Source organism: Megascapheus bottae, chromosome 17, assembly GCF_031878675.1.
Source record: "Megascapheus bottae isolate mThoBot1 chromosome 17, mThoBot2.hap1, whole genome shotgun sequence".
NCBI lineage: Eukaryota > Metazoa > Chordata > Mammalia > Rodentia > Geomyidae > Megascapheus > Megascapheus bottae.
In genome coordinates this window covers 13,563,204-13,690,089 of record NC_143525.1, presented here as the reverse complement: position 1 = coordinate 13,690,089, position 126,886 = coordinate 13,563,204, and the positions used below count along the sequence as shown (strand labels likewise).

The following is a 126,886-nucleotide window of genomic DNA, read 5'->3' as shown; positions in this document are numbered from 1 at the left end:
TGGTTGGTGTCGTTGCATCTCTCCACACACAAGTACAGCAAGCCGGCAAGCCAGGGGGCTCTCAGAGGCAAAAGGAGGGGCAAAGGAGGGGAGGGGAGGGAAAAGGAGGGAAGAGTGGGAGAAGTGGGGAACCAGTGCCCTGCACAAAGAGAGACCCAGAAAGCCATCACCACAGGGCCCAAGCAGACTAGAGGCAACCAGAGACCAAGTTCAGAATGGGGCCAAGGTGAAGAGTGAGTTCTTCGGCCAGGTTTACCAGCATCCACTTGACAAGGATACAGGATGAATAACCTGGTGCTGGCTCTGTACAAATAATAATAAAACACCCGATACCACCTCTGGGTTGATAAGCTGATATCTTTTATGTTTCATCTTTCTTGCTCTTTTTTTCTCTCCCCTCCCTTGCTGACTGAAGTACCCACTCTGTGAGGCCTTCTGGTCGATCCACTCAAGTAATAGAGGAGACTTTGATGTCCCCTCCCCTCATTCAACGGAATGTTGTTTAGTTCAAAGTGAAGAACAGAGGCAATTCTTTGCTTTTAAATTATTAGCTTCCTAAGTCTTCTGTAATGACAGAGTTTGACTGAAGTGTACAGTTTATTAACTACATAAAGACGACATTATCAGAGCGCAGAAAGGCCGCTGCGAGAGCTTTGCCTTTCAGCCTAGCAGCAGGGGTTCCTGATACTTTGATCTCAACCAATGCTAAATGTCTTTGTGAGATAGAAAGAGGGAGCTGAAATTATCTTCGGCATGGCAGCGGCATCAATTATTCAAGCGCTTTTCCCTTATGAATTAAAGTGTTCTTCAACTTCCACCCTACTTGTGAGCTTGGGTGGTTATTTTTTCTTTTCTTTTCTTGTTGTTTTTCCAGTCAGGAAAGGCACTTGGAATAAATCTCCAGGCATTCGCTAATCATACTCGGCTGACCTTTGAAAAATCCACATCTATTTCTCCAAGGCCTCCTCCCTAATTGCTCACTCCACCCTCCACTCTGGCTCCCAGTCCTCTCTGAGGTGACCCAAAGGACCATTCAGAGAAAAGGGGGGCTTTGTTTCTAGTGGGCTTCAAGCCAAAATGGCCAGCAGAGACCAATGAAGTAGTCCTTGACAAGAGCTGTCAGTGCGAAATTCATTGAAACAGAGGCTTCCACGAGCCTACTGGAAAACCCCTTAGCTGTTCCCTAGGTCTCCCCAGTAGCAGATCAACTCTCAGGCTGTCTGATGTGAGCAACATCCAGGTCTCTGAAACGTGCTTGCCTTCTGGGATGTGGTCTTCAGACTATAGCTGACATCTGAGAAGGGATTGTACATCAGTTTAGCAGGACATGCGCAGAAAACAAAGACAGGAAGGGAATGAAAAAGAAAATGGAAAGGGAAGGGAAGGGAAAGGAAGGACATATCTGATGCTCAGCTCTCCCTCATATCTACCTGAAAGGAATTGGCTGCAGAACCAAATCCATCAATGCTTATTTTCCTTATATATCAATGTAATTCCATTTTTAAGATGTTATTGAGGGTTACAAGAGGACTCAGTGGTAGAATGCCTTCCTAATAAACATGAGGCCCTGAATTCAAACACCATATTATCTAAAAGGAAAAACAAAGCAAAAAAATTTATTGATACCTGTTTGTGATCTAGTCAAATCTCTTATACAAAATAATTTAGTATTTTCCTAGAACCTGCACCATCTTCCCACATACTTATTTATCATTAACTCATTTACAGATACTTAGTGTAATGTATACCCTATGTAAATAGTTTCTGCACTATTTTGTTTAGTGGATAATGACAAGGAAAAAAATCTGTAAACTATTTGATTCAGATGCAATTTTTTTCTGAATCTCTGGTGAAGAATCTGCAGATACAGAGAGTTGACTATATTAACATATAGCCTCATGAAACTTTTGTGCCTACTGGAGTGGACTGGGTTACTAGCACTCATCCTGTTCCTTTATCCTACTGTGCAGAGTGAAGGAAAGAAGGCAAGAAGGGAGGAAAGTCAGCCAAGTGTGTGCACATGTGCCTGGCATACCTCTATGGAACATTGGGTCTGATCACACTAAGAGCCCTCAGTGAGACCCAGTGAACACACGGCAGGAGAAACATGAGGAAACCTGCACACTGGCCCACAGACCTCGCCCTCCCTTAGGCAGAATCTCACCCAGGCATTAGCAACCTAGCACTTTGGGTATGTATTTCATGTGGACCAAGCATGTCCCCATGATCAGAGAATGCCTTCAAACAGAGACAGAGTAACTAACTGTCAGAGCACAGGGGTGCTATCCGTGATAACATGAGGTGACATGGAGGGAGTACAATAGTACCAACTCCATCGTACAAAATGTATTTCCTACCATGGAAGGCAATCGAAAGTTCCTGCTTAAAAAAATAAAAAATACGGGCCGGGAGTTTGGCCTAGTGGTAGAGTGCTTGCTTAACATGCACGAAGACCCGAGTTCGATTCCTCGGTACCACATACATAGAAAAAAGCCAGAAGTGGTGATGTGGCTCAAGTAGTAAAGCTCTTGTCTTGAGAAAGCCCAAGGACAGTGCTCAGGCCCTGAGAACAATCCCTAGGAGTGGCAAAAAAAAAAAAATAGCAGAAGTTGGGACTTTGGTCCAGTCTTCTTGTTGCTAACCCTCAGCTTCTTCCTATTTGGCCACCAAGCTTGGGTTTCACCCCTTTAATGTGTCCAGAATCAATACATCCTTTCCTGTCTCATCCAGAATATCCTGTCTGGATCATTATAGCAGGTAAGTAACTAGACATCTGTTTTCTCTTTAGTCACTACTTAAAGGGCCAGAGACACATGTATAAAGTATTAGCACACTGAAGAATGAGACTTGACCTTGACTGAAATGACTTCAGGAGTTGGACACAGAAGAGAAAGTTGGTAGGCCAGAATGGCTTGAGGGGTTGGGAAGTGGGAGGGGGTTGGAGGGTAAGAAGTTACTCTCCATGATCCTGAGATCCTTCCTCCATCTTAAATTCCTTTCCTGCCTTGAATCCTTCTCTCCTTCACTAGTTTCTCCTAAAAGCACATCTTTATTCAATCACACAGAAATTCTCTTCTCATGATCTACTTTCATAAGATACTGCCATTTTTCTTCATTGTGCATCTTCTCTATGCATCGATCACAGATATATGGCTCTGACTATTTTGTGGAAGGTTTGGCTTTGATCTTCCTAGCAGCCAGTGCTAGGGAGAGTCATGACTGGCCACATGAAATTAAGATTCTGGGGTGTGGGGGTTGGTACTGAGTAGAGAGAAAAATCTGTCCTGTAGATTACAGAGAATCACATCCTTAACAACTTCTTCCAATAATCACAGCAACTTGTCCCATGAGATGGTGGTGAAAAGCCAAAACAGCATGGTGGAAGGAATGAGGTTTTTGACGTCTTCTAAAATCCATGGATTCAATGTAGTGTTTAACCAAGCAGCACACAAGCAAATGCCTACAGGGGCAATGAGACACTATGTAAGAAAAACAATTAGAAAGTGCATATTCCATCTAAAGGCTCCAATCAATTGCTGCCATAGGGGAACATGATTGCCAGACCTTCCAACTTTCAAGAAAATCAGATTATATGCACAAGCTAACTCAATTTTTAAAAATGCGAAATATGAGGAGAAAGGGGGCTGGGAGTCTGGCCTAGTGGTGGAGTGCTTGCCTAGCATGCATGAAGACCCAGGTTTGATTCCTCCATACCACATGCATAGAAAAAAGCCAGAAGTGGTGCTGTGGCTCAAGTGGTAGAGCTCTAGCCTTGAGAAAGTCCAAGGACAGTGCTCAGGCCCTGAGTCTAAGCCCAGGACTGGCAAAAAAAAAAAAAGAAAAGAAAAAAGAAAAGAAATGAGGAGGACTGTTGATAGCCACCTTTCTTTTCCTGGGTCTACATGGATCCACCTCATGTATGTGATTTAAGAGAAAGGCCAGCTTAGGTAAGGATGGAATAAAATGTGTAGGCAGAAAGGTTAGTGGATAGCAAAATTATTAAATCTCAAACCACTGAGAGAAGGAAGAAGGGAATCAACCTTACACAGAAGGTGGAGCTCAGGGCAGAGAATCCCCTCTGCAGCAGAGAGACAGAAGTTCCCTCCCGGATTCCATTTTCATTTTCCCTTTTCCTTTTTGCTCTTGTGGTGGCTTCTGTTTAGGTTTGGGCTTATGGCTTTTTTAATTTTCCTCTTATTCTTCCTTTACTTCTTTCCTGGTGAGATTCCACATGTGAACAACCATAGGAACGGGTCAGTTTCAAGGAGCTCAGCAAGCCTGGTTTTGTTTGATTTTTTTTGGAGGGGGGGGGGATCAAACTGGCATCTCTGTCCTGTGGTCTAGAGCAAAATAAGAGCAGCAAATGATCACCTGTGGGCATGGACACCAGGCCAGATCAACACCAAAAGAAGGGTTGAATGTTCAGCTCCACAAGAAGGACCCAACCAGATGCCAGCTCCCTCAGTGAGTGAGGGATGCAGTTAGATGGTGGCGGTGGCTGCTCTTTTCTGTGCTGCCAAACTTCCCTATAATTTCACATCATCCCTGGGAATTCTATCCACGGTGATCAAGTAAAGTATGCAGGTACAGAAGGAAATGTGAGCAGCGGGGTGAGTGCCAATCTTCTACCCCTGAGAGTAGACCTTTTGACATCTCGTAAGCGTAAACCGGGGGGCAGAATCGAAGCTTGGTTGGAACTTTCTTTTGTAATTTAATGTGTTTTATTCCCTGGATGTCTGTCTCCAGGTCAACCCAGGGTGTGGGAGTCCCCTACTCCACGTGAAAACCTATCCGCAGGGTAAAGTTCCACAGGTGATCAGCAGGAGCAGCCTGGGACAAGAGAAAAAGACACCGGGTACCTCCCCAGATTCTACCTTATCCCCAGAGCACTGCCAGGACTCACACAGTACCACCAGAGCAGGGAAATGTGTGGGTTCAAAAAGAAGTAGAGTTTTCTCCCTCCCACTAGTTGGGCCACATTTGTTTCAGCCAAGTCCTAGGAGCTGTGACAGAGCGAGCCAATCCAGTTGATGGAGCCCAGCCAGCAGTCAATCTCACCCTCAACAACAAAAAAGAAGAGCTCACTGTTGGATGTTTCTTTCTTCCTTTTCTCTTTATTTTTACCAGCAACAGATTCCACCTGTGCCCTCCTTTATTTCTCCCATCCTGACTGCTCATCAGCAATCCCTGACATCACCGCCCTTCTCCACAACTGAACTGTATACTTTCGCATGAGCATATGAGGGGCTGGTATTCGTCACATCCCACCACCCTTGCCCATCTTCCATCTTTGTCTTCTCTTCCTTCACCTTCCCTACTCACCACAGTTTCATTCTCACCCCTCACAGAGCCATGCAAAACCCTATCCCCCTGAACGCATAACGGGATCGGCGGTAGTAGATACCGTTAACGATGAATGGCTTTTTATGAACTATCTGGTTGGGTTTTGAATTTGTGGATGTATTAAAGCTGAGATACAGACTCATGCCAAGTTGAAAAGTGACACATCAACACAGCTATACAGAATAAAGAGACTAAGGCAAAGTGAAGACTTCAAATGAGTAAATCCCCGCAGAGATATATGAGAAAATTAGAAAATATAACACCTCCAGACATAATCAATTTTACAACCAAGGACCAAAATAACAGTGAAATGGAGAAAAACCTTATAGGGACTCAAAAGGAGTGATGATGTGAAGATTCAATGAAATGAAAGAGGACATTCGTAAACAACTATATAAACACTAAGAATACAAGCAAGCAAACAAAGGAATCTAATGAGAGTACAGATAAAAAGCTAAGGGAGCGTCAAGTAAATACAAATAAACACCTAAATGAGCACAGATAGAATACAGATAAGCAGCAAAAAGAGATCAGACTATGTCCATAAGCAAATTAATGAAATAAAGAAGTCAGTGCAAAACGTAAAAAAAAAAGATCTCAATAAAGAGACAAAAAATCCTGAAAAAAAGAGTAAGTCAAGTTGAAGTCCTACAGTTAAAACATAAAGGGAAAGTCATTCTACATATTAAACAATGGGGAAGACAGAATTTCTGCTATTTCATAGTAGAAATAGTGGAATAAAATAAAGTTTAAAAAAGACTAGAGAAATATGAAATACATTTATAATAAGAACTTCAGATTTAAAATATTATGAATTATGGCATAGATGAAAGAGGAGATGAGAGCTAAAGGTATAGAAAATACCTTTGACAAGATAATAGTAGAAAATCTCCCAAATCTATATAAAAAAGGCAACTTATTTAGATAAGGAAGCTTCTAGAATAGCCAATGAAACAAATTGTGAAAGACCCTCTCCACAAAATATTAGAGGTGAAATAATAATTAAACACAACAAGGAAAAAATACTGAAAGCTATGTGAGACAAAAGTACGCTATTTTCAAAGGAAAGCATGTTATAATAACAATAGATTGGGCCGGGAGTTTGGCCTAGTGGTTAAAGTGCTTGCCTAGCATGCATGAAGACCTGGGTTCGATTCCTCGGTACCACATACATAGAAAAAAAGCCGGAAGTGGTGCTGAGGCTCAAGTGGTAGAGCTCTAGCCTTGAGAAAGTCCAAGGACAGGGCTCAGGCCCTGAGCTCAGGCCCAGGACTGGCAAAAAAAAAAAAATAACAATAGATTTTCCAACAGAAATCTCAAAAGCAAGAAGAGCTTGGAATTATGTATTTCAAACATTTTAAGTCAGAAAGTGCCAACCAAGAATCTTCTACACAGAGAAGCTATCTTTTATCACAAAAGGGCAATAAACACATTCCATGATAAACAAAAATTAAAATCGATATCACCACCAAACTAGCATTACAGAAGATACTAAAAGATATTCTGTGCATAGAATAAGAAGATTGATCTATATATATATATATATATATATATATATATATATATATATATATATATATATATAATGAGGTGAAACAAATCCCACCAGGAGATTCTCTAACATTAACTTTTTAAGTGGCAAGAACTCCTACAAAACCTTTCAATTTTAACACTCAATTATCTCAATTCTTCAATTAGAATACAAGAATGGTGAGTTGGATCAAAAGGCAAGACTCAATCACCTGTTGTCTACAAGTAATACACTGTCATAAAAGCAATACAAAACAAACATTGGTCTAGGATGAAGATTATAAAAGGTCTTCCAACCAAATAGACCACGAAAGCAGACAGGTGTACCTATACTTCGACGCTCATATCCAATACAAAGCTTTAAACCAAAATTAGTCCAAAGAGATAAAAGTCATTTGATATTAAGAGGGGAACTCTCCCTCAAGAAGATATATGCACATTTATGCACCAAAATACCAGCGTATCCAACTTCGTTACACAAGCCTATGAGACTTAACCGCATGCACAGACCCAACACAATGAGAGTAGGAGGTATTGATACCTACTCTCCCCAACTGACAGGTCATACAGGCAAAACTTCAACAACAACAACAACTACAAAAACACAGATGTACTGAAACCATAGACAACTAGACCTGACAGATGTCTACAGAATACTTCATCCACACTGCACAATACAGTACATGCCTCCTTCAAAGAAGTTACAAGAATGAAAGAGAAAGGGAGATGGCTAATGAATCTATCATACTGGTAAAACAGAAAGTGACTGAAAAATTTTTTTTGCATTTTTTTATTGTAATTAGTAAAAGGGTTACATGATATTTGCCAGATAGAAGGTGCATTAATTCACGTACATTGATACCCTTTCACATGTCTTGGTACCCATTTCCCTCCCCCCCCACACCCCCCACCTGTCTTGGTTTTCCCCCCTTTCCTATCAAATTTCAAATAACCAAATACAAATAAATTCAATATATCAGATAACAAAGTGAGTGACTGAAAATTTTTAAAAACAATTTCTCTCTCCCTACTAAATTCCTCAATGAATTTGGTCTTTAGAGTCTATATTTATAGCCATACTATCTTTAAATGATATTTTTTCTCCCTTTTTCCAAGACCTGTCTCAACTTTTCTTGTAGAGAAGGTTTCAAAACAAAGGAATACTGCAGGGGCCAGGAGTTTGGCCTAGTGGTAGAGTGCTTGCCTAGCATGCACGAAGACCCAGGTTCCATTCCTCGGTACCACATACATAGAAAAAAGCCAGAAGTGGTGCTGAGGCTCAAGAGCTCTAACCTTGAGAAAGTCCAAGGACAGTGCTCAGGCCCTGAGCTCAAGTCCAGGACTGGCAAAAAAAAAAAAAAGAATACTGCAAAGACAATAATAAAATTTGCTGTAAGTAAAATACCATGATATTGGGTGTGATGACAGTAAAAAAAAAATCTAGTAACATTTCTTTAAGAAAGTATTATATATGGAATGAATACAATTTGAAGAAAATGTGCTAAAACATATACATTTATTGTAGTAGGCTGGATTGCATATCCCATCCACCAGGCTTTCACATTAAAATATACCAGGACCTGCCCTCCTTACACCTTCACATCATCCCTCTGTTTAAGTCACCATCGTTCCTCACTGTGCCTTCTTTTTGCCAGTCCTGGGGTTTGAACCCAGTGCAGCATTGTCCTTGAGCTTTCAAGCACAATGCTTTACTCTGCCACCTGAGCCACAGCACCACTTCCAGCTTCTGTTTATATGGTACTGAGGAATCGAACCCAGGACTTCGTGCATGCTAGGCAAGCACTCTACCACTAAGCCACATTCCCAGCTCCTCGAGGTAGCTTCTGAGAGTCTCCTCCCTCCCCGCATCCTTACCTCCATCCTCAGCCCAGCAGCCCAAGGGAGCAAAACAACACCAGCTCTTGCAGCTCAGGTCACTCTGCTCCACTGCAGTAGACCTCTCACTGATTCTCTTCCGACAGTCCCTGAATGTGTTTTTTCAAATGCATCTCCTTGGAGATATTTTCCCTGTCTAACTCACCCAACTCAAACTGTATGCCCTTCCTCTATGCTCCCTAGTTGCCCTTCTGCCTTTTCTGTTTGACTTAGCACCTGCTGGCATCTGTACCCAGATCTTGCTCCTCTTCACAAACTGAACAGTAGGGAAAAGGGCACCTCAGAATCTTCACAGGGGATGTTTGCCTACCAATATCCCAGACACGAAAGCATAGAATCATCTGGAAAAAGTACCTTTCTCTAATTTGCACAAAAGCACTGGAAGGAAATATAAGAAGTTAAGTGACAAAAAGACTGAGATAGCATTCTGCATAGAAGAATGGCCTTTTCTGTCTCTACTGGAAATGTGCATTTGTGAGGCAAGAGTTTAGCACCGTCTAGATGCTTCTTGAACCCATCTCCAGGGGTTTCCACTGTACGGATGTCCTTTCTCTTCTCCCTTGGTCCTCACTATGATCTTCCCTCACCAGCTTTACTCTAAATTCTACTTCTATCCTTCTCTCCCTTTGCTCTCTCCTCCAATCCCCTCACCAATCCCAGGGTTTCAGTATTTTTCTTATATGCAAGAAGCTGTCCTCAGAGTATTTACCACTAGTTTAATGTTCTTTTTGGAAGCTAGTATGGTTTGTCAAAATCAAACCCTGAATTCTCCTGAATCCTTTCTCCTTCACATTTCCTCGGTTCCACACGAGGCAGCCCCACTCTGGAGTACAATGGCTCAGCTGCTCTTGACTTTGCCCCTCCTTTCCCCTAAGGTCACCTTTCAGGTATGTTCATGTCCATCTGTCCCAGGGCTGTTCTGGCACCTTGTGCATCCTGTCATGCTGTGACAGCCTGTCTGCTCCTCTACTTCCTTACTTCTTTGGTGCTATGGAGATTTCAGGCTTACTGTCACTTCTCACTCCATCCCACTTCTTGCCTTGGCTCACTTTTCTGGAGGATGTCTGTAATCAGCCACTGTCACTCTCCATCATCTGTCAGGTTCACACTAACCACCTTGAGCTCACCTCTAGGGTCAACCTAACCTCCGAATTGTCTCCTATTACCCCTTCCACTCTGCAGTGCTCTCTAAAGCATGCCCTCTCCATCAGGCCACATTGGCATCTCTCTGTGTCCTATGATTGGAAGGCTTGCTTCCTTTCCCTGTCATTTCAGGTCTATGGATGCCTTGATTGTGCCAGGTGAGTGACTCTCTCCCTCCAGCCATTGATGACATTCTTGTGAGTGTCATTCGAGTCATGTTTTAGGGTCCTAGCTGTTGAGAGCTAAAGTCATGAGAAGCCCTGAGCATCCCCTAGCACCAGCTACACAGTATGTACTCAATACATTGGTGTTGAATGAAGACATGATTGATTAGCAATACAAAGACTTGCTGAAGTAGCTCGACATCTCTGTATAAACTCCCTACTTTCTTAGCTCTGCTATCCCAACACACACACGATGATTTCATCTTGTCTGTCAAGTCAGTTCACACCTGCACACCCTCTCATTAGGTACTGACTATGGGCTTCAGACCCAGGATCTTTTGCCCTTAGGGTTTTGAGCCATCTCCCTTAGACTAGAATCTCTGGGCTTAATCGACTTCTAAGGGCCTCCTTCTCTGTCTTTATGTCTCCAGCTTTCTGCTTCTGGGACAATCTCCTGGTCCCTGAGCAAAGGCAAAGCTTGGTCCCAAGACAGTGTCCCTTTAGAACCAGCCAAAGAGCTGGTTCAGCCTTCCCTGAGATCAAAGCTTTGTGCAGCAGGTTCACCGTGGCCTAATGCCACGCTGCTATGGCAACATGAATTTCAAGCAGTCACCAGCAGAATCTGCCTCTTCTGTCTCAGCAGCCCTGGAGCCAACTTTTCCAGGTGCCATGCCCTCATAGTGAAGGACCACCCAAGCCAACTGAAGCATTTTCTGGGGTTAAGGTGTCCCATCTTAGCAGCTGACATCCTGAGGGTAGATGGAAAGCAGTCATCACATTTATGTTTACAGAAACAGAATCCATTACTGGAGAAGACAAAGGAACATGAGTGGCATAGCCTCTCTGATACTGGGCACTGATGGCTCATGCCTGTAATCCTGGCTACTCAGGAGGCTGAGATCTGAGGATCACGGTTCCAAGCCAGCCTGCTCAGAAAATTCTGTGAGATTCTTAGCTCCAGTCAGTCATGGAAAAAGCCAAATGTGGTGCTGTAGCTCAAGTGGTATAGTGCTAGCCTTGAACAAAAGGACATTCAGGACAGCACCCAAGCCTAGAGTTCAAGGCCTAGAACCAGCAAAAATAAAAAAAAAATTTAAAAGGGCCAGGAGTGTGGTCTAGTGGTAGAGTGCTTGCCCAGCATGCACGAAGCCCTGGGTTCAATTCCTCTGTACTACATAGACAGAAAAAGCCAGAAGTGGTGCTTTGGCTCAAGTGATAGAGCATTAGCCTTGAGAGAGCCCAAGGACAGTGCCCAGGCCCTGAGTTCAAGCTGCAGGACCAGAAACAAACAAATAAATAGATTCTCTTACTTCTGTAAGCCTTTATCACTGATAACAGGGGTATTCAATACATTTCCAAAGCTCCATTGTAAGTTCAGGTTCTCAGAGAACAAGCAGGGAGGCACAAGCCCAGTAGTTTCTCTGGTTTCCCACTTTGTCTTTATTTCCAGGGCTAGAGGAGAGGAACCAGAACCCCCACATTCTTGGCTTGTAGAGGAATGTATTTGGCCCCACGTGGTCTTTTTATTACAGTCAGTGCTGGCATAGACAACATCAAGGTATCAGTGACAACTGTGACTGGGATGTTAAGAAAATGATTTCCCTTGCACATCCATTGTTGGAAGCAATCTAACTTAGCCTGGTGGACTCACATTAAAATAGGTGCAAATCTTAAACCCAGCAATTCCTCTCGTTAATTGCTGACCTGGGAAGATCCAGAGGAATGAGCACGGCTGCTCATGATGACATCATGTGTATGAAAACCTGAGAACAACTTAAAGTGCATGGTGGAGATCTGTGAGCCTCAGACTCCCTCTTCTGGTGAAGAATCAGGAGACAGGCCAGTCTGGCTCTGGGCAGAGTCAACAGCCCCTGCTCTCCTCATCCTCCCCAGTGCCTCTGCTAGGTGCTCTGACATCCTCCCCCCCCCCCACTACTTGGTCATCTCAGACTCTTTCATAATGCTTTGCCTCTTTCCTAGTACAGTCTTTTCTCAGGCTCAATGAATTCATAGTCACCCCAAAAGGTCCTCTCCCTAGAGGGGGCAAAGGGACAAACCACCCCAAGGCCCCTGGAAAAACTTGCTCTCCTTGTAACTTGCCATGAAAAGGACAGTGATTACATTCGTCAGCCTGCAGTAAATGCAAGTGGGATTTGAAGATAAGATTCTTTCCGCCTCCCCTTGTGCTGTGATGTGAAAGCTGAGAATACACACAGTAGGTAGCTAGCTAACCTTTACGAAATGCAATGCTGGGCTCTACGGGCAGATGGAACCCATCCACTGGGCATGGGAAGCTTTGCCCCTTATAGGCCAAGGGAAGGATTTCCTGTCATTCATTCTATAGGCTGTCATCCTGGTTCACAGAAGAGGCAATGGAAGTGCTGTCTGTCCCAGGCTGGAAAGGCATTGTCCAGGACTCTCATACCCTATCCCCTGTTCTGCACCAGAGACTCACAGATCCAAGTCCCCTGGCTTGCCTCAGAGTGACAATAGGAAATGAGCTATAGTCCTTAGCCTCCCACTTGGGCATCCTCTGGCACATATTCAGTCTGAAAAAGCAAATAGCCACCCAACAAAAGGACAGCGCCTAGCTGCATTGTTTTTTAGGCATTTAACAGATATTTGGCCAAACAAAACCTAACCAGTCCTCCTGCCTCCCCTTGCCCCCTCTGTTGTATTAACCTTGTCTCCCTCATAGCTTTCTACTTCTCAAGACAGGGTAGCAGTTCTGGTGTGGGGAGACAAGTGGCCACTTATTCTCATCCTCCCTATCATCCTAGAAGTTTAGCCAAGCAGAAACTGACTTAAATTAAGATTCCATGTTCCAGCCTCCTTTACAGGTAAGTCTGGCCATGTGATGAAGGGCCGACCCATAGAATATGAGTGGCAATAATGCAATTTGCTTCTGAGTTGTGAATTCAAGAAGCAATTGTCTTCCCAATCATTTCTTCCTGAGCATGGATAAGAACTTGAAGGTGATAAGCCAGCTTCAAGCCTGACTCCAGGGTAGGGGCTCTTAATTTGGCCTTGATATTAAAATCATATTAGAAAGGACCTGAATTCACTTCCCACTAGTGAGAAGGAAGGAAGGGAGGGAAGGAAGGAGAGAGGGTCCAATTCTAGGGGGTCACTCCTAGGGAGCCTCTCTTGATTAGACTCTGTCAAGATTCTCAGATTCTAGTGTTCAAGTAAAAGAATCAGCATTGCTGGAACCAGAGAATGGGTGGAACAACAAGAGTTTTATGTGGCTAGCATGCATGAAGCCCTGGGCTCAATTCCTCATTACCTCATGAACAGAAAAAGCTGGAAGTAACTCTGTGGCTCAAGGGGTAGAGTGCTAGCCCTGAAAAAAAGAAGTTAAGGGACAGTGCCTAGGCCCCAAGTTCAAGCCCCGGGACTGGCACATAAACAAGAGTTTGGGGGGGGGGGTTTGTTTGCCAGTCTTGGACCTTGAACTTAAGGCCTGAGCACTGCCCTTGGGCTTTCTCAAGGCTAGAGCTCTACTACTTGAACTACAGCACCACTTCTGGCTTTTTTCTATGTATGCGGTACCCTGGGCTTCATGCATACTAGGCAAGCACTCTACCACTAGGCCAAACTCCCGGCCCAACAAGAGTTTTGAATGCAGTGTTCCCTTCATTCAAAATAAAAGTTATTGAAATGAAAACAAGAGGGTTTTTTTCTTTCTTTTCTTTCCCCCACTTTTTTTTGCAGCTTTTGTTTTCTTTTCCCTTTGATCTGTGTGTTCCTTCATATATATATATATATATATATATACATATATATACATATATATATATATGTCTTAGGGAGTATCTTAAGGGGAGGCACAGAAATGTAGGGACAAGGGTGAACAAATGGAGCAGTGGCCCTCACGCCCTCAACACTGTATTGAAAATGTTCTATTCAACTTGTGGGTGGAGATGGAAGGGAAAAACTTGGAGGGAGAGAAAGAAGGGGTGACATTGTCCGAAAAGAAATGTTCTCTTTTCCTGCCGTCTCTGGACATCACCTTTATAATATCAATAAATATTTTTGAGTAGTGTTCCCTGCATTCCCTTCCTTCCTTTGACTCTCCTGATACTGCACGGGCCTCCTGTCTTTAAGCAACGGGGTAACATAGAACAACTGATTTGAGTCATGTCTTTCTGGGATCTATTTATTATTTCACTTTAGCCTGGATTTTACTCCATCTGACCAGTACATTCTGGAGTCTTCTATCACTGATACTGAAGACCTGGGTGGCATTAGTTCTTTTAGGGTGTAGAAATGGAGCTTCATAAACACTAGTATTCAAATCCAGGCCTTCTTCCCCTTATTTTGGGGCACACTGGAAGGTAGTAGTCCAACAATGTGAATTGCCCTCAACTTTAATCTCATTTTCCAACCAGTTTTGCATATAAAGGCACTTGAAGGAACTAACCAACACGTTCCAAGAAAGACTCAAACTATTCTTCTTCCTTCCTGAAAGAAAAGTTTCCTTAGCCCTGTGAACTAGAGCTGGCAAAAGCCATAGTGAGTGACGATCTTGAAGTACTGAACCTCGTAAGTTACCCGGAAGACTTCCGCAAGTCCAGGGTTTGATCATACACTCATCCATCATTCATTTTCATAAGTGGGCAAAGAGGTGATTCGTCAGTTCCAGAACTTGTAACCTGAAGGAGATAAACTGTCCGAAGGCAAAGCAAGTGAAAAGCCCTTATCTACTAATTAAATCCTTTTGTAGTTGAGGGGTGAGGAAAGGAATGTCATAACTGGTTTAGCAGTTTTCCCTTGAAGACTTTATGTTCAACTTTCTCCCCCCACGCCCCATTTTTTTTTTCTGCAGTATGAGTTTTAAAGCCAGGGCCTTGAACCTGCTAGGTAAACGTTCTACCACTTATGCTGTTTTCCATTGAGTTTATTTTTCAGATAGGGTCTCAAGGTAACTTCACACAGGCTAGTCTCAGACCTTGAGCCTCCCATCTCCTAGAACAAGGACTTCTGCAGTAGTTGGGATTATAAGCATGCCTCATGATGCCCAGTTTCTTCTCACAACTTAAAAACTGTTTTATTCACCATATAGCAATTGATTTCAACCCACTGGTCAAATCCAATCACAATTGGAACCTGTGAGACAATGTCAGGACATTGGTGAAATGTGTAATCTCCAATCCAAGTGTGTGTGTGTGTGTGTGTGTGTGCGCGCGCGCGCGCGTGCGCGCACGCGTCAGTGCTGGGGCTTGAACTTAGAACCTCATGCTCTCAGCTAGCTTTTTTGTTCAAGGCTGGCACTCTATTACTTGAGCCACACCTCTACTTCTGGCTTTTTGCTGGTTAATTGGAGATAAGCTTCTCATAGAATTTTCTGCCTGGTTTGTAAACTGCAATGCTCAGATGTCCACCTCCTAAATAGCTAAGTATGAACCATCTGCAACTCAAGCTTGTCCAGGGTTTATCAGTGATCCTTCACCTATTTTCATTGAGCTATCTTTCATTGTGAGGGTTCTGTGCTTTGTAGGAAGTTGAGTAGCCTCCCTCCCAGATGCCAGCAGCAGCTCCATACCCCCCCCCATCTTGACCTTCAAAACTGTCTCCGAGCATTGCCTGGTATCCCCTAGGGGTAAAGGTTCATCAACCATGAGATAAATCCCTGGGGCAAAATATCATGATCACAGCCCACCTCCCCAGGCTAGCACAGCACTGGGCCCCCCAGCAGGTCTTCTTCAGATGAGTAGCTGGAGAAGAGGTGGGCAGCCAAGGCTCAACTCTCCAGAAGTACCTACTGGCCTGGTTCCGTGGATGAGAAAATGGGCCCCCAGATCCTCCTGTGAGGAGAAGATACACTAATGACCCAGTGCTACAGCACAGAATCTAGACCTGAAAAGCCAGTCTTTCCTCTGGGGGAGCAGGAAGAGGTGTCCAAACAGTGACATGCTACAGTTAGGGCCATTCCCAGAACCCGCAAGACTCCTTTGCCAATGACTTCTACTCAAGGATGCCATGGCCCAAATTCTTGGAACTGTGTTGTCTCTGAAACTCCTTCCACCCTCCCCTCCTTCCCTGAAGGTCAGGCCCTCCACCAGGGTGGAAGTCTCTCTCTCCTTTCTTCAGCTCCCATCCCTTAACCCTTATAATTGCTATCCCCAACACAACCCTTTGTGACGCCTACTTTTAGAGAATCTGGCATTCCAGAGGTGTGCTTTTCTACTTCCTGTGGTAGTAGCCCCTGAAGCAGAGTTCATGAAAGCATTATGTCTCAACCAATTTAGACAGAGAGATCAGGGGAGGCTGTTGGAAGGTATTCAATGTCCCCTTGTCCACAAAACTGAAGAAAACATGAGATGACTTCGTAAACTATTATTGTTCATGAATAACTCATAGAATTGGGCACATGCTAACATTCCAGTCCCAGAAATTCTTCCAGGTTATTGTTTTATTGGTATTAAGGCAGGGACATCTTCTGGCCCACATGCCTTTTTGGCCACAGAAGGGGATGTCATGACAAGGGAAGGGGGCCGCCTTTGGGAGCCAGCCAGAGGACATTTCCCCCCATCTCTCCAGCCTTTCATTCTAATGCACTCTTTGGTTTGAGAACAAGTGTGCTCCATGGCTGCATCTGGCATTGTCTGCCAGGAAGACGCTGTTGATCTGGAGCCCTGGCTCAGCCAGCCTTTCCCTCCTCCAGGCTCTCCCAGGGACAGATGACCTCGTTTTCTGTGGCCCTGTCACCAGATTCTCCAGTCCCAGTGTCATCCGAGTCCATTAGACAGGGGCCACTCTCCGTAGGCACATCCATTTTGATCTGGAAAAAGCTTCAGGCACAAAAGAGTACAAATGACAAAAGAGGCAGAGGCGCTAATTCCCCCATGGTCCCCAGGAGTCTCAAGAAGACTAGCCAACACCAGGGAGCATTCCCCCAAAGGGTTTGTGCCACCCTTGTCTCAGGGGATCCCTAAAGGAGACCACTACTCCAAACACGCTTCCTTTTGCTTGGGGGAGAGGCAGGAGAGCATTTCCATTTTTTGGATATCATTGCCAACACAGAGCTCTAGGTGAGGATGCCTGTGGGAGGTAGAGGGAGTGGCCAGGTCCCCTTGGGGACAGGGGCTGGAGGAATGCAAGCCACCTAAGGTAGGGGTGTCATACCCCGGAATCTCATCACCTGTGCATCCCACTATGGCCATAGATCTTCTGCCCTTCACAAATGCAGGGCTTTACTAAACTCATATCCTTGGCATGGAACAGAGTATAAGGAAGAATGTGGACAGGAAAAGAAGTCAATTTTAAAAAGAACACTGGTGCCAGGTGGGTGCAGTGACTTACACCTGGAATCCTAGCTTCTTGGGAAGCAGAAACCAGGAAGATCATGGTTCAAGACCAGTCTGGATAGTTATTGAGACCCCACCCTTCCCACCCCATCTCAACAAATAAGAAGCAACTTCATGAGATTTGTAAGTAGGAGGATGGCAGTCCAGCCTGGATCTTGCTGGAACAAGTAACCAAAGCTGAAGCCAAAAGGGCTGGAGGTGTTGGCCCAAGTGGGAGAATATCTACCAAATTAATGTTAACTAATTCGCTTTTTAATTTTTGAAGAAGCCCTCTGGGACTTCTTGTCGGTAAGAGGGAGGGAAACATTCCTGGGACCCAGGGCTGTGAGCAGCCTCTTTCTGACCCTCCTCATTCCCCCATCCCCACCCCTCCAGGCCACATTGCTGCCACAGGGCCTGGTCTACACCCGCAGCTCCACGGTCAGCACAAGCACAGTGCAAGCCCCTTCTTCTTACTTTGCTACCTTCTTGGGTTTCAGCCTCGGCAGCTGCTGGCCCACGTCCCCCAGGGGCTGCACCTTCCCGTGGGACACAGCTGGGCACTTGGGTGAGAGCCTGGCGAAGACCGGAGAAGCCAAGCAACCTCGCCTCAGAAACCTGCTGAAGGACAGGGCCGGGCGGGCCTTGGGAGGGGCACTGGGCTGGCCGAGGGACCCAGGGCAATCCACCGCGGTCTCGCTGCTCTCACAACGGGCACCAGACCAACTGGCCTCCCCTTTTGGCTCCAAGCCCGATGAGCTCTCCAAGGCCATTCGAATGGGCGAGGGGCAGACGGCAGTGCTGGGCCGTCTGATGAAGCGGCTAGGTGAGGGGAAAGGCCTCCGAGGAGAGCGGCAGGAGGGGGAGAAGGGGCCCGAAGGAGAGGGAGGCACGCAGGTCCCTGTGTACACAGCCAGGTGGGGGCTGGGAGCCATTTGCTGGCCTGGCTGTAGGGAAGGAAAGAGAGAGCTCAGCCGTGAGTTGTGGGGGGCGGGGGTCCCAAACCACCCTCAGTTCATTCAGCCCCCTTCTGATGGCTAGGGTGTGGGCCTGTTCTCTCTGCCTCCTGTGACAATGACAAGGACACCTGGAGGCCTGCTGTATGGAACCTGTGTGTCCCCAAAGCAGTACAGTCATGTCCCAGAGCAGAAACCATCCTTCTCCCAGTTCCCAGGCACTGCAGTGCAGACAGACAGATCCTCCATCATCCCTCAGGCCAGTCACCCCAGGCCCACAACTTCTGCACCAGTGGCCCCCAGGCTCAGGTCTGGAAACATCTAACTGAGGCCACCCAGACCCCACCACGACAAGCCTGTCAGGTAGGTAGGAAGGGGAGGCAGGCGCAAAAAGGCTGGAGGAGGTAGTAGAGTAAAGGGGAAGCCTCTCAGTCCCCAGATGCAGGACAGGGTGGGGATAGCATGGTAATGGCACATATTTAGCTCAAGGAGCATGAAGGCTTGTCCATGCAGAGACAAAGTAAATGAAAGCAAACATTTCCAGGGAGGACCTATTCCCTTTACAGAGCACAGAGGCGCATCCATCTGGGTTACTTCCAAAGGCCTATTGCTGCCAGATGAATGCCTGGCAAGGACAGAAGTCATGAGCAGGAGTGGCTGGTGGTCCTCAAGGACAATTGTCCAAGCGCAATATCCAAGAGAGAATTAAAAATGACCTCAGTGAGCCATGTGGATTCCTGCTGAGAGGGATTCCCACTGCCACCTTCTCTCCACCCGCAAAACTGCCCTGCAACTGAAGATGGCTGCCTCAGCCCTGAGCAGGGGATACTGTCTTCTGTGGTGTGAGGTTCTTGTCTCCAAATCACCCAGGTGAGTTGGCCCAACCTGAAGAGAGCAGGTCAGATGCCACTGAGAGCAGCTTTGAGGAAAAGAAAGGCTAGGGAAGCTCAGAGGGCTGATGGCTGGGTGGGACTGGAAGGGGACAGAAATGTCTTCATTTTCTCCCACTGGTTCTCGGAAATTCAAACAAGATCCTATTCTAGAACAAGAGCTTGAGTTATGGCTCCAGGAGACAGGTTAGGAACCAGAACCCAGGACCAGGACCTGGGCTGGTTAATTATTACATTATGAACACTCAGACACAGTGAGAACTTAGCCACCAGAAGTCCCTGGGCTTGAACAATTTACTCCTAATCATGGAGGACTGCATGCGCCTCCCTCCCCACCACCAGTCACTCAGTGAGGCAAGTCACTCCCATTATGTCTATCCTACATAGGTGAAAAACTCATGCTCCAGTAGCTAAGACTGGTGGCAAGAGTGAGAGAGAGACTAAAAGTCCAGGATCTGCATGGCTGAATGGATCAGCATATCTGGACAAGAAGTTACTTCCAGTCCCACCCCGCCCCCAAATATCCATCCTATAAGGGCCCCCATCTTACCAGGAGCCTGAATTAGCCTAGAAAAGGGTCCTCCCAAGAGCTTCCAGGTGAGGGTACAGCTACCCTGGCTGATCCCTCAGATGGGGAGACCCTTATTTGGGACCTGGCACCATGTGTGATCTGAAGATTCTCTCCACATTCATGTGTCAAGTCCTCTCCCCAGCCCAAGGTGACGATTGGAGAAGGGCCTTTGAAAGGCGAGTAGGAAAGGGACTCATACCCCGACATAAAAGACCCCAGAGAGTGCAGGGAGGGCACAGTGAGAAGGTGCTGTCAGAGACCAGCATGCTCTTCATCTGTTGGTGCCTTTGCCATGAACCTCTCAGTCTTCAGCTACCACAAGTGAATGCCACTTTGCCGGCATAGTTTCAATGGACTAAGGTACCATGGTGGTTGTCTCATCTTGGACAATCAGGCGCTAACATGCATTTGTTCTCTGGGACCGTTGGTTACCCATCAATTGAAGACTTAATCCATGACTAAATAAGATCCTAAGCCCAGATCAGTGTGATTCAAAAGTCCCTGCTGTTTCTACTGAGCCATGTTGGCAACCTGTTGCCCATAGGGGATTGGGAGTCTAGAAGTGAACAGAGAATACCTACCCACGGGAGAAGCTAGGCTTTACCATGAGAAAGGGTATCAACGTGTGAGAAGTAATATATCTACTACCTGATGAATGCAACTGTAACCCCTGTATACATTAACCCGACAATAAAAAAAAAGAAGAGTGAAGCTAGGCTTTGTCAAGAAGCAAAAACAGAGGTATCAGAGCAGTGCCTCCTAACTCTAGCTTAAAACCCATTCCTTTAGAAGTGATGGTAAACTCTCCTATAAGTTCACTTTACAATAAGGCAGTCACGGAGCTGATACAACCAGACCAGGATTGTATAGATTATGACTGGACTTGCTTTTTCCTACTCTCCCCCCAGCTCTGTGCACCTTCCATTTACTCCTCCTCTCTTTTCCCCATCCTATTCTCCTCCAGCACCTTCTCTTTTCCAGGATGGACAGAAAAGTGGCCACTATCTTTCTTCACTTACCTTACCTGGGATGGTTCTTTCTTCTGGGCACATGGCCATTGGCTAGACTGGATGAAGATACTCTAAGCTGGAAGCTTTAAATACCTCCTCCTCATCAGACAGCCAAACCTGGAGCTTGAGCTTGGAGATCTAGCCCCTCCCTTCCATGCCCCACCTACCCCTGATATCAGGAAGCAAAGCAGTGACATGCAAGACATGTGGCAAAGAAATATGGCAGACAGCACACAGACAAAATAGAGGAGAGTTTTGATTTCATTTTGTTGTGCATTGCATTTTATTGCGCAAGCGTAACCAAGAGAAGGAAGCATGAAATGGAACAGGTAAATTCGTGTGAGAATGCAATCACAGGCTTTCTGATGGAAGGCAAAGCAGATGATGGAGGAAGATGCAACTCAGTTTCCTGTCCCCAGGTACTCTGGCTGAGAAAACCCTTGGCCACTTCAACTGCCTTCCTGGGAACTGGAGGGTTGTGTTCAGATTTAACATTCAGGAATGCAGTGCCACCACCCATACCCATTCCACTCTCCCTTTCCCCATTTCTCGAAAAGCACACAAGAAAAGTTGATTACATGAGGAAGCGCCCTCTGGGTGTCGATGTCATTTCATCTACCCGTCATTCCATTGGTCACAGTCTGGCACAGAGCCTTCCCCACTGGAACAGACCTTTACTTGGGCTGAGCCATAACTACACTGTTGTTGGTTAGCCCTCTCCTAGAAGATGCTGAGGGGGCACACGTCAACTCTCTATCCTGCCCACGCCTGGAATGTCTCCTAATGTTCCCCAGAGAGCCCAGGAGGGGTGCATGACAAGACTTGGAGAGGGCAGAAAGGCTGGTGGGGGAATAACAGTGGTTCTGCACACTTTCAGGAAATGTCCTGCTAAGAAGCCTCTGTACTAGACAATACTGACAGATAGCTTGAAGAGCGTGGATGTGCTGTGGGGTGAAGAGAATGACAACAGTCATGGCGGTGATGGCGAGGAGGATGGAGATAGAGATGGCGTGGACGGTCGTGACAGTAATGCTGGTGATGATGAAGGTGATGATAGTGGTAAGGATGGTATGGATATTGGTGGTGCTGGTGACTGAGATGGTGGTGATGATGTTGATGTATTGGTAGTGATGATGATAAAGGTGGTGATGATGATGGAGGTGATAGAAATCATAGTGAAGAAGATGATGATGATGATAACAGCGGTTAGTATTTATTGAGCATTTATATGTCGGGCAAGGGTCTAAGGTCTCTTGTTCTTATCTCTGACCCTTCTATTTTCATTAAATACTCCCCATGAAAGTCTTTTTTTTCTAACAGTCAAGCTGGGAGATAGAATTCGACAGAGGAAATCCTGCTGCCTACTCTACATAAAAGGTTTGTCATGAGCCAGGTGCAGTGGCTCACACCTGTAATCCTAGCTACTCAGGAGGCTAAGATCTGAGAACCGCGGTTCAAAGCCAGCCTGGGCACCAAAGTCAGGGTGGTAGCCTTGAGCTGAAGAGCTCAGGGACAGTGCCCAGGCCCAAAGCTCCAGTCCCAAGACCAAAAAAAAGTTTATCATCTGCTTAAACTATTGACATTAAGGAACTACGATGGTGTCTGACCCTGTTTAGTAACAGATTATCATAAACGACTTAAACATGTCACTCACTGTCCAAATAAATGCTAGCTTTGATATCATTTAACTTGCAAGTGGGCCCTGTGAAGCGGCTGTTACCTCTGAATTCTGGTCACAAAATCAATAAGAGCAACTTCCACCTGCTAAGAGCTGATAACGGCCACAGACACTCTTGCAGAACCTCAGAACTGTGGCCCTTTTCTATAACACAAGAGAATTTCCTAGTGGGTCCACGGATTGCAGAAGAGCACTGGCAGACTCCTGATTTAGAGAGGAAGTAGATACATACTGGAAGAGAGCACATGTCTGGAGTTGAGGCACAGTGAGGTCACACAAGCATATAAAAGTGAACAGCTCTAGTTGCTAGATAGGGCTTTCCAGTCTAGGTTACTCACTTGATCTGATCTGGGGCAGCTAACTGCCCCAGAGCAACTCTGCTCACTCCAAGTCTTCATTTCCTCCCCAGGCTAGAAGTTCCTGGTATGTGACTGGAGGATCACAGTTCAAAGCCAGCCCAGGAAGAAAACTCCATCTTCAAAATAAAAGTAAGGCTAGAGGCATGACTCAAGTGGTAGAGCACCAACTGAGCAAGTGAGCTGAGCAAGTGTGAGGCCCTGAGTTCAAATCCTAATACTGTAAAAAAGTAAAAAAAAAAAAAAAAAAAAAGAATTTGGGATCTACTCAACACATCTACTACCTTGCCCGCTATTTTGCTAAGAGTGTGACCTCAGCCCATGCAGAGAAACTTGAAGGGGTAGCAAATATTCTCTGATTTCTTGCTTCTCAAACTTTCCCACTAAATTAGGCCAAACGGCAGGAGAGCTCGGCAGCCAGCTCTCCCAGAAGTCCGAGGGCAGAGCTGAACCTGCCACAACCAAGCATAAAATGTCTTTGATATCTCATCTTCCAATCTTAAAAAATGCATGCACATTTTGCATTCTATTTCATAACATATTAATGATTGTTTTAATGTAAATTTTTTAAAAACCACCTAAAACTTTTCTCCTATTCTAAATATTCAAGTCCAATTGGTATCCTGGGCTTGGTACCTACCCCACATACACACTTGAAATTCATAAAATCTGCTTTGAGAATAAATCTTCACCCAACTTCTCTTTTCATGAATGAATAAGAAATCAAGAGGTCCTGGGACTCGCTCAAGACCTTGTGTCTAGTGCAAAGACTATGGATCCAAGAGACTATGTCCAAACCTGGGGCTCTTGCTAATCCATTCATTCACTCACTCATTCATTCATCTGAATACATATTGTATAGAATGTGCTAAGTCCGCTTCTCTGCCACTGCTTCCAAGAGAAGCAGTCTACACAACTCATGTTCCCCATCACAGCACACTCTCCATTCCCTATAGAACACATCCAGGAGGGTTTCCATCTCAATTGTGTTTGTGTTATCAACTGTAATGAGAGCCTCAGTTCCCTTTCCTGTAGCTGTGTCTTTTGCTATAAAACTTTAACTTTTTTTTTTTTTACTAGAAAAGGTCATCATGACTCCCGCTGCCTCTGAGTCACTTTGGCCAATGAAATGGTGTAGAAGGAACCATGTGAAGCCCTGTGCTATTTCTACTGGCTGCCTTGTAATTCTGCCATCATCATCGGCTCCCTGCCTAGGTCAAGGGGTTGGAAGAAGAGAGGTATGTGAAGAGAGGTAGGAGAAGCAGGGTAGACTTATCCATTCGTGCCAGCCTAGACTCCTGTAGACATGTGAGTAAACTCAGCCAGGACCCACAAAGCCACAGAGATGATCTCACATACATGGACAACAAACACCTATTGAACAGCACTCTAGTTTGTAGTTGAATATTACCCAATAACAGTTACTTTTGACAGTCCTAGACTACAAGTTCCATGAGACTGGAACAGTGTCCTGAGTGAATGTATTTCTGCTCACTTCCTTGCTTCTCTCTTTTGCATGCAGGTGTATGAGATGTCTCACTTCCAGAATAACCCTCTAGGGCTAGGAGCATAGCCTAATGATAGAGTGCTTGCCTAACATGCCCAAAGCCCTGGGTCCGATCCCTTGGTACCACATACACAGCAAAGGCTGGAAGCGGCACTGTGTCTCAAGTGGCAGAGTACTAGCCTTGAGCAAAATGTGTCCAAGGACAGTGCCCAGACCTTGAGTTCAAGTCCCAGGACTGGCAAAAAGAAAAAAGAAAAAGAAAAACCTCCTAGTCCTCACGAGCTCAAAATTGGAGCTGACTTCCCCCTTTAACCCTGATCACAGAGCTGGCCTCGCCTATAGTTGCAGAGGAGGGAAACATCAAGAGCTAGAAAACATCCTTTAAAATGAAGTGTTATGTTAGGTCACAACTCATCTTGAAAATGCCCTGGATAGCTACCATTCTTCTTCCCCAGGAATGAAGACATGAGTGCCTAGATTCTGCTCTGGCTGAGTCCTGCATTCCTAACAAGCTGCTTCATTACCCCGTAATTGCACAGAGAGGGAGAGAGAGAAGAAGATACTTCTATCCCCTTGGGTAGCTGTGGCTAAGACATAAGCTCAGCAGTAAGGCCAGCCTAGTGGGGCCCTTGCAGTAATAAAGGAACTAGAAAAGTATTTCCACAGGGGAATCTGGCTCCTTGGAAGGACCTCAGATTGCTTAAGAAGCAGAATCTAAGTTGGCGAAAGTGGATGAGCAGCTTCCTAAAGCTACTTTAGACCAATGTCCTTAGAAGAACTATGCTGGCTAGTGAAAGTACACAAAGCATCCCATGTTTCCCTATGGCTCCTGCTACATGAACTCCCAAAGGTTAAGACAGGTGGGTACGTAGCAACTAAGTCAGGTGACTCCCCTCTCCCCAGCCATCACCAAGGTTACCCCTTGAGAAGCTGGAATGATAGAACAAACTTAAGTCGCTTTTAGCACTGTAAAGCCCACCATGAAGAACATTAGAGGAATCTGGGGGAAACACATTGATCCTATGGCTCTAATAATGGGGAATAGAACCTTCTAGACTTGGATGCTACTTTTCCTTGTTTGCCTCTTCCAAGTATACTCCTCTCTCCCCTCCCCAACCCCCCAGCCCACCATCCATCCCAGGAATCACAGATTTATTTAGGGGGGAGGTCCTTCTTGAGTTGGCTCCTACGATCCAGCTTGCTCATGACCTGGGTGATGTCCACTGTGTTAGCTGCTTCCCGAGCCTTCGCTTCCTCTTCCAGTTGTCTCAGGATGACTGGGCTGGGGCTGGATCTTAGGTGACGGCGCATGAACGGGAGGGTCGAGCTGCAAGGAAGGACACATGGGTGACTGGAAGCAAGCCACTGGGTTTGCCTCGTGAGGCCTGTTATCAGACCTGGTGGGAGTTGGGGCCGGAAGGGCAGAAGCACAAATGGTTCCCACATTTCCCTGCAGATGTCAAGGAAAGTTCTCAGAGCCAGATTCAACTTTAGTTCTTTCTCCCTTGGAGAATGAGATGTAAATTGGATGCAAGGAGAACTTTTCTGGATGGGAACCATGACAGACACCCTTCTCTAGCGTTTAGAAATCCAATTGCTCTCTTAACACCCTGTAAGGTCTTCATAAAGGCCAGGAACATGGCAGACTTAGGGACTAAAACTACAACAACAAGATTTTCTGCAAACACATTTACACAGGGCTCTCACTCATACTTCACGATGACTGCATTGCCTCACTACCACATTCCACACCCAAGTCAAGCACTCCACCAGGGCTCTCTGCCACCAAGGACACTGGAAACCCTGGCTATGGCCTACAAGAATGCCAGCTGAATTCCCATGTCTACTTTAAGTCAGAAAAATATCTGGAGAGAAAAATACGAGCCAGCCTCTCAGACCTTCTACTTTCTAGCTGAACTTCTGAAGTTCTTCTGGCCCTTTCTTGTGACTTAAAGATGACGCTCACAAGTCCCCAGGGCTACTGAGCTCCTTTTCTTCCTTCTTAAACCTAAGAACTGTGCTACAAAGGCCTTCTTTCTCTCCCGGCCATAACAGAACCATTGTCCTCCAAAATGAGACCAGTTGGGGGTTTCTTTCTTAAGAAAGACTTTAATAAAGAATGTAGTCCAATGGCCCTCCTTTTGAATTGACTGGAGAAGCTGGAAAAGAGCCCAGCATGGGCTGAACAGACAAATAGGAGCGTTTACAACAGGACACACCGCTGGCAGGGTTTGGGAAAACCTCTGCCAGAGTCCTGTGACTTTGTTCAAGCTGTCATTTGGTTACTCTTTTGAATCTTCAGTCCAACACAGAAGCACACATGTGTGCGCGCTCGAGCACACACACACACACACACACACACACACACACACACACACACACACACACACACACGAGGCCAATCTGTCCTTCAGACATGAATATCCATTGTCCCAGTGGCAAGATAACCCACATTTCCATCAATGAAAGGGAGAAGAACCCAGTCAATGTGTTTCTAAGCAGTAGATTCAGGGGGCAGCCAGAACACAGTAGGTGTTCATGTCTGGTATTTTCTGTAGGAGTGCAATTTACTACTATCTCTAAGATTTTGGAACAATTCAGATATAAAGATGTAGCTAAATTAATATCCATTCATCAATTTGGAAGGCGTGGTGATAAAAAAACCCAATGAGAGGTTTCCATCTGCTATTGGAATAATTATTGGTGTGATTATCGGAATTCTTTCAAACCAGCATTAGAGAGACAAAACATGCTGGAGATAATTACTAATGAAATCTTGCTTGTGATTTCTCAGCCTTGGAAGCAAATAAAACATTGATTCCCAAAGCGATAGTGCCAGTCCCCAGTATTTCCCATCCAGTAAACATCTTAATAACAGACATCAGGCTAAAAGAGACTGCCATGTCTTTATAAACCAGGCAGTGAGATGCTTATAATTTTAGACAATGGAACTTGCCTTCTCTTGGTGGTTTCTTGAGGTTCAATAGCCTTGGCCAGCATTTCCTTATAGATTGGAGATTTTAAATAACGGGCATACGAATCCTGACAGGAATAAGAAAAAAAAAAAAAACAGTGATTGTGAGTGCAGTTCTCAGATGTGGCCCATGGGCCAGCAGGGTCAATTACACCCAGGAATTCACCTGAAACACACATTTTCAGGTGTAGGACCTATAACCCATCTGTAACCCCCACGCTATCAGCCTTGCAGTTATATTCCACACAATGAGTCCAGGGAGAGTCAAAGGAACGTTGACCACAGGTAAGTAAGAAGCCCATTTCTCAGTCCCATTCATGGCCTTTTCTGCCCTGTGTTTTGAGGCATAAATGCAAGATAGCCAAGGAAACAGAAGACTGCGGTCTAGACTCCAGGTAGTCCTATGATGGCTTCTTACTTCCAAGCCAGCTAAATATTCTAATTATCACAAAGCCCACTGAAACAAGCTGGGACTGAGTAGCTTTCAAGGCCTCTTAAATTGTGTTGATTCTAACAACTAAGTAGTAGCAGTAATGGTTACAGGAACCAGGATAACATCTGGGAGAAAGGCTAACGGAGCCATTGGGTCCTGGTTACCTGTCACCATAGAAACAAGCCTGGAAAGAAGTGGAATTTAATGGAGGCCATGCATCACTCTGCTTGTAAATTACCCCTGACCCTGCTCCGTACTGGCTAGTCGCTGGTCTTCCTGGGCATCTCCTGAATACGCTATACTAAAATTATGTTTTTAAGAATTACGTTTTCAAATACATGAAGGTACAAACTAAGATTAAAGAAGCCCTTTGGGGCTGGGAGTTTGGCCTAGTGGTAGAGTGCTTGCCTAGCATGCATGAAGACCCGGGTTCCATTCCTCAGTACCACATACATAGCAAAAAGTCAGGAGTGGTGCTGAGGCTCAAGTGGTAGAACTCTAGCCTTGAGAAAAGCCCAAGGACAGTGCTTAGGCCCTAAGCCTCATGACTGGTAAAAAAGAAAAAAGAAAAAGAAAAAGAAGCCCTGCTATGGGTCTTTAAAACACACGCATAGACCTGAGGACCAATGGAATAGAACTGAAGACCCAGACATCAACCCACAGACCTATGGCCACCTAATCTTTGATAAGGGAGCCAAAAAAAAAAATAGAACGGGAGAAAGACAACCTCTTCAACAAGAGGTGCTGGTTAAGCACCTGCAGAAAGCTAAAGTTGGATCCTTCTTTGTCACCTTTAACCAGGATTAATTCCAAATGGATCAAAGACCTCGAGGTAAAAGCAGACACCCTAAAAACTTTATCAGAAGGAATAGGAGATACACTAGGCCTGCTTGGTACAGGTCAAAACTTTCTTGATAAAGATCTAGAAATACAACAAATCAAAGATAGCTTGGACAAATGGGACTGCATTAAATTGCAGAGCTTCTGTATGGCAAAGAACATAGCTAGCAAGTTAAATAGAAAGCCCACAGAGTGGGAGAAGATCTTCACAAACCATACAACAGGCAAAGGCCTCATATCTAAAATATATCTACAGCTAAAAAAAAATGAATCTTTCCAAAACAAAACTCCAAAGAAACAACCATCCCACTAAAAGATAGGCCAAATACTTAAAGAGAGACTTAAAGAGAGACACATGAAGAAATGCTCAACATCTCTGGTCATAAAAGAAATGCAAATCAGGGGCCAGGAGTTTGGCCTAGTGGTAGAGTGCTTGCCTAGCATGCATGAAGACCCGGGTTCGATTCCTCAGTACCACATACATAGAAAAAAGCCAGAAGTGGTGCTGAGGCTCAAGTGGTAGAGCTCTAGCCTTGAGAAAGTCCAAGGACAGCATTCATGCCCTGAGCCCAAGCCCAGGACTGGAAAAAAAAATGCAAATCAAAACAATTCTGAGATTCCACCTCACTCCAGTTAGAATGGCCATGATCAAGAAATCCAACAACAACAGATGCTGACGGGGATGTGGCCAGGAGGGATCACTACTACACTGTTGGTGGGAGTGTAAACTCGTTCAGCCACTATGGAAAGCAGTATGGCAGTTCCTCAAAAGACTAAACATACAGCAATTCCACTACTGGGCATTTACCCCTTGGTCCAGAAAGAAGGACACACTAAATCCACTAGCACAACAATGTTCATTGCAGCACTATTTACCATAGTGAAGATATGGAACCAACCCAGATGCCCCTCAGTGGAAAGTCTGTGATTGCCCTTTTGTTAATCTCATATTGTTACTGCATCCCACTTTGTAACCTGGTATATTATATAAATGTTTACCTGTTCATTTGAAATAGGAGGGGGAAAATGAGAGGGGAGGGAAATGGGGACAAAAACCTAAGAAGGGATATCAATATATGAGAAGTACTGTACCCTCTATCTGGCAATTATAAATGTAACCCCTCTGTACATTGAGATAAAAAAATAAGTAAAATAAAATATTAGTTGATGTAAAAACAAAACACGCATAGAAAGAAATCCCAATAATGGAAAAACATCAAAGACAATTAATGTCCTTCGCTGAAAGTGCTAAGTGATTATCCATTTGTTATATTGCTGTCTAATATAACAAGAGAATAACAGGAAAATATGACACAAGGAAAGAAATCTAATAAACATTCCCCATCCTTACTGACCTATAGCACACAACCAAGTTGTTTAGATGGTTCTTTACCATAAAGGGACTCATTCCCTTCATGAGAAGTTGGAACCCCAGAAGAAAACCTTGTCGTAGAATTTCCTTTTTCTTTTTTTTTTTTTTTTTTTGGTTGGTCATGGGACTTGAACTCTGGGCCTGGATGCTGTTCCTGAGCTCTTTAGCACAAAGCTTCCATCCTACCCCTTGAGCCACAGTGCCATTTCCTAGAATTTCTTAAGATGAGGCAACAGTGGTCCAAACCTGTAAGGGACATCATCCAGGCCCTAAGTTCAAGCCCCAGTACTGGCACAAAAAGATGTGATTGATTTTCTATCAGGTTCTCTTTATTTTATATGTATTAATTTATATCTATATGCATGTATTGATTCATTATTTAATTATTGTGGTACTGACATTCAACTCAGCACCTTATGCTTGCTATCTCAGTACACTCAACTTCAGCACACCTACAGCCCCTTTCACACTGACTATTTTCAAGGAGGGGGAAAATCTCACTTTATGACTAGACTGGCCTGGGCTGTGACAATCCACCTCGCGCTTCTCTGTGTCACAGAGAATGATGGACACTGTGTCTCCCCTTCAGGTGGGATGATGGGAACACCCCTCCCCCATGCCAGCCATTGCTGGAGATAGAGTCTCACAAACTTCTTTATCCCCAGACTGGCCTCAAAGTGGGACGCCCCAATCTCTGCCTCGTCAACTAGCCAGGATTACAGGCTTAGGTCACCCACATCTTTGTTTTTGACAATTCCTTGAAAGTTCCTTAACCCAAGGACATCAGAATTCTTCCAGGATTCCACAAGCACACCTAAATTATCTCTTTTAGACACTAAACCCCTCACATGTCACCTACGCCCAGGTTCCTGACCTCTGCCAGTATTCACAGAACCAACCATGACTGAGCCTCTGTTAGGCCAGTAGCAGAAACCCCATCTTCATCACTGCCGAGACCTCCCACAAGCTCCCCTGCCCCCAAGGACCAAGCCTTCCTGTGGGCTCCCTTTGGGAACAGAAGCCCATGCTTTACGAAGCAAATGCACCTTGTAACACTCATGTCATGTACTCATGCCATGGCCTCACCCAGGAGCCACAGGTACAAAGGGCCTCCACACGTGTCCATCCTGGCCACAAGACTCCAACCCAGTGGGCAGATGGGAAAGCTAGCGGCCATGTCTACATCCTGCCACCAGCAAAGTGCCCCCCATGCCATTTCCCTTCTGTCCCCGCAGGCTCTACCTTCTTCATGAGCATGTAAATGTGGGTCTGCGCTGCGTCCAGCACATAGCGATGGGGGTGCCGCAGCCCCTTCACTGTGATGTCCATTGTCTTCCCATCGATGTTGATCCACCGCCTGGCCCCGGGGGCCAGGAACAGCCTGGGGAGAGAGGAAGAGAGGGAGGGAAGGAGGGAGAGGGGGAGGGGGAGGGAGGAAGGAAGGGAGGGAGGAAGGGAAGCACAGATAAAGGTAGAGAAAAGGGGAGAGATGTAGCAGAGAAGGGAGGGAGGAAAAGGAGGGAAATGTTGGGAAAAGTAGCTAGTCCAATGCACAGGCCCATGGGGCAGGAGAGGAGGCCTGATTGGCGCATCCTGGCTTTGTTAGGAGACACTAAAGACTTGCACTCTGAAGAGGTTGTTGAGCAACTTTCCCATGAAGCAGGAAAATAGTCATGTCAGCCTGGGAAATAGAATATTTGAGGGCTGGAAGTTTGTCCTACTGGTAGGGTGCTTGCCTAGCATGCATGAAAACCTGGGTTCAATTCCTCAGTACCACATACATAGGAAAAGCCAGAAGTAGTGCTGTGGCTCAAGTGGTAGAGCTCTAGCCTTGAGAAAATGCAAGGACAGTGCTCAGGCCCTGAGTTTAAGATCCAGGACTGGCAAAAAAAAAAAAAGAAAGAAAAAGAAAAGAAAAGACTTCAGGCTGGGAGTTTGGCCTAGTGGTAGAGTGCTCACCTAGACTATTTGAGTGTGAGGTTTCAGCTGTAGGAGACAGAGCCCAGCTGGAAGAGCCCCTGCTATGTGAGTGAGAACGCCCCACCCCTGACCTGCCCTCTTCCTCCTCTTTCACCCAGAAACAAGGCTCAGACACTCCAAATGACGGCTCCTCCCCCACGGGCCCATCTAGTGGGGTTTAGTGACGAATCTCATGCTGGACTGGGAGGCAGCCCACAATCCCAACACCTAGAGGGAAGGTGCCCTGGACACCCAGGTCCATCCAGGGCTCCAGAATCAGTCACATCCTTCAAGTGCCAGGATTTGGAGTGCACTACCTTCTCCCAATGCCTCCATTTCTAAGTCACCTGAGTGAGCATGAAGGGAGGAGGAAGTGGGCAGGAGGAGGCAGGAGAGGTGCCTCTGAGAGGCATGCCCGACCTGAGGGCTGTGCGCCACCACAGTTTGTGCTGCATGTCACAGCAGGTAGCAGCATCTGCAGCCATTGAGGCAGTTTCCAGAGGCACAGGACCATCCCATCCTCCATCTCCCCAGATGGTCTTCAGAGGAGCCCCCACATCTTCCAAAGCAGCAGGGCAGAACAGTGTTGAGTGGAGGCTGGCCCCGCCCAGTCATCCTCCTCTGCATCCCAGTCCCAACAAGAAGGCTGACGCTTACTTGTAGATCTCCTCTGCCTTCTCCTTGACCTTGGACTGGTCTCCATACTTCAGATCCTCACAGGCCTCCCAGAACCCCAGGTTCTCCCCTGAAAGAAGAGAGAAAGAAAGAGGACATGGAAGACACAGATCAGACTGGATGGCTTCAAGGGTTGAGGCTTTGTGTCCCGCAAAACAAGCCACTGAGCAGTGTGGCGACACCAGGCTAAATGGCTCTTGAGGGGAGGGGCTGAGGAAGCCAGCCACCCCTGGAACTGCTAGTGTCCTCGGAAATATACTGGGCTGGCACCCACCAAGCCCCAGGAAATACATTCTTTTTGCGAGTTCCATTCCTTCTTCTAATAATGAACAGACTGAGCTCATATGAATCCTTGGGAACTGCCTCCCCCTCCCTCTCTCTCCCTCTTCCCTCCCCCTCCCTCATTTTGTCTTAGAATTTGTCTGTAGCAAAGATTTCCAAGTTCACATGTGATTAGGGTCATCGCCTACATTGCAATCTTTCTTTGTAAAGACCCCCACGAACTCCTCTAGGCCTCATGACTGCTTGTCTTCTGCCTCCTCGGTAAGGAGGCACTGCACTTCTAGAGCCCCTCCCATGGGCATCTTCCAGCCCAAAGATCTTTATCTCTCTCAGTGCTGACCACTGGCCATGCTCACTGATGGCCACCAGAATCAGAAGATGCTGCTTCTCTGGGTCCAAGAGGCGAGAGTCAGACCCCTGAGGCCCTAACCTTCTTCCAGCCCCATGTTCTCTCCCCACCCCTCCACAGCTCCCAGAAGCACCAGGAACATGCTTGAACAGTGATTCCAGGTGGCAAGTTTTACCCAAGAAAATAAAGACAATCGTGCCAATGGTAGAGTAAATTGTGTGTGGGGGGGGAGAGAATGTAAACTAGTACAGCCACTCTGGAAGGCAGTTTGGAAGTTTCTTTAAAAACTAAAAATAGACCTTCCCTACTACCCAGGCATACCACTCCTGGGCATCTACCCTGAGCATCATTACCCAGGATATGATAAGGACACCTGCACAGCCATGTTCGTCTCTGCACTATTCACAATAGCCAAGCAATGGAAACAACCCAGATGCCCCACTACAGATGAATGGGTACAAAAATGTGTTATAGATATATAATGGAATTCTACATAGCCAACAGACAAGATAAAATAATGGCATTTGCTGGGAAGTGGATGAAACTAGAGCAAACCATATTGAGCAAGGTAAGTCAAGACCAAAGGAACAAAAGGCACATGGTCTCTTGATATGTAGATATTAGATCCAAACAGTACAAGAGCAATGACTCAATATTTGAGTACCCAAGGTTATGGACATGGTCTTGGAGATACAAACATAGCTATATAGACATAAAAATCTATGATGGGATATATACTCTATAGACATAATGTTATATAGATTGATATGTATCTATGACATACAAACCCTCAGCTTAATTTTAATTATGCTCTAAAATCTATGTACCAGTGATTGCATATAGAGATTCCCTTCTTGAATACTTGTTTGTTAAACATGACATTTGAAATATAATGTAAAAATCAGTGTTAAGGGCCGGGAGTTTGGCCTAGTGGTAGAGTTCCTGCCTACCATGCATGAAGACCCAGGTTCGATTCCTCGGTACCACATACATAGAAAAGGCCAGAAGTGGTGTGATGGCTCAGGCTAGCCTTGAGGAAAGCCCAAGGACAGTGCTCAGGCCCTGAGCTCAAGCCCTGGATGGGCAAAAAAAAAGATCAGTGTTAATAAAACCTTTCAGAAAAGGGAGGAAATCCTAAGAAATGATATAATGTGAAAGCTACTGGCAGGCATTATGCTAAGTGTAATCATCCAGAAAGAAAAGGCAGACTGTTCTATGATTCCACCTAATGTGAAGTACCTAAAGTAGCCAAATTCCCAAAGGGAGTAGGATGGTGGGCACCAGGGAATAAGAAGCTCAGGGCCGTGGGATATAGAGTTTCAGTTTGGGACAATGGGCAAGTTCTAGAGCTGAGCCATATCCATCAGTATGTGTGGACAGCCTGTCACTGACGTGTACCCCTCACAACCGTTATAATGGTAAGGATTTTGACATATAAATTTACTACTGAAACTAAGTACATAAAAGCATCTGCACGAATATCCACAACACCAGTACTTACAACACTCAAAAGTCAAAGTAACCAAATGCCTATTCACTGGTGAAAGGTGAACCAAATGGAGCCACAAAAAAAAAAAGAATGAGGCATTGCTACATGCCATAACACAGACCAACATTACACCACGTGAAATTGTTGCACAGTGTACGATCTCATTTGTGAGAAACATGCAGAAGAGGAAAATCCATACAGTTGCCCAACTTAGTGATCATAATAAAACTCATTGAACCATATTGGATTGCAGTGGTCCCTGACTGTAATTCCAGCACTCAGGAGGCAGAAGAATCAGACATTTGAAACCACCCTGGACTACATAGAGCTCATGTCAAAACATAACAAAAGAAAAAGGGTTAATATATATATGTATTTATTATACATTTCACTGTATATTACTATAGACATCTCTCTCTCTCTCTCTCTCTCTCTCTATATATATATATATATATATATATATATATATATATATATTCTCTCACTACAGGCTGGGGTGTAGCTCAAGCAGCAGAGCATTTGCCTCACAATGGCAAGGCCCTGACTTCAAACTCTAGTACTGCCAATAAACAAAAACAAGCAAAATTCTACTCAACTGTCTAGTTTAAAAGGGTGAATTTCATGTTACATTGAACCTATCTCAATTTAACTTTTTTAACTAAATGGGAAAACAGATGATTTATCTTCCTTGTTCCATACATAAAGACATCCTTGGGAATCACAAGAAGAATGTCAATAATATGGTCTTAAGCTGGGTGCTGGGGACTCATGTCTAATAATCCTAGCTATGGAGGAAGCTGAGATCTGAGGAATGTGGTTCAAAGCCTGCTCAGGCAGGAAAGTCTGGGAGACTATAACCAGCTCTCCAGCAAAATGGAGCCAAGAGGTAGAGCACTAGTTGTGAGCAAGCAAGCCAAGCAAGAGCGAGAGATTCTGATTTCAATTACCAGAAAACACACACACACACACACACACACACACACACACACACACACACACACACCACTAGATGGCACCCTTTCCTCTCATTCAGTGGGCCCACCTCCACTGTGTGCTTCTCGCATCCATCCATCTGGGGCTTATTATATTATAGCAATTAGGCCGAATTAGAGAGAGAAAGGTTTTCTACCTCGGTAGCCAACTAGGTTAAAGGCATGTCCAATAGGATCTATTTCAGTTCAATCCCACAGACAAGCAGCTCCCCGCAGGGCTGGAGACTTCATAAACCAGAAAATGAACCCCCTTCCCCCATCAGCCTCTTCAATAAATGGTGCTAGGAAGACTGGCTTTTACCTGTAGGATAATTAAATTGGACCTCTATCTCTCATCTTATACAAAAATCAACATTTCAGCAAAGGTGGGAAAGCAAGTTGAATGTCCAGCCCAGTGAAATGGATTCTCAGCTAGCCTTGATTTCCCCCAGATGCTCCTTGGCACCAGATAGTAAGAAGTCATAAAGTCATAAAAACCCATCATGATGAGGCAGCCAGCAATGCAGCATATCTGGTGATTCTTCCTCCTTCCATAACAGCCACACCCTCCAAAGGCCTTGAAGAAATCAAGACCGGGAGGCAAGGCCCTGCAGAATTCTCAGTCACACTTTAGAATCATGTGGGACTGTGGGGGTGGGGGAAACTTTCAAAACCTATCCCAACCCAAACCAACAATATGTAGAAATGGAGTCCAGAAAAACCTTTTTTAAAAAATATCCCAAGGAGGGCTGGGAGTTTGGCCTAGCGGTAGAGTGCTTGCCTAGCATGCACGAAGACTCAGGTTCAATTCCTCAGTCCCACAAACATAGAAAAAAGCCAAAAGTGGTGCTGAGGCTCAAGTGGTAGAGCTCTGACTTTGAGAAAGTCCAAGGACAGTGCTCAGGCCCTGAGCTGAAGCCCAGGACTGGCAAAAAAAAAAATCCCAAGGAGATGCTTATAAGATTGGCAGAATTTATATCAGGAAAATGGTCATACTGCCAAAAGCAATCTACAGATGTAATACAAAATCCTATTATCATTCCTCACTCTAAAACTCATATGGAGGCATAAAATACCCCAGACAGTAAAAGTAATCCTGAGTAGAGAGAACAGTGCTGGAGGTGTCACAATACCAGACTTCACATTATACTACAGAGCCACAGAGACATAAAGAACTTGTTACTTGCACCAAAGCAAACACAGAGGCCAATGAGGCAATATAGAAGACATAAAACCACACAATTACAGCCAGATCTATTAGACAAGAAAAACCTAAAACATATACTGGAGTAAAGACAGCCTCTTCAATAAATGGTACTAGGAAGACTGGCTATTTACCTGTAGGATAATTAAATTGGACCTCTATCTCATCTTGTATAAAAATCAACTTCAAAAACCAAAGAACTTAAAGACCCGGAACTTGAAATCTACTGCTAGAAAACCCTGGAAGTTATTAGGCATATATAAGCATTTTCTGAAGAGGACTCCAATTGCTTAGAGGATGGAAGCAAGAACTGACAAGTGGGACTAGATCAACCAAAGGGTCTTCACAAAAAGAGAAAGTATCACCAGAACCCAGAGACAATTCACAGCATGGGAGAAACGTCTTTATCAGCTATTCAATAGATAAAAGATTCATATCCAGAATATATTTTAACTCAAAATTTAACTAGCCAGATAATAAATAATCCAATTAATAAATGGGTAAGCAAACTGACTGGTCTTACAGGAAGAAATACAAATGGCTAATAGATGCATGAAGAAAGGTTCAGCATCCTTAGTCACAAAGGAAATGTAAATCAAAACCACAATAAGATTCTATCTCACCTTAAGCAGAATAGCAGCCATCAAGAAAACAACAAATGCTGGAGAGGATGTGCATAAAAGTAACCCACTGTTGGTGGGAATGTAAACTGGTACAACCACTATGGAAATCAGTATAAAGAGTCCTCAAAAAAATTAAAAATAGACTTGCTCTATGACCCTGCTATACCACTACTGGACACATATCCAAGGGAAAACAAATCACTAGGCCAGAAAGGCACCCACATACTATATTATTGCAATACTTTCACAACAGCCACACAATGCAATCAGCCTAGACACCCAACAACTGATGAGTGGATTCTATACTTACCGTAAAATATTACACAGCCATAAAGAAAAATGAAACCATGTCATGTGTAAGAAAATGGCTGGAATTAGAGGACTTCATAAAGAACAAGACAAGACAAGCTCAGAAGATAGCATGTGTTCACGCATCTGTAGGAGCTAGACGCTAAAAGACACACATACTCATGAACATGTAGATACATAAATTCCTGTAACCCTAGGCACTCAGAAAGCTGAGATCAAATGGTCACAGCTGGAAGTTGGCCTAGGCAGGAAAGTCCACTTCTTATCTCAAATTAACTGCCAAAAGCTGGAAGTTGAGCTGTGGTGCAAATAGAAGAGTACTAGCCTTGAGCAAAAAGGCTGAGGCCCTGAGTTCAAGTCCCAGGACTGGCACAAATTAATTAATTAACTATCCCCAGGTGGGGGGGCTGGCAGAGTGGCTTAAAGTGGTACAATGAATGCCTAGCAAGCATAAGCAAGACCCTAGTATGGGTAGTGTGTGCATGTGTGTGTGTGTGTACACGTGTGTACATGTGTGTACATACACATCCATCAAATCTGTAGAATATTTGCGCTAAAGGAAATCAGTCTGGGACACCAAAAGGAAAAGCTTGCTTCTTTTGTAGTCTATACCCTACACTTCCCAGAAAAAGAGCTGGACTGAGGTTGGATGGGTCAGGAGCAGGATCTGAGTTCTCGCCAGCACAAAGCCCAGGTGGACCTGCACTGGTGAGCAGGTGTCACTTTTCCCCTGGGAAGGGACATCCCTTGGAGCCTATGGAAAAAAGGGCCAGGGAATCAGATATGTCTCTTTCAGCCTGGAAGGGTAGAAGTCCTGTGTAAGAGCATTAGCAAGGCTATGAAAACATCCCTGGAAAAATTCCTAAAGCCCTAAGCTACATGGGAAACAGGTATGACTCAAAATAAATTATTTTCATTTAAAAAAAAAAAAGACTTACCACTAAATTCTTTCTTGAGAAAGTACTGGAAGCTCTGCCGACCCTTCGGGTCCCGGATCAGTTCACTGAAGTTGAAGGCCCATCTTTCCACCCGCATCTTGGTGGGGATTTCCACCCTACAAGGATGATTGATGATTTACAAATGTAACACTCCACATGAGGCAGGAGCTTTGTGTGAGGGCCTGGATACGAGCTGCAGGGTCTTACTGATCTCCATTAGTCTCACAGCCCAGCACTTTTCTCCAACCCCTGAATAAATACACAAGCTACCCAACCAACTTGCTAGGAAGCTGTAGCCTCAGACAAATGCCCTGGACCCACATCCAGATAGAGGTCCCCTGGAAGTGAGGACACCACACACTCAAGCCTGCTCAGAAGGCCTCAGACCTGAATACAGTTGGAGGGAGAAGGGGACGTCAGGCTGCACGCAATGAATATTATTCAACCACAGACACATGGGACATTGAAAGTGTCTTTTGCTAATAGCAAAAGACCATGCATTGTATGATACCACTCATAGCAAAGATCCAGAATGGGTAGATCCATCAGGACTGAAGGTAGATGATGGATCAGCGGAAGCTTAGTGTTGGTCTGTTCTGAGGAGATGAGAACTTAGGGGAGCTGATAGCTAAAAGGTTCAAGATTTCTTTTGGACATGACGGAAGGAGTTTTAAAGTCAAGTCCTTTCATTTCTTTGCAAATGGTATACTATCATTCTAACAGATGAGCAAAATTCCAGTGTGTGTGTGTGTGTGTGTGTGTGTGTGTGTGTGTGTGTGTGTGTATAAATTTCTTGATTCATTTGTCAGTTCAGGACTAATTGGGCTGACTCCATGCCTTAGCTATGGTAACTAGCGCTGCAATGAACATGGTTGTGCTGGGTCCTGGTTTGTAATCTTTTGGATAAATGAGCAGGTGTGGAATTGTTGGATCATAGAGTAATTCTATATTTAGTTTTTTGAGGAATCTCCATACTTCACTACTCTGAGTGTAATTATTTAAAAACAACAACACCGAACTGGACGCTGGATGCTTTAAATGAGAAAGAAGTATAGCATATGTATTATTACAACTCAAAAAAGCAATCATCCAATACATACAACTTGGCATTTAAATCCCAGAACTGGGTGTCATCTGTTATCCAGGGGTTGCTGGGGAGGCAGCCGGACATGATGGCATCATTGGACAAGAACTGCTCGCTGTACTTGACAATCCTGAAAGGCAAGGGAACCCCGTTTCCTAGATATTCCAACACCAAGAGACTAAATCTCCACTTACACTGATGGACCAGCTCATCCTTTGAACCTGCACTGATGAAAGGGCATGTTTATCACTGGTTCAAAACCAGACTAATCTGAGAGATGCTTATCTCCAATGAACCAGGGAAAAAAATCTGAAGTGGAAGTATGGCTCAAGTGGTAGCGCCTTGAGCAAAATAATTACACAAGAATGCACGACTCTGAGCTCAAGACCCAGAACACACACACATACACACACACACACACACACACGCACGCACGCACGCACGCACACACAATTCTTCTTGCTTACCCACCTACCTGCTCACCTAGCAAGACAAAGAAATCAAGGACATACCCTCCGAGGGACACGGAAGACTTCACCGTGGAACGCATCAAGGCCTGCTGGTAATACATGATCTGGAAGAGAGACCATCGGGAGACATTCAAGGCTTACCCTTGAGGATTACCAACATTCACATTACACGTGGCTCCTAAATGAGAAGCCATTCATTTATCCACAACAATAGTGAAGCCAGCCACCTTGACACCAACAGAACAGGGACTTGACAGAGAGGTGACCTCCAAACTCCAAGCCGGTGCCCTCCTTTATCCATCATCCACTGATTTTGGAAAATCAAAGCTAATGCTTAGCTATGCCCTCAGGGCCTCAGGGGAGCAGGAGCTGAGTGGTCCCCAGTGGTCCTCAGTCTTTCTGGTTCTGAAGGGTCAGCAGAAGTAAGACATTCCCCCTCCTCAACCATCCCCTTGCCCATCCAGATACCCACTGCCCATCCCCCACCTCTGTGGCCAGTGCTGCCCACGATTCTGTCTTGGGCCATGCAAGAGATTCTGAATGGCCCTACATAAGTGGGCACAGAGACTGGTAGGCAGTAGGGACCCCTCTGCCACATTTCCTCTGTGGCTCTCTCTGCCTTTCCCTCGATGTGTGACATCCACAGATAGTTCTTCCCCAGACCTCAGCTTCAGCCCCATCCTGATCTTCCAAGGATTTCTTGTCACTCTGTACTGCCCTGCAATGTGACAATAATGGCTTCCACATCACACATGGGTTTCATTTATGCTAGTAAAGCGCATAAAGCCAACATCCCTAAAATTTATTAGAGGATTTTAAACCAAACCCCTGGAACTGGAAGACTAATTACCTCTTTTCTGATGGCAGGGATTGTTTGTTTCTGGAAAATGAAGAAATAAAATGGTTAAATGGATGTTGCAGAAATCATTACAGTTCAAATACCCATTGGAGAAATAAAAAATCCTTTCCCCATGAGAAAACTGCCCATCCCTTCTTACCTAAAGGACAGAAATTTCCCCCATCACCACTGCTTCCATCCTATTCTGTGCCACAATGGGAGATCATCCATAAAGAAATGTGACCAGGAAAGGAGTGTACTTTACCGTTATGACTTCATAGGGCACTCTTCAAACTAAGACAAGCCAGGTACCGGTGGCTCACACCTGTAATCCTCACTACTCGGGAGGCTGAGATACGTGGATCATGGTTTGAAGCCAGTATAGGCAAGAAAGTCCATGATAGTCTTATCTCTGATGAACCACAAAAAAAAATCCTGAAATGGATCTATCCTGAAATGGATCTGTAACTCAAGTGGTAGAGCACCAGCCTTGAGCAGAAAACACTGAGGGATGAGGGACCATGCCTAGGCCCTGAGTTCAAGCCTTACCAGCATAAAACAAAGCAAAACAAAAGATTGTATCTGGGACCGGCCTGCTCTCCTGTCATATCTCTAGTAACATTTGGAAAATTAGAGATAAAAGAAGTGACACCTCACTTCTCTCTCATTCTGGAGAGAGGGAGAGGGAGAGAGGAAAAAAGGAGGGGGAGGAGGAGGATGGAGAGGAGAAGGAGGAGGAGGAGGAGGAGGAGGAGGAGGAGGAGGAGGAGGAGGAGGAGGAGGAGGAGGAGGAGGAAAAAGCTACAGGGGATGTTAGGCTTGTTTCATTTCCCACAGGGGAAGATTGTTGAAGGAATGGTAAGATTTATCTCTTCAGTTAATCATAACAACTTAACCAAGACCACAAGTTGAAAAACAATAGCCACGTTGTCAAAAATAAAGCACATCATAAAAAACAAAAGCAAACAAACAAACCAAAGAGCCTACTTGCCGATGAGTCCCAGGATTGAGCTGCAAGGTAGGATAATCAATCACAATCACATAAGGCCTAACCTCCCCAAAAGCTGCCAATGCAAGTTCACACTGGGGGTCACCTGCAGACTCCTCTCCACCCCCTCTCTTTGAACTTTTGAGTTCAGAGTAAGAAAGGACAGCTCCAAGAGGAGCTCTCTATATGTTTTAGAAGCTTCTGGAACACAGTCTGTTCTGAAATACATAGATTTCTGTCCTCCTGGTACCACTTTTTCTGGTTGGATTAACTCCAGTGTTGGCTTTCCCAGACTTTTCTTTTTTCCAAAAAGGTAAAGAAAAGCTGGGCCCCAGTGGTACATGCCTGTAATCCTGGCTACTAGTGAGGCAGAGATCCAGAGGATCACAATTTGAAGGCAGCTGGAGCTTAAAGCCCACAACAACAACAACAACAACAAGGAAACAACAATAAAAATTGTCATCCTATATCAAAATTCAAAATCAACTGAGAGTCCTATGTGTGTGTGGATTTGCTGAATTTCTCAAACTTGCTACTATTATCACTATTACAGTCAAGGTCAAAAAAGACATCATTTAAAACCCCACATGCTCACACACAACTCTATGCAACTGAAAGAGAACTATTCTCCTGATAAATCAGGAAGGCACACCATTTTTCTTCCCCTGGAACTCACAGATAAATCCCTTCCTGTCCCAGAAATGGGCCCTCCCAGAGTCAACCCACATTGCAACACAGAGATCACTCATCCTGATGTTCTGTATTCCTGGAATTCTAGCAACTTAACTATTTTTCACTTGCAGAGCTGCCCAAATAGGGACACATCTAGACTTGTTTACACTGCTCTGTGGCTGAAACCAGAATAGAAGCCAGGGACAACTGTCACAAGACAAGAAAGGTCAGGACCATGCCTGCCAGACCCCTGGGGTCCCTGCCAGACAGGAAGGAAGAAGCCAGGGCAGGAAGAAGCAAGTAGCTCTGAATGAGGGTGCCAGGTAGGAATGTGATGTGCAAAGAAACAGAGGAAGGGCCAAAGGTGAAGCAGTCTCAACACTGATGCACAAAGAGTATGTATCAATGCATGGAGACACGGAAATCCAGAAACTGAGGGAGTTCATGCAGAGTATACAGGAAAAGGGAGGAGAGACAGCTGGCCATGAAGACAGTGTCTGAGATTGTCAGCATCGGAAGCAAACACCTGTCCTGCCCAGTGCTTCCTGAACAGGCAGAGGCAGGATCTGTCAAAACCTAAAGACCCTGATACAGGTGTTAGGACAGCAACACGAATGAATGGAGCATGGCCCTTCTGGTACAAGTCACTTGCCTGTGCCTGTGGAGTGGCCCTGTGTATAGGATAGGTCTAGGGGAGATAGAGACAGGAGAGGGGTTGTGATCAGCTACAAAGTAGAAGGTTGTAAATCTTCCTTTAGGAAAATAATGAAATCTCCATTCCAATTTTGTTATATGAAAAATGAAAGTAACCATATCTCCCCTTAAAGGACTTGATGGATTCCAGCAATGTTTCTAAAGGCCCTGGAATGGTGTTAGACACCATCAGACATGATTTTGGTGTGGACAGTGGAGATTCAAATCCCAGCATCACCATTTCCAGGCTGTGTGGCCTCAGGTGAATTCTCTCCTGCTCTGAGCCTATTTCCTCAACTCGGAAGCAGAGCTGCTCTTACAGTTCCCCTTCTCCTTCAGGGGAGAGGCTTTCAGTGGCTCAAGAGTTGAGCCAAGCTCCCATGGGAAGGGAGTGATAGAGCTGGGTCCTCTGAAGGTCAGCACAGGATCATTCTCTCCAGCACTAGGTGCTGTCCCTCATCATGAGACCATTCTAGAACCCCTCCTGGAGAGGAGGAAATGGGAAGGAAGGGCCATCCCTGTGCTCACAACAGCAAACAGCCAGACCAGTGCCTGGCCCCCGGGCAGGATCATCACAACGGCCAAATCCTTTCTGAAAGAAGAAGTGGGGCAATCTGTGCGTTTGACACCTTACGTTTCCCCAAGTTTACTGGAATGGAGAGAGGGCATACTTCCTATACTATTTGGTCAGATTTTCCCAGGACTGGACAGCAGTGCCAGCCTGAGGGAGCGGGTGACCCAAGGACCCCGCACCTGCCAACCTCACAGACTCCTACTAGCTCTTGCACTATGGGGCTTTAGCTCTGTGCAGGAAGAAGAGACGTTTCTTCAAGAGTTCAGCCATTCTCAGAAATGACCTCACTCTTCTCTGAATCGAGACAAACATAAAATCTCTCTCCTCCCAAGGCTTTATGGAGATGTTCCAGGGGCTCTGTTCCTCTTAAGGCAGAAAAATGGGAAGGGGGAAGCAAGGATCGCCTCCCCCCGCCTTGATGTGGGGAATGCTGTCATTGTCATGCATACAGTATCCAGTCCCATGCTGGCCCACTGACGGAGGATGGCGGCCTGATTGCATGAGAGCCGCATGATTCTTCTGACTCCACATAGCCAGCAGGCACACCCAGGAAAAAGAGCTGGGGGGGGGGAGGGGAGAGAGAGAAAGAGATAGAAAAAGAAGAGGCATCAATAGCAGAAGTGGCCTAGCCCCTGGGGAACCCACCGCAGTAAACCCAACACTCTGCCTCATCCCTGTCTGTACTCTGGCCCTGGGCTCAGAGCACTGCCAGCTCCTGACAGTGGAAAACCAGAGGTACAGCTCCTCTCCTTCCTGGACAGCCCATCTTACATGACAATGGCATTAGGCACCCTCCTCAGGAGCCACCTGGACCCCAGGGGAGCCATTTGGCTCCCTACTCACTGAAGTGGAGGACCTGCCAACCACATGCTGCTTAGCCATTGCCACAGGGTCCCTACCCATGTCAGATGAGTGACTGCTTCCTCTCCCTCCCCCTCCAGCAGAGAAGAGCTGCTTTTTAACCAAGGGTTGGGGGAAGGGGGAGCAGGAAACGACAAAATCTTTTAGCCTGGCTCTGTATTTTACTCGATGATTCTGTCTCCATGGCAACTGAGCCTACGAGGCCTCAGCAGTGATTTGTTATCTGACAAGAGGGGATGTGGGAAAGGCTGCCATAGGAACAGGCAGCTGAGGCACACTGATGGTACCATATATGTGTCACAGGAAGGTCACTTTGCCTCCTAGACAAAAAAACCTTACAATCCCCCCACACCCTGATGCTTTCTGGGGACTCTTGCAGCCCTCCAAGCCTCCACTCATGCCTCAAGGTACTGCCAAGCCTGTGGATGACATACTAAACAAGTAACTTCCCTTGCTGGCTCAAGGAGGGTGTTGGAGAGAAAATGGTGAAATGGCTCTTAGGCAGAATTAAGAAGTCAGTGGTTCCCAATCTGAGCAATTCTGACACTCTCCCCAGATACATTGGGCAAAGTCTGGAGACATTGTTGATAGGACTGCAGGTACTGGGGGAGGAATGGAGAGTGGGCTGGAAGTGGTGGCATCTACTGGGCAGAGATTCTGCTAAACATCTTACAAAACACAGGCCAGCCCCTAGGGAATAATCTGACCCCAAATGTCAATTATGATGGGTTCCAATAGCCCATGGCTAACATTTCTTTAAATTAAAAAAAAAAGTGTAGGGGGGTGTTGGAACTGACAGTCCATCATGAAAAGTATCTTATTTTTTTTATTTTTTTTTTGCTGTTGAACAACAGATTTTTTTATTGTGATTAATAGAAGGGCTACATTATATTCCCAGATAGAAGGTGCATTACTTCACAAACATTGATATCCTTTCTCATGACATGGTCCCATTTCCTTCTCACCCTCCCCCGCTCATCTTGATTTCCCCCTTCCCTATCCAATTTCAAATAACCAATTAATCACACATAAAATATATCAGATAAGGTAAAATATTGTAACAATATGAGATAACCAAGGGAAGGCAAAAGAGATGAGAGATAACATAGTACATTAAGGACAACAATCACTCATTATATGGCTTTTGTTTCCTTATCCTGGAGGTCCTTACATTTAGTGTCATACTATTTGGCCTTATGTCTCTAGATTTCATTCTATTGTAAATCTCTGCTAGGAGACCCCAAGATTTCTACTGATTATGACAAATGAGGGAGGCTATTGGGCCTATGTTCCTTTGAGACTGGCTTACTTCACTTAATATGATTTTTTCTAAGTGTTTCCATTTCCTTACAAATTGTTCTTTCTGACAGCAGCATAGAATTCCATTGTGTATAAATACATCTTGTTGATCCACTCATCAACTGAGGGACATCTGGGTTCCATATCTTTGCTATGGTAAATAGTGCTGCAGTGAACATCATTGTGCTAGTGGATTTAGTATGCCCTTGTTTCTGGACGATTGGGTAAATGCCAAGTAGTGGAATTGTTGGGTCATAGGGGAGCTCTATGTTTAGTCTTTTGAGGCACTGCCACACTGCTTTCCATAGTGGTTGAACGAGTTTTCACTCCCACCAACAGTGTAGTAGTGATCCCTCCTGGCCACATCCCCTCCAGCATCTGTTGTTATTAGTTTTCTTGACCCTGGCCATTCTAACTGGAGTGAGGTGGAATCTTAGAGTTGTTTTGATTTGCATTTCTTTTATGGACAGAGAAGTCAAGCATTTGTTCATGTCTCTATAGTCCATTCTTATTTCTTCTTCAGAGAAGACTCTCTTTAAGTGTTTGGCCCATCTTTTAATGGGATGGTTGTTTCTTCAGAGATTAGTCTTGGAGTGATTCAAAGAAAAGTATCTTATTTGGGGATAAGTTCTTCAAAAATAAGGGCAAGAGTGTGGCTTAAATGGTTGAGCTATCACCTACCTAGGGAAAGGCAAAGCCTCGCATTCAATTCCCAGTACCACTAAAAAAATAAATATACACTGGGCACTCACTCTTGTAATCCTAGTTACTCAGGAGGCTGAAATCTGATGATCATGGTTTGAAATCAAGCCAGGCAAAAAAGCCATGAGATTCTAATCTCCAAAAATCTACTCAGAAAAAGCAAGAAGGGGTGCTATGATTCAAGTAGTAGAGCACTAGCCTTGAGCAAAAGAAGTTCAGGGATAACACTCAGGAGTTCTAGCCCCAGAACAGCCCCCAAAATCCTGTATGTATATGTATGTATGTATGTATGTATGTACAGAATTTAATACACACTTTATATTATTTGAAAATGTTTGACAGATTCTGCCCCAATGGGGGTTGTGAACTATGATATTCTAGTCCCTGTCATGAGTAGATTAAGATTTAAATCCAAAATTGACTAAAGTGTTTTCAGTCTGGATCCTATAATCTTTTCAGGGCCAAGAAATTTACTGCAAATGTATAGAAAATATCTGTGCATCTTTGGGCAGGATTGGTACATACTTCTTATCAGATTCTCAAGGGAGAAATGACTCAGAGAAGACTGAAAAACAGCCATCTGGATGTCATTTGCCCCGACCTACATTCCTCATTCTTTCCTTGCTCCAGTTGTGATCTCGATACTCAGGACCCTTGCAATGGGCTCCTCCTCTCCTAACTCTGACTGCACAAAGCCATGATACTACTCACTGTGCAAGTTCCTAGGGAGCGACAACATTGCCCAAACAGACACAGAAACTGGCCAGCCTCAGAAACTGGCCCTGTCTGGAATGCAGCAGAGACTTACCTGTTTACCTTAACTTCATTTGGATTGGTCACTCGGTCCAAGCCATAGTCCAGCACATCGTTCATTCCTGGCTAAATGGAATAGAAACAATACAAGCATCACTACAGGACCTGATCAGCTTTAGGTTCTAGACAAACTGCCAACTATGAGATCAAGCTAAGAAGGACTCGGAGCCTAACCCACAGGGAGACATAAGTGGGGGGGGGTCAGGAAGCTTCTCGGGGGCTGTTCTGATACCAGTGCTCCCCAGCATCTAACATGGAGTGATGGAAGACTGGATGGATGCATGAGCAGACAAATGAATGGGTGGAAACATGGGTGAGTGGATGGTGAGATGAATGCATAGACAGATGGACAGTTGGATAGCATCTCAGTACTATAGTAAGGAAGATGGATGGAAGGGCAGGAAGATTGGTGGCTATATGAAGAGATAAATAAATGGACGGACGGATGGATGGATGGATGGGCAGACACATGAATGACATCTCCAACACCATAGGTGGACTGGTGGATATTGGCAATAAATGGATGGAGAGGGGGCAGGAGGAGTAACACTAAAATCCAGTAAGTGTTCACTAGGATTCATCCATGAAACCCCTGAGTCCTCTCTAGAGGTCCTTCCCACAGTGCAGTTTTCTGCTTTGGGCTGGATAAGAAGCAAGCAAGCGATGCTTTGGGAGAGTCCAGGTTTCAACCAGGCATTCCTGGGACCCAGACGTGGTTCAGCTGCTTTTCAGCTAGCCCAAAGCTCTTGAAAAATGCTCTGTCCATACTCACTGCCCCAACTGGGAAGCAGAGATGATGCATACTACTTGACAGGTTCTTCTGAGGATTTAACAAGGGGGATGTCCTATGCACTGTTGGCAGAGGGCCACTGTCACTGAGCAAGGGAATGGATTCATTAGATGATCTAAAGGTGTAGTCCAACACTGGGCCTGAAATCTCTATTCCCTTTTCCACCATATCTCAACTCTCCAGCCAGGCTCTGCTGTTTTCCCTCACCTCTTGGAGGCCAGCAACTGAGATTCTTCATTTCCTTCTGGCATCTATCAAGTACTCAGCACGTGCTATTTTTTTCTTTTTAGGAGGCATGGCTTTTATTTCTCAAAAAGTGTGTCACACAAGAAGGGTATTTTGAAATAAGTAATTATTTTAAGACAAAATTATTTAACAAAAGGGAAAAAAAACAACCTTTTCAAGTAACTGTTGATACAAGTCCTGTTACTTGAACTCAAGACCTCAGTCTTACTTAATCTTTTCCCCTCAAGGCTGGCACTCTTTTACTTAAACTATGTCTCCACTTACAACTTTTTGCTGGTAATTGGGGATAACTGTCACCAGAATGTCTTTTGTGGCTAGCTTTGACTGTGATCCTCAGATCTGTCTCCTTTTTTCCTAGGATTGCAGGTGTGTGTCACTGGAGCTACCCTGCAAAGACAATCTTAATAGTACCTATACTATTTTCTTTCCTGTAGTTCTGAACTTTCCACTGACATAAACCCGTGAAGACATAGTAGGTGTTTTTTAATCTCTGTGTATAATGCCAGCTTTTAATTAGTAGTATAAAGAGATCCATTGAGACTTTGAAAGCCTCAGTTAGATATACCCACAGATTTTATAATGGTCCAAGCCCTAAGGTTATGTGTAACTAGTTTTTTTCCCATATATTTTTATTGTGATTAATAGAAGGGTTACATTATATTCACCAGATAGAGAGTGCATTACTTCACATACATTGATATCCTTTCTCATGTCTTGGTCCCCATTTCCCTCTTCCCACCCCCGCCCCTCATCTTGTTTCCCCCCTTCCCTATCCGATTTCAAATAATCAAATAGACATATATCCAATATATCAGATAACAAGATAAACTACTGTAACAATATGAGATAATCAAGGGGCAGGAAAAGAGATGAGAGATAACATAGTACATTAAGGACAACACTCACTCGTTTTATGGCTTTTGTTTCTATGTCCTGGAGGTCCTTTCATTTAGCATCATACTATATGGCCTTATATATCTAGGTTTTGCTCTGCTGTAAATCTCTGCTACAAGAGTCCAAGGTTTCTACTGATTTTGACAAATGAGGGAAACTATTGAGCCTATGTTCCTTTGAGTCTAGCTTACTTCACTTAATATGATTTTTTCTGAGTTTTTCCATTTCCTTACAAATGGGATAATGTTCTTTCTGACAGCAGCATCGAATTCCATTGTGTATAAATACCACATCTTGTTGACCCACTCATCAACTGAGGGACATCTAGGTTGGTTCCATATCTTTGCTATGGTAAATAGTGTTGCAATGAACATTGTTGTGCTAGTGAATTTAGTATGTCCTTGTTTCTGGACAATTGGGTAAATGCCAAGTTGTGGAATTGCTGGGTCATAGGGGAGCTCTATGTTTAGTCTTTTGAGGAACTGCCATACTGCTTTCCATAGTGGTTGAAAGAGTTTGCACTCCCACCAACAGTGTAGTAGTGATCCCTCCTGGCCACATCCCCTCCAGCATCTGTTGTCATTCTTTTTCCTGATCCTGGCCATTCTAACTGGAGTGAGGTGGAATCTTAGAGTTGTTTTGATTTGCATTTCTTTTATGGCCAGAGATGTCAAGCATTTCTTCATGTGTCTATAGGCCATTCTTATTTCTTCTTCAGAGAAGACTCTCTTTAAGTCTTTGGCCCATCTTTTAATGGGATAGATGTTTCTTTGGAGATTAGTTTTGGAGTGATACAATTTTTTGAGCTGCTGATATATTTTAGATATGAGGCCTTTGTTCGTTGTATGGTTAGTGAAGATCTTCTCCCACTCTGTAGGCTTTCTAGTTAATTTGCTAGCTATGTCCTTTGCCATACAAAAGCTCTGCAGTTTAATGCAATCCCACTTATCCAGACTTTCTCTGATTTATTGTGTTTCTTGGTCCTTATTAAGAAAGTTTTGACCTGTCAGCATGTGTTATTAAGAAAACTGAGGGCCGGGACGGTGGCCTAGTGGTAACATAGCCTAGTAGTAGCATGCTCACCTAGCATGCACAAAGCCCTGGGTTCGATTCCCTGAACCACATACACAAAAAAAGGCCAGACGTGGCACTATGGCTCAAGTGGCAAAGCGCTAGCCTTGAGCAAAAAGTGTCCAAGGACAGTGCCCAGGCCCTGAGTTCAAGCCCTAGGACTGGCAAGAAGAGGGAGAGGAAGAGGAAGAGGAAGAGGGAGAAGAAGAGGAACAAGAAGAAGAAGAAGAAAAAGAAGAAGAAGGAGGAGGAGGAGGAGGGGGTTGGGGGGGGCACTGCCTTTCTTTCCATCAGAGCTGGCCCTCTCCATAGAATAGAAATGACTTTAGCTAGAGGTCAGGTTGTCAGATTGAAAACTAGAAAATCCAGTTCATTTCAAATAAATAGCCAATTATTTGTGCCCCCAATTGTTTAATACTTACTGTATATTTATGTTAAAATTATAAAATGTATTTGTATAAACATGTATTTTATACAAACATGCTATTTAGCTGAAATTCAAATGTAACCAAACATCTGTATTTGTTTTTCTAAGTCTGGCAACCTAGCCCAGCAGTACTAACACAGTGGAAAATACTGAGCCTACATCCTGGACAAGAGGAAAAAAAGACAATTGGAACAAGAGGAACAAGACAATAGAAAATGTATAGGGTATGATGAAGAACAGGTACCACCATCCTCCCCTGAGCTGGCACTTCTGAACCTGGATCAGCAAATCCTTCAGAGCCACTTCCTCTGCACTGGGCACTGCCCTGGGAGCTGGTGAAGGGGACTTGAGGCCCCTGCTCTCCTTGCATCCCCAGAAGGTATATCAAGGCACTTCCGGTCTTAGGGGAAGGGAAGCAGCCCCACTCAGTAACTCATCCCAAAAAGACAATTAAGAAGCTGGCACCAATGGCTCATACCCATAATCCTAGCTACTTAGGTAGTGAGATCTGAGACTCATGGCCAGTGCACAGAAAAGTTCAGGAAACTCTATCTCCAATCAAACAGGAAGAAAAATGGCTCAAGGGGTCGTGTTAGCCTTGAGTAAAAAAAGCTGAGATAACAGTACTCCGGCCCTGAGTTCAAATCCTAGTACTGGCAAGATAACTTCAAGTTGTGACCAGTATCATGAAGGAACATACAGATGCCCAAAGCAGAATTCCTTGAGAGCTAACTTCATAGGAAGGGGAAATGGGTAACAACCTTCATAACAATGCTTTGCCTAAAGTGGATTCCAAGAATTTCCCCTTCATCTGCTAGGAAGAAATGCCTGACCACACACACACACACACACACACACACTCATATGCTTCTGCATACCCACCCATTTTCACTAGCACAATGCATTTATATTCATGGGCATGAATATTTACATTCACAGACACATATACACCCTAATACACTAGAGTGTACACACGCACACTCCAGACACTAGTAGTCTATACTCAGATTCCCTTCTTGTCACCTTAGCATAACGGTTACCCAGCTCTTCTGAGTTTTTCCTGACTCCCCATGGAATCAGCCATCTGTCTCAGTTAATGGAACCATGGTCTCATTTAGGTTTCTACCTACAAAAATCCCCCCAAGAAGCTGGCTTTCTACTTCATTCATTCATTTACTCTTCCATCCATTCATTCACTCATCCATCAGCTTCAGCTAGCATCATCTTTGTCTTGCTGTGACAGTCACCAAGAGTCACTGTTGACCCAGTTTCTGGTTCACGAAGAGGTGCTCGAATGAAGATAACCAGACATAATTGTCAGGGCACAGGAAGTAAAAACGATCAATACACCCTGGTGACAAGCACCCAGGAGACAGGAGGCACACACTCCTGCACTGATGCCACCAGCAGGAAGGCATCCAGAGATGCCCACACTTTCCCTTCTTCAATTAGCAGAAAGTCCCAACTCTAACCCTGCCACATAAATGAACTCCCAGAGAGAGCTCAGTAACCCTCTTATCCTCTCTCTAGTTCTCACCTTCACTGGTCCTTGCTTTCTTCCCCAGAATATCAAACCTTTTCAATTTATGGAAGAAAAAGAGATACATAAAACACTAAATTGGGGCTGGGAAGGTGGCTTAGTGGTAGAGTACTTGCCCAGGATGCATGAAGCCCTGGGATCCATTCCTCAGTATTACATACACAGAAAAAGCCACAAGTGGCACTGTGGCTCAGTTGGTAGAGTGCTAGCCTTGAGCAAAAGAAGTTCAGGAACAGCAACTCGGCCTTGAACTCAAGCCCCAGGACTAGCCAAACAAAACAAAACAAAAAACCCACTAAATTGTTTGATAAGTCAAATAAAACAGGGGAGAGAGACAGAGACAGAGAAATACAGAAAAGAGGCAGAAAACAAATCATTTGAGGTTGAAAGATCAGAGAAGTTTGCTTCAAGCTCACGTTGGTTTGAATGAGATTTCATGAAGATACATGATACCTTTGCCTCCGACAAGCTACTCCAGCACTCCTCACATCACTCACTCATTTGTGCAATAGTCTTAGTTTCTGGATCTCTGCTTGATCATAGTAAGCTCCTTAAAGTCAGAGGTCAAGTATGTGTGGGCTCATAATCCAAATATTCTCATCACCTACTCGACATCTGGCATAGAATGGACCACCAAAAGTATATATTGGCATTAAGAAAAAGGTTAGAGGGGCTGGGAGTTTGGCCTAGTGGTAAAGTGTTTGCCTAGCATGCACGAAGACCCGGGTTTGATTCCTCCTCGGTACCACACACATAGAAAAAAGCTGGAAGTGGTGCTGAGGCTCAAGTGGTAGAGCTCTAGCCTTGAGAAAGTCCAAGGATAGTGCTCAGGCCCTGAGCTCAAGCCCAGAACTTGAAAAGAAAAGGTTAGAATCAGAATATATAGTTTCCTGTCCTGTTTTTCATGGTAGAACATTGTGTGTCAGACTGTTTTTCTGGGGCAATGAATAGCATTTGAAAATATTGTCTTAATGGCCCCTGAGTGTTCCGTGATGTCAGATTCAGCTTCATTTATTTTGCCATCCTCTGTGGTGGGGTATTTAGCCTGACCTGGCAGGAAATGGAAAGCTGACATCTCTTCTGGTAAACATGTGCCTGGGAGGCAGCGGGGAAGGGGCGGGGGGGGGGGGGGGGGAGTAGTGTTGAAACCAAGGAATTTGAGCTCAGTATTCAAATATGAGACCATGGCATTTAGGGCACACTGCCAAAAATCATCCTCTGCCATAACACCTTGCCTAGAAGATGAACTATACTCCTAGAGGCCTGGGGTGGTAACACAAAGATGTAAGGAAGACAACCCCCATACTCCTCGTGAGATGGATCCCTGGAATGATCTAAGGGACCATTTCTCCCTGTGTCTCTATGCATTACTATTACACAGTGCTCAGTGCTCCTGTGTACTTTGTACCTGCACTTTGTTCCATGTGGGTAAAATGCAGATGAGGAATCTCATCTTCCATCACTACAGGATGCTGAATCTTGAGTGCCATTTCTGCTCCACGATTCCCCACCCCCACTCCACATCTGATCTTGACCTCTGCCACTGGCGCTGGTCCCAAGGCAGTGGCCAGCTACCATCCTCTCCCCATATAACAGGGCTCCTCCAGGCCTTCTTTCACAGTGGCAGCCTGTGGGACCGCTGGTATGAAATTACACAGCCCAGCACTGAGAGCTAAGTCTTGATTTCTCCATCCAAGCAATGGAATGATGACATTCCCAGTTTCACAGCTTTGTTGTCAGGTATGGAGGAGGCAACCTGGGCCTAGCGCTTCACATGTACGCATAGTAGGCGCCCCGTGATTTCTAGCTGTTATTTCATGCCCAGCACCTAGCTTTTGTTCTGGCACAGAGTCAGGCTCAATCAGCAAGTCATAGACAAGGGAGCAGATAAATGGAAAAATAAATAAATTGGTTAAATTGCCATAGCTGCGTGACACTCCATAGCAGGTGGTAAAAGTCAGTCCACAAAGCAATGGTGTCACATCCACAGAGCCAAATACTCAGTGTGTGGTTTGTTTGTGTCTCCCAGAGACAGCCTGGCAGTCTGTGGGCTCCAGGGCTCCCTGAGTTTGTCAGACAGATTGCTCTGTTCCAGGCTGAGATGCTCCTCAGGCTGAATGATGTTTGCTCCATGCATGCCAATAAGAGGAGAGAATGTTCTGGAAGAGTTAGGGAGAGCAGGGCCCCAGATGCACTCCAGCCTCATCCTTGATGATTGGTGTCTGGTTTCCACTGAAAGGAGATTAGATGTGAGGAGCAGTGTCATGTGCTAGGAGTTTTAGGACTACAGTAGAACCTCACTGTGAACGTGGGTCTGCCATGTTGTCAGAGAGGGACTGGGTACCTTTGAACCCAGGGGTTAAGTTTTTGAGGAGGAGACAATGTTACAATGTTACAAAAATACTGAAATGTAATGAATATACCACATGACATTGACCAGGCATAGGGACACAAGAGGATTCCCCCTCCGAACTAGTGGTTCAGATTCTGGCCCTGAGTTCAAGCCCCAGGACAGGAAGGAAGGGAGGGAGGGAGGTGAGGAAGGAAGGGAGGGAGAGAGTCACACTGGCAATCTAATACTATGAAGTCTATGCACGGACAGTGGAAAACATTCCCCTGCTCTGTAAGGAGCAAGTCCCCTCCATCGTGGTGCCACTGGGCATAGGGATACCTTCCATGGAACATCTGTCACTTTCCTGCTCCTCATCAAGGTGTGTTTCTTCTGGAGAACATGGGTGATGTGGGGTTCATACAATGATTTCCCTCCCCCAATGGGGGAGCCTGAGCTTGGTACTGAGCCTCTGCCATCTACATCCAGTCCCCAGAAGCTTGTATCAGGCAACTGGTTTTCCCTAAAGAAAAACCCTGAAGCACCTAAAAGGTGCTTTACTATTACACAGTGCTCAGGGCTCCTGTGTACTTTGTACCTGCACTTTGTTCCATGTGGGTAAAATGCAGATGAGGAATCTCATCTTCCATCACTACAGGATGCTTTTAGAAATGCTTGGGGGGGGGGGGATGGAGAATGAGCAAAACAGCCAAACTCTGATGGGATTGAAGTTCGAACATTTCTAATGATTAGGGACCTGATTTAATTTTCTAATTCTGAAGATTTCTGATGCCTGGAAAGAGACAAAGAAACAAACCAAAAAAAAGGAGATTTTCAACTCCTCTGTTTCTACAACCTCATTCACATCGCCCACCTATGTCCCACAGGCAGCATATGTGCTTGACACAGGAGGAAACTGAGGCTGCAGAATTCACCTCAGCAGGTAGTGATCAGAATCTGCTTCTCTGTGCTGAAGGGTATGGCTCACAAGTCCCAAGTTAGCTCACTTGGAGACAGCTTGTCTCTCTGGCCCACCAGAAGTCCTCAAGCGTATACTCATCCCTCCTCCCTTGTTCCCATATCAGTCCCATATCAGTCCAGCCTGGACTTGGGGAAGCAGATGGGGAGCTGGAGATACACAGGCTGGCTTTTGGCCATGTAGAACACCTGCTCTCATAGGATTTTACTTTATCTACTTTGGGGCCTGTGATCTAGGTTTTTCTTCTCATATTCCTTTCCCACAGCATGGGAAAGATAGGAGCAATTCATCCCTGGCCCTTGACAATTGATATATTAGGATTAGGGATCACGAGGCCAGATGGGCCATGCACAGACACCAGGCAGACATAGCACAACTCTTCTTCCAGCTGAGCAGAGGACACTCAAGACTGAGCAGCAACTTTAGTCACTCCAGTCCCACCCCCATAGAGAGACAAGCCAGCAAGAAGGGACAGAGAGAGTACAGGCAGAGGATGGGGGCAGGGCACTCAGAAACAGTAATGGACTCCATACTTACAGGGCTTCGGTGCACCAGCCAGTACGCCTTTTCCTGGCAATCCAGTGCATATCTGTCAGCCTTATTTCTTTCCTTCCCAGTCCTGAAATAATAGAAAACCATGTTCAAGGCTAGGAAGCAATATTTTGAATGCCTTCTTTGCCAAAGTTATCTTCCCTTCTTGATGATATTTTGTGTTGTTCTCCAAGTCTGTCCAAAATAACTCAGATGTGCTAGCTAGAAGAGCATGATCTGTACCACACATACATCAGGTTCAAACTATCTGTAATGTATTACTTCATCTAATCTCCATTAGTCCTCTTAGTGGCTTTTTCCAACTTCTCAGTTGAAAGAATTAAAGCAAGGTTTTGCCCCACTAGGGCCACACTATATCAGAAATGGGGCTTGACTTATGGAGTTTACGCCCTGAACCAGCTCTCACTGAACCAGCTGTCACCAGGCTGCAGTGAAATGACCAGGTGGGCTGACATTGAACTTCCACTAGCTTCTCACTGTGTCTTTGCATTGCAAAACCACACAATCAACATCTGGTGGTGAGGGCTGCAATCAATGCCAGGCTGACTTCAGGGGGATGGGTGGGGGATGCTGGTCTTGAGTATCTTCCCTTTTCTCTGACATCCTTCTCTGTTGCTCCAAAGAGCACCGGCCAGTCAAGGCTTGGGCACTCTCCCTTAGCTTTTTTCCTCTGGTGCTCTAACATTTAAGTCACAGATCTACTTCTGGCTTTTTGTTGGTTAAGTCATGGGCTTTTTTGCCTACTCTGGCTTTGAACCAAGATCCTCCCCTCTCAGCCCCCGCAGTAGCTAGGACTACAAGCCCAGGTGGCCATCCCCCTCTTATCACTCCACTCCTCCCCTTTCCCACTGTCCATGGGAAGTGATGCTGGGGCTCCCTCTTCCAGAACTGGGGAAACATTAGTTAATTATGGCCCTGAGGTTCCCGTTCAGTCCTATTTCCTGAGTGAGCTGTGCTCACATTCATCAATGCTTTGTTTTCCCAGGCAACGTAAGATGACGCACATGCCCTCACCATGACAGTCAGCAGATTTATCTCCCTATTAATGTACTGTGAATAACACAATAACCTCCAGAGAGCTGGCTGGGTGAACATCCATTCCAGCAGAGTGTTACACCAGCCTCCTCTGGAAATTAAATAGAAACACAGTGGCTCCTGCTTCCCCTTAACAACCTAACTGGATTTTCCACCAGGTTAACCAGCTCCTGTCGTGGAGAGGCTGGACCACACATAGCCTGGGGCACTGTGGGGATTCCACAATGCCAGCTAGTCTCTAATAACACCAGTGGTCCTTTCTGCCTCGGCTCAGCTACTCCTCTGTGATAGATGTTAATGGACAGGAGTTGTAATGTCTGGAATCTAAGAGTCAGGAAATTAAGAACTCTTTGTTCAGTCATAGAATGATTTTTTTTACAAGAGCAATTGTTAAATCTTTCATTTATTCATGTGTTTATTGCTTTTCCACTGTGCTCCAATTGCTAGGAATATATTAGTGAGCTAAACAAAGAGTCTCAGCCTTGGAGGAGATTTTGGACAAAACATGACACAAATTGGCCATGTAAGTAAACCGAATTGAAAAGGCACCGTGTGCTGTAAGGCAATCCTCAAGGGACTACAGTATGGATACAGGGATGGTGTCTGTAGTGATTTCTAAATATGCCTAAATTCTTTGATTCTCTTTCCATTGACAGAGATGTCCATGCCCTCCCCTCCTTGAAGCCAGGTGGGTTCTCTGCGACAGTTCTGTATGTCACACCTAAGACTATGAAACTTTTGAGGCTGTACCAAAAAAGAGAGGGAGGCAAAAGAGAGGGAAGCTGTCACCCATCCCTCCTCTGCTGCCTGATGAGCTTTCACCTCCTCTAAGCAACCTGACCTCCACAATGTCGCCAGGCTGTGAGGAAGTTCAAGCCGCACAACACACAGGGCCCAGAAACTTCCAGAAGAAAACAGGGAATGCCAGCAAGCCCTCACCCACACCAGGCCCCAGCTAGCACCATCTGACCATAACTACTAAAAAAGCCTGAAATTGGAAGCACTGAGCTTTGAAAGTCATGGCAGATAATCCAATAATTCTTGTTGCTGTGCATAGCTACTAAGTATAGGGTGCTATGAGTGCAACAACAGTTCATTGGAAAGGAGGAAGTGAGAGCTGAATATCCTCTCTTCACTGCTGAGAGGAAGCAGAGGGACATGATCCTAATTGTGATTCAAAAAGAGAAGCAGGGCTAAAGACACAGTGTAGTGATAGAGCACTTGCCCGGCAAGAGCAAAGTCCTGGGTTTGATCCCAGCACTTCCAAAGCATAAAAAGACAATAGAGGCAAGTTGGGAGGCTATGTCTGTGGTCTGGCCCACAGGGAAGTTGGCTTCATCTAGGATCCAGACCTGTTAGGGTGAGCAAGGCAGGGTGATGACCCCAACCTGTAGGTAACCATCCATGTAAGTAACCGATGCTGGTGGCCACCAGATCTTTCATGGCTCCTCTGCTTTTAGAACATTGGTAAGATTGTGCAACCCCACTCAGTCCTCTTGGAAGTCAACCATAACCATGACAGATGTCTCTCTAATCTGCAGTGTGTGTCCCTTCCCTGATACAGAGAGGGGAAAAACCCAGATGGGGTGGACCTTTCCTAATGCATCCTGGACTGAAGGAGTGCAGATGACCCCCAGGGGACAAGAACAAGAAATGAACCTGTAGAGTCTAGCCCCTAACCTTGTCCTGACTGATACATCCTCCCCGCCATTCACCGTTTGCACCCACCATTTTTATATCTGGCCGTCATGGACAAGGACAAGCCCTCCAGGGGATATTTAGCTCCAATTCCCATAAGGACAACAGGCAAATGCAAGCCAGAAGTGGTGTTCCTAAAGGACAAATCTAATTATAGCCTTTCCTCTCTAAAATAACCCCATGGCCCTCTGGTGATCTGCCACTTACCCTTCCAGCAAGTATCGTGCTAACTTCTGCCCAGTCCACACTTGGCATTCTCCTCCAGCTACAGGAAATGCTTGCTGGGGCAATTTCCTGCCTTCAGCCCCCAGTGTTCCTGCTATATCCACCATCGCCATCCTTCACCTAGGTATGTCTTATGCAACTACCAGTTGATTGTCATTTCTACAGCTGCCTCTGCAAATTCCTACTGTATGTGGCCCTCACACAACATCAGGGCCTGTGTTCACTTGCCTTCCTGGCTCTCTACAGTGAGTCCTTTTATTCTCTAGAGTGTTTGACACATCAAAGCTTAGTAAAGATTTACTTTAATAAGAGGAAACAAAAGGCTAGGTATGGCAAAGCACAGCTGTAATCCAAGCTAATCTAAAGGTAGAGAAATAGGAGAATTAGGAGTATGAAGCTAGCCAGGCAATGTTAGCAAGATCCTATATCAAAGATACAACACAACAAACATGGCCAGGGACATAACTTGGGAGGTAGAGCACTTGTCTACCATGTTTGAGGCACTGGGTTTTATCCCCCACAAAAAAGGGGGGGAGGGAGAGAGGCGAGAGGTGGGGGAAGCAAAGAAGTAAGGAAGGATGGGGAGAGGGAAGAAGGAAGGATGGAGGGAGGAAGGGAGGGAAGACGAGAGGAAAGGAAGAGAGGAAGGGAAGAAGGGAGGGAGGGAGGAGAGGAGGGAGGAAAGAAGGGAAGGAGGGAAGGAAAGACAAAAGGACACAACCAGAGGACAGGTGTTGGCCCCTTTCACTCACCTGTACTGCTCTTTGGCCTGCATAATGACAAAGTCCCACTTGTAGTTAATTTTTTTGTTTAAGAAATTGTAATTTTCCTAGAGAAGGAAAATACAAATCCTTTAAGAACACTAAGTTCTGGACACATACAACAGAGTAAAAAGCTCTAAGTCACTCAACTGGAACCCAAAGTTCTAAGCCAATCAGGGCTTGCCCAGCTTCAAGATGAGCTTTGTTCATTCAAGGGACAGCATGTGTTGCTTTCATTAAGATCATCACCTTTATCCATTTGTTTTGTTTAAACTAAGTAATCCCAAGTCTGACAGGCATGCTAGCATACATCTGTAACCCCACACTCAAGAGGATCTTGAGTGAGAGGACAGCCTGAGCTAAATGAGACCCTGCCTCCAAAGGGAGGAAAAAGTTTTCAATTAAAATAAAATACAATAAATGTATCCCAAATTTGAGTAGGACGAGAGAACCGAGGATGGGGGAATATATAGAAACTCAATATTCATCCATGAAACATCAAAAATCCACAAAGCATATAGGGAAATATAACAAGGAAATTTATCATTTGTGCGATTAATATACACGAATTAAAAATCACAAAGTCCCAATGTTAATGTAATGCTTGTTGTTATTGTTGTCTATGGGCTGTTTTGTATTTGTTTTTGTTTTTGTTCTTTGCTGGTACTAAGGCTTGAACTCTGTCCCTGATCTTCTTTGCTCGAGGTGAGTATTATCACTTGAGCCGCAGTGCCACTTTTGGCTTTTTTGAGTAGCTTATTGGAGATAAGATTCTCACAGACTTTCCTGCCTGGACTGGCTTCAAACCACAATCCTCAGATCTCATCCTCCTGAGTAGCTAAGATTACAGGCATGAGCCACCGGCACCCAGCTAAAAACATGTTTTTATTTTATTTTTTTAATTTAAATTTTACTGTAAAGGTGATTTACAGAGGGGTTACAGTTACATAAGTAATGAGTATATTTCTTTATGAACAGTGTAAAGTGGGGAGAAAGTCATGTTTTTAAAGAATTGAAATATAGCAAGAGAAATGTAAGGCTTTGGAAGGTTAAGTTTGCACGTAAGGAAATTTGATTCCACCCAGAGTAAATTAAATAATACACTAATTGTATGAACAAGAGTCTGCATGATTATTTCTACATCACAAACTCAAATTCAATGCTACTCATGAAGAGAGATCCATTATTGTGACATATATCAATTAAACCATGTTATTTGGAGATTTAAAAGGGAATGAGATATTAGTCTATGTGCCTAATAGCCACTGTAGCATAGGAAATTAAAACTGGACACAAAAGGACTTGCTTCAGCAAGCTACTCCTCAGTAAATCAGGGGATGGATGGGCCAGTGGGTTGAATGGATGAATGGGTAGATAGGCTACAGATGAATGCAGAAATGTGAGAAAACACTGCTCATGGCAATTTTTCACTCTATTATAATAAATTTCCACTTGAAAACATCTTTTTACCTTTTCATATTCTTCTAAGATCCCTTTCTTCTTGATATTTCGTTTGGCAAGATAGATGGCTAAAAAAGAAATCAAGGACACCTTCCATCATCATTATATTTCAGTTTTCAACACCATACCTCCCCTTGGCAGCCTCTCCCTGCTGAAGCTCCGAATACTAAAGGGGGCACTCAATGCAGTGCCTTTCCTCCAGATCCCTTCCCAATACAGATATGAGCTGGTGTAAAGGTCAGGATGACAGCAAGGCAAATGTCACCACAATGCAGCAAGTAAGCATGCAAAGAGTCGAGCATGCGCAAAGGCAGAGGAGTGGAGTAAAGTACTTACCATAATCTGTATCTTCAGCTGGCCACTGCTGCGTGGGCCAAAAATATGGTGTCTGCAAAAGAAAATAGAAAAACAATGCTCACCCACCGGGCTGGGACCTTCTAAACAAACCACTTATCCACTAGTCCTAAGTTGGAAGAGATAAAAACAAAAACAAAAAAAAACACTTTAGCTCACTCCCCCATTTTTTCTGGTCAGTTTTAGGACTTGAGCACATGGCCTGAGCACTGTCGCTGAGCACTTCTGCTTAAGGATAGTGCTCTACTACTTTGAGCGATAGTACCACTTTTGGTTTTCTGGTGAATAAATGGAGATATAAGCCATGGATTTTCAGCCTCCTGAGTAGCTAGGATTATAGGCAGAAGCCATCAGCCCCTATTTTTAAATTCTTAAGGATATGGTATCAAATAAAATCAATGCTACATGAACACCCAAAGTCAAGGCCCAAACTCACCTGAAATCGATAGAGGCTGTTGTCAGGCTTGAGAATGAGATTCTTGGGATCTTGCAGAGGGTAGATGTACCCATATTTGACAATAAAATTGCCCAAATTCTGGGCCTCTGGGGAGAAGTAGTTCAGACATGAACATTAAGAGCAAGGGCTAACGGTAGAAGTGCATTGTCCAGCCCCCACACAGCATCCCAAACTCCAGGAGAGTGTCTCATCATACCAGGACAGTACCTGAGGGATGCCCAGCTTCTTGAAACTTACTATGGCAAGCATGGGCAGGGGAGGAGGCCAAAAGGTCCTGTCCTCGGGACTGACAACTCAATAAGCCAGTGAACCTGGAAATTAATGGGTACCACAGGTGGCCGGCTACAGGTAACTTGTGGCTGAGGGTTGAGAAAGCCCTAGAGAAGCATCTTTGGGTCTTGAAAAGGTCACAAAGTAATAAGAAAATATCTCTGCTTGATCATCAGACATGTCTTCACTCAGAGAGAAAAGGGGAAGGAGATTGAATTGATTGCCAACTATTCATATGCAATGTTGCCACACTAATTTCTACACCCATCTTTGTGTTCAACTAGATTCCTCTGTCTGGATTTGTCTCAGTTAAAAGAAAACTTTCTTGCTCAGAAATAGCAATGGAAGCAGGTAACTTTTTTCCATCCTTCACTGGGAAATCCATCCCCACTCCCATCTCCATCCTTCAAAACCAGAACCTGCTCAGGACTCCAGTCTAAATCTCATCCATTACCCAAGGCCTGGGAAGCCTTCCTCTCCCCACTGCCCCTCCCCATTTCACAGGCCAGACCCTGAGATGGCATGCCTAACTGAACCCAGTCTTTTTTTTCCACTAGGAAATCTGCTCCCCAGATTCTCTCACTCTGATCGCTCCTACAAATTGCTGCCAAATATCTTAGCTTAAATAGTTATCTGATACTTGCCAGGCTCCAAAGCTGCACATGGCTTCCTCATATCCATCTCTAAATAACACTTGAGTCTGAAAAACAGGTCAGGTGTACTCTCCAATACCACCCCCATCAAGTAGTGGACATCACCACTCTCAATTTTCCTTTGTCATCCTTCTATTCTATTTGTCCCATTTCTATAGCATTGCTCTGGCCAGTCTCCCCTACCTGGAAGACCCTCCTAGCTTTTCTTCATCAATCTTTCTATGTCAGTTTTACGGGGGCTTGAACTCTGGGCCTGGGCGCTGTACTGAGCTCTTCAGCTCAAGGCTAGCACTCAGAGCTTGAGCCACAGAACCACTTCGAGTTTTCTGGTGATTAATTGGATATAAGAGTCTCACAGGCTTCTGTGTCCAGGCTGGCTATGAACTATGATCCTCAGATCTCAGCCTCCTAAGTAGCTAGGATTACAGGTGCGAGCCACTGGCACGCAGCTTTCAGCACCTCTTTGGAGAAGCCTTTTGGGACTGCGTTGTCTCCATCTTCCTCCGTAGCCTATCTGCTCTCACTATTCTACATGAAATAACAACTTCATCTCCGAAGCATCATGTTGTAGTCAGCAATAACTGAGTGCAGGACAAATCCTCACCCAGATTGGAGATCCAAAGACGCTGGACAATCCATTGTAGAACATCACCTCCTGCAAAATGGACATGAATTTGGTCACCATCACAGCCTCCTAACTCACTCCTAGATCCCCTCCCACATGTGGCTGCCTGCCATGTCTCCTTTCTGCTTGTCCGTGATCTTATCCCATGGCTCAAAACTCTCAGAGGCCCCTGGATTCCACTTACATCCACTTATAAACAGTTCAGTCTTTGTAGCCTGCAAGTCAGCGCTGTCCACGATCTGACTACACACACACACACACACACACACACACACACACACACTTCAACTCTTGTCACACTTAACTTTGACCAGTAGAACATTTCCTATACCATGCACTAAACACTAAAAGCAAGACCAGCTGCTTAAGGGACAGGAAAGTGGCTCACAAAGCTTACAATAAAGAGAGGTCAGGACATGAGGCACTACTGCATGTGTCCTTGGGGATGGAATATTGTAAATGTCACTTCACTCTTGAGAGGTGGGGAAGGGACATTTCTTCTGGTAGCTCTTAGGGAGCAGCCACACTCCCCTGGCTTAATTATGTTCCTACAGCTATGGCCAACCTTCATCTCTTCCCCTGTGACCTCACCAAGGACCCGGACGCTCTGCTACCATTTCTATTGGAACCCACATGCCATCTTGTGTTCTTGTTTGCAATGGATTTCCTTTCCTTTGATTCATCCTTGTCTGACAAAAATCTGCATCTCTCATCCTACTTTCAAAATCCCAGGCTGTCCTATGGAAGATAGAGCTAAAATAAGTGGATATGATAGACAGGACTCCAGGCAGTCACACACAAACAAACTAAAGGAAGATGTCCTCGGGGGGAGGAACCTAAAGGCATAACTCCTCCAAACAATTACAATGCTATTTATCAAAGCAAACTCCAGGAAATGGAGACATGGCCTTTAGTTGTTGTTGGTGGTGGTGGTGGTGTTTTTGCTTTTGGTTTAGGGTTTTTGGGGGTATAGAAAGAGATTTGAGAAGAGTGAACAAATACAGTCATGGAATTCAGTATATCCTACATAGAAAACCAATTATGCGACTTGTGGGCATGGATGGGAGGAAGAAACTGGGGAAAAATAAAGGGACAAGGACATTGTCCAAAACAGAAACATACTCATCACCTGACTTATGAAATGATAACCCCTCTGTACAACACCTTCATAATAACAATAAACATGTGCTTTAAAAAAAAAAATCCTAGGCCAGGGCATATTGACATTTCAGTCTCTCTTTTAAGAAATTTCACTTTAAAAACTACACAGTAGGCCAGGAGTTTGGCCTAGTGGTAGAGTGCTTGCCTAGCAAGCACAAAGACCCGGGTTCAATTCCTCAATATGACATACATGGGGGGGGGGGGGGGAAGCCAGAAGTGGTGCTGAGGCTCAAGTGATAGAGCTCTAGCCTTGAGAAAGTCCAAGGACAGTGCTCAGGCCCTGAGCTCAAGCCCAGGACTGGAAAAAAAAAAAAAACTACACAATAGCATTCAGCCCGAGAATGGGCAAAAGGGAAAGAAACTGATGAGCACTCTGTACCCAGAGGGAGCCAAGGCCCTTCTCATCTGCTTGATTGCTTCCTGAAATAGACAGAGAGATCTGAATGCCTCTGGCACTGGAACCTCGAAGTCTGTGCTGACAGCATGGCACAGCAGGGTTCCTTCTTTAGCCATCTTTTTTCTAGAAACCCTGGGTCCTCTGCCACCCAAGAGGTTGGATGACCATTTACAGGAACTGGCACTGCTGATGCAAGTCCAGGGTGCTTTGCCATTAGGCCTGTTTCTATAGGTGATGGAAGACCCTTCAAGCAACAAAAATAATAAGAAATGTACAAGATAGATGCCACCCAGATCCAGAAAACCAAGTGTATAACTACACACTAACAAACAGTAGCTGAGATGTACTCTAGATTTAAAGAGCTGGGCTCGAACCCTAGCTTACTTACCTAGAAACATGGGGACAAGTCTCTGAACTCCTTTGTGTCTCTATTTACAAAAAAGAAGAGGGCCGGGATTTTAGCCTAGTGATAGAGTGCTTGCCTAGCATGTACGAAGACCCAGGTTCGATTCCTCAGTACCACATACATAGCAAAAATGATGCTGTGGCTCAAGTGATAGAGCTCTAGCCTTGAGAAAGCCCAAGGATAGTGCCCAGGCCCTGAGTTCAAGGCTCAGAACTGGCAAAAAAAAAAGAGAGAGGATCTTCTATGACTTTTCTGTGAATGTAGTATGGAAGCCTGCTGGCTACAGCCACTCATCAAACCCCTGAAACTCACACAGTGCCCCACCAGGATTGTTTCATGCAATCAGTAGACTTCTCTTGGCCATCCCATGTGTTAATGCCTCTTCCAGGCAAAATGGTTATCCAGATGACCAACACCAGATCTGCAGTGACTCTGCAGTGCAGAATTAGGGAAATCAAGCCATCATCAATTATTCGTGTTTACCAGAAGCAAGGAGGGGCTAGGTCCGGGATGATTTCAGCACTGACACCTCTTCTCTTAAACGACAGTGGAGGGCGGAGTAGAGGCTCCCCACAGAGCCTTCCCATGGTTCCCTGCTCTTTGGGGACCCAAATCTATTCTGATCCCTATGTTCCCACATATTTTCTTTTCTTCCCTGCGCTACCCTGTAACTTTCCAGTCAATCCCCTTTCCCTCCAACAGAGTTGGAGTCCTGCCGCTTCTGTTAGGGAGCACTGAGGGATGCACTGCTAGTGGGGATCACACCCCCTCCTTTCCCCTTCCCTCCCCTCCCCTCCCTGCCTCATCTTCCAAGGCTGAGGGAGTGTACCTCTGCATGACTAGGGCACCTTGGGTGAAAAACACAGAGTCAGGTCATGGGAGGAGGTGGGGGTGAGGACTCACAAGGTCGAAGCCCTTTAGTCTATGGCTGAGAAAAGCAAACCTTCTGTATGTGGCATACACCTACTCTCTGCTGCAACATCAAGATCTTAAAGAATGGATAACAGGGGAACCAAATGCCTTTTCCTGCTGGCACCAGCCCCTTCCTTCAGCCAATGTCTCACAATGATGCCATGCAGGCCCTTTAACCCCCCCAGACAAACAAAGCACAGGGGCTCCAACCCTATAGGATGTTCAAAAGTTCAGACTATAATCTAGAAGCTAGGAAAGAGTAGAGTAGAGCAAATGTGCATTTCTTTCCTAATAAATATGTGTTTATTTCCCATTGCCTGATTTCATGAAAATAAAACAAAAAGAGAACCTAGTTTTCTAACAATGAGTTCCTGGGAACAATGGTTTAAGGAACTATTTCTTAGAAGAAAACCAAAGCCCAGGGCCGGGAGTTTGGCCTCATGGTAGAGTGCTTGCCTAGTATGCACAAAGACTGGGGTTCAATTCCTTGGTACCACATACATAAAAAAAAAGCCAGAAATGGTTCTGTGGCTCAAGTGGTAGAGTGCTGTCCGTGAGAAAGCCCAAGGACAGTGCTCAAGCCCTGAGTTCAAGGCCCAGGACTGGCAAAAAAAAAAAAAAAAAAAAAAAAAAAAAAAAAAAAAAAAAAAAAAAAAAAACCAGAAATCGCCAAACTTATTCTGTAAAAGGACTGGATAATAGCTATTCCAGCATTGTGGGCACTGATTCTGCTCTGTATTGTAACCCTGTACTTGGTGTGTAAAAACAAGAATGGATAGACATAAATGTGTTCCAAAAAAACTTTATTCATAAACAAAGGCCAGGCCAAGAACTGGTCCGTGTACTTGAACTTGCCAATTCCTTTGTCACAACGACCTCACCTGTCATGGCATGAGGGACACTGGTGACGAGGACTCTCTGGTTCTGCATTCTGACCCCTGTGTCTGGATTCTGCATATCTTTCACCAACGCTTCAATCTGCAAGACAGATAAGAAAAGTAAAAGTCAGCCTACTGGAACTATTGCAGAGGGGGATCCAAAGACACAAAGAGACCTTGGACCTCCAACCTTCCCAGAGCCAGATGGGCACTGGATGGCTCTCTTGTGATCAGAGACCCACGTGCTTCATTGACCAGATGCCTCCTGGGCTGCCAGAGCTCCAGGAGGAGCCTCCAGACCCCGAGAATCTAGATAGCATTCAAGAGCAAATGGGCTTTACTAAAAAAGAGTTTGCTGATAGAAAGTGATAAAATAACACCTGTCCAGTGAAGAAGAAGGACAGCGGAGCCAGCATGGAGGGAGGAAGCCAGCTCCCAGCAGGCTCTGCATGCCATACCCAAAGTGTGGGTTTTGTTCCAGTGGCTGTAGCTAAGAGCATGTTGGAAATGTAACCTGAGACAGAGAGAAGAGGTTTGCTGCAGTAGGGGAAAGTGGGTTCACCTGATCCATTCAAAGTCACAGCAACAGTGCAGCCCACCAGACAAGCTTTCCAGTTCCTTCACGATAATTCCTGGACCTCATCTGTCTGGCCCTTGCACTGCCTAAGATATTATACTTTGAGTGAAGGCCAAAGGCAAGCCAGGAGCCTCCATGGTGGGAGCTTCTTTTCTTTATGACTCTTCTGTTCCTCCTCACTGGGACTCTCCCGTCCAGTCATACTGGCCCCCTTTCTATCCCTGACCATGTCAAACACACCCTCTGCTGGCTACAGGGCCTTTGCTCTGGCTATTCCATTTGCCTGTTCCTAAAAGGTCTGCTTGACTCACCCCATACCTTCTCCCTCTTCTGATATTCCCAGGATGTCTACCTGACCATTTCACTCAACATCGCAACCGCAGCCCCACCCTGCATTTCCCATTGCATTCAGCATCTAACATACTAAGTCAGGAAATGAAAAAAGGTGGGAAGAAGGATGTAGTTTAGTGGTCAAGCACTTGACCAACATGCTCAAAGTCCTAGGTTCCATCCTTGGTACAGCAATACAAAAAAAGAAAGGCCAGGGAGATGGGCAGAGGAAAAGGAGGGGGGAAGGAAAAAGCAGGGATGGAAGGGGAGAAGGAAGGGAGAAGAGGGGAAGGGAGAGGAGAGGAAAAGAAGGGGGAAAGGAGGAAAAGAGGGGTAAGGAAAGAAGGGAAGAGGATAGAGAAGGGAAGGGGAGAAGAAAAGGGAAAGGGAAGGGAGAGCAAAAGGAAGTAAAGGGGGAGGATGGGGAAGGAGAAGAGGAAGATGGGAAGCAAGGAGGAAAGGAAACCTTCAGCATCACATACCTCTGCTTTGGCTTGTTAGCTACCAAGGATGCTGAGAGACTCACACTAGCAAGTGTTTGGAAATGGACTCCCCAACTTTGGAAGAGTGAGGATCAGAGCGCTAAATTAGAGAGTCATGAATATTCAAGGAATGTTGGGAGCCAGGGAAAAATCAATATCCTGTCAAGGAAGATTAAACCACAAGAAGACAGCACCAACAGCCCCACTCATCTTTAGATGGATAGGATGGTGGATGCCTGTAACCCCCAGCCCTTGGGAGATAAAAGCAGGAGAGTCTCATGCTCAAGGCCAATTTGGTCTATTTAAGGAGACCCTGTCTCATTAATCAAACAAGCAAAAAAAATGTTCCCCCACCTGAAAAGCAAGTTAAATGGGAATAAAATCAACTGCAAAATATTTTTTACACTATTTGAAAGTGATGGCCTGGCATTTCCTGACATCCGGTGTTTGTGACTGAAATTAATCATGCCTCATTCACAGAGGCTCCAAACCTCACATTCTGCAGGGAATGGGGATCTGAGATGTCCCCCAGAGGCTTCCATGTTGGGGGCTTAGTCATGCAGCAGCATTCTGAAGCAGGACCTTGGCAAATGATTGAATAGGGCAGGGCTCTGACATCATCCATGGATTAGTCTCATAATCTAATAGGCTATATAGAGGTGATGGAAACTTAGGGGGTGAGACCTTGTTGAAGGAAATTTTTTTTCGCCAGTCCTGGGCTTGGGCTCAGGGCCTGAGCACTGTCCTTGGGTTTTCTCCAGACTAGCACTCTACCACTTGAGCCATAGCACCACTTCTGGCTTTTTTCTATGTATGTGGTACCGAAGAATCGAACCCGGGTCTTTGTGCATGCTAGGCAAGCACTCTACCACTAGGCCAAACCCCCGGCCCTAAGGAAATAGTTTTTGAAAACTATATCTTCTCCTGGCTGGCTCTTCTATCCTCTTTTCCTTCCTCCATCCTTCCCTCCTTCCCTCCCTCCTTCCTTTCCTCTCTCCCCCTCTGTGTCTCTGCCTCATTTTCCATTTAGTACATTTGGACCAAGGTTGGTCATAAGTAAAATGTAGACTTAAGAAGGAACCAGAAAACAAGAGACAACAAGGGCAGCCAAGGGACTCCATGAGATCCCCGTGTTTCCTGTGCTGAGTGAGGAGGGCAGCATTCCTGAAATGAATCTTCCAGAGCAGGCAGAACAGGGCAGCAGGAACCAGAGGGTCCAAAAGGAGGGCCAGTGTGGTCTCCCAGATGTTAAGGGCAACGGGAACCAGAGGCTCAGGACAGGAAGCAGCAGGTGGAAAGGAAGAGCTCCTCCCTTGCCATCTCTGCCCTCAAGCTCTCTGGTGGCCCAGGACTTGCAACATCTGGAGAGAGACCTGTGGGGCACATGCTGACCATTGTCCAAAGGACAGTAGCTCCCCACTTTCCACTTCTCAGCATCTCAACTAACTTGGCTGTACCATCATTACCCTCCCCCATCATTTAATAAAGCAACACTCAACACTGTAGGCTCACTACAATGAACACAGCCCTTTTAGAGATTGAAGGTGCTTGTAATCAGAAGAAAAAGAATCGCAGGTTCTCAGCATCTCTAAAAGATGTTCTTTCTCATCCAGTAGAAGAATCTCAGACAATTCACTTAACCTCTTTGCATCTCTTTCTTCTTCTATAAAGTGCGGACTACAATAATATGTGCCCCATTAATTGATGTGGTTTTGTAAAGGTTTAGAGTCTAATGAAATAACAGTGTTAGCTGGGGTGCTGGTGGCTCAGGCTTGTAATCCTAGCTAGTCAGGAGGCTGAGATCTGAGGACCATAGTTCAAAGCCAGCAGAAAAGTCTATGAGACTCTTAGCCACAATAAAAAGCTGCAAATAAGATGGGGAGTTTGGCCTAGTGGAAGTGTACTTGCCTAGCATGCACGAAGCACTGGGTTCAATTCTTTGGTATCACATACATGGAAAAAGCTGGAAGTGGTGCTACAGCTCAAGTGGTAGGGCACTAGCCTTGAGCTGAAGAGCTCAAGAACAGCATCCAGGCCCAGACTTCAAGCCCCACTATTGACCAAAAAAAAAAAAAAAATGCTGCAAGTAGAGATGCAGCTCAAGTGTAGAATACCAGTCTTGAGTGAGAAAGCTAAGTGGGAAGGAGGAGAGGAATTCAAGCCCCAGTACTGGCACCAAAAAAGAAAAAAAGTGGAAAATAACTGAAATGATTTCCCAAAATGTACATACAGGATTAGCAGACTTCCCCTGTGTAGTGAGAACAGACTGGCCTGCATGCCAAGGAATGGGGTCCATGGCTCTGAGCCTGTCCACACAGGAAAAGGAAGAGATGGACTCTAGAATTCTTGTTTGTTAGTGGTGGGAATGCAAAATGGTTTCCATGCTGTAAAAACAAATAATGGGCCAGGCGGTGGCTCCATGCCTGTAACCCTAGCTACTCAGGAGGCTGAGATCTGAGGATCTAGGTTCAAAGCCAGTCCTAGCACAAAAAAACTTAAGACTCTTATCTCCAATTAACCTCTAGAAAATGGAAAGTTGGACTTCCCAAGAGCTCAGGGACAGCGCTCAGGCCAAGTTCAAGCCCCATGACCCACGAAGAAAGAAAGAAAGAAAGAAAGAAAGAAAGAAAGAAAGAAAGAAAGAAAGAAAGAAAGAAAGAAAGAAAGAGAAAAGAAAAGAAGGACCAGACATGGTGGCTCACTTCTGTAATCCTAGCTACTCAAGAGGCTGAGACCTGAGGATTGTAGTTCAAAGCCAACTGCAGGCAGAAAGTCCCTGTGAGACTACTATCTTCAATCAGCAACTCAAAAACTAGAAGTAGTGATGTGGCTCATGTGGTAGGACGAAAGCCTTGAGCACAGACAGGCTCAGGGACAGAGCCCAGGTCCTGAGTTCAAGCTCTACACCTACAAGAAGAAGAAGAAAAAAGAAGAGGAGGAAGAGTAGGAGGAGCAGGAGGAGGAGGAGGAAGAGGAGGAGGAGGAGGAGGAGGAGAAGGAGGAAGAGGAGGAGGAGGAGGAGATGTGACCTAGCATGTGACCCAGAAATCCCTTCTCTGGATCTGCAGGCAAAGAAACTGACATCAGGTGACTGAAGCAGTATTCATGCTCTGTTCATTGCCTCACAGTGACTATAGCCAAGATGTGCAAACAGTCTGCCTGTCATCCAATGAGCAGATAAATAACAGGCGGCATGTGTATACATACAAAAGAAAGTCTGTAACATGGAACAATGCAGAGGGGAGACACAAGGACATTTTAGTAAATAAACTAAGCCAGATATGGAGGCAGACAAATCACTCATGTGAGCTACCTCATACAGGCAAATTTATGGGGTTGGTAAGTAAAAGCTAGGGGCTTTGGGGATTGGAAATAAAGAGCTGCTAATCAATGGATATAAATTCAGTTAAAATGAATCTACTGAAAAGATTTGCTATATTTGCACTTCAGTTTTAAGATCTCATGTTAAGTAGTCTTTCCACAATAAAATAAAATAAAAATTAGCCAGGCACCGTACCTCAAGCCTGAAATTCTAACTACTCAGGAGACTGAAATATGATCATGGCAGCTCAAGCAGGAATAGTCTGTGAGACTCTTATCTCCAATTAACTGCAAAAAAAAAAGGGAAAGGAAAGTAGAGATGTAGCTAAAGTGGTAGAGCACTAGCTTGAGCAAGAAAGCTCAGGGATAGAACCCAGGCCCTGAGTTTAAGCTATTTATTTAAAAAAATAAAATAAGAGATTGAGCCATCCATGCTGGAGATAAAAGGTCATTCAAGAAAGCCCTGAATAGGAAAATCTGACTTCACCTCCCACTCCTCCAGCCTGTTTCTGAAGTTGAAAGGCTCCCATCTTCTCCAGGGGTATTGAAAAATGTCTTAATTGAGCCTCCAGGGTGGGGCCTCTTGTGTCAATCTTGGTTGTAAAATCAGCAGCTAAACTACCATCTTAAGAAACATACTGTTATATAAGTACCACAAAGAAACATACTATAAGTACCGCGTGCTAACCGATAACACCACTGGAACGCTCTAATGTACTATGTTATTTCTCATCTTTTTGTTGTGCCTTAGTTATCTTACCTTGTTACAATATCTTACCTTGTATATTGTATATGTGTTTATTTGTTTGTTTCAAAGAGGAAATGGAAGGGGGGAAAACAAGAGGAGGGAAGGAAGTGAAGGAAGGGAAATAGGGATAAAAACATGAGAAGGGGTATAAATGTTTGTGAAGTAATGCACCTTCGATCTGGCAAATATAACTGTAACCCTTCTATTAATTACAATAAAAATTTTAAAAGAAAAGAAAAAGAAAGAAACAAGCTGGAATCAGATGCACAGACCTGAGGCTCAGCCAGCCAATGAGCTACAGGCAGCACCAGGGATTCCCTGTGTGGTCTTCATGAACCACTTCTGAGCTCATGGGATCGCTGCACTTCAGCTTGACTCAAGGTGGTAGTCATTCGCTGCTGCAAGGCCAGAGCGTGACAATGTCTCAGACCATGGGTCAGTGGCAGAGAGAGAAGCAAAGATCATCCCAGGAGGGTGCTGGAAAGTACCCACTGACTGGGTCAGTCAAGAGATCAAGAAGCCATGTCTTCCTGAGAGCTGCAAAGGACCTCCTTCCTGTCTCAATTATGTGTCTTGGAATGTATGACACATCTGGTTGCCAGGCACGGTGGCTCACACCTGTAATCCTAGCTCCTCAGGAGGCTGAGATCTGAAGATTATGGTTCAAAGCCAACCTGGGCACAAAAATCCATGAGACTCTTATCTCCACCTGAAAACTGGAAGTCATGCTGTGGCTCAAAGTGGTAAAGCACTAGCCTTGAGCTGAAGAGCTCAGGAACAGTGCGCAGGCCCAGAGTTCAAGCTCCACAACCAACCAAACATTTAAAAACCACCTGGTTGGGGCTGGGAGTTTGGCCTAGTGGTAGAGTGCTTGCCTAGCATGCATGAAGACCTGGGTTCGATTCCTCGGTACCACATACATAGAAAAAAGCCAGAAATGGTGCTGAGGCTCAAGTGGTAGAGCTCTAGCCTTGAGAAAGTCAAAGGACAGTGCTCAGGCCCTGAGCTCAAGCTCGTGACTGGCAAAAAAAAAAAAAAAAAAAAAAAAAAAAACACCTGGTTTTGCAATGGCAAAGCCCAAAACTTCCTCTCCCATGTCAGCTACAAAGGGAAAATTCTTTATTCATGGGGATTTTTTTTTAATTAGAAGAAACAACAACGTTGCCCGGAAACAAAATACCCATTTATTGGAAGAGAAATAAAAATCTCACCTTCAAAGTTTAACCTGAGTTCCCCTGACAAAGTCAGAGGGTTTGATTCCCTGTCTTTACATCAAAAAGAAAAAAAAACCAATTATTATGAGTTTGAAAATAACCTTCAGAGGAGGAATAATGAGAGTTATTTTAAAATCACAATGAGGGGAGTCAGATTTCTTTCTAGCAGGTGTGCCACCCTTTTGCAGAAAGGAGTAGCTAGCTGGTGGGAAGGGAGCCTGTAACTGGGGCCTGGGGAACCTTTGAAGGGGTTCAGCCCATTGGGATTCTGATCAATCTTCCTCAGACGTTTCTCCAAACCCCTCTGAGGGTCTCCCCAGTCATCTCATGCAGAAATAACAGGATTCTAAAACATCCTGCTGCATCTCAGAGATTCTATTCTCCAAATTCATATGTTAAAGCCATACCTATCCCCCAATACCTCAGAACCTGACTGACTTTGGACAAAGAGTCTTTAAAGAGGTAAGTAAGAGCTATGTAAGATGACACACACCTGTAATTCCCAGCCCTTAGGAGGTGAAGGCAAGGAGGATTACAAGTTTGAGGCAAGCTTGAAATACAGGGAGGGAGGGAGGGAGGGAGGGAGGGAGGGGGAGAGAGAGAGAGAGAGAGAGAGAGAGAGAGAGAGAGAGAGAGAGAGAGAGAGAGAGAGAGAGAGATCCTGTCTCAAAGGGGAAAAAAAAAGTCTGAGAGCCATATGCCAGTAGCTTACATTTCTAATCCTAGCTACTAAAGAGGCTGAGATCTGGGAACCTAGGTTCAAAGCCAGCCCAGACAGAAAAGTCTATGAGACATTTGTCTCTAATTAATCACCAAAAAAAAATTGGAAATGGAGGTGTGATTCAAGTAGTAGAGTACTAGCTTTGAGAGAGAAAAAAAAAAAAAAAAGCTTTATAAAGGATAGCACCCAGGCCTTGAGTTCAAGCTCCAGGCACAGAAAACAAAAGAAATCAAAACAAGATCTGGGGATGTGGCTCAGTGATAAAGTGCTTGCCTAGTGTGTGAAATGATCTGAGCTCTGTTTTCAGAACCAGAAAACAAGGGCTCTAAGCTCCAATAGGACTAGCATCCTCAAGAGAAGAGATCAGAACATCAGCTGAGAAGATAATGTGGAGACACAAATAGAAGACAGCCATCCATAAACCAAGACCACAGTTCCCAGAAGAAATGTGCCCTCTATACACTTTGCAGAATTCCAGCTTCCAGAACTGTAAGAAAATATATTTCTGCTATTTAAATCACCAAGCCTGTGGTGTTTTGTTATGGCAACCTGTGCCGATGAATACAGGCTTTTCTGTCCCATCCTTAATCCGAAAAATCCTTTCCCACTCTCAGAGAGGTGACTGCATTATTTCCCACATTCTCCTTGCCTTTCTGCTCTAAACTGCTGCAAAATGTCACCCCCCAGCTCCTTGGGTCCTCCTGTCCCTCAGGAGATGAGGGAAAAACAGGCAGTGTCTCTGTCCCCAGCGAGATCAGCTTCCTATCCTCTCCCACAAACATGCCACAAAATCAGGCCAGTACTGGACCCCCATAAATTCTGCATTGGGGGTAGGGGGAAGAGGAGTTGACACAGTGTTGGGAAAAGCTGGAAGGGGAGCAGGCTGTCAGCCCCACATTTCCCCTCTCAGACGCCCATGTGCTCAGATGTGACTGCAAGCATCCCATCCCGGGGACCCCCACACTGAGGGATCAGAAACCACAGATTTGATGGCTTTGGAGGCTCTGACATCCCACCCACTGCGCCCACGTTGCTCTTCAAATTATGGAGTTGTCACTCACAGTGGAAGATCTTGGGGGCTGGAATCTTCCTTTAAGCTGGAAGAGGTTCCCAAGGGGACAAGCATAATTAGGATATTTCTGTTTGGAGATGGGGTGAGTGGCTGAGAGAACAAAGTAGGACCTTGGCCAGGCAGAGTCCAACCTACCCCAGCATCTGAAAGACACTCACCAGCACTAGGCCTGGGTCTGTGGTACTCTTTCTCCTGAATCTTCTCCTCCCACCCAGGCCACAACCCAGCAAGAATTCCAAATGTCCCCAGACAAGAACTGCAGTAGCCAACTTCTATTGATTCTAGTGCTTGGTTTTGCCAGTCCTAGGGCTTACACTCAGGGCATGGACATTGTCCCTGAACTTCTTTTACTCAAGGTTTGCACTTGACTACTAGAGCCACAGTGTCACTTCCAGCCTTTTCTGTCTATGTGATACTAAAGAATTGAACCCAGGGCTTCATGCATGCTAGGCAAACATTCTACCACTAAGTCACATTCCCAGCCCCTTGATTCTGGTTTTGTCTGTATCTCTAATCTACCCCCTGACTCAATCTCATCTGCTCACAGTGAGCTAACTACCAATGAGCTGAGGACAGGCTTGGCCTTTACATGGGCATTGGTTGTAGCCTTTAATATGATCTCTAGCCCAGGGGACCATCCTGTACACTATAAAATATTACCATCTGTTTCAGCCCACTCAGTGCCAGTAGAATTCCCAGTGGCAGTAGCCCAAAATATACCCAGATGTTGCCAAATGGCCCAATAGCTGCCATCTCATCAGCATATTCAAACCACATAGGAAAATCTTTTTTAAAAGACAGGGACCAGGAGTTTGGACTACCGGTAGAGTACTTGCCTAGCATGCACAAAGACCTGGGTTCAATTCTTTGGTACCACATACATAGAAAAGGCCAGAAGTAGTAGGGCTCAAGTGATAGAGCCCTAGCATTGAGAAAGCCCAATGACAGTGCTCAAGCCCTGAGTTTAAGCCTCAAAACTGGCAAAAAAAAAAAAGACAAATGTCTAGTCCTCACCCAAACCAAATAAATCAGAAATTCTAAGGATAGTGACTTAACGTTAATCCTTCTGAAGGGCAGCTAGGGTTGAAAAGCAGTCACACCCTCTCATCAGAATCCCACTTGGTGTAAACCAACTCATCTTACTCATCCCTGGTTTTAGAGCATCAAGCCACATCTCATTAAGCACAAAAAGCATCAAAGCCCTCAGCATATTATAAGCCCTCCAGCTCTGAGCCCTGCTCAACCACCCAGCCTTCTTGTTCATCTACTCCAAACCCAGCCCACACCCTTTCTGGGCCAGCTGTCCTGACCCCAGAGTCTCTGCATGTCACCACTCTCTCTCTTACACATCTGTTTTAAACATCTACCTACAATGCCACTCATCTTCCCAACCTCCTTTAAACAAAAATTGTTAACTTGACTTATTTGCAAGAGCCTCCTGAAGTCTAACCCCCCCCACAAACACACCTTAGACAGAGCTCCCCCATCCACCCCTGCTGGGTGTATCAACAACAAAGTCTGTGTTTATATAGCTGTCATTCTCCAGGTGCTCTGAGCAACCTGGTGTCCCCTACACCTGGCATAAAGGTGTTCCATTAACTGTACTGGATTTTTTTAAATGATACAGTCCTCTGCCCAGGTGTCTGAAGTCCTCTTTCCAAAGTAGAGAGACAGGGAGGGAGGGAGGGAGGGAGGGAGGGAGGGAGGGAGGGAGGGAGGGAGGGGAGGGAGGGATGGAGAATGGGGGAGGGAGGGAAGGAGGAGAAGAGGGGGGAGAAGGGGGGAGGAAGGAGAAGAGGGGGGAGAAGGGAGGGAGGGAAGGAGAGAGACGGAAAGAGAGAAAGGAGGCGGATTTCAAGAGCCCATAGGAAAGGTAAGTCATGAAACAGAAGACCCTCCTAATATTACTAAGAAAGCCAATCCCATGGGAAATCTCAAGGGCCGAGGGAGGTGGTATTGGCTGGGATGGTAAACTAGAAATCACAAAAGTGTGAGGGCTGCACCAGAACAAATGCTTGTGGGTGTGAGAGGTGCTGGAAACCACTTACCTGTGGCTCTTTAGTCTGTGTATCCTCGGCTAAACCCACCCTCAGCAAAACTACCTCTTCCCATTACATCCCCACCAAGCTCAGGCCTCCAGGTGGGCAGCAGCCTGGCTGAGGGGCAGGTATCTTGAGCAGCCGCTGGGTGGGGCTGGAGGTGAAGGCACAGGAGATACTTCTGACCTGCACCATCCTCCTCCATGAAAAGACTCCATTCCCTGAGTGTCACAGTCATGGGGGACACACCAAGACCTTCAGTAAACAATCTTTGCTCAGACAAAAAGAAGCCATCCTCCCCCTCCTCTCCCCCATCAGCAAGTCAGCTTCATTCCTTGCCTACTCCAAATTCTGCAATGCTTCCTTAAGGAATAAAATCGAATCATCCTCAAAGAGCTCCGAGAGCTCATTACCATTCCTCCATCTCAATCCATCTTTCTTCCAATTCCATCTATTATAGGATCACGTGCAGAGTCTCCTGCCCCCAGCCATGGTATGTGCCCTTCTCTCTGTTTGAAGCATCCTCCCTGCTCTCTTTCCCTAAACCTCCTATTTATCCTCAGTGCTCAGCTCTATCCCCCAGGCACAGTGAAGGTTTGTTCCACAGCCTCCATACTCTATCTACATCACAGAGATGGGTAGCACTGTTTAGCATTTAGAAATAGACAATGGCCATTTCTGTAATCCTTTTATATCTTTTTTTTAAATTTAATTAATTTTTCTTTGGCCAGTCCTGGGGTTTGAACTCGGGGCCTGGGTGCTGTTCCTGAGCTTCTTTTGCTCATGGCTAGTGCTCTACCACTTGAACCACAGTGCCACTTTCAGCTTTTTCTGAGTGGTTTATTGGAGACAAGAATCTCACAGGCTTTTCTGCGCAGGCTGGCTTTTGAATCGTGATCCTCAGATCTCAGTCTATGAGTAGTTAGGATTACAAGCATCAGCTACCAGCACCTGGTTGGTTCTTATCATTGTATGGCACTTTAATGGCTATATGATTGGCAAGTTTCTTACCCTGTCTGGGCCTCAGTTTGCTTCTTTGTAAAACAATAATCATTCATTTCACCAGAACACTGTCCAATGAAACAGATGAGAAAATGCCTATAAGACCCTGTTAGGGACACAGCACACATCCTAACAATGTGTGCTGGAATGAAGAATGGCGCCTGTCACCATACACATGCCTTGGGTCTGTCACATGCACAGACTCTTCTCCACAAGGCTAGATGACTGGTTGGTTTAGGGTCCCTGAACACATGTTCTTAAGATCTGCTGTGCAGAGCCTTTCCTGTTTCCTGCTCTCCACGCAGTTCTGTGACATGACCCAAAGCACTAGAATAGGCAGGCAGGGTCCTAACCAGTGCAAGACAAAGGGTAAGCAATGTTAAAGATGGGGGTGCAATCTGTAGGCACAGGAGCAGGAATCAGTCCACTTAGGGAGTTGACAGAACCCACCTTCACAGCAGAGGGGCCTATGCGTGGGCTGTGGAAAGGGGTAGGGGGAGGGAAAGATGGCAGAGGGGCAAAAGGAGGCTCCCACAGAAGGAGACTGAGCTATGACAAAACATGGGGGCCCTAAAGAGGTGAGGAGGTCAGGGGGCTGAGAGCCCTGTGCACCTGTCACTGCGTTGCTCTGCCTCCTGGAGGGCAGGTAGGGGAAGTGCCAGGGATGATGGGTCATGGAAGAATCTTGAGTTGCCAGGCTGAGAAGGGGAGACTGCATCCTGCAGGCATAAAAAGCCAGTTGGAGGAAGGAGGCTCAAGGGGACGGGGTTCACTTAATTTTGCAAAGAAAACCAGTGTGTGGGAAGGGTGTCTTGGAGGACAGTGAGGAGTGGGGAGTGCAAGAGAGAGACTCTGATGGAGGGAAACTTGGTGGAAAAGGGAGGCTAGGTGAAAGAAGGAAAGTCATGGTGGAATCAGAGGCTGAGGTGGAGGAAGAGAGGCCAAGATGGAGGTGAAGGAGGTGGGAATGAGAGGGAAGGCTGGGGTGGAGTAAAGACTGTATGGAGAACGGGAGGCTAGAGGTGAAGACACTAGTGAGAAGACCAGGGTAAAGAGAAGCCAGCAGCTGTGATGGAAAGTAATGCACAAAATTTAATAAGGAAGTTCAGTATCTCGGGATAATTACTCTCTCCGAAGCCAGAGCAGTCCTGCCTGCAAGATAACCTGGAAGTTACTATTTGCTTTTCCACATCCTACTTGGTCAGCTCCTTCTTCTGCCTTTTGGGAACCCAACCCTGCACTCTCTGGGTTGTTGCTGTTTTGTGGCCATCCTCACAACTGTGGATGGAGACCAAGTATGACAAATGAGTGTGCCTGGGATGGGCCAGGTTTTAAACATGGAGCAAATCCAGACAGTTGATTAGTGACTATAGCAACTTGCTGAGCTCTCAGGCCTCAAGGTCCAGGCCTAGTTTATCACAAAACATTCAGCTAATGCTACTCAATGGGATAAGCTTAAGAAGATGCCAGCTGTCCTGTGAAAAGTGGCTTTGGACAAGAGGAAGGGCACACAAGTGACCTGAGACCTAATCCCTCAGAGATCTCTTTCCACACTCACTGTCTCAACAGCCAGGAACAAAACGAACGCTTTTGTCGCCAGACACCTCACCCCACAAGTGTATTCCACCTTCTCCCGGCTTGGGTGGGGACCCAAGCCGGATCCTGCCAGCATGGGCTCTCTGCAGCTGGATTACCTGCTCGAAGAAAGCATTTTGCAACCGACAAGAAAAAGGTTCTGTACGTGCAGCCAGCACAGCCAGAGAGGGAGACCCAGCCACTGGTCTCAGGGGAAGGCCTGGGGGAAGGCCCTGCATGCTCGCAGATGACACCCGTTTTGCGGTGTAAGCCTACAACACACACACACACACAAACGCCCCCACTTTATCATGCTACCGCGCGGGCCGGAAAATGGCCAAAAGAAATGTGCACTTCACATCTGGCGTCGTATCACAATGCAAGCAGGCCGACTGGGACCCCCCCCACACACACACACCCCACCCCACCCCAGCCTCCCTGAACTCCTCCCGGCTGGACGCCTCTTCCTCTCGGTGTAACAGGTTGCTGGCTGTGGGCCGGCTCCAGCCGCCCAGCATCGCTGGCCTCCCAGACTTCCAGTATGAACAGCTCTCACACAAACCTAATTATCGCAGTCTTCCCAAGGCAACGTCCTAAGTCATGTAAGACGATCAGTCATCACAGACCGACGACCCCGACGCCCGGGCTCGGGTCCCCGCCCTCCCCCGGACTCCCCCCCGCCCAGCGTCCGCCCCCCTGCCCGGGCCGACAGGTGAGGGCACCCCTCGTACCTTCTGCAGAAATGCCATCCTCGGCCTGTACTGCTGGCCTTGGTGTCGGATCGTCATGCTGGACCCCGGGTGATTCACTAACAGAACACGGAGGTGGGAGACAAGGAAAAGCCACCCCCCCCCCCCACACACACACAAGTTGGGAGCCGGCCTTGGCCCGCCTCAGCCTGCGCGTCGGCCCGGAGGCGCTGGGCGGGGAGCGCACTGGGCCGGAGCAGCCGCCCGCCGCTCCTCAGCTCTACTCGCACCCCGCCGACTTGCAAAACAGCTGGAATCCGCGCCAGCCAATCAGGGGGCAGCGGCGCGGGCTCATTAGCATGCGCGGCGCGGGCGCCCGCCTGCCACCAGGGGGCGGTGTGCGGCTCACCTGGATTCGGTGGAGCCCCAGGTGAGACCCAAGGGTCGGGGGTGAGCAAGCCCGTGGCAATGTCCGCTGAGTCTTTTAATCTGTACACCAAGTTATGTACAGAAGTTAGACAAATGGTTCTCATTGGTAAAGCGCGGCGGAAACAGCGTCTTTCCAATGCCACCTTTGCCATTCACGGCTGAGCAACCTTGAGTAAAATTCTTTAAATCTCAAGAATACATTTCAGGGCCGGGAGTTTGGCCTAGTGGTTAAAGTGCTTGCCTAGCATGCACGAAGACCCGGGTTCGATTCCTCGGTACCACATACATAGAAAAAAGCTGGAAGTGGTGCTGAGGCTCAAGTGGTAGAGCTCTAGCCTTGAGAAAGTCCAAGGACAGTGTTCAGGCCCTGAGCTCGAGCCCAGGACTGGAAAAAAAAAAAATACATTTTATAGCGGGGCGCGGTGGCTCACGCCTGTAACCCTAGCTACTCAGGAGGCTGAGATCTGAGGATCAAGGTTCAAAGCCAGCCCGGGCACTAAAGCCCGTGAGACTCTCCAATTAACCAGCAGAAAACCGAAAGTGGTGCTGTAGCTCAAGGGGTAGGGTGGTAGCCTTGAGCTCGGACAATGCCTAAGCCCAGAGTTCAAGTCCCATGACCAACAACAACAACAACAAAAAAAAGAATAAATTTGATTGTCAGAGAAGTTAAAACAAAATTAATGAAATCGCAATACACACTAGACGGTTCCCCCCAAGCATAACACAGTGGTCGTTTCTTAATGTCTTGATAGGCAAAAAGATCAGAGGTGCCAGTTTGGTGAGACAGAGAGGGAAGAGCGGGGAGTATTTGCTTACGAAGGCAGTCAACTGATGGCACTTCAAACTAGAGATCCTTATTCATTTCTCTTTTCCTATATTTACCTGTAATAACCTGATGAAAAGTTGAGTGCTGGTGAGCTTGCACCTGTAATCCTAGCTATTCATGTTCAAAGCCAGGGCAAAAACAAGAATAAAAACCAGAAGTAAAGATGTGGCTCAAGTGGTAGAACACCAGCCTTGAGGGAGAACACACAGGCCCTGAATTCAAGCCCCAGGGTCCCCACAAAATAATAAGAACAACACAAGAAAAGGCAAAGAGGTAAAGGGTAGGCATGATTGGTGGGTGTCAATGAAGAGTTTGTAAAAATACATCAGGTTATCTACATGGTGCAGTTTTAAAGGAATGGAGTGCGGGATGGAATGAGATGGGAAGGAGTCCAAGTCCTTTCTGGGGTCACAGAAACAGTTCATATCTGGATGGGAACTCAAAACTCATTCACCTTACTCTTAAAAATTATAGTACATCATTTTATTTAAAAAAAACTACCTCAACAAAGAAGTTGACCTCTTCAAACAAATATGGCCTTTTATGCAGAAGTTAGATCTAGAACACACTGGGAGATGACAAATTATACAGGATTCTAGCTCCTCACCAAAAGGGTAAGACCAAAAGAGAATAGTCATTAGGAAAGAATCACAAAGGAGCAATGCCTAAGCACCTCTCTATATTTATATAAAATAATATATTTATATAAAATAATATACATACTGAAATGAACTCCATCACATGGAAACAAAATACTTTTTTCTGTTTTAGTTTTCAGTTTTTGCTGATTCTGTCTTCCTTGTCTTATAAACAATGTATTCACGTGTACATCTTTGAGAGGATGGGGCAGATGGCATAGAACTCAAGGAGGGCAATGGGTGAAAAAAAGTGCAGCAGCGAAGTTCACCGGACGTTGATGCAAGTGAACTCTACAACTCAAGGGTGGGGAGAGCGAGGAGGAACTAGGAAAGAGTGAGGAACAGATGACACGGTAAGTATGAAACGGAATGGAATCATTGCCTGACTCATGTAAATGTGACCCCCTCTATATCTCACCTCTATAATAACAACAAACTAAGTTTAAAACTATTGCAATCATAGAATAAGGCGGAAGGGCATGTGTTAACATTCAGCCCTCTGAGCCTCCCTGAGGTAAATGGACATTCTGTCATCACAATGTCCTCCATGTCCCCCTTCTCATCAACAAAAAGAACTTAGGGTACAGGTGCAGGCAGAGTTTTCACAGAGCCTATCCCAAGTGAGAGGAAGTCGAGGAGGGTATGACCCAGAACCTAAACTGAAGTCACACTGCCCTGCATGCTATCCAGTGCAATGCACACAGTCCTGAGTATCAACCTTACTGAAATCCCCCTCTTTGACCAGACACAAGTATTCTGCAAAGCAGGGGTATGCAGGGTACTCACCAGCTAAGGATTCTCTGTGAACCTTGACCTCTCCTCCTCCTGCCAAGACCTTCCTGGGACTTGTAGCTTCCTTCATTTTTTATTGGTTTGCTTAGTTTTATTTGGTCATGAAGCTTGAACTCAGAACCTGAGCACTATCCCTGAGTTCTTTTTTGCTTGAGATTAGCACTCTACCACTTTGAGCCATAGTACTACTTCTGGTTCTCTGGTGGTTAATTGGAGGTAAGAGTCTCAAGGACTTTCCTTCCCGGGCTGGCTTTGAACCACAAGCCTCATATCTCAACCTTTTGCGTAGGTAGGGTTACTGGCATGAGCCACCCAGCCATTCCATTAAAGGGCCAAGCTTTATAGCACATTTTAAAAAGCACAAATCTAGAGAACAAATTCTCCTGAAGCATTGCTACTATTACATTGCTCAAATATCTTCAATATCATCCACTTGTCTCCCTATTTCTTTCATAGCCTGGCCCAGATGGTTTTCCAGCCGTCAATTGCTGCCTCACCACACACAAAAAAAATTCTTCTCTAATGAGGCTAGAAATTTGCTTTTATCCCTAGAAGTCCTTTTCTTTTGCTAGTGTTCTAGTGAAAAGTCCCATCCTCCATATCTTTGACAAACTGAAATCCTCTCTCTGCTGCTCCTACTTCAAAACCTAGATGAAGGGGATGAATGCAATCAAAGTACATTAGATACACGCATGAAAAATGACATAATGAAGCACATTATTTTGTACAATTAATTACATGCTAGAATTGAGATGACAAAATAAGGCTTTGGAAACTTAGAAAATCGAATATAGACAGTTAATTGCCTTATAAGCAGATTAACTTGCATCATCTGAGAAGATGCCTCCCTTCTCACATGTGGCATTTTCTACCCATGACTTTGGGTTGTAGATAATTAATACATTTCTTGCATATTCTCCTAATCAATGAGTTGTACCATGATTAGGAAAGTCAATAGCTTCTCAGTGGTTGTTTTGAGATTTTGTTGTTTTATTTTGTTAGGGGCAAAGAGATCTGGTTCCTTGCATTGCCCAGGACTGTGGTATAAATACTTGTAACAATGAGACATCAGCACCCACAGAGTCACTGGACTGGAGATGGGGGGAAAATACACACAATCAACTCTGGTGAGCAGGTGTAAGCTGGCTATGGTTTATAGGACTTCCTCATAGCCTCACATCTCAAACGTGCTCTACTCGCCTCCCCATCCATCCTCCTTCCTCTGCTGCCAGAATCCTTCTGCTATGTCCCCAAGAGTCTTCTTCAAGAACATAGTCCTCCCATTCCTAATGAAATATTCTACTAGACCTTCTTCAAAGTGCCACTGGGTTTCCTCCTTCCAACACAAGGGAAGTTTCTCTGCTTCCTGCCATCATCTCTGTTTCAGTTCCCTGGGCCTTCCACAGCCACTTCTGTGCTTTCTACTTGCATGCCAAATCCTTCACCTTCAATGCTTTCATGCCCACCTCTTCCTCCCTCGGACCTCATGGTGCTCATATTTGTCTTCCTCCAGCTTTACTTGTGAACTTAGGCAAGGCTCCTACATCATCTTCTTCCCACCCTGGGTGATTCCAGGGTCCCAGCGGATGGCCAGGCTTTGAGTCTCACACTCTCAGCCTCCTCCCTATCGCGTACCTTTGCTTCTTCATCACCTCAACCATGCACCTCCAGAATCACGTCAACCTGATCCTTACTCAATCTTTGAAATTTAGACTCCCATATCTAAGTGTAGGTTTGGCTTGATTTTGTTCTGTTTCTAAGACAGGGCTCCACTATGTAGCCCAGAATACTAACTCCCCATTCTTCCTGCCTCTGCCTCTCAAGTGCTAGGACTACAGGGATGAACCACTGCATGAATCTCTGTGTTTTTATCATCACATGATTACACTTGTATTAACTGGTCTGACCTTTTCAGCTGTACTAGAGAGTATTCATTTTTGTTCAACAAACATTGATTGAGCATCAGTTCTGGAATGGCAACCGTGTTCAGCATCCAAAGCACAGAAAATAAGATAGGATCCTATTCTCATGGTGTTTCCAAATAGGGAAAAAAAAACTCCTCAATTTCTGAGATAATACAGGGCATGGTATTGGAAGTGTGATAGACATAAAGAAAAAAAGGCAGCATGTTAAGAACTTTCTAGACACAGGAATGTTAGACGGATGGAGGTCAGAAATACCAATAGTATATCTGCTTGCCTCATCACTCATCCCTTACCACAACCCTATACAGAATGTATCTCCTATTAATGTGTCCACCAACAAACTACCATCACTCTGAGAGGTTACATTTCAAATTAATATACAGGTAGAGACAAGGTTAGGTCCCTTGTAGCCTGGGTCCTGACTTCATGATTTATCACTTTGCCACACTGGCATGTACCCTTATGAGCATTCCGTCCATAGTAAGATTAGAAGAATCCTAGTGTTGAAATCAGGAAAGGGGACATTAGATGTTGGGCAAGCAGATATGACAAATATCTACTGTACTCATTTCAGAAACACAGCTTTATTTTTCCCACAGGTGAGATCCCAGGGGCCAGAGGAGAATTTTTGGTATATGCCCAACAGTTCTTCAACAAGCTTGAACACGTTTAAATTCCATAGTCCAGGGTGAATAAATTGTTCCCCACTCCCATTTGTGCTGGACACTGTATGTTGTTTACACCTAAAAACGGTTTTCATTTGGCTACATTCTGCACTTGTTTATATTGTTTACATGGGTGTGGCTTTTCCTTTTTAAAGTAGAAAATGCAAATGAAAGAATAAATAAAAGTTGTTTAACCTGCACACTGAACCAATGGAGACCAGGGGAGCCAGTGGGACGGGCGTACCTGCAACATTAGAGGACAGAGCGTTGGTTCTGGGAGATGATGTCAGAACAACCATGCCAGTCCCAGCTAGAGTTCAAGTTCAAAAGGTGCAGCACATGGGAAACCTTTTCCTATTATGATGTAAGGTCATTTCAGCTGTATTATTGCTGTAAAGTTAGGCTTTTCTATTTAAAAAAAAAAAAGGTGCATGGGTACACACTGGGCAAAAAGCAGCTACAGACCTCTAGTTTTAGGGTACCCCATTGAACCCCTGTAACTTAAAAAAAAAAAAAAGCAATAATAATGAGAGCAATTTCCTCTCCTCTGCCGGCTGTGATGCCAGGTGGACTAAGCATGAAGGGAATCTTCTGGAAAGGAGTCTTCCCCTCCCACCCTCCAGGCCTGGGTACCTCTTCTGTTTCCCACCACAGGGCGGCGGGAAACACCAGACCATAGAGATGGGACGCCTCCATCCTCCTAGAGAGGAAGGGCAGGCTCCAGAGCCGGACTTCCGGCTCCTCACTTCCGGTTCCGCCCCCTCCCCACGGTGGCGTGTCAGGTTCCCCAGGTGTGTGGCCATCGGCTCTTCTCACCTCTGGGTTTTCGGGTCTGGCGGTGTTAGGAGAGGTTGAGGGCCGTCCTCCGCCGAACACTGCGAAGTGCATGGCGCCGGGGTACCTCGGGGTTGGCTCCACGTCCCCTCCCTGTGGAGGTAATGGCGACGCCCCTAGCTATAGGCTCTGGGCCCGGTTGCTTTTCGGGCATCAGAAGTGAAGACTGAGTTGTCCATCTAAAAAGCAACCGAGCCGGGCGCGGATGGCTCACGCCTGGAATCCAGCTGAGAGTCGAGGTTCGAAGCCAGCCAAGATAAAGCCTGCGAGAGTCTTACCTGCAGCTGACCACCACAGAAGCAGCAAGTGGAAATGTGGCACGCGTGGTAGAGCACTAGCCTTACGCAGAAACGCTGCGGGACAGCGCCCAGGCCCCGAGTCCAAGCTCCAGTAACGACACCAAAAACAAAGTAACAGACATCTAATGTTTTCTTTTATTTTTTGTGGGCCAGAGAGATAGGAAATCACTTGGGTCAGACGACGAGGAAATGTGCAGGAAAGCGGTGCGGATGAAGGATGCCACTTGGCACAGGGTGGAGGCAGGTTTTGATTCCCGCCTGCGAGAGGCATGGGTGAAGAAGGTAACTCAAAGGGAGAAAAAAAAAAAAAAAGGTCACGATTGTAGGTGAAATGGCTAGAATACTTGCCCATGTTTTTCCCCCTATCAGGACACCCACTTAGCACCAGAGCTAACTTCTTACCCCTTTTGAACTCGAGTGTGTTCAGTTGTATTTTTTTGTATTATCTTTAGTAATACAAAGGAGTTACCATTTAGGAAAACAGTTTATGAATACAATGTGCTTTCATCAGTGTCACCCCTTTCAACATTCTCACCCAACCCTTCTTAATTTGTGGTATATACATTGAGTCTTGACTGCATTCTCCCCCCTTCTCCTCTTCATCAGTCTACCCCTCTCCCCTTAGTCACCAACCCACCTCTTGCAAGTACCTGTTTCTTAGTGCTTATCTTGAGATGCCTGCCATACTACCCAACCCCCTAGGTGATTGTCCATTCATGCTCCTGAGGGGAAAATGAAAGATGGTCAAATACATTTGAGATTTGAACTGTTGCCTCTTAACACAGTTAATAACAGAAAATAATTGTTCTGAAGAGACCTGTAACAATAGAACTCACTTAAGTTTGTTTAGTCCAGTGTTTCTCAGCATAGCACCACAAATGTTTGACAAATTCTCAAGTGATTTTTATCTGTAACCCAGCAAAGAAATCAATCCCTAGGGCAGAGTCCGGTGCCAAACGTCTCAAAAGGAATTTCAGATCTCCTGTTTTGGAAATGATTGAATTTCGGTAAGGATAGTTCCAGTTTTCTGCACATTCAAGAAAAAGTATCAGGCCTGGCACGTGGTTTATGCCCTGTAATCCTAGCTACTGTGGAGGCTGAGATCTGAGGATCACGGTTCAAAGGATCAGCCTGGGCACTGAAGTCCATGAGACTCTTATCTCCAAGTAGATCTGTGGCTCCTGGGGTAGGGTGGTAGCCTTGAGCTGAAGAGATCAGGGACAACACCCAGACCCAGAGGTAGGGCAGTAGCCTTGAGCTGAAGAGCTCAGGAACAGTGTCCAGGCCCAGAGTTCAAGCCCCACTACCCACAAAAAAAGAAGGAAGGAAGGAAGGAAGGAAGGAAGGAAGGAAGGAAGGAAAGAAAGAAAGAAAGAAAGAAAGAAAGAAAGAAAGAAAGAAAGAAAGAAAGAAAAAGTATCAGAAGCCATAAAACCTTTGGAAAAGGAACTGAACAAAATCTGACAGCCTTCCCTGCTCAAGGACAGTAACATGCTAATATTGCTGAGAAACATTATCAACCGATACTTATTTACAAAACAGTAGGAATTTCTTGGGGGAAAATGTAAGCTTGGTCAAAAGAAAATGAGGTTGTAAGAGAATCAACATAGAACTGTAGCAAATATCCTAGAAGGAAGTACAATATCTCTTTAAGTATCCAAGAAGAGTGGAAATGAAGCCAGAGTGTTAAGCTGTAGTGCAGGCTCTGCGAAAGTCACAGCAAAGATAGAAATGCTCCATCTGGCCTGTCAGGATTGCATTCACCTTAAGTCCTAGATGGGGCCAGAGGATTCACTTGTAAGATGGTGCCCTTGTGCTGCTGATGACTCTTCAGTTCCTCACCCCATGAATTGGTTCTAGAATGGCTCAGGTGTCCTCACGCTTATCTCTCCTCCAATGAGCAGGAGTCGTTAGAGAGTCCATAACCCAGTCTCAGAAGTCACACATTATTTCCCATGTAATAATTACATGGGTCGTCCCTATTCAGTGTGAGAAGACATGAGAACAAGATGCTGGGATCACTGGGAACCATCTTTTAGGCTGCTTAACCTCTTTTCTGTTCCCTATTATAGGATGGTCTGTCAGTTTCATGGCCAGACATATTCCTGATGGCAAAGGTAATCCTCGATGGGTCACCTGCATCTGGTTTGGAAAACTATCACCTCTGACAGGAAGCACAACCCCTGGCTATCCTGATAGAGGTCACTTGTAACCACAGGACAACTCCCTCCTCCCTTGGCCTATATTCATTGGTTATTTCAAGGAAATATGGTTATTTCGAGGAAAAATTATTCCTAGACTGCTTTCCACATCTGCATGATACAACTTCATCTCCTATCTGAGTCATCAACTGGAGAAAAGGTAGCTTTCTGGGCTGCTTCAAGGAATCCCAAATCTGCCCTCACTAGCCATATATTTCCTGTTCTCTTATCCTGAGGCAGTGGGTGACAGGTACGGCTTCAGGAGTGAAGCCTAACATCTGAGTCTAGGTGTTCAGGGGGAAACTCTCTGGTGGGTAACAGAACCAAATGTCATACTAACCCCGAATGACAAAGGTGAATAGGGCAAACCTCCCTTGTGACTGTCAGTGAAGACTGCATAAACCGAAACACTGAAGTGTTTTGCAGTCTTAATGCGAGAAATCCATATATGCAGGCATATGGCAGGGTGTATTCGGGGTCCCCCCAAGACACACTAGACTCCATGATTTGCTTGGAGAACTCGGCACAAAGTTATCCTCTTGGCTGTGATTTGTCACAATGAAAAGATAGAAGGCAAAATCTAGCAAAGGGAAAAGGTACACACAGGGGCAGTCTGTTAACTACCTCCAAAAGTCTTCTCTCAAGAGAACTACACAGGACATATTCCATTCCTCCAGCAGGGAGCTGTGACAAGCTTGAAATGGTGTATATCTGGAGAGCTTGTTAGAAACTCAGTACCCAGAGTTGGTTAATGATATAGGTACTCTATATAACATGTATCAAGACTCCAGACTCCCAGAAGGAAAGCAGGTATTCATTATATATATATAGGCTTGTACTAAGTAGTCCAGGCACAAAAAGCTACTTTTCAAGCCAAGGAGTCTTCCTGAAATCCAAGCTCCTGACCCCCACCAAACTCCTGAGGAACAGTCTCAAGGCTGCTATGACAACTCTGTCCACAGAAATGGTTGGTCTCAGCAGCAGAAATTCAGGAAATGCTTTAGAGGAGAAATGGAAGAGTTGATAATCAGCTTGAAAATGTGAGATGGGGCGTCCACCCCAGGGAGCCTTAATAGCAATTGTGAAGAGGATGGAATACCACCTTATCTTTGCAAGCACATGGGTTGTTCAGAATGGTTGCCATATGGGTATGAAGGAGACACAGCAAGGGTTGGTAAGACCATTTGTGATCAGCACCCATAGGCCCAAGTGTGCATGCAGGACTGAATAGGGATTCACTGAAGCTTAGTAGGTGGAGAGAGTTCCAAGTAGAAGGAACAGTACATGCAAAGAGTAATGGTACCATATTCATTAGCAGACACTGATATAACAAAATACCATGGGCTGGGTACCTTATACATTGGAAACTTTCTCACAATGTGAGAAGCTAGAAGTTCAAGATGTCAACAGTTTGGGGTTTTTCCATGCCTTTCGCCTCCATTCAAGCTGACTGCCTTCTTGCTGTCTTTTCATGTGGTCTACTCTTGTTCTGTGTACCTGTAGGGTCTTTGAGCTCCTCTTTCTATAAGGATACAGTCATATTGGACTAGGCCCCACACTAATGCCTTATTTTAGCTTGTCCGCATTTTTGAAAGGCCCAGGCCCAGTTTCCATGTTCACTCACATTCAAATCTTCAGGAAGCTGGGATTTCCATTTATAAATAGGACATAATTCAGCCCATAGCAGACATGTAAACACTTGGTATGACTGGAGTAGAGTCCTTGTGGGATATGTTAGAGACCATTCCAGATTGATTTGTCTTTTCCACTAAAATTTTTTTAAAAAGTGGGGAGGAGAAAGAGAGGACACAGGAATTTAGCCTAGTGGTAGAGTTTGCCTAGCATGCACGAAGACCCATGTTCAATTGCTCAGTACCACATACATAGAAAAAAAAATTTAACACAAATACATTACAGTGAGATCCTATTCTAAAAAAAATAGCAAAAAGGACTAGAGGTGTGGTTCAAATGAATGCACTAACGCTGGGCGCTGTGGCTCACACCTATAATTCTAGCTACTCAAGAGGCTGAGATCTGAGGATCAAGGTTCAAAACCAGCCTAGGCACAAAAGGACCTGAGACTCATCTCAATTAACCTCTAGAAAATAGGAAGTGGGGCTTGGCTCAAGGGTAAGGCAGTAGCCTTGAGCTGAAGAGCTCAGGGTTGGGGCCCAGGCTGAGTTCAAGCCCTATGACCCACAAAAAAAAAGTGGGCCAAAGTTTACTTAGTGGTTAGAGACCAGTACTTTTCTAACAGAATAAAATAGATTAATGCACAAATAACCAAGTAAATCACAGTATCATTTCTTAAGACTTCATACCATGTATCTGTCTGTGTAGGCATGCTGGTTCATGATGCAAACTTTGAAAAATTTGTACACTGTGGTATTCAAAATAGGATGGAGACTAAGCTCTTTCCTTTACTAGTGCTAAGCAGAAGGTTTTGTAAATCAGCATCATCCAGAGAAACAGAACTTTCCAGGTAGAGAGCTATATGGAAGGAGATTTATTTTCAGAATTTTTTTCACACAAGTGGAGAGGCTGAGAAGTCCTGCAATATGCCATCTGCAAGCCGGAGAACCATGAAGACAGTGTTGTTCTCAGTCCATGTGGGACCAAAGAAAGAGCAAGTCCCAGAGTCCAGAGACCCCAGGACCAGGAGCTCTGATATCCAAGGCTGGTGGAGCTGATGGGCCATCTCAGGAAGAACAAATTCGAGAGCTGAAGGTGTGGCTAATTGGTAGACTGCTTGCCTGGTGAGTGTTAAGCCCTGAATTCAAGCCTCAGTACAAAAGAGAGAGAATTTACCTCCATCTTCTGTTCTGTCTCACTGGACAATGACCACCCACACTGGTGAGGTCAGATCTTTACTCTCAAGTCTACTCATCTCCAAACTTCTTCCCAAAATGCCCTCACAGATACACCCAGGAATAAAATACTACCAGCATTCTGGATATCTCTTTTTCCAGTCAAGTTGACACATAACATTAACCATCATAGAACTGCTTTCATTACGCCCAAGGCATAAGAACTATTGTGTAAGCAGTGACCTAGCAATTCCAGCTTCGTGGAGCCTGCACGGCAGGCCCCTTAGGTCACAATCTGAGAGGCAGCAGAGTGAGAGAGACACCATCCTAAGGAAGGAGAGGATGGGTGCCAGTCCAGGGGCCAGCTGCTGGCCCTCATATCCTCTTCTAGCCTGGAATGATCTGAAGTCCAAAGCTGCTAGCTAGACTTGGAAATTGAGCGTCAGCTAGAGTCAAACTTCCACCACCATACCTGCCTCTCACCAGATGGGAACCTGTGAAAATAAGATAGTACAAGAAGGGCACAGCCAGGCTAGAGCCAGCACACTGGTGAACCATGATTAACATCTTTCTGGGGAAGGAAAGGAAAGAGATGAACAAAGACACACTGACTAGGCCTAGTGAAGGCAAAGCCTCCCACTGGGGATACAGTCCTCGAGCACCAGCCATCGGGAAGATGACAAGACAATGAGAGAGTCGGGGGGGGGGGTGGAACGACAGACTTTACCTACCGCTCATCCCATGTGTGATCCTGCTCAGGCTACTCCAAGTCTCACTCTCCTCATCTGTGGAGCTTGGCCTGAGTAACTTCCAGGCTGGGCTGCATTTCCAGAGAATCAGGACAGCTGAATCACAGGGTGGTAGCAGTAGCAGCAACAGAGGGGTGGCCCGCAGTCACAGCTAGCAAGGGCGAAAAGCATGACTTAGACCCAGCCCACAGTACTTCCCATTGGAATGATCACACGTGTGCACACGGCTTCTCTGGGCCTCCCTTTCCTTCTTCTCCAAATTATGAAGATGAGTGAGATACTATAGACCATGCTTGGTAAGTGGCGACCACTCTGCTTTTAAGGTTCACTCCTTCTGCCCAAACAGTTCAAGTTCTAGTTGCCAGATCAGTCAATCATTACTGCCAGGAACCTGATCTCAGGGAGCCAAGGCACAGCCAGTTGACCAATGACACAGTCAGAAGGATATCCTGCTGCCAGGCTCAGGGTGGCCATGACTTCCCAGCTCGGGAATAATGTGCAGAAAGAGATGCTAGTGTGAGTCATGGAGAGTGGCTTCCCCCTCTCTTCCTTCCCAGGCCCAGGGCAGCCAGAAGGCTGGCTGGGAGCCCCTGGCCTGGGGTGCCTGAGCAGAGCTGAGTTAGATTAAAGTGGGCACTTGGGCAAGAAAAAAGAAATCAGACCCCAGATGGGATGACCAGGAAGTCGGAGGAAGGAGGCCGTGGAATATTCAAGCCATCTGGTAAACACTGTTTATAGGATACAAAAGCCTGCTCCTTAAACTTCATCGACTGTCTTAAAGACATGTACCGGGGAAGGGGAAGGCAGAGTAGCATTCTGCACATGGAAATGTATTACCCTAGCCCTCTTTCCTTTGCCTAGTACATCTATTTTCCATTCCACACACATAATCAATCATATTGCACTCACTTGGGTCTCTGACACCTTCATCCAGTTTGCAATTAATCTTTTCCGCGCTATTCTTCTTCATCCCATGAGATATGTGACATTGGTTCTCAATTTTGACCCAGTTCCAAGATGGTCCCACCTAGAAAAGCCTTCAAGACTCTGCTTCAGTGAAAGAAGTGGAGCCCCGTGACACACACCTGTCATCCCAGACACAATGGGAAACCTAACTTAAGTGGATTGCGGTCCAGGCCTCCACATGAAGAGAAAGTGAAACACTATCTCAAAATTAAGCAGCTTTGGGGCTGAGAGTCTGGCCTAGTGATAGAGTGCATGCAGGAAGATCCAGGTTCATTTCCTCAGTACTACATATGTAGAAAAAGCCAGAAGTGGTGCTGTAACAAGTGGTAGAACTCTAGCCTTGAGAAAACCCAATGATGGTGGTCAAGCCCTAAGCCCAAGCCCAGGACTGGCAAAAAAAAAAAATGCAGCTTTAAAAAGGGATAGAGAAAAGGGTCAGTGGTAGAAAACAAATTGTAACTCTGTATGAACTCAACAATGTAACTTAACAATACATAAAAGTAGTATGAAAATAGGCACATCTAAGAAAAGATAATAAATCCACAATATTAATGAAAGCCAATATGGAACAAGATTAAAATGCCAGGATGGATACAGAAATGGAAATAGCACAATACAAATCTGACCTGGTTATTATATATCAAATTTTGGGCCCACAATAGTGCAATTTGCTTTCTAGTGCAATTTGCTTTCTGAGTGTACATAAAAGGACAATTCTTTTCATATAGTGGGTAAAAAGATTGCATATTTCCAAACACTGGATTTATTAAGAAAAAATTCTTCAACTGAAACAACCCATAAATTAATAACAAAAAAAACAATTTCACCATGACTAAACCTTCTTCATACTGTTCATGTATAGTAACTAAACAAAAAGATTACATTAAAAAAAACATATTTTCCACTACCTGGAATTTTTAAAACATATTTCTAAACAATTCATGTAACTATTAGAAAATAGTTTTAATTGAATGTGATTTTTTAAAGAAATACAATTTAAAACTCCAGGTATGTAGCTAATGTAGGACACAGAGGGAAATTTATAATCTCACAATGTATGTGGTACAAAAATGGATAGTCTGAAAAATCAGGGATTTGTTCTTTTGCATTAAGAACAAAAAGAGCAGGAAAGTATAACTAAGGAAAATAGAAGGAAGTACATAATAAATATTTGGCCAGGAGTACAACCTAGTGGTAGAGTGCTCACCAAGCATGCACAAAGTCCTGAGTTTGATTCCTCAGTACCACATACATAGAAATATCCAGTAGTGGCGCTGTGGCTCAGGTAGAAGAGGGCTAACCTCTAGCAAAATGTGTCCCAGGACAGTGCCCAGGCCCTGAGTTCAAGCCCCAGGACCGACCCCCAAAAAAGTAAATAATAAATATTGTAGCTCTGTAACACATAAATACACTGTAATGAAAACCAGTAAAGCCAAAAGTTAGTTCTTTTAAAATTCCATTTATGTGCCAAATTCTAGTGGCTCATACTTGTAATCATAACTACTTAGTAGGTTGAGATCTGAAGCTCAGAATTTGAAGCCAACCTGGTAAGGCAAATCCAAAAGATTCTTATCTCCAATTAAACAACACCATGCTAGAGTAGAGCTGTGACACCAAAGAACTGACAGTTCAGATGACACAGATAAAAATCCTTGAAAAATAAAACTTTCTAATGTCTAGTTTAAAAAAAATCCACCTTACCCAATAAACAAGCTAAATCTATTACATAAGCACTTCCAGAAAGAAAGAACCAAGTCTAAATGCCTTCATCAGTTCTCCCAAATATTTCAAGAATAACGCCAATCTTCCATAAACTCTCCTAGGGAAGAAAAAAAACAAGACCTTGTTTCATGACTCCTTTCATGTCACTAATATCATCTGGATAGAAAAATAGGATATTACAAGAAGGAAAAATTACAGGCCAGTCTCATTGTTATAAAACAAAAAGTAAATATTTGGTCTTTCTAAACCTCTTGGACTCTCAGTCACTCTGAGTGTCTTTTGTATGCAACTGAGATGCCTCTAGTATATGCCCCTCCTTCTTTAAGGCTGAAGCAGGTAGAGTGGTTCACCAGAAAGATCTAGCATGATTACAGAGTTAGAAGTTCCAATTGTGATTCCTGAGATCCAGGGAGAGGAGAGGGGAGGGGTACAGGCCTAGCCATTGAGTTAATCACCATTGGCCAACAATCCAATCAGTGATTCCTGTGTAATGATATACCTCCATTTAAAAAAAAAAACCTAACTGATTGGGCTTAGGGAGTTTGTACATTATCCAATCCATCAACAGTGCTGGGATAGTGGTATATATCTCATGCCTGGCCTTCTTCATCTCTTCCATTTGGCCATTCCTAAGTTGTTCCCATTATGGTATCAATAACAGTAAAGTACTTCCCTGAGTTTTATGAGTTGTGCTAGCAAATGATCAAACCAATCACTCAGAAGTATATGTGGCTTTAGGACTTGTGATTGAGGCTTGAAGTACTGGCAGTCACGTGGACTGAGTCCTTGAACCTGCTAGATGGATGCCAATCCAGATAGGTTCATGTCAGTTCTGAACTGAGTTATTGGACAGCTAATTGTTGTTGGAGAACTGAGAAATTGGTATTGGAAAGAAAAGAAAGGAAGGAAGGAAGGAAAGAAGTGGAGAAAGGAAGAGATGAAAGGGAGGAAAGGAGGCAAGAAGGAAGAAAACAAGGAAGGGAGGAAGGGAGGAAGGAGGGAGGAAAGCTCACTTCTAAATTTAAGTCCAAACTCTAGCAAGTCAAATCAAGCATATTCAAGGATGAATCACTCTCCATCAAGCTGAGCTGGAGTTTGGCAGCTGGGTTGTTGGTAGAGCACTTGCCTAGCATACACAAGGTCCTGAGATTCGATCCTCCACACACTCACATAGGAAAAAATAAATCATCAAAATCACATGATAGATACATAAATATAAATACATAAATATAAATACATAAATACAAATGGTTCAAAGGAGTAGCATCTGAGTCCTCCCTCCCCCATCCTTGCCTCACTCCCGAGCCCTTTGCAGGCCTCACTTTGCTATGACATAGCAAGGGGCTGTGATTTCCAGGGCCTCATGGTTGTGCACTGTTTCTCTCATCTCTGATTTTGCTCCAATCCATCTAACAAAACAAGAACCTGACACTTTTCACTGCACTGTTTAACAACTAACTGCTCTCACCTGCATTGGCAGCTACGGTGAGAACAAATACAAACAAGGTCCTTAGAAGATACTCACTGAAGATTCTGGGGCTGATAAATGTCAGAGCTGAGATGTGAACACAGTTGTCCAACTCTAGAATTTATACTTGTTTTGTTTTGTGGGTTTTGAGGGGCAGAGAGGAAAGGGGAGATAGGATCTGGATATGTAGCAAAGACTTGTCTCAAACTTGAGATCCTCCTACTTCAGCCCCCTGAGTGCTGGAATTACAGGCATGCACAGCCATGCCCAGCTGTGGAATCTGTACTCTCAATACTCTATGTCACTAACCCTGTGTGTAGGGAACCAATCATATTCCTAAGTGGGCATGTGTCTCATAGCATGAAAATGTAAATGACATAGAGTTAGGATAGGTCTGTCAGATCATACTCTGGTAACAGAGGTTAACATCATCAAGATTTATTTCTCTTATGTTAAGTCAAGTTGAGTAATAGCCAGTTTCCTCCCTGGATGTCCTGAATCAGGAAAACCAGAGTGTTATCAGCAGCTGTTCTTCATTCCATCCCTGGTGTCCTTTACCTCAGGTACAGGGGAAAAGGGAAACCCTGGAGAACTCACACCCCACTCCAGGATTTCAGCCTGGCGTAACCACCCACCTCTTGCACACACACAGACCACCATCATTTCTACTCCTGGCTCTGTGGTTCTAAGACAGCACATGGAGGATTTACTTAGAATGTTTGCTTCAGCCACAGAGGGTGCTCTGGAGGGAGGAAAGCACATGCAAAGGCATGAAGGTTCAGAATGCATGGTGCGTGAGCGAGGAACAGGGAGACCTAGGGCCTGGCAGGATGTCAGTGTTGTTCCACAGGCAACCAAAAGTCTGCTGGGAGGAAGGAATCACCTAGCTGACCTCGGCTGACAGGACTGTAGACAGGATGTGATCAACCATGTGCCAGAGATGGTGGACCAAAGAGCTGGGTATAAAAACTCCAGGTGAGGCCAGGCAGGGTGGCTCATGCCTGTAATCCTAGCTACTCAGGAGTCTGAGATCTGAGGGTTTGTAGTTCAAAGCCAGCCAGGACAATAAAGTCCATGAGACTCTTATCTCCAATTAACCACCAGAAACACAGAAGAGGCGCTGTGGCTCAAGGGATAGGGCAGTAGCCCAGGCCCACAGTTCAAGTGCCACACACACACACACACACACACACACACACACACACACACACACACAAAATATCCAGGTGACTCACTGAGACAAGTGAGCAAGGATGATCTCTAGAAGGAGCAGGGAAGTAGACTCCAAATTAAGAGAACATGATTGCAAGTCTTCCTGTCTCCCTGCTACACACATAGTGGTGTGAGCAAGCAAAACAGCAAGTGCAAAAATATTTTCTTTTTTGCCAGTCTTGGGGTTTGAACTCAGGGCCCAAACACTGTCCTTGGGCTTTCTCAAGGCTAGAGCTCTACCACTAGAGCCACAGCACCACTTCTAGCTTTTCTCTATGTATGTGGTACCAAGGAATTGAGCCCGGGTCTTTGTGCATGCTATGCAAGCACTCTACCACTAGGCCAAACTCCCACCCACCCCCCCCAAAAAATATTTTTTTAAAAAAAGCTTGAACTCAGGGCCTGGGAACTGTCCCTGAGCTTTTATGCTCAACACTAGTGCTCTATCACTTGAGCCAGAGCTCCACTTCCAGGTTGTTCCTTGTTAAGTAAAGATAAATGTCTCATAGATTTCCCTTCCCTGGGCTGATTTTGAACTGTTATTCTCAGATCTCAGCCTCTTAATAGCTATGATTACAGGCATGAAACACTGACGGCCAGTCCCAAACAAATACTTCTATTTGTGCCATGCTGTTGGAAAACACACAGAGAAATGTCTAGAAAATCCTACTATTGATATAGCCTGGAGTTCTGGAGACAAACTGAGGTTGAGGATGAGCCTAAGTCAAGGACTGGGAATAAATACCTCATATAGACTGCTAGCTCTAGTTTCACTATAGCTATTTCTTGGCAATTCCTCATAATCCTGTGCAACATTGTATCCGCTCTCTATTCACCACATTCTTTTAGGATGTAGCCATAAAATTGTGCTCTAAGATAGAACCCTGAATTTCCTCCCCTTCCTGAAGCTAAGGGGAAAAAATGTCAGTTATACAACCTCTGGCCAGTGATTTGACCTCTATAAGCCTCTGTACATTCATCCACTGAAGAAAAAATAATAGTACTCATTCCATCTATTTTGTTCAGTGTGGTCATGAGATCAAGCAGATATAATTAATGAATGTGGCCAGATAAGATGTTAAATGTGGCCTATCGTGCACAAAGCTCTGGGTTTGATTCCACAGTGCCACATACACAGAAAAAAAAAATGGGGACAAAGACACGAGAAGGGGTATCATTGTGTGTGAAGTAATCCACCTACTCTCTGTCAAATATAACTGTAACCCTTCTATTAATTACAATTTAAAAAAAAGGCAGAAATGATGCTGCAGCACAAGTGGTAAAGTAGTAGCCTTGAACAAAAAAAAAATTTTTTTTAACAAATAGAAAGCTCAGGGACAGTGCCCAGCCTTGAGTTCAGGAGAAGGGCTATGAATGCTAGTCCAGCTTGAACTCCATAGTGAGACCCTATCTCAAGAAAAAGGGAAGGGAAGAGAAGGGAAGGGAAGGAGAGGGGAGGGCAGGGAAGGGGAGGGAAGGGAAGGGAAGGGAAGGGAAGAAGAGGGGGAAGAGAAAGGTGGGGGAGTCAAACCGCTCCATAATGTCTAAAACAGAATGGAGGGGTGATGGTTGGAATGACAGTGGTCCTGTCCTAACAGAGCTTATTGATACCCGGAGGTTATTGATATCCCTTCTCCAGGGATCAGCTCTAAGGGAGAACAATATTATCCAAGAGAGCTAAGCAAATACTTCTTGTGGAGCCACATAGAGATGAGTAACACAGCCCAGGCTCAAGTGTGATCCATGGGAGACAGGCAGTTCCAAGCTGCCCAGAGGCTCAAATGGGATGGTAGTCATAAGACAGCCAAGGAATGCTTCCTGGAGAACAGGAATGTAGAAGGCCAAACAAAGGAAAGGGTGAGCCGGATGCCGTTTGCTCACACCTGTAATCCTAACTACTCAGAGGGCTAAGATCTGAGGATCTTGGTTTGAAGCCAGCTTGGGTAGACAAATCAGCAAAACTCTTATCTTCAATTAACCAGCAAAAAAAATACAGATGTGGGAAGTGGTTCAAGTGGTAGAGCACCTACCACGAGTAAAAAAAAGCCAATTGAGAGCACAAGGCACTGAGTTCAAGCCCCCGTATTGGCACACACATTTTTGGGGGGATAAGGGGAGTACAGACTGACTGACCTGGCTGTGACAGAAGAAAAGAACCAGGTTGGAGAGAGCTGATGGGAAAAGTTCTACCTGCTGTCTCCCGCTCAGCCAGCATACTCCTGAGGCAAGGAGGAGAAAAGAAGCCCAAATTCAGCACTTCATGGTGGACATTACTATTTCAATCTTTGTTGCAAAACCTGCATTTGCAGCTGACTGTGATCTTGAGAAACAGGTCAAGATCAAGTATACAGTGAAGGCCCTGAAGACAGCCACATCATTCAGTGCTCTGGACACAGTGCCAGCCTCTCAGATGGCACACAAGACCCAGCTGGGCACCCTGTGAAAGCCTGACTGCATGCTTTATCCACTCAGACACTTTCTTGGCTCACAGAATTATTTGGGACAGAACCCATTCACATGGCTCCACACAGATCTGCAGTCCTTGTTGCTCTGCAATGGCCTGGCAGTGTCTCAGGCCACTGGGGCAGCCTCAAGCTCAGCAGCAAAGAAGGAAGTGAAGAGATGAGCCAGAAGAAAGGGCTTGGAGGAAGGGTTACAGGAAACTGCTGGCTGCTAAGAGACAAGAAACCAGTTGTACGATCACTCCTTCCAGGGGGAGTCACTTGTCCCCTCCTCAACACGCACACACACACACACACACACACACACACACACACACACACACTACTTTTCTGATGACCAGGATTACAGCTTGTCTTTTCTCTCCTAAGGGTGCAGGTATAAAGAATTCACTCAGTACCCTATATTTCACTGGAAAAATTCACTGTTTTCTTACAGAGAGGCAGAGGGCGCTCAAAAACCAAATGCAAGGGACGGAAGTCATCTTTGCTTTGCCATTTGAAAATTTAAACTTCTCTGATAAAAATGTCAGCAGCTTCATTTTTGGCTCTTTTGTGCTTTTTTTTTTTTTTTTTTTTTTTTGCCAGTCTTAGGCTTGAGCTCAGGGCCTGAGCACTGTCCTTGGTCTTTCTCAAGGCTAGAGCTCTACCACTTGAGCCTCAGTACCACTTCCGGCTTTTCTTTTCTATGAAGGTGGCACTGAGGAATCGAACCGAGGTCTTCATGCATGCTAGGCAAGCACTCTACCACCAGGCCAAACTCCCAGCCCTCTTTTGTGCTTTTAAAAGAAAGAATCAAGAGAGTAAACATAATCAAAGCATTTCATATGGAGGAAAACAGAACAACAAAACCTGTTGAAATTGTCTTAAGAAGTGGGGAAGAGGGCCGGGAGTTTGGCCTAGTGGCAGAGTGCTTGCCTTGTATGCGCGAAGACCCAGGTTCGATTCCTCGGTACCACATACATAGAAAAAAAGCTGGAAGTGGTGCTGAGGCTCAAGTGGTAGAGCTCTAGCCTTGAGAAAGTCCAAGGAGAGTGCTCAGGCCCTGAGCTGAAGCCCAGGACTGGCAAAAAAAAAAAAAAAAAAAAGAAGTGGGGAAGACTAGTGGCCCATGTCACTAATCCTAGATACTCAGGTGGCTAAAATGGAGGATTATGGTTCAAAGCCAACCTGGGAATCAAAGTCCATAAGACACCATCTCCAAAATAACCAGCAAAAAGTAGGGCTGGAGGTGTGGCTCAAGTAAGAGAGCACCAGATTGGAGCAACAAGCCAAGTGAAAATATGACCCTATCTCTCATCAGCCTAGCATCTCCCCATCCATATTTAGTGTGATGTGGAGTATTGCAAAGAGCCCACACCTCCACCTCATACTCAAGGTTTCTTTCAGTCAGTAGGTTCCATACTCCAAAGATCACAGGACTGGAATGCTCCTGGAAACCAGACAGAACTCCCCGGGGGGTAATCAAATCTTCTACAGGTCTGTGGAAAGAGTGATCCAAAACCACAGCACACCCTTTTTCTGGTAAGCTTCTAATACCCCAACTTCATCACTGCCATCCATGGTCAAATGCCCAAGCCTGGGAGAGCAATTGACTGGATGTACTGAAGTATCCTCAGGGTGGACCCAGGCCTCAGGCCTCAGTCAGTCCACATGCATCAAGGCTGGGCACCGTTAAGCTGCCCCGGGATGGGTCACTGGGCCTTAGCCTCTAGGAGAGGGGAGAGAGTTATGCTTTTGTGCCTCTGCTACCTACAATGAGCTCTGAACTACAGTCACTCCACGCACACGCGTTGAGGGGAAATGATGTAAAATGAGGCTGGCAGGAAGTCTGATCTTTAGACTTCAATCAACCAAAAGGCCCCAGGGATGGCTGGTGGTGACCACCGCTTATTGGGTGAATGTCATGATCTGTGTGCAAATATTACACTTCAAGCTGGGCACCAGTGGCTCATGTCTGCCTGGGCACTCAGGAAGCTGACACCAGAGGATTGTTATTTGAAGCCAGCCTGGGCAGAAAAGTCTATGAGATTCTGATCTCCAATTAACCCGTGAAAGGCTGGAAGTGAAGGTATGACTGGAGTGGTAGAATGCTAGCCTTGAGAGGAAAAAGCCTCAGTACCAGTACACACACACACACACACACACACACACACACACACACACACTCTCTCTCTCTCTCTCTCTCTCTCTCTCTCTCTCAGACTTCAGATCCAGACTTGTCGACCTATAGGAGTTGTGAAGATAACACAATGGGTGTCTTGTTACCTTCTGTGCCCAGGAGTGGCTGCGGGCCTAAGGGAACTGTGGTGCTGGCGCCTGGTGGAGGCTCCCTGACTTCCCCTCCACACATTCCCACAAGGGGTGAGCAGATTCTTCAGGACCCAGAGGCTGCTTGCAAACCTGAACAAGGTTTGTATCACGACACAGGTGAATCAAGACAATCAGTCATCGGGACCGACAGCCCCGATCCCCCCTCCGGGCTCGGGTCCCCGCCCTCCCCCGGACTCCCCCCCCACAGCGTCCGCCCCCTCTGCCAGGGCCTACAGGTGAGGGCACCCCTCGTACCTTCTGCAGAAATGCCATCCTCGGCCTGTACTGCTGGCCTTGGTGTCGGATCGTCATGCTGGACCCCGGGTGATTCACTAACAGAACACGGAGGTGGGAGAAAAGGAAAAGCCACCCCCTCTACTCCCCCCGCCCCCCACCCAAGTTGGGAAGCCGGCCTGGCCTGGCCTACCCTGCGCTGGGCGGGGAGCGCAAAGGGCCGGAGCAGCCGCCCCGTCCGCTCCACTCTCAAAACAGCTGGAATCCGCGCCAGCCAATCAGGGGGCGGCGGCGCGGGCTCATTAGCATGCGCGGCGCGGGCGCCCGCCTGCCACCAGGGGGCGGTGTGCGGCTCACCTGGATTCGGTGGAGCCCCAGGTGAGACCCAAGGGTCAGGGATGAGCAAGCCCGTGGCAATGTCCCGAAGAAGCCAGCTTGGGCCGCCACCACTAACTAAAGCCTGGGAAATTAAAAATGGTGTCGGCTAGCTTTGGATCTCTGGCTCCAAGTTACTGAGAGACAGCAACTTAATCTTAAATGTGCTGTTAGTTTGTTCATCTAACCCAAGAAAAGCAAGTAAGTGGGAAAGCAGGTAGTTCATACCGGTAATCCTCACTACTCAGAAGACTTGAGATCTGAGGATCATGGTTTGAAACCAGCCCTGGCAGGAGAGTTCATGAAAGTCTTATCTCTAATTAACCCACAGCCTCTTGCAAGGGGAGTACACACTCAGCTACACTCTCAACCCCACTTGAGAAATTTTTTTGTTGTAATTACTGAGTCTAGTGACTCCATTAGTTTTTTTGTGGGTTTTTTTTTCCCACATACCTACTCTGATGACTAGTCTGAGAACTATTGCAATAGAAAATGGAGATCTAGTGCTAAGATCTGGACTTACATTGCTTGGGAATCAAATCTGAACCCTGCCATTAAGTCTATGACTTGAAGCAACTTAACCCCTCTGTAACTTCACTCCTATAAATAATTGGAGATAGTAAGCCAGGCATGGGTGGCTCATGCCTGTAATACTAGCTACTCAGGAGGCTGAGATCTGGGAATCCTAGTTCACAGCCAGCCAGGGAAGACAAATCTGGGAGACATTTATCTCCAATTAACCAGCTAAAAGCCTTAAGTGATATGGCACAAGTGGTAAAGTGCCAGCTTTGAGCAAGAAAGACTCATGAAAATGGAAGGCCCTGAGTTTAAGACCCAACACCAGCATACACACAAAAATAAACAAATGGAGATGTCTACCTGTTAGATATGTCAAAGGAAGACAAAGGGGTAGAGTCAGTGAATATCAGTTGTGACTACTATTACTAATGTTTGAATAATTAAAGACTGAGCCCAAGCTTTAAAAGGCTAGCTAAATCTCAGACAGGATGAGATCCTCTATGTCTAAGATTTAGGACTGTCAGGAATATGCCTTTTTTTGTTGTTGTTCCAGAGCTAGGGTGGTCTCAGGGTGGCAGAAAAAAGCTGACATCAGAAGCAGGCAGGTGGCATTTGTTTTGGGAGGTGCACCTGACAGAAGTCTCTCTGGGTCATCTGGATACCATCCAAGCATAAGAGCCAGACTCCTGGCCCTCTTCCCTGTGGAGTAACAGTTTCAGAAACCAGATTCGTAGGTGTGGTTGACTCATAGGGAAATGACTCGGCAGGCAGCCATGAGATCAGAGCCTCTAGACATTGCCATGCTGTCTGATAGCTGGAGAATGAGGATTTCCTCCAGGTTTTCAAATGCACTTGAATTCAAGCTTCAACCTCAGAGAATCGGTTAGGCAAAGTACTTTCAAACGTGTGTTGCCTGTGATCACATTCCCTATCTGTTACTTGGCTAATTCTCCCCTCCACACATTCGACTTCCCCCTCCTCTTGGTGTTGTTAGTGAGTTATTATATCATGAGGTCCTCTGTGGATTTTGATTTTGTTTGATTTTTCATCTTTTTGAGAGAGACTTGCTCTGCTGTTCAGGGCAACCTCTAACCAATTACCCTACTCTGCCTCAATCTTCTCAAGGCTGAGGTTACAAGAACAAGCAAATATACCCACTTCTTGTTTTTTAACTTGAGAACTGAAAGCTCTAGAGTTGTCAGCTTGGCTACAGAGTGAGACCTTATAGGGAAAAAAAGGAAAGAAAAGAGGTAAGGAAGAAGGGAAGGAGGAAGGAAAAAGGGAGGAAGGAAGGAAAGAAGTAAGATCAACAAACAGGAAAGGGCTCTGTAACTAGAGAAAAACAACCTTTAGACCAAAGGGAAAGCAGCTATATTAGATTGCATGGTCCAGAATAGTTCATAGCACCCTCTTATCATATTCCTTCACTACCCTGAAGATGCAGCACAGGGTAGCACAACATGAATGGGACCTGGATCTGAATCCCAAATCCAGTGACGAGGACTCAGGCTTCACTTCTGGAAATCTAGATCATTGATCAGAAATTTTCAGGGTCCCCCAAAATTGGCACTCTCACCAGCACTTTTCAAACTTTGATGAATTTGTCTGTCTCCTGGGGACTTGGTTGGAATTTAGAGTCTGCTTAGTAGGTAAAGGATAAGGCTGGTGTTCCATATTTGTAACAAGCTGTCAGCCCGTGCCCATGCGAACTGCAATCTGAGTATCCAAGGATCTAGAACCCACATACAGTCAGAAGTCCATGTGTTTGATTTGTTGGAGAGGAGTGTTTACTGCAAGACTCTAGAGCCTCTAACATATTTCTAAAGAAGATGGATTGAGCAATTCAAGTAAGGTTTCCAGAAAGTGGAAGTCCTCTTATATGGGTGCACCGAAGGCAAGAGGGCAGTGAGTTTTCCCATGCTGTTGTTCACACGGGCCCCTCCCAGACTTCCTATGCTTGCATCTCATTGCAAAGAGACTCACTACTCCTTCTATACCCCCCCTTCTCCCCTGGCTTGTATTTTGGACCAGGTGAATTGACGCATACACTGACTATCTACTTGTGGGGCTGGATATCAAAGGATGAACTGAACCCACCCCATCATCACTCTTGTAAACAGCCAATGACTTGACTTTCTACAAGAAAGCAAATGTGAAAAGACCCTAGGATGGACCCATGATGAGGCGGAACCATATGAGAGCTCAAGTTACGAGAATCAAGCTATTCCTGCAAGAGGTTGAGATCTAGGGATCACAGTTCAAGGCCAGCCAAGCAGACAGATCCATGAGATCTGTCCAATGAACTCACAAAATGCTAAAACTGGAAGTATAGATCAAGTAGTAAAACAACAGACTTGAGTGAAAAAGCTAAGTGCCAGTGCCCAGGCCCTAAATTCAAGCTCCAGTACCCCCCACACACACAAAAGAAAGAATCAAAATAAATGAGAATGGAATCCAGGCATGGGAGCAAAGCAGAAATACCTAGAGGCTGAGAAGATGGCTTAGCGATACAGTGCTTGCCTAGAAGGCATGAAGCCCTGGGTTCCATTCCTCAATGCCACGTAAATAGAAAAAGCTGGAAGTAGTGCTGTGGCTCAAGTGGTAGAGTGCTAGTCTTGAGTAAAAGAGGCTCAGGGACAGTGCCCCAGCCCCGAGTTCGAGCCCCAGGACTGACAAAAAGAAAAAACAAAAACAAAATACCTGGAAAGCGCTTAGAAAGGTAGGTGAAGAACATTGGACTACTGTCGGGCTCCCAAAGAGCATGGTCTGTCCTCCAGGTTCTTACAGTAGTAATGGACTGCAGACTAGGGAAAGACTGAAGGAATAGTATGGTTGGTTGTCTTTCTGCAAGCCATTTGTGGACCAGACGGGAGTGAGAGACCTTTGCCACCTCTTCTCCAGGAAAGCCAATTAACAATCAGTAGGGTTTTATTGCAATCATACATTCATTCCCTCCAACCTCACCCTGCTCATGGCTCCACACTTCATGTTCCTTTACCATCTTATGTTATACACACCTTGTAATGCCTCTGATGCAAATGTGCGAAGAGACATGGTGTAAAGAAGTCAGTGGGTCCAGTGAGGGCTCTGTAAAGTGGGCTGGTGTCTGAGTCATCACTGCAGGCACAGAGATGGAAGAATTCTCTAGCTGCCTCCTGGTAAATATTCTAAAGACTTCGATGACAAAGTTGCTCTACAATGTTTACACTGCCAAACACAGATGCAAAATAAAAGAATGACTAATATACTTGGAAATAGCACTTGTATCCAACTATTACCAATCTCAGCGGAAGCCAGAAGGCTTTCGAGAAATTATCTGATTCCCATACTGAATCAACAAAGTTGGCCTAACTCCAGTGTCATGATTTTCAACTGTGAGCAAAAAGTCATTAAAGGTGCTAGTCTTGTGAATTTCTCTGAAAAGTATTTCCCATTTGATCCCAAATTACTATCCAAATACTGTCTCTTCTGCTTCTCCACCATCAACCACATGAGAAATTTCTTTTTATAAAAATTGTACCAAGGAGGGCCAGGAGTATGGTCTAGTGGTAGAGTGCTTGCCTGGCATGAATGAAGCCCTGGGCTCGATTCCTTGGTACCACATACGCTGAAAAAGCTGGAAGTGGTGGTGTGGCTCACGTGGTAGACTTGAGAAAGCTCAAGGACAGTGCCCAGGCCCTGAGTTCAAGCCCCAGGACTGGTCCAAAAAAAATAGTATCAAGGAAAGCCTATCATTTTCTTTTTAAAAACCCACACATTGAGGGTGTGGTGGCTCATGCCTGTAATCCTAGCTACTCAGGAAGCTGAGATCTAAGGATTGCTGTTCATTGCCAGCCCGGACACTAAAGTCTGTGAGACTCTTATCTTCAATTAACCACCAGAAAACTGGGAGTGGTGCTGTGGCTCAAGGGGCAGGATGGTAGCCTTGAGCTGATAGAGCTCAGGGACAATTCCCAGGCCCAGAATTCAAGTCCCATGACAGACAAAAACAAAAACTAAACAAAACAAAAACCCCATGCATTTCCTTTTCCCTGAGTAAGAAAGGTATATCATGTTTTCCTTTCAATATGGATCATCAGAACTCCTCGAAGATGCATTTGGCTCCTTTGGAGAAACTGGGATTTTATTTCTAAAGGTTTTTAAATTTAATTTAATTTATATTGTTTGTTTTATACTTGGTATTTTGTAATTAACAACTCAACAAAACAAACAAACTTTGGGATATAGTCAGAAATGATAGCTCCAGTATGTAATCCCAGCCTCTGGGTGGGGTAGGGGAGGGGTGGAGGGGTGGGGGCTTGTTGAGAGTCCCAACCAAAGACCATACACAGCAGGTGTATGATTGTCATTCCAAGCTACAGAAAAAGCACATGGCATGTCAACAAACACAAGGAAGCACAAATAGGAGGCTCGCAGTCCAGGCCATCTCAAGCACAAAGCAAGACCCTATCTTGAGAATAACTAATATATGCAGAGGCACTATTGTCTTGTCTTCTGATCTTTCTTTCTCATGAGACACTGAAGTATGTCTCCCTGAAACCATTGTGTGATAGATTCTTCTCATTCACATTCATATGTCTACTTTGACAAATGTCTTCTTCCAGATAATACAAACAGAATGCATGCTTCCTAACTTAAAATTTATAAAGTAGAGAAAAGCAAAGGAATTTGACAGTATCTTCTCTGGGAAAAGAGGTTGAAAACTTGGAATTCAATGTATAATGGAAAGAGCTATGATGATAGATATAATGAGAGATAGGGACTGTAGTTCAATCTCTGCTGTAGGCTATAGCCAGCTATGGTGGCTCTGCCAGCATCTTAGGTAACAGAATAGTGAACAGGAAACATGGTAGGTTGGTAGGCAGACTGCTTTGGGTTTATATTCTCAACCAATTTGGGGATGCTTGGCTTAGAGTAATTTTCACTTTTTCCATGTTCCAGGGTCCCCATCTATAAATGAATAATGATTGGTAACTGTTGGCCACCATTATTGTCTTACACATGGCCTAGTCTATCTCTAACTCATGTCATGTATAATCTTTTTCTTAGAGACACATGTCCAGTGCTGTCTATTTAGCAACAAACGGGCGTTGACCAACGGAGAAAATTGACCTCATTGACTTCCTTATGCCTGAGATCTAGTCAATCATCAGCTTATGCTGACTGTCTCCTTCCTGTTTCATTAATACATCCATTCTGTCTTCTTCAATGCCACTAACTATATCTAAATTTACCTCATCAGCATATATTGCCTAAGCAACTGTCATGTTATCCATTTGGTCTTTCTACACATAGTCCTGCCCCACACTCATACTGGGACCAGAGTGTCTTCTTTTTAAATTCTGTATGTGAACAACTCATTCTTATACTAAAGACCTTCAGTTGTCTACCATGGCTCTTCAGAAAAAGCACATTTGTAATGAATTCTAGAAGAATCTAGAAGCTACCTGGCCTTCAGGCCCATCCCTTGCCTCTCTATCTCTTGATCTCCCTGGGCTAGTCACACTGGATCCCTTTCCATTTCTGGAACAACTCATTCCTCATGTGACCTCAGGGCTGTCACATGGGGCTGAAACGAATCTTCAATTACCTGGCTAACTTCTCATTCTCTGAGATCATATTCTTAGGAGGAACTCTCCCCTGATTCTACTAAGTTAAGTCCTTTTGGGTTTTGTCTCAATTATAATTATTTTCATGTAGGTTTGTACATCCAGGATTATAATAGCATTACTCACAATAGCCCAAAGGTGAAAGTAACTAATTCCCAGTGATCCACAGTGAACTTGACTCCACTCAGGAAAACCTTAAGGTAGTTCAAGGAAAAGAGCCTCTCAGAGCCAGGATTTCCAGTGGATTCCTGGATTCTCAGTGGTGGCCACTCAAAACAACTCCCTCTTGAGACAGAGAATAATGAAATGTATATGAAAATAAAACAATGAAACCTGTTGAAATGGGATTTAGAAAAGGGGAAGAGGGTATAAACAATGTTAGAATGGGTGGGACAGACTGGGATGCATTATAAAAATGTGTGGAAGATGAGTCTGGCTGACTCACACCCTTAATCCTAGCTACTTAGGAGGCTGGACTCTGTGGATTGTGTTTCAACCCAGCCTGGGAAGGAAAGTCCAGGAGACTCTTATCTCTGATGAACCAGCAAAAAGTCAGAGATAAAGCTGTGGCTCAAGTGGTAGAGGGCTAGCTATGAATGAGAAAGCTAAAGGAGTGTGTGAGATCCTGAGTTCAACCCCCCCCCCCACCACACACAGACAGAAATGTCACAATGGAATCTCCCCTCTCCTTCCTGAGGGATCCCCATGTGCAAGATACTCTGCCCTTGGGCTGGAGATGTACCTCTGTCATAGAGCACTTGCCTAGCATGTGCTAGGCCTTGGATTCTATCCCCAGGACCAGGGAGTTAAACACACACACACACACACACACACACACACACACACACACACACACACTTCCCCATTTCCCTTGGAGATATATGTCCCCAGCCTAGCGGCCCTAGGGGATGCTCTGAGAATAGTGTCCACAGTGTCCTCCAGGCTTCCACTCTATCTCTCTGGTTTCCCAGGGTCAAAGCAGATGATGCTGGAAGATAATGAGGCACTTTGTTGCATGCCCACGTGTCTGCAGGTGTTCACCCCTGTTCCTGTCACCCCTTCCTTCTAGCAGCCTCACCAGGAAGCTACTATTGGACTGAGTCATGGAGACTTCTAATCACTTCCCCAGGTCCTTAGCCTGGAAGGGTAAGCGTCAGAGCTGGGATCCAGCCCCAGGCTGGCTGGCTCTGGAGTCTCACTCCTAACCTTACCCTGGGCTGTTCAAGCCAAAGGGACAGCAGCTGATGGCCCCAGGGTCCAGGTGTTCCAGTGACACTCTTCCTGAAACTACCCCTCCCTACAGCCCCTCCATCTGCCAGCAGCAGGCGTCACCTCTCACAAGCCTCAGAGAACCAGGCAGGATGTGTAACTGTGACCTTCCAAAGCAAGGGGCTTTCCAAACTCCTGCTCCTGCTGCTTTCTGCTCTAATATCCCAGGGAGAGGGGGTGCAGGCACATGACTGTACCTTGACAATTGGAGTGGAAGCAGAAAAATAAAAAAGCACCGAGAGGATCCTGTTTTATGTCCATGAGCCGTGTGCATGTGTGTATATGCACACGCATGGATGTGCATCTGTACACATAGGTGCATATGTATACTGGTACTGGAGTTAGAACTCAGGGCCTGGACATTATGCTTTAGCTTTTCCAACCAGAGCTAAAACTCTTAAGCCACAGCCCTATTTATGGCTTTCTGCTGGTTGACTGGAGATAAGAGTCACATGGACTTTCCTGCCCCAGCTGACTTGCAACCATTAACCTCAGATCTCAGCCTCCTGTGTAGCTAGGAATTCAGGCATGAAACTTGAGTGTCCAGCTGAGCTCTTTATCTTCAGATATAGAGTTTTAACTTCTACCTCCTTCTCTGTCTTCCTTCCCTCTAATAACTCATCTCTAAAACATTATCACTGCAAATACAGCGCAAGACAAGCTCAGTTCTCACCATCTGATGGGTGTCTCCCAACTACATACCCCTCGTTCAACATGTCAGCTCTCCCTGCAGTCCCAAACCAAACCATCACTCCCCATTGAAATCATTTGTTGGGTTTAGTAGCTGGGAATTGTGACTCCAACCACCACCACCACCACTCATCATCCACATTATCCACCAGCGACCTTTGTCCTGCTCTGGGCTTCCCTCCCCAGTGAAGTGTGAGTCCTTAGCTCCTTCCTTTCTATCTCTTATATTCTCCTTGATCTTGCATATTCTTCCCCCACCCCGCCCCGCTCACCCTCCCATCCTCATCCTTCTAGTACTCTACAAACATGTTGAAGTCCTTTCTATCTTTAAAAACACATGACACCCTGCCCCTCCCATTCTCCCTCAGCTTCTAGTCACCTTTCTCCAGTCCTTCTCACCGGGGCTTCCTGAGACAGTGTTCTTCTGTGGCTGTTTCTACATGTCCTCCCTCCTCCCCCTATATCTGTGGTAGCATTGACCTCATCATTTCATTCCACTGCTCTCTCCCACACCAACTCCAGGCAGCTCCCTGCTTCTTTTTCTTCATCCAGCTGACATTTCATATCATTCACCCCATCTCTTCTTGAGATCCTCCTGTCCCTTCCTTCCTGGGACATGAAGTTTTATTCTCTCTTCTTTTTCTTATCTGGTAGCTGCTTCTTGATCTTTTTTGATGAACTCTCCATCTGTCCAATAATGTATGTTCAGACATCTCTACCCTTAATCTTCTCCCAACTCTCCAGGCTGACCTCTCACTCTTCCTGTGATGAGCGACCCCCCTATACATGGATGCTTCCCCAAGTCTCTATTCCAGAACCAACTGTTCTCCCACTTTTTAGACCAGTACTGTCCAACAGAATGTGCTGTGATGATGTCTAAAAATGGCTGTCCAATCTGGTAGCCACCAGCCACATGTAGCTATTGGACACTTGAAACTTGGTTACTGAGGAATTAAATTCGAGAGATCATTTGCTTGTAACTTGCTTTTTTGGCTTTAGTTATTTTTCAGACAGAGTTTCCCACCCCCCCCCCCTTTTTAAATTAGGACTGGGTTTGGAACTGAGATCCTACCATCCATTCCTCCTATACAGCCATGATGACAGGTGCTCTCCACGATGCCTGGCTTGTGTTGAGATCTAGTCTTAATAAACTTTGGCACAGGCTGATCTGGAGCTGCTATCCTTCTGATCTTCACTTCCTAAGTAAGTAGGATTACAGATGGGTACCACAACATGCAGTACTTAGCATACGTTTTATTAAGGGGCTATAGTTGTGGGTTCAACTATGTCTGCTTCCAAAAACTATGCTGAAGTCCTAATACTCAGTACCTCAGAAAGTAGCCTTCTTTGGAACTAGGGTCTTTACAGAGGTAATAAAGTTGGAATGAAGCGATCTCTGACCCAATAAATCCTTATAAATCTAGAAAATGTGGGCAGAGATACGGAGGTAAAAAAAAACTATAAAAACCCAGGGAGAAGATAGGCTGGTGAATGGAGTTAGGTCAAAACTTTTGATAAGCCCCAGAACTTGGAAGAAGCAAAGACAGTGCCTACCTTACAGCCATCAGAGAACAGCCTAGCCTACACCTTCAGATTGGACTTCTAGCCTGCAGAACTGTGACAACATAGTTCTGATGTCTTAAGCCACCCTGTTTTTGATGGTTGTTTTTTTATGGCAGCTCTGTGTCATGCAACTAGGGAAGCTGACCTTACCCCTGAGAATGGCTTTAACACTTCCTTGCTGGTAGGCTGAGGTCTTGGAACTCTGAGGGAATGTGGGATCGATCTTCCTGGGGCTTCATTGGGAACATGGAACCCAACCTGGTTATCACCATTGAAACATGCCTTCTCCCGGGTACTAGTGGATCATGTCTGTAATCTTAGCTACTCAGGAGACTGAGATCTAAGAATCATGAATCCAAGCCTGAGCAGAAAAGTCCATGAGACTCTATCTCTAATTAACTAGCAGAAAAAGCCAGAAGTGGAAGTGTGGCTCAAGTGGTAGTATGCCATCTTAGAGCAAGAAAAGTCAAACAAGAGCAAGAGGCCCTAAGTTCTACCTCCAGTATCAACACACACTACACACACACGCCACAAACATCACCCCAGACTTCCTAAGCTAGAGAATGAATGGGTAAGATTCTGCTCAGCTAAGGCATCACAGAAGAGCTTGGAGTGTATGTGAGCCTGGCAGAGCTTCTGTACCCACTCACACTGGTCAGCTCCTGGGACATCTGTAGTCTCATTCTTAAAACAACCAAGTAAAGTTTCAGGATGTCCTGGTGGGCTCTACCACCCATTTCCCAAGACTGACTCACTCTCTGTGGATAGCAGCTGGCTGGGATGCAACAGCCTCTGCTTTCTTCTCCTTTCTTCTGAGTTTCCAGGAAGCACTTGGAACAGGATGTAAGAGCAGCACTTTCCATCCAGTCCTAACATCCTGCTTCCAGATGCAAGCAGCACACAGGCTCAAGGAGAGCACTTACGGGACTTGTGACCACAACATCCCAATTTCAAAATCTGAGTCTAGAAACAGGAGACCCTAGCATGGTCCTCTCCTTCTTCCATACAGGCCCTCAAAAATGACCACTTATTGGTTACATTTTATCAGTCCTTACTAATTCATAGCAATTTGGAGGACAGGGTTCCTTGTTACACTTGGTCCTTATGATCTGGGGTTCTGTTCCCAATAGATCCTCAACAGAAGTTGGGCAGAATAAATTTTGGGTGATTATTTGGGACAGAATCCCACTCTATAGAGCAGCATGGCCTTGAACTCATGATTCTCCTAGCTCAGCCTCCTGAGTGCTGGGATTACAATCCCTTCTACACTGGCCCTTGGACTTCCCAGCTTAAACAGTTAAGTATCATCTCACACAGTTCCTGTGAGGCTAGAACATAAGAGCTGTGAACCATATCATGGCTCTAACAGGGAGTTTCTCGTGAGGAAAAAGATATACTTTTGTCTGGGACTTGCCTTGAGCTCACCTGGGGTCTACTTTGAAGTGGTTCACTCATGTGGCTGCCATTTTGGTGCTATGGACAAGGGGGTCTCCTGTAGAGGACTGGTTGAGTATCCTCACAACATGGCTGACACTTTCTCCCCTAGAAAATGACAGGAGAATGCAAGGCAGAATCTGTAATGTCTTTTAAGACCTACTCTCAAACATTACTCCTCTGAGGAAAAAGCTTCAGTGGTAGAGCATCTGCCTAGCAAGAACAAGACTCTGAATTCAAACCCCACCACAAACAAGGGATATCTTGGTTACACAGGTTGGCCCCATCCATTTGGGGAAGGCTACAGAAGAACATGAACACCAAGAGCAGAGACTCATGGAGAAGGGGCATCTTGGAAGCTTGCTACCACAGTGCTAAATCTTATGTGCCACCGTGCAGCTGAGAGAAAGGACAATAACAGGTTGCTGAGGTAGGCTCGGATCATTCTCAGGTAGCTCTTCAGGCTAATCTTTACCATTTCTTCTTCCTGCAGTGTATATGGTGAGAAAGGAGGTCCCCAATTTCACAAGAGTAAGAAAGACACTGGGAAACCAGGAAATAGTGACAAGAATGAACATAACCTGTGTGAGGGATGGTATAGGGTAGCTAACATCAGGAAGGGAAAATGTTTGTAAGTGAATGAGGCAGCAGGAGCTGTTCAAGGAAGGCCTAGAAATCCCAGTAAACAAGTTTAAATGAGCTAGAGTAACAAGTAAATGTCAAGGGTCTTAAGCTTTGGCTAAAAACACATTCAAATTCCTGCAGGCTTGTTTGATGTGGGGGATTTGAGGCTGAGTAATGGAGTTGGAGAGTGTGAAGAAATTCTCCTGTAAGGGACACTGGCTTCCCCAGCAGCTTGGGTCTGTAAGGGTCAAGGCAATACCAGGAAATGGACTTTAATAGCTTCCTTCTATCTGGGTAGGAAGCTCAAGTTGATAAGAAATTGGAATGGAGTCTCCCCAAAGGAAGCGTTGGAGTGGGAGATAGTCTGTGTTTATACAGCCTGCCTGGGATGTCTGCAGTTTACACAAGCTGTATCCTCGGGCCAGGCTGAAGATAGAACCGCCTGACCTAGAAAAGCCCAAGTCTGGGCCCAGTGCCCAGCCAGCGCCAGGAGGAAGCTTCTGCCCAGACCCACCCAGCCTCTCAGAGGCTCGGAGCTTCTGGAACATTCTAGGGGTGGGGGATGTTCTGCACACCCCACACGGTTGTGACTTAAGGATGCTGGGGTGGAGAACTACCTGCTGATTCTTGATGAGCAGGCAAGGGGGCATAGCTCAAGAAAGGGCCTGTTTTGCATGTGCTATGCCCCAGGTTCAATCTGCAGCACTTCCAAGAAAGGAAGGGGGAGCCAGGAGTTTGGCCTAGTGGTATGGTGCTTGCCTGGCATGCACAAAGACCGGGGTTGGACTCCTCAGTACCACATACATAAGTAAAGCTAGAAATGGTGCTGTGGCTCAAGTGGCAGAATGCTAGTCTTGAGGAAAAAGCCCAAGGACAGTGCTCAGGCCCTGAGTTCAAGCCCCAGGACTGGCAAATAAAAGAAAGGAAAGGAAGGAAGGAAAGTGGGGGGAGTGTGGGAAGGAAGTGAGAGATGGAGAGAGAGACAGAAACAGAGAAAAAAAGAAGAAAGATAATTATTTGGGAAGAGGAGATCAGGAGGATTATTGTTTTAGGCCATTCTGGTCAAAAGTTCTCAAGACTCTATCTCAACCAATAAAAAGCTGGATACAATGGCATCTTTCTAGGTATGTGGAAGTATAAACGGGACGACTGCAAAGCCAGCAGTAAGTGGCTCACACCTTTAATTCTAGGAAGCTGAGATCTGAAGATCACACTTCAAATCAACCTGACCAGAGATGCCCATGAGATTTCAATGGACCGCCAAAATGCCAGAAGTGGAGCTGTGGTTCCAGTGGTAGAGCAGCAGGTTTGAGTAAAGAAGGAAGGGACAGTGTCCAGGCCTTGAATTCAAGCCCCACTCACATGCGCATGCATGCGCACGCACAGTTACAATCCTCCAGGGTTATCTGGGTATAAATGCAAGGGTTTGGGGTATGGTTCAAGTGGTAGAACATCCACCTAGCAAACATAAGACCTTGAATTCAAACCCTGACAACAAACCCACCCCAGAAGAAAATCTTCCAGTTCATTTCAGCTAGCAGCAGGGAATGTCAACCACATAAGAACCCTAATATAAGACTTTAGTCTTCTCTTTGAGACAATAAAATCGAACATGGAGATGTGTGGCTTTCTTCCATCCTCCCAGCGAGGACCTGTGTTTTAAAGAGGTCCTCACTATGAGAGCTGGATTGAGTCAGACATTTCTGTGTTTGAATCAGCACCCTCCCTTCAAGGGTGAGTTTACCAAGGCCACTTTTACTATTGAGAGCTTTCCTTTCCCCATCTAGGAAAGGACAAGGCCTTGGACAGTACCAGACAGGTAGCCAGAGCTCAGAGGACAATAGACACCATCAGTGTCCCATTGTTATCCCATGGCTATTTGTCTTGTACCTCCCTCCTTCTTGTTCATCAGCCCCCAACCTCCCTCATCTTCCCATCCCTTCCTCCCAGTCTGATTGTCTCAGCCCTGGACAGTGTGTCCCCACCCCTATTGTTTCCACTGTGACAGAATACAGCAGCATAGTGATGGCCCATTGGCCAATTCACCATGCCCAGAATAAACTCTTGCTCCTTGGTGCTTCCCACACCTAGCAGCCCAGACCTGGCCCACACGTCTTGACACTGCTGTGGTGGGGCTCAATCCCCCTGCATTGCCAGCAGTCCCCAGACACTCCTGATTGGGACCATGTGTGTATCGAGATGGAAACACATGGGCTCAGGGCAGGGAGCCAAGAGGGAGAGAGCTATTGGCCTGGATTTGCCTGACAAGTGATGCTTTCCCCAGGGAAGAAGTTAGGAGTAAGAAAGAAAAAGCCAGCCAGGGAGCAGAGAAGGCTTCCTACCAGGCCCTTTTCCCTTGGTTTCTAAGCATCAAGAACTTCTAAGACAGCTCAGCCCAGACTGAGGACCTCAAAGTTCTCCATACCTAAGGAGTGTCTCTCGCAATCTCAAACTCAGGGCAAAGTCTAGGGTGGCTCTGTGATTCAGAGGGTGGGGCTGAAGTTAAAATTTACTTTGCACTTAAAACAAATAAAAATAAAAATATACTGACTCCAGGCCTGGGTTCAGCTGCCTGTACCTGGGGGGCGGGGGGCGGTCACTGCCTAGCCAGCATAACTTCCTGGGTTCCTTCAACCTTTCCATGTTAACCCATCTCCCAGCATGTAGCTCCAGGGGCTACGTGGGCCTTCTTCCTCAACCTCCTCTCTCTAAAGATTAAAGTGTCTGGTTCTAAGTCCCATGGACTCTGTCTTTGTACAGCCTCCAGAAGAATCTATTTGCTTTCTGTGTGCTATCTCTGTACACTTGAGCCTTTGTCCTCCTTCTCTGGCTGATATCTTTCCTCATTCCAGTCTTTCATGAATACTGGTACCATGTGGATTCACTTGAAACAACACATTTGACACCAATTCCTGCTCAAAAATATTCCAGTGGTTCCTGTTCAGAGACAGTAAAGTCTCAGCATAGTTACTCAGGATACAAAGTCTTTTCTGTTAGACTCCACCCTCCCTCTTCAGCCCCAGCTGGTTAGTTCTAAGCAAACTGGCTTCTGCGTGGTCCAATGACCATGCCAAGCACTTGCTAGCTCTCAGGCTATTTCACCTGCCTGGCTTCATATCAACAACTTATGGTCTTGTCCAGATTGGCCCAGCAAAAGACCTCTGGTTTCATTTAACTAATGGACTGTGGCTAGAATAACAGGAATTTTGGATTTTCTTTCATGTCATTAATTTTTTAAACTTCAAAACAGTCTTATCTTGCTCATTAGAAAACAGATGTTTGGAACTTAATGTTTGGGACTTAATTTTGTGAATCTACTTTAAAAATTTTTTTTTTTTCAGTGCTGGTCCTTGGGATTGAATTCAGGACCTAGGCACTGTCTCTGAGCTTTTTCACTCAAGACTACTGCTCTTCCATTTGAGCCATAGGTCTATTTCTGGCTTTTTGGTGGTTAATTGGAGATAAGAGTTTCATAGACTTTCCTGCTGGGCTGGTTCGAATGCTGCAATTCTCAGTTCTCAACCTCCTGAATAGTTAGGATTACAGGCATGAGCCACTAGCGCCCAGTTTAAATCACTTTTTTGTGTGTGTGGGTCATGGGGCTTGAACTCTGGGCCTGGACACTGTACCTTAGCTCTCCAGCTCAAGGCTACCACCCTACCCCTGGGCCTGGACGTTGTCCCCAAGTTCTTCAGCTTAAGGATACTGCCCTACCTCTTGAGCAACAGCCCCATTTCCCATTTTCTAGTGATTATTTGGAGATAAGAGTCTCATGGACTTTAGTGCCTTGGCTGGCTTTGAACTCTGATCCTCAGATCTCAACCTCCTGAGTAGCTAGGATTACAGGCATGAGCTACCACGCCCAGCTATGAATCTACTTTTAATCTGCAAGTTTTATGAAATGTAAACCAAGGGTAGATACAGTGGACACATCTGTAGTCTCAGCTACTTGAAGGCTGAAGTAGGAGAGTTGCTTCAACCTAGAAAACAAAATAGAGCTGGATCCTGGTGATTCATACCTATAATTCCAGCTACTCAGGAAGCTGAGATCTGAGGATCACAGTTTGAAGCCAGACTAGCCAGATAAATCTGATGGACTATTATCTCTAACTAACTAGCTAAATGCTGGAAGCAGACACAGTAGAGTGGCAACACTGAGTGAAAAGGCTAATCAGGAGTGTGAGGCCCTGAGTTCAAGACCCAGTGCCAGCACAAAAATAAACAAAATTCTTCACACAGACACACACACACACACACACATCTAACTGCAGATCAAATACCTCTGATAAAAAGTTAGCATCTGGGGCCAGGAGTTTGGCCTAGTGGTAGAATGCTTGACTAAAATGCACGAAGACCCGGGTTCAATTCCTCAGTACCACATACATAGAATAAAAGCTGGAAGTGGTGCTGAGGCTCAAGTGGTAGAGCTCTAGCTCTAAGGATAGTACTCTAAGCACAAGGACAGTGCTCAGGCCCTGAGTTCAAGTCCCAGGACTGGTAAAAAAAAAAAAGTTAGCTTCTGGGGCCAGAAGCATAGCCTAGTGGTAGAGTGCTTGCCTCGCATACACAAAGCCCTGGGTTTGAGTCCTTGGTACCACATACACAGAAAAAGTCGTAAGTGGCGCTGTGGCTCAAATGACAGAGCACTAGCCTTGAGCAAAAAAGTGTTCAAGGACAGTGACCAGGCCCTGAGTTCAAGCCCACAACTGGTAAACAAAAAAAAAGTTAGCATCTGTTAGTATTACTGAAAGTGTAAAACACACACTAGATTCTAAAGATCTAGTTTCTTCCAATAAAGAATAGAAAAATCTTTTTGTTTTTTGGTTTTTTTTTGGTTGTAGAGCTTGAACTCAGATGACCTAGATAAACTATTCAACAGAATGCTCAGCAGGGTCTCAGTCAGGATTCACTGTGGGAAGCTCAGATGTTTCGAGCTTTAGTTAGGCCTCTATGAAAGGGGTCAACTATATACCATCACATTGCATTTTTCTAGCCAGGCAAGGAGCCTCCCACAGTACTTGCTATGCTATAGAGTATCCCCTCATCCCTCTCCTGATGTTGATTCTACAGAGTAAGGCCAAGAGACCCAACAGTACCTTGCTTTCACCGAGATCAAACTACAAAAATGAAGGCAAGCCCAGTTCCTTGGGTTTGTCTTCCTGAGAGAAGTTCACAACACTGGAGTACCCACATGTACCTACCCTTGCGGTGTGTCCAGTGGTAGCTCTCGGGAATGAGAGTGGACATGCTCACACCCCTACCGCATTACCATGATCTTGATGACAAATACCAGTTCATCAGTTGGACAAGTCAACAGAAGAAAAAGTGGCATTATTGATTGACTGAAAGCCTCCTCTTCCAGTCTGAAAACATCTCTGCCCACTTTCCAGATGACAAAATAAAGTCTATGCCCTTAATGTACCAGGCCAATGTCTCCACCTGAGCTTCTGATCTCTGGTGGGGAGGGGATCCCTTAGGATCTCTTCAGAGCTGAGACTTTGGGGACAGTCACTCTTATACCAATCTTTTTCTCCTTGTTATATGAGGCCCTTACCACCAGAAACATAATACCGTGGACTGTGAATGAGCTTGAACATGAGAAAGTGAAGAGTAAACAACCAATGGTAGGGCTTAGCAATGATGCAGGGAGGACATTCTGACAAAGATAATAACTCTCAAGCTTCCTTGGGGATTGTAAAGACATCTAGTTGCTCCTTCCTCTAATAGTTTAAAATAAACCCTCCCATGTATGGGCCAACCACGTGTCCCTTGATCTGGACCTCATGCCAACTCTTTACATAGATCTCTTCCCATTTCTACATAAGAGAGGGAAGACTTAGATCTTTTACCTGAGTTTCCACCCAAGTTCTTGCTATTGTTCTACATTTCTTCTCTGAAGACAAAATGCAGAAGAGATAAGATAATCAGAATCACTTTCAGTTTGGATAGAATCGTGGATTACCTCTCTACCTAAAGGAACTTTTCCCATCATAGTTCAAGAAGCCACATGTACAAGGTTGCCAGACCCACATCCAGCCACTTCTTTTGGCTTTCATTTCCTCCTCTCTAATTCCTATTGAGAAGAAAGCTCGTACGTGAAGCAGGCAAGGAAACTTGACTACAAGGCCTGCATCCAAAGTCCCCTGTGCTGCAGTTCTGACTCAGCACAGTTGCTGTCTTTCTCTGAGTCTGACCATGAGCTCACCTCTTTTCCTTAGCAGCTCACACAGGAGTTTAGAGAAAGATGAGTGGGTGACATTATTTGTTCTGGGAAGCAGTCTGCCATCTTCTGGACCAGCCCGCTGGATGAGCTCTAACTGCTCAATGATACACTGGTTAACAGTAAGCTGACGCTTTCTGGGGGTTTGTAAAGGCTCTGTAGGTCATGACATGTGACGGAGCCTGTGGCCCAGCCTGGTGTATGGGTACTGGGAAGTGTGAGGTATAAGCTTGCCAATCCAGTATCCCGAGGGAAAGATAGCAATGACCACTCGGCTGGGAACAGAGGATTCCAGTATGTGGAAATACATGGAGATTGAAGACTTGGAACTTCCTTGGAGAACTAGTACTTCTGGTAAAAGTTTCTTGTTTGTAACTAGCAAGTGGCATCTATATGAAAGAAAGCATAAAAAAATCTCCCATTTTTAAATGTGGTAAGAGAAGCCAGATGTGTGGTACACCTCTGTAGTCCTTTGCAGGAGGAGCACGGCCTATCATCCTAACAACTCAGGAGGCTGAGATCTGAGGATCACAATTCAAAGTCACCAGGGCAGGATTGTCCGTGAGACTCTTATCTCCAATTAGCCACCAAAAAAAAAAATTGGAAGTGGTGCTTTGGCTTAATTGGTAAAGAAAACAAAAACAAACACAAACAAAAAAAGTTTAGGGTCAGTATCCAGACCCCCAAGTTCGAGCCCCAGGAATAGCACTTACAAAAAGATATGCAGGGGGGAAGGGAAATGGGGACCATGACATGTGAAAGGGTATCAATGTGTGGGAATTAAGGCACCATTTATCTGGCAAATATCATGTAACCCTTCTATTAATTATAATAAAAATATATTTAAAAAAAAAGATATGCAGGCAAAAGCCTTTGTGTGCAATGTTGCAAGGCCAGTCGTTGGAGCACAAAATGAAGCACAAGCATTTCCAGGAGCTTTGGTGTGTCTGTGAGACAGTACAGGTTTCTGATCTGAGACTCGCCAATGTCTCAGCTGGTCATCAGTAGTTCACAGATCTTTTACAGAGGATGAGAAAAATACAACCAGTAATTAAAGTCATGTTTTTCATTACTAACAACAACAAACAAAACCACCCACAATTCAATTCCACATGTCTAGTTTCATATGAAAGTTTCCACAAGAGGAGTTTATTCTGGTCAGGGCAACATCAGCTGTCATTACAAAAGAAGTTGCATTTTGAGATTGAACTCATATGAAATAAATGTGTGGGATTGATATACCAGGTAAATACATTCATAGTCATAGGCCTTTTTTCTTTTTCTTTTCTTTTCTTTTTTTTTTTTTTAATTTCTTACTGGCCACCTGGAACATCTTATAAGCAGTACTGAGTTCCAAAGCATGAAACATCTTACTCTATTCAGCTTAACAGCTGGGCAGCTTCAAAATGGCAGACAGCCTGGAAAGATCTGGAGAAAAAGACCAAGTAAGCAACAAATAAAACTACTGGACTCCATGGTACCTTGAGGCCAAGTAAAGTGAGCTTTTGATCTTCTGTTGGAGCTCACATACCCAGGCATTCTGGATGCTAGGGCCAGTTGAGGCTTATCAGGGAGAGCAACGTAATGAGACAAAATCCAGAGCCTTGAGTCCGTAGGCTCTGCAATTGGCCATTGTGAGTGGAAAAGGGGAGAGTGGAGAGAAGGTGGGGGGAGGAGAGAGAAGGGAGAAAGAGATAAAAAGGAGAAGAAAGAAGGGAGAAAGGAGAGAGAGATTTAAGCATTTCTTCCCAGTCAGCTTCTTGTCTGGCCAAAGATTGAGGTTAATGCTGGGTGTTTCTACTAGACTATTGTTTGTAGTACAGTGAATGATATAAAGTAGGTCAGAGTACTTTGAGGCATTTAAAATATCACCCATATGGAAGAGGGTCATGATTTGGAGAGCCTGGGAATTCCCTTCCTTTCCGGCTAGGGAAAAGGGAAGTGGAAGAAATCATGCCTGCTGGAGCTGTGAGATTAAAATCCATCTATTCTGTATTGATGGTTACACTAGAGAGTTGTGTAATGAAACTGCTGGATGCATCATCATCTTTATTAGAAAATGAAGTCAAGGTTTAACTGTCATGTAATGTGACTGCATTTTAAATAAACAGCATTTAAAGGGGTATAGTGAGTACTTAAGTTGGCAACCAACTCATTTACTTAAATTGTATTTCCCATCATTAAAAAAAAATTTTTTTAATCCTTTGGAACTGTTCCTGAAGCCTCTGGCACATTCTTTTGACTAAGTCTGAGGGTGACACATTTTTGTCCTTTGTGGATAATCCTGATTTTTCTGTAAACAGCCTAAAGTTATTTGGCTCAAAGATTGGCCAACAATCAAAATAATATCGTTTTTTAAATTAAAAATAAACTGTGACTATAAAATAGGAGCCCATCTTCCTTTCAGTTTCTGAGAGATGAATTACAAGTTGATTCCAAGAATGGCAGTAATGGAAAGGGTTTATTGCCTCCTAAGGTATAAAGAGGAGAAAAATTGTTTAGAAATACGTTTCATTTTTAATCTCATCTTTCATTATTTATCTTTCAAGACTGCCCCTAAACTTTCAGCCTCTAAAAAGGATGCTAAAACTGATCTGGGTTTCCTGTCTTTTTAACACAGCTGGGGAGAGGAGGTGGGGTTTCTAAATTCTTCATTTGCGTATGAACCAACATCTGGATTTGCTGGCAACTTAATATCCAGAAGATTTGATTCAAATCAGTGGACTAAATATAATCTTTAAAAGTTTCAGAATATTTTCTTCACTCACTGATGAAACAATGTAACTAGAGATATCATTACATTGTAAACTGAAGTAGATTAGCTTCTGGTATGAATAATTAAAAATGTCCCTATTATTAAAGAAACAACTATAATGGCACTTTTCGGTACTTTTATGTGTGTGTATGTGTTGGTCCTGGGGCTTGAGTGCTGTCCCCTAGGTTTTTGCTTGAGGCTGGTATTCTATTGCCTTGGCATTCTAAAGCTCCCCTTCCATCATTTTGGTGCTTAGAGATAAAAGTCTCACAGATTTTCCTACTCCGACTCGTTTAGAATCATGATCCTTAGATCTTAGCCTCCTAAGTAGCCAGATTACAGGCTTCAGCTACTCTGTTCCAGCACTGGGGTTTGAATTCAGGGTCTCATGCTTGCTAGGCAGGTGCTCTAACACTGTACCACTTTTATTCACTATACATTACGCGCTGTGGCATACCTTTACACCTTCAAGTTTAAATGGAACCGATCTTTGCCTTAATTCCTTTTTTGTCTTTTTTTGTTTTTTGTTTTTGTCTGTAGTGGGGCTTGAACTCAGGGCCCGAGCACTGCTTCTGAACCCTTTTGCTCAAGGCTAGTGCTTCACCACTTGGAGCTATAGTGCCAGTTTCAGTTTTCAGGTGTTAATTGGAAATAAAAGTCTCACAGGGACTTTTCTTCCCCAGGCTGGCTTTGAACCATGATCCTCAGATCTCAGACTCCTGAGTAGCTAGGATCACAGGTATGAGCCACAGGTACCTGGCGCATTTGACTTTTAATATGGCAAATGCATACAGTAGAATTAGACTATTTCAAAGCATGCAATCCAGTGGCATTCACTAGTGTTCTATACTGAACACTATTTATGTGCTTCTTAAACTGCTCATCACCCCCAAAGGAAACCTGTATCCATTAAAGTCCCCCCCAGCATCCAGCCCCTGACAACACTTTCATTTCTCTGGATTCATTTACTTTCATTTTATCTCAGAAAAACTATACAATATGTAGCCTTTTTTTTATTTAGTGTATTCTTAAAATGAATTGGCAATGTATATCAGGATTTCATTTTTTTCTATTACTGAATAATTCTATCACATAGATATATCACATTTCCTTTAACCATTCATTGACTGAGAAGCCTCTAAGCTGCTTTTATCTTTGGCTATTCTTAGTGTTGCCATGAATACAAGTATACAAATTTTTGTTTAGACACGTTTTTTCAGTGACTTGGGGATATGTACCTAGAAGTTGGATTGCTGGGTCATGTGGAAATCCTATAGTTTGCTGCTTTAGGAAAAAAAAAAAACCCTTCACCCCCTCCTTTAAAATAACAACCATTAGTTATATGAGGCAGGAGTTCTATTGTAACATTTCCACATGTTTACAATCTCACCCTTTCTATCACTCTTGACGCTCTTCTTCTCCCCTTCTTAAAAACCATTCCAACAGTTTTCACTAAAGCTCTATATAGTGTTTTTATATTATGCTCTATGTTAACTTCTTCAGGAACCACTGAATCATGACACTTTCTTGTAGTAATATTCTTGTGATTCCCTCCTCCTCCTCCAGGGTGGCCTTGAATTCCCATCTTCCTTCCTCAGCTTCCAGAGCACTGGGATACTAAGTGTGTATCCCCACACACCTGGCTGACTCATG

General features: G+C 45.2%; 1 protein-coding gene and 1 long non-coding RNA gene across 3 annotated transcripts; both read right to left on the bottom strand.

Moving 5' to 3' along the window:
* Positions 1-16,453: 16,453 nt before the first annotated feature.
* On the bottom strand, positions 16,454-81,854 carry Rgs9 (regulator of G protein signaling 9). 2 transcript variants are annotated; one of them, XM_090349873.1, is made up of 19 exons: positions 81,679-81,854; positions 67,870-67,966; positions 64,092-64,142; positions 62,544-62,650; positions 62,090-62,141; positions 61,763-61,821; positions 60,284-60,360; positions 56,559-56,640; positions 47,749-47,811; positions 41,156-41,185; positions 40,348-40,409; positions 39,852-39,965; positions 38,752-38,867; positions 32,569-32,656; positions 31,195-31,333; positions 27,290-27,375; positions 25,543-25,660; positions 17,843-18,312; positions 16,454-16,870 (listed from the first exon to the last, which is right to left on the bottom strand). In XM_090349873.1, the coding sequence occupies exons 1-19, from the start codon at positions 81,733-81,735 to the stop codon at positions 16,720-16,722; spliced, it is 2,019 nt and encodes a 672-aa protein (XP_090205999.1). In that variant the 5' UTR covers positions 81,736-81,854; the 3' UTR covers positions 16,454-16,719. The 2 variants fall into 2 exon arrangements, with proteins under 2 accessions (XP_090205999.1, XP_090206000.1); XM_090349874.1 differs by having other exon boundaries at positions 16,727-16,870; positions 17,851-18,312.
* Positions 81,855-88,165: 6,311 nt separating this feature from the next.
* LOC150051133 (uncharacterized) lies at positions 88,166-104,347 on the bottom strand. Its single transcript, XR_016538283.1, has 6 exons — positions 104,197-104,347; positions 103,897-104,031; positions 94,711-94,838; positions 93,784-93,952; positions 88,695-88,766; positions 88,166-88,302 (listed from the first exon to the last, which is right to left on the bottom strand). It is a non-coding gene; the product is annotated as an uncharacterized LOC150051133 (long non-coding RNA).
* Between the last annotated feature and the right edge of the window lie 22,539 nt (positions 104,348-126,886).

Bases quoted from the DNA above. Each gene is read 5' to 3' on its own strand.
- Rgs9 (XM_090349873.1), bottom strand. From the start codon at position 81,735: ATGACGATCCGACACCAAGGCCAGCAGTACAGGCCGAGGATGGCATTT. The intron at 41,186-47,748 runs GTAAACAGGTAA...TTCATTTTCCAG, and splicing joins CCAATCCAAATGAAGTTAAG to AAACAAACAATCCCTGCCAT. The intron at 27,376-31,194 runs GTAGAGCCTGCG...TATTCCTGTCAG, and splicing joins TTTACATGCTCATGAAGAAG to GATTCGTATGCCCGTTATTT.